Here is a 142,047-nt window from a genome sequence, read left to right as displayed (position 1 = left end):
TGGAAGCACTGGCATTTCGCCAGGCTCAGACCATGACAGTCACCCAGCTCCTCTGAGGAAGGAGATCCAGGCTCCAGGTCAGAGCTGTTCTGGCTCTCATGGAGGGATGGACAAGCTCTCTGCTTTGCTGAATTCCCAGCACATGGATGGTTGGGCTGGCGAGGAGTCACTGCCTCACACACTCTGTGTGTTGTGCAGTTACAGCAAAGTGAAATAAACTGATAGATGTGTAGCAGATGAGAAGACACTCAGGGAACAGTAACTTTGCCATCAATCCTGCTGTCAGCTGGCCTGGCTGGTTCGTGGGTCTGACACCTCTGGTCCAGGGGTTCAGAACCCTACTACAAAATGGTTTCTGTAAGCAGGAGGAAGGTGTTGGGACAAGTCACCTTACAGAACACATCCTCACTCCAAAAAACTGAAAAACTGCTCACAGCATGGAGGACACACAGCTGCAGTTGTGGACCTTAATTCACAACAACAAATCACAAAACTCTTGCACAACCAGGAGATGAAACCACCAGCAAGAGGTGGAGGAAAGCAGTGGGTGGAAGCTGCAAATGGCACCATCAACCACATCTGTGAGGGACAACTTGCAGCATCAGCATCCTCTGTAACCACCACCAGCTGCCTAGCCAGTTTGCCAGGGATCAGTCTGGGACAAGTGTTTCCTATTCCAGGGAAAAGGAGTAGAAATGCTTCTAATTGCATCAAAATATTCTAATGAAGCCAGAGACGTGCATGAGCATAAGTGTGCAGGAGTTTGGGGAAGTTGTGCTACATAATTAATGAGAGCCATTCCATACATCCATTGACAGGATGAGGGGAAACGACCCCAGGTATTGCCAGGGGAGGTTCAGGTTGGACAGCAGTAGGAATTTCTTCACTGCAAGGGTGTTTAAGCATTGGAATGGCTGCCTAGGGAGGTGGTGGAGTCCCCTTGCCTGGAGGTATTAGAGGAATGTCTGGACATGGCTCTTAGTGCTCTGGTCTGGTTGACAAGGTGGGGATTGGTCACAGGTTGGACTTGATGATCTTGGAGGTCTTCTCCAACCTTGATGATTCTATTTTATGATTCCATTGCAACAAGAGAAAGGAAATCTATTTCAAAATGTTAAACCTGGCACCAGGACTCTCCATCAAGTAACTTTCCAGGGATTGATATATTTCTTGTTAAATTGGGCCTCCCAAGTCCCATAATCTCCAGGTGAATATCCCAGGCTTTGACACTGGGAGCCACTCCAGCTGGACAGAACAGCCCTTGTGGCAGGGAAGGAACCAGCAGGGGAAGGTGTCTCAGGGTCTTGGTAGAGGGGCTTTCACTTTCTCTTCACACTCAGAAACGTTTTTTACCTTTGGAAGGCATTTGAGTGAAGGTCACCTTGGCTTTTGCTGTGATAGGGGTGGGTGCACAGATTTGCTCCCTCAAGCAGGGGGGACAGGATTCTGAAGTCGGGTCCTTTGCAGGGCACAGGAAACCCTTCCACCAGCATCTGTGACATTTGGCCATCAGGGCTGACTTCCAGGCAATCCTGCACTTGGCAGGGACTCCCCACCTCAGGACACATAAGAAAGGACTCAGCAAAGCCAGGACAAATGATTGATTCCTCACTCCCAGACCAGGAGAAGCTTCCAAATGCTCTGGCACAGCCACTGTGCAACATCCTCTGTTCTAAGGAAAACATGAACCATCCTAATTATCTGCACTGCCTTCCAATTAAAAGGCTGTTGCTCCATCAGCCTCATTTCCTGCCCTTCTCCCTGCTCAGACCCTCAACAGGGTCAGACCTGACAGGCTGCTGTGTCCTGCTGGCAAGGAAAAGGGTGGCTGGTTATTTACTTTGCTGATGGCTCTGCCTAATGTCCTTTGGTCTGACTTCAGGTCATGTGGTGAACAGAAATGGTGACTGGAGAGTGTGGGAGGATCCAAGGAACTCAGGCCCAGTTTAACTAGAATTTTATCCTTAAAATAGAAGGAGGGGGAGGAGGAGGATATCCTCCTGCTCTATAACTTAGGGAAAATCTCCCAGGGCATCTCACTCATCATGGGTACAGAAAGCATGATGGAGAGATAATGTGAGACAAAGCCACTGAAGACATACATCTCCCACCTCAGAAAATCTGTTTCCACATATCTGTTCCTGAGCTCAATTTCCCAGACTGGGTGCAAATCCTTCCCAGTCCCTTTGGGATCCTTCACTTTGCCTCAATACATCCAATACATCTCAGACTGGCGAGGTGAGCTGCAGTAAAGGTACAGCCCAGGTAACATAGGAAAAACCAGGAACAAGTCACCATTTCATCAGGTATTCTTTATTTTCTAGTTATTATACTCTCTGCAACCTTCCTCCAAGCCATGAGAGATGGCTGCTTGTTTGCTGTTCACTTCCCACAGCTGAAGGGTGCTGGCCCTGGCCGGTCCTCACTCCACAGAGATGCTCAGGTTGCTGAGCCGGGTAATGCTGGTGAGCACCTGGCCAAGCTAATCACATCCCCCTGATTAAGGGGAGAGACACAATTACCCTTATTTGTCTTGTCAGAGCACGGATGTGATGTGTGGCTGATAGTAACCGGCAGCCACTTTGCCTCGGGGCTGCCCCGGGTAATCATTTACATAGAGCAGCTAAACCTGAAAATCCCACTAACATTCTCTTCTAATGAAGCTCCAGGTATCTTCCTCAAAGCCGCGGCAAGGCAGTATCCAGGCAACACAGACGGCTGTCCCTCCACGAGGAAGTGCTTAGATGAACACCTCCAAAGGCTAATTAACCCTTGGGGCAGCGCTGAGCTCTCTGCTCCATAACAAGGGCTTTGCATCCCTCGCATCTTGTCGGCTCTACCTCAAACTGCACTCCAGATCCCCCGGCAGCCCCGGGGAGGGGATGGAGAGTGGTGCAGCTTGGCTCTTGGAGTAGCTATCTGCTGACATGTGGAAGGAGTTCATCCAAGCCTGCCTTCCTGCTCCTTGTGCTTCCAGCTCCTGAGCAGCTCCAGCGACTGAGGAAATTGCATGTGAAGTGCTGCAGGGCAGCAGGAGCAGAACTTCAGGGCAAGGCAGAGAGCAGGAGCAGCCCTGCCTCTCACTCCAGCTGTCCCACCAGTGGCTCCTTCAGAGCTCCATGGCACAAACTCATGAAGCAGAGGAGCACCAGACCCCACGAGGTCTGACCTGGACAGTGCTGTGTGGAGCTAGGGTTTTATTGAAACCTGGGGAGGCTCCAGCAGGTAACCAAGCAATAAGCAGTCAGGATGATCCCAGTGTGTGCCATGTGCTCTGGGAGGACCCTGCTTGAGCAAGGGAGGTAGGACCAGATGACCCTCTGTGGTGCCCTCCAACCTGGACCAGTCTGTGATTCTTTATGCTGTTATCTACTGCTGGTTTCTGGGCACGAGGATGGAGGATCTCAGACCCCAGGTATATTTCTGGATGTATTTGTGGTTTCTAGAGTAGGCAGTGGAAGGTGTGAGTGGACCAAGGACATGTGCACAGGAAACCTTCAAGTCTTGCACCCATGTTGGCCATCTCCAGGTGACAGCCAATCCCTAATCTTACTGGATTGTTTTTTATTCCAGTACTGGAGGAGAAAAGAAGGTCAGGAATTACATCTGCAGTCCTGCCAAGTCTTCAGAGCTGGATTTCAGTTACAGGCACATATTTAGACCTAAGATATTAAAAGTTTTCCCCTGCAATCAGATAATGCCCAGGTGAATCACAGATGGAGGCAGAGATGATGTGATGTGCAGTGATGATGAGATTAGGCTGTGCAAGTGTAATGTAGAAGCCAAAGGGGCAAAAGACACTTGAACAACTTTTCAGTCAGCATCTCTACACTTTGCCTGCTTGACTCTGCAGCCTTGTTGTTCTCAGCACAAACTTAATTTCTTAATTTGGACTCCACAGTGTAGACATAAGGTGCGTAGGTCCCAAGGAAAGATTCAGCATGTGAAGGTGAGAATCTGTAAAGGTGCTCACAAGAACAATCCTGCCACGGGAGGTGTTCCAGTTACTGCATCCCCAGATTTCTCTTGGTGAGTGCTCCTTGGAAATGCTACCATTGAAGCGACTCCTGACTTGCAAGGTGACTTATTAAAGGCATCAGTAAACTCCTTAGAGAGCCTTGGGGGAAATCACAAGCAGCAGTTCACTTTCTCACACCTGGAAATACCTCCAGAGCTCAGCAAACCTGCAGTTCAGCAGGACTGGATTTGATGTTGGTTTTGGGAGCGGCAGCCCGGGGGCACCTCTGCACGATGGAAGCTTGTAGCTCTCTCTTTAATTGGAGGTGAATTTAATTTCGGTAATGAGCCTGGCACATTCCAGTTCCTGATTAGATTTGCACAGTGATTAACCCAGCAGATATTCACTTGGCAAACTGCCCAGTCCATTCCAGTTGCAGTGGACTGAAACCACTTCTGCTGCTCCTCTCACACTGGGAAGGAAGGTCATCTGAAGGTCATCATGGCAGAGATATGGCAGAGCTCAAACCTGGTTTTCTAACGTTCTCCTTGGGAAGGGCCTGTCCAGCTCCTCCTGTTGGATCCCACTTGGGCTGGGAGCTACAGTGGGCAATTTCTGGTGCTCCATGGGACAGGAGCAGCTCCTTGGAGAAGGTTCCCAAAGAGAAAGTTGGGTTTGCCTGAGCTCCTGGGGATGCTGAGCACCTGTCAGAAAGTGCTGCCAAGCTCTTCCAGCTCTGTGTCCTTAGGGTGTGCAAGAGGATTCCTCTTTTTTTCTGTGCTCACCAGAGAAGAGATGGAGCTGTAGGTACCTCCAAGGATGTTCACATCCCTGTGCTGACCTGGGCTCCTGGCCTTGGAGCAGAGCTGGATGAAGAAAAGGGATGAGTTATGCAACATGTTTTGCATGCAAAAAATCACACCCCCAGGACTTCCAGGAAAATGTTCTTTACCTTCACTAATTGACTCTTAGAAGAAGAATAAACCAGAAGCTACTTTACGATGTAAAAGTCACCTGTTAGTTGATCAGGGCTTCCAAGTAATTTCCACATTCTCCTGAAGAGCTCCCACCACTGCCCCAGAGCAGGACAAGGTGGTGGTCAGTGCCCTCTCTGTGGTTACTGTCCTGTCCCTCTTGGACAGCAGGTCCTGCTCTGGGCAGGTGGGACCATGTCATAGACCAAACTGAGAAGCACACACAGAACATCAAAGGATTTCCTCTGTTTCAAGATTCACAAGCTTCCTTGTGATTTAATTTACTGGTTATTGGGTGTCATCACTATGATTATTACCAGAACAGAGAGTGAAAATGTCCAAACCTACTAAATTTATTGCAAAAATCCATAGTTGGCTCAGGAGACACACTGAGTAATGGCTCCACCCTCCCTCACACGTGGTTTATAATTTTATTTTGCTGACAAAAGACATTTTTTTCCTTCTTCCATGGACTGCCTGAAAGGGAAATAAGCCAGAATCAAGAGATTAGCATGTGTGGTTCATGTTTATAATTTGGCACTGATAGGATATTATAATATAGTCCAGATGCCTGGGAAGATGTTTAATGTAAGCCAGAATGATTGACATCTCTCCATACAGGATCTGAAGGCTGTCAGATCTGAGGTTATTGAGTGCCCCACTTACTGACAAATATATACACCAGCTAAATAGGACACAGAGCACCAGTTCACCCTGCTGAGCTCAGACCATTCTCCTGGAGCTGCTCTCCGAGGAGCTGTGAGGTGCTGATGGCATTAGCAGAGGATATTGGCAATTCCTAAAACCATCAACACCTCCAAACCTACAACTTGCTGTTGTGCAAAGGAGGTTTATTTGGAAAGGGCATTGAGTCAGGTAAATTCAGTAACTCCCATTAATCCCTGACCTTGGGCTGCAGGAGCAGCACAAGTATGGGAGATATTTCACCCCCGATGAAGGGGAGAGAATGATGAGGACTCCATCTTATCAAAAGGCTAATTAATTAGTTTATTATACAATATTATTCTATACTATATTACACTATATTACATTACATCTAAACTGAAGCTGCCAAGCACTCAACCCTGCACACACTGCACAGCATCTGGTGACATCTCGTGACTTCTTGTGACTGTCACCCGACAGTCCTGACACACACACCTGGCCCTGACTGGCCAAGGAAACAGAATCACAGAATCACAGAATGATGAGGTTGGAAGAGACCTCTGAGATCATTGAGTCCAACCTATGCCCTAACACCTCACCTAGACTGTAGCACCAAGTGCCATGTCCAGTCTTTTTTAAACACCTCCAGAAATTATGATTCTACCACCTCCCTGGGAAGAGCATTCCAGTACAAAACACCATCACTGTGGGTAAACAATCTCCATCTTGCATTCTGCTTTTGCACAAACACAGGCACAGCAAATGAGATAAGAATTGTTTTTCCTTTCTCTGAGGTTCAGAGAGTGTGAAATCCAGAAATATTCTTGGGAAGTTGTGCCTTGCTTTTCTCTGTGAGGAGAAATGTGGCCACACACAAGGACGTTGCCTCTCTGCCAGAGGTCTTGGCACAGCAGCCAAGCTCCTAGGGAAGGGGCAGCAGGGGTGACAGCAGGCACAGGTCATGCCAGGCTGCCTCCATCTCCCCTGGCCTGCAGGCAGGTTATGTTGGCTGGGCTCTGCTCACATTGGGGGAGGCCCCTGGAGTGCAGTGCCTGTGATTTCTGCCATGGGGAGCTGCTCCAGGTGGCTCAGGAGAGCAGTGGAGCTGGCACAGAGGGAGGGGAGCTGCAGCACCCACTGATCCTTGAATGGCAGGGGGACCAGGAGGGGACAGGAGTTTCTCAGGTGCACCAAGACTGTGATGCTTTGGGAATATTTCTGCACCAGGAGAATGTGCTGCACCTGGGCATCAAAACATCTCTGTTAGTGATGCCTTATGAAGCTATCTAGAACAGAGGCTAGACAGTGTTAAAGGAATAAAGTATTTATGAAAAGGCATACAAAGGATACACCCTGGGCAGTATGAGAGCCCAGCCATGGCTACACCTGAGATGCACCACAGGTCATGAATTTTCACACTTTTATAAGTTTTGGTCCATTTACATATTGGGGTTAATTGTCCAATCACAGCTTCAGGTTATGAACTCCCATTTTCCCAGTTTGCTCTCCTCAATTTGCTGTTGTTTCCACTTTTTTGGCCTGAAGCTGCAATGGTGTCCTTGGCTGGAGAAGGATTGTTTTTTCTGACTAAACTGTGAGGAGAACTTGCCAACACTTTATATGAAATTCAGAGTGACACACTAATGCAGCACAGAATCTGGAAAATGTGAAAGATATAACTTAAGGAGTCATTAGCACTCACTCACTTTTCCCTGCAAAATAAAGGCCAAACTCTGGGAGTTGCATTGCCATAGGGATGCTTTTGCCTGCATCAGCAAAGCTTTTGCAGGCCCATCTGAGCAGCTGCATAGCAGGAGCAGTGAAGAGCCAGGCTGGATCCTGCTCCCTTTGAACCCAACCAGATATTTGGGCAAGAGACATCAAAACAGATTTGAGAGCCATGTCCTGAGGTCGAGCTCAGGCTTGATGAGCTGACCAGGACTTGGTGGCTTTAACAATTATTTCCAGGTTGACTTTGCCTTGCTGCAGCTCCCACTCAGTGGGTTTGCCTTGAGCAGCATCTTTGCTGTCAGACTCCTGGGTTTGCAAGACACACAACAGCACCCTGTCCTTTGGATCCAACTTAATGGGCTCAGGCAGCATTAACTGGGAATGGCATCCTGGGGATAATGAACAGGTGCCAGCCCAGACTCAGGGTCTCGTGTTGAGGGAGGATTAATTTATTATAATTAATATTCTTATTTCTTATATTGTTAATTACTGGCAGAAGCTCAGTGCTTTGGGGAACCTGCAGTAATGCCTCCATCCGTGCTCCAGATGATCCTGCAGGCTTGGAGAGGCCTTGTCAGAGCTCATCAGGTTTTGCAGATGACTGGCTACTACATAGCAACCAGAGGTGAGTGGAAATATTACAGACACACAGGGAAATCTTCTTTCAGACTAATCCCCATGAATCATTTTGTTTGCATTCATGACCTCTTTTATATATGAGTATTTGGTAGGAAAACACTTCCTTCTAAATAAGGACTCGTGGAAAACAAACATGTCCTAATTACTAGTGCAAATATTCTCATTTGAGTATTTATGCAAATATACTTGCCCATGTGAGCTGGTATATCAAACTACTATGAATATGTATTTTCTTGAGAAAACACATAAGCTGAAAAAGCCTTTTTGTCCAACTTTCCTAAAATTCACTTCTTCAATATGGCAGCACTTTTGTTGTTAGCATTTAACAATGACTGAATTTGGTATTGATAAAACACAGGGTAAATAATGATTATGTGAGTTTATATCTGTTGAAATGATTGTGCAACTGCAAAGGGTTAACAGGGACATGCCAAGGAAAGATCACAGTGCACTTTAGCCAGAATTTGGTCCAGTCTGTGCAGCTAGAAACCTCTTCTGAAGAAAGAATTCTTTTTCTTGTGCAGGCCTGTTGGCATAGCTGAAATGCACTGTACCATGCTGATCCCAGCCCAATGGCCCTGTCTGCCCTGGAAATGAGATTTTTGCCCTGGGTTGGCTTAAAGAGTTTCCTGGCCCACTTCACATGAAACTCTCCAGAGCCAGTGGGCTTCATTGAATCATTTAGGTTGGAAAAGACTGTTAAGATCACCAAGTCAACCCTGAGCTTAAGACTGCCAAGTCCCACCAAACCACATCCCTGGATTACACATCTACACATCTTCTCAACCCCTCCAGGGATGGTGGCTCCACCTGTGGCAGCCTGTGCCAGGGCTTGACCACCTTTTCCATGGATAAATTTTCCTTAATATACAATTTAAACATCCCCTGGTGCAACTTTGGTTCATTTCTTCTTATTTTATTCTTTTTCATCTGTGAGACCAACCCCCACCTGGGTGGAACCTCTTTTCAGGGAATTGTAGGAAGAGAGAAGGTTCCTCCTTCCATCTCTCTCTGTAGATGGGTGCCACATTTGAAAATCTGAAGTCAGCTGGGACCTTCACAATGAGTCAGGGGAATAATAATATAATAGCCATTTTTCAGCTTCAGGATGAATTTTCCTACTGGAAAACAGTAGAAAGTTGTCATCTAATTGTTGTTTCAGTAATTTAAAGTGTTAATGAATGTCTGTTTGATCTGGGGAACACTGGTGGATACTCACCTCCTGCAGATACAATTTTTCATGGAGGAATTTCACATATTTTGGACTTTGACTTCTCTGTGTAGTGTGATTCATGTTAGCCAGATGTGTTTTGCTTTTGAAGAGCTGAGTTTTGGGTCTGAATCAATGCAGCTGAGACATCACCAGCACCTCTCTCTCCCCTTGTTTCCCCTCCCCTCTGTGGCAGATGGGAGAGGAGAATTTGAGGCATGAGGCCGGCCCATGGACAGTGTGTAGCCCTGCCTTGTCTGCCTGCAGGAGTCTGTCCAAGGGGAATTTGGAGCTGAGGGAAGATGCTAATCAGCCTTGGAGGGTCAGGTTATCCTGCACAGCACATCCCTGCCATGGATGCAGCTGAGGCACACCAAGCCCCCTGAGCACACGAGCCCCTGAGGTGCTGTGGGAGCCCACAGGGCCAGCACAGCCCACTCTGCAGCCCCCCACGTGGGACACTTTGTCTCCTGCTCCACTTGGCACTGACCTGTGCAAGGGGGAGAGTCTGGTACAGGCTCAGACATCAGCCTTGCTAAGCCGAGCTCCTCTCCCCCAGTTGCTCCCTCCCCCACGAGTCTCTGAGAGCCCTCCCTCCTCTCCTCTCTCGAGCGCGTTCCTGCAGATTGCTTTGTGGTAATTAGCACATCGGTGGGGCTGGGAAGTGGAACAGGAGGAGAAGCTAACGAGGTCAGAAGACAGCATGTGGCATCCCCGCGAGGAGAGGGAAGAGGATTCAAAACCTGCTGCAATCAAAGATGCACCTGCCTGGGATGAATCCCCGGGGCCAGGAGAGCAAAAGGAGAGGGAGAGGATTTCATTCTGCAACATAAGGCAGCAAGTCTTTCTCTCCCGTTTGTTTCAGAGACTAATTAGGTCAATGTTGCCCTTGTAGATTCAGCCTGGAAACCTGAGGTCTGCCTGCTCTGCAGATTGCAGGTCCTGGCAGGCAAGAAGGGACAGGCTGGACCGCAGGATGGGGACAGCTGGTTCTGGGTGTGGATGGGACTCTTGGCCCCTTTGTACTTGGTTGGTTTCAGATGCTTTCCACCCCCAATAACATCCCTACTTCCTTAGCCTCACACAGGGAGATTTACTGAGAGGTAAAACAGATCTGGCTTCAAACCCTCATTGCCATTCACAGGGGTACCTAATGTGCTGTTCCCACCTCGCTGCCAGCCCTGAGGGAGCTCACAGCCTGCTTTAGCCACAGCCTCCTTCACCTGTTCCATTCTTCTTTCATACCACAGACATTCTGGGAAAGTTCTTAGGGATCATCTCCAGAAAACCTGAATTTTGGGAGCATTTTGCTTCTGTGTTTGCTCTTAGTGGTGGAATGCTGAGCTGCACAGCACAACAGTGGGTCAAGGAATGCAGCAAAACCAAGACAGGCCAGAAAGGATCAGCATGGAAGAGAGAGCAAAAAGATCCATCACCTCTCACCTCACCAGGATTTCTGAAGAAAGAAAAAGATAAAATCAAGATGTTACATATCCTGAACATGTTTCATATTTTTATTTGACAGCAATATACAAATATAAATGCTAAATCCCTGGGTATGAAGGTAGGAAGCAGCTGCAGAGGGAAGAAAAGAGGAAATTCTTTCTTACAGGGGTTATTATTGCCCAGAGAAGTTGCTGATGCCCCATCCCCAGAAATGTGTCCAAGGCCAGGTTGGATGGGGCTTGGAGCAACTTGGTCCAGTGGAAGATGTCCCTGCCCATGGCAGGGGAGTGGAACAGAACTCCTCCACAACTGTTGCCCTCTGCCATGGCAGCTGAGGTGGGATTTCCAGGGATAGTTTGTATCTCCAGGTAAACAGACACACATGGCAGGGGCAAACCACAGTGGCTGTTGAAATGAAGCTCTCACCAAGCTCCCTGGAGCACTGCCTGGCACAGTGGAAGCTCTTTCCCATCCCTGGTGAGTTCAAGCTCATGTGCTTGCACGGGGCCCATCTCATGTACACCCTCCTGGCCAGTCCAGGACTCAGGCTGAGCTCCAAGCCTCCCAACCAACCACCTCTCCATTTCACAAGCCCTGAAACCCCTCCAGGGCACAGACTCAGGACTCCAATACAGTTGTTTCAAATCTCATCCACTCAGCCATGCAGCTTTTCTTCTGGTGATGGTTTGTTTAGCCTGTCCCTAGCAAGTGACCCATGAGGAGCCTGGCAGTGTTTATGCTACTGCTGATTAGCAAACAGCCCTGGGACCCGCTGGGAAAATCCCAGCCAAGTCCTTGTCTGGCTGCTGACCCATGTAAACAGCAAGAATTACTCCTGTGGCTGCAGTGCTGCAGGTCTGGGGTCAGGGGATTAAGCTACAGGGAGCGAGTGCTGCTTTGCTGCTCAGTGACAGCATTTGCACAGAGGTTTGGTGCCTCACACTGACAGGCACCACCTTCCCTGCTCTGCCTAACTCAGCTCTCCCAATGCTTGGGAGACAAGCCCAGAGCACCCATCTGTTTGATCTGCTCTCCTCATGGGTCTGGGAAACCAGCAAGGGGTGCAAAGAAAACAAAAAGAGGTCAGAGAAGAAGCAGAGAGGGAAAACACACACAAAGGAGTGAGGGTCTCTAGATGCCAGGTGTGGGACATGAGTGCTTTGAGCATTTCCCACCCTCAGTGGCTGTCCTGCAGCAGCTCTAGTCACTAGGTCAGGGTGAGCATGGTGGGGTCACTGGGGCAGAGAGACACTGCAAAGGCAGCAGGAGCTGGTGTGATGGACTCTGTGTGACAATCCTGCCATCCCTGCATAGCTGAGGCCACAAATGCTGACTCCACTCAGGGTTTCTGCTCAGGTCTCTTGAACACTTAACTTCCTACAAGTTTCCAGCCATGCCTCTGGCTGTGCCTTCCATCCTTTGCATGCTTGGAAGCAATTATTCCAGCCAAGTGGCATTTGTGGTTATTCACAGAGCCCAGGCAAAAAACAGAGCTGCACATGTGAGCTGACAGCTCTCAGAGGGGATGCTGCACCAGGGACACAAAAAGAAACAGTCTCTGCTCCTGTGCCTGCTCCAGTTATTCCACATGAGAGGCACAGGAGGAAGGAGAGCAGTTCCTCTGATGTTTGCCAGCCAGAAGGGTGAATGGGCACGTGAAGGGCCAGGGTGACGCAAACTCTGTGAGTACAGACCAGAAGGAAAGGGACAGCAGGTAAAGCCCTGGGCCATGTCTGATGGTAGGGGTACCCTCTCCAGGATCCGTTGGATCTTTGTTGGATCCAGTGAGGCTGTGATGTCCTTGCTGGGCTCCATCCCTTTGTCCTGAGGGTGATGGTGTTTGGTGCTCACCCAGAGACAGTTTGGTAACACTGAACTTTAACCTGCCTAGGAGAGGTGACAGTGTGGCTTATGCTCATCTGGATTTCCGTGGTTACATCAAATAGGAGAAAGGAACACAAACCATGGGCTTATCAGCTGAAATTCATGTTTCCTGGAGAAATTTCCTCACTTCCACATGATGGTACCAGGAATTGCAGGGGGAGCCAGCTGCTGTGACACAGCTGCTCCTGGCATGGTGCCTCAGACAAAGAGGATGGATTACTGGGACCTGGGGGACATTAATAAAAGATAGTTGTCCTGAAAGAGTTTTGTCTATCTCCAGGCTCCATACAAAGAGAACTCTCCCTTCCCAGGCAGTGTGTAACCACATGTGCCTGTAACAGGGCTGGGAACAGCACACACAGTCCTGTGCACCAGCCCCAGGCCCTGCTCGTGGTGGCTCTGTGCTGCCCTGGGTCCTTTGCCTTCTCACTTGAACTTCCAGCCCCTCCCCATATCCAGGAGATAATTAATAAGACATGTTTTCCTTCATCTTCACTGTAAACTGATAATCCACCAGTGTCTCTTACAGTGGAAACCCATCCTTCACCTGCCCCAAGGGCTTATCTGATACCTGCTGCTCACCTTGGCTCAGCACAGGACCTGCCAGCAGGACTATTCAAGGACATGGTTTCCTGGTTTTTGCTGATCTGGGTCACTCATAAATTTAAATTCGAGTTAAAAGCTGTCAGCTGTTTTGCCTGATAAATACATGCACATGGGATTTGCCTCAGTTCAAGAGAAAGTAGCAATTTCTTTGACTAAAAGTTGCTTGGAAAAACTGTGGCTTACAGAAATTACTCTTGCAACCCTCCCAGCTCGGAGACCTGCTTTCTGCCCTGGTATCGCACCGCTTTGTTATTCACCTCAGCACTCCGGAGTTAATTGCAGAGCTCACACTTTCTCTTGGCTCGTTCGCTTCCTGCTGTTTCATGATTCATTACTTGTAAATGAGTCCCTGCGGTTCCCACAAAGCTGATTCCCAGCCTCACAAAACCCTCAGATCTGTCCTTTGGCTGAGCTTTCACTGCTCACGCCTGTGCCTGCTACTGGGGAAACTGTCGCCGAGTTACAGGTACTAGCTGCCATTTGAAGAATAGTTTCATCTTCTTGAAAAAAAGTTCTTTTTTTTTTTTGGAGGTCCCAAAGTTTCTGTTGACTTCGGGGCTGTGAAGTGAGCTCCCCACTGGGCAACAGCTCCAGGGCAGAGCCTCGAGTCAGCTCCAGACAGGGAGATGGGAATAAGAAATAAAGAGTGCAATTGCACTTCACCATGATCCCCGTATCATTCCACTGTGGATCCTGGTCCACAACTGTTCCCCCTAACCAAAACAGCACCAGTGCCCAGGGACAACCCAATCCTGTCTCTGGGAAGAGGAATTTAAGCATCACCTCTGAACTAGAGCAGTGATTGTTGTCACCTGAGATGGGCAGACAAGAACCAACCCAGAACCAGAAAAATGGGTTTTGTTGCAGATTGTAACAAAATTTCTGTTTCTCCTGGAACTGATGAAGCACCTGCTCCAGTGCATATGGTGAATTCCTGTCACCCAGGGCAGCAGAGCAGGCTGGGAAGGGCAGGCCACTAAGAACTGGCTTCTTCTGACCAGTCACCATGCTCTGAGTGGGAGAAGCATCACCAGGATTTGTGTGACTTATCCACAGCAGGACAGGCACAGCCTCCTCCATGTGCCCCAAAGTGAACTCCTGTCTTGGAGACCCCTGTGGGTGTGGGCAGGTCCCTGAACACTGCAGATCCTGGTCTGTAGGGCTCAATCCATCCCTTGATCCAGCCCAGGACAGGGCAGGGCAGGAGTGACCTCAGTTTCCCAGCTGAGGGGTTAGGACTGCTCCCAGCTAATCACCAGCAAAGGGTGAAGGTTAAGGACCAGTCAGAAGCTTGCAATGCAACCTGGCAGTCATTTGGGGCATCTTCCCTCTTTCTGGGGGGACATTTTAAAACAACCTGCCTAACAGAGGGGTTTGACAGTGAGTACTATGGATCATTGAATCCCTTCTCCTGGGCTGATGGTGGGTGATGCAGCCCTTTGCACTCACAGCCATGTCCTGTTCATGGACAACTGTTTCCCCCTCTGGAATGAGTCCCAAGCAGCAGGCTGGCATGACAGGAATCTTCATCTCTGGACCCCTTCTCCTTTGTAGTCAGACAATGACAATGATTTCATTTTTGTTTCACTTTCTTCCTTGTCACCAACATTTCTTTTGTCCCTTTCTTTCTTTACAAATGTTAATTTCCGTCTTTGTCTCGGGCTGTAGCTGTTTCAGTGCATTGTCTTCTGCCAACTGAAATGAAATCCTCCTCGATAGACAGATCTGAGAAAATTAACATCATGCTGCAATTTGGAACAAGCACAGCTGCAGCAGCTGCTCAGCTGAAGTGAAAGAGGCACAAGAACAACAGGAGTGAAAAGCATCCCCGACCCAGAAGAGCTTTGTGGCCACACTCTGCCTGTGTCCATCAGAGTGGCATTCCTTTCTGATTTGAAATCAGTAAAATGCCTAGGGACAGCATCGGGCAGGGTTTTACATTCCTGCTGAATTTGCATCAGCTGGGGCAAGAAGAGGACTGGGAACTCTGGGCCAGTCACCTGTCTATGCAAAGATAGGTCATGGAGCTCATCCTCTTGGAGTCCTCATCCAAATGTGTGCAGGATGGGGAAGTGACCACAAAGAGCTGGGACAGGTTTACCGAGGGCAAATTGGGTTTGAAAGGCTGGAGGGAGACTTTGGACAAGGGCCTGGAGGGACAGGACAAGGGGAAGTGGCTTCCCACTGCCAGAGGGCAGCTTTGGATGGGATATTGGGAAGGAATTGTTCCCTGTGAGGGTTATGAGGCCCTGGCACAGGCTACCCAGAGAAGCTGTGGCTGCCCCATCCCTGGAAGTGTCCAAGACCAGGTTGGACAGGGCTTGGAGCAACCTGGGACAGTGGAGGGTGTCCATGGAATGAGATAAGCTTTAAGGTCCCTTTCAACCCAAGCTGCCCTGTGATTCTGTGATTCTATGAAAACGCAGAGCTGTCTCTACCTCCTTGTCCCATGACATTCCCATTAGCTTATTCCCATTCACACCAATTTGAATAAGACCAGAATGGGCCCCAAAGGGTTAGAGATGATCACGTCAAGTTTTGGGTTTAAAATGTTATAGTTCAGGAATTCAAATTTAACAGAAGTGCTGTTATTACCTTCCAGATGCACTACATCTTACATCTCCAATGTGCACAAAGGCACTGAACAGAGGTGGAAGTCTCTCTGGGTATTGTATGATTTTGAGAACAAAAGCTGAACATCTTCCTAGACCACCAAGACAAATGCCAGAATCAGAGCTAATGAACAGCACAACCAGCTGCAGCTGCAGAACCAGGACACGAAGGAAAAAAGACTTTTCAGCAGTTCTGCTTCCAAAGTGAACTTTCTTCCTTGAGCTGAGCAAAACAGCACTCAAAGAAAGGCTGGCAAAAAGGACACTGATCCCTCAAGTTTCCAGCAGCCACCACTCCAGGGATTTTGAAGGAGGTTAATGGTATTTAGTAATTTACAGGACCAAGTCCAAACGAACTGGAAAGCTCCAGCTCTGGGAAGCTGACTGATAATGTTGTGGTAACCAGCAGAATGCCTCAATTAATTCCTCAATTAAATCCTCAATTAACTTATCAGATGCAGGACAGGCTGAGCTGGACAAGGCAGTTGATGCCTCAGCAGAATCCTTTGCCAGGATGGAAGGAATGTGGAAATCATTCAGGATTAAAATTCCTCTGGCCCATCCAGTTGCCTCCGTGCAAGCACAGCAGGACTACAGCCCCAGGGTGATGGCAGGGACAAAAGCTTCCCTGATCTGCCCTCATGGCACATCCCCTCCTCACTGCTGGACTCCTGAGGACATGCTCAGCCTTATGCTAGAGAGATCAAGAGGGAGAGAACAAAGAAAAATGGCAAGTGCTTTCCTGTGGGGTGGGTATTGCTGATTTTACACTCCCAGAGTGATTTTACACTCCCAGGGCCGTTCGCTGCTCCCTCTCTCAAACACAGGCAATGGATGGCACTTGTTACACCTGCAAACAACCCAGGTGGTGCTTGTGCAGAGTTTCCCTCTCTTCCTGACCCAGCTCCTCCCACTCCGACTGAAGGAAATAAATCCTGTTGCCCTTCACACTCAGCTCTGTCAGGGTTGTGTAACTTGCCCTGCCCCTGCCTGCTGTGGGAGCCCAGCACGCAGGGACTGCCTCTCTCTTCACACCTTCGGCCCCTTTGAGCTCTTCATGCTTTTGTGCCTTTCACAATATTGGCCTCTTCTCGGCAAGGATTTGGGTTTACAACCTGCTCACACCTCACAATGTCCCGTCTGCGTGTGCAGGAATGTTCAACAAAATGTGCTGGAAGCTTTAGTTTGGCTGCAGCACAGCAGGAGAGAGCACTCAACCCCTTTGACTTGAGGGTTTCTTCTGTACTTGAGGGTTTCTTCTGTAATGACTCTCTTTGTGCAAGGAAATGTTATAAATTGAGGCAGGAATTTGTAGCACAAGTGTGTGAGTATTTCTTTATTGTCAGTTAAGCAAATCCAGTAGAAAAATTAGCTGTGAAGTGGCCTCTGAGTGAAAAACTCATCACATCTCCATCAGCCCAGCAGAAGTAGAGTGCAAATGGGTTTGTGTCAAGAATACAAATGGTTTTATTTCAGGAGTTTTGATTGAATTAAATAGAAGTTGAAATTATCCTGCAATTGAATTAACTGAATGTCACTGTATTTCTCACACATTTCATAAAGATTTTAAAGAGCACTTAGAGCAGGGTTTTGTGTCCTTAGGGCTGCGTGAACAATGAGTGATTTGTCCTTTTCCATGAAGTGCCTTTTGAGACATCTCACACCGGTTGTGTGACACTCTCACTACCAACCAACAAAGCATGTATGCACTCAAAAAAGGGTTGAAATCCCTCAAATTTTTGCCCCTTCAAAATTAGAAACTAAATGACACAGCTGGAGGAAGAGGCCATCTGAGGAATCAGGTTCAAAGTGCAGGAGTCCAAGAAAATCAGTGGAAGGGAGTAAAAGACCTTTAGGACTGTTGTGAATCCCAGTGCACGTCCCTGCACTGTGGAGCTGCTGTGTCCCTTTGGGGTGGATACAGGGATGCCACTGGTGGTGACAGGCTGTTCTCAGGGGTTGTGCTGCTCAGTCATACCATGTGTTGTGCTACACTTGCAGTGCACACACTCAAATGTTTTACTCAGGGTTTTATGTGTTTGATCTGGTGGCTCAAAGCCCATCCAGCTCCTGAAACAACCACCCCAGTTCTTCTGGAACCCTGTTCCTGTCACCTGCTGTTAGAGGCAAAGCTCTTTGTTGGATTTCTTTGACTGTGGACACTGACAAAACCCCCCACTGGGTGCTGGGGTGCCCATGGAACTGCCATCTCCCCTGTGGCACAGCAGACCTGCACGTGGTTGGGGCAGAGCATGAGCTCAGCTGCCCTGTGAGGTTTCCTTGCCAGCTTAGCAAGGATGTAGGAGTCCATCCAGGAACCCCCCAGGGCATTCCTCCTCTCTCAGGGCTTTGTGTCAACCAGCATTTCCTTCATCCTCTCTCTGGAGCCTTTGTGTCTTTCCTCCTCTCACCCAGCTTGCCAGGAAGAGACTCACAGCAGTGACACTGTGGGACCTCATCTTTCTCAGCCAGCAATGCTGGCCTGGAAACTCTTCTGCCTGCATGTTTGCTCCATCCTTCTCCAACTCTCTGCTCATGCTGCTTTCCTCACCCCAGTTCCTCTGTTTGCTTAGCACTTTGTCAGTGGAGCTCCTTCTGCCTGTGCTGAGCTGTTCTTTGCTGCTCTCAGGCCAAGGCCAGGTCCCACAGCTCCCACACATCACTGTGCTGGTGGCACACTCTCTCCTGCTGGTGATCACATATGCTCTGCTCCTAAAATAGGATTCCACCTTTTTTTACAGATAAAAAAACCCCAAAAACAAGGGAAAGGGACACTGGGTGTGAGTCTGTGTCAGCTGTTCTGTGCATGAGAGTGATCTTGTCAGATTTGTGTTGCAGAGTGAAACACGGAGATCTGTTCTCACCCCTTAACTCTGCCAGAAATCCTATGGGACCTCCAGCAAAACACTGAGTGCCTTCATCCCTAGATCACAGAATTACAGAGCCATGGAATAGTTTGGATAGAAAGGGACCTGAAAGCTCATCCTGCTCCACCCCCTGCCATGGGCAGGGACACCTTCCACTATCCCAGGGTGCTTCAAGCTCCATCCAACCTGGCCTTGGACACTTCCAGAGATGGGGCAGCCACAGCTTCTCTGGGTACCATGTGCCAGGGCCTCACCACCCTCACAGGGAAGAATTTATTCCTGATATCTCATCTAACCTTTCCCTCTGTCAATATAAAACCATTTCCCCTTTTCATGTCACTACCTGCCAGAATAAAAAATCCTCCTCCCTCTTTTTTCAGAGGCATCTACAAACTTTTGGTAGAACCTAACATTGTCTGAGAGCTTCCTGGCTGATCCTAGTCCCTAAAATCTACTTCTTACACCCTGGTGCCTGTTTGTAGCTCCAAACCTTCCTGTGTGGTATTGGGAAAAAGCAGCTCCCTTATGCCTTGAATAGAGCTGAGTCCCACACTGAGGTGAGACTATTTATTCCCAGAAGAATAGGAAGGCTCAGATGTTCTCTGGTTATGCAGAATTCACCTTTGATACCAAGCAAATGTTGAGGTGAAAGCAGAGTTCAGACATTACAATGCAAATATTGTTGGTACAGATTTAAAGACAGAAAAGTGAAGCATTTGAGCAGAACTTTAAATGAACTGCAGCTGGGCTGTTTTGTGTGGTCAATGAGCTGATGGGACACTCACAGTAGTGGCAGAGAAACAGTGTTTTAAAAAATTCCAGTCTTTGACACATCCACAAAAGCATCCTGGATTAGGGACAGGTATAATTTCACATCCCCAAAGCTCCTCTGGGATTCTGGTGCTCTCTCACAGTGGTTTGCTGTGACACACAGGTCTCCTATGGATGGTCCCACCTGATTTTCTAGCCATGGTGGCCTCTGTGTGTGATAACCTGGACTTGACCAGATGGTTCACAGTCCCTGTGTGGGGGGAGGGCTCAGCTCTGTCCTGGACTTTGTCCTATGGTACCTGAAAATGTCCCTCATGGATTAAGGTTAAGATGTGCTGAGAGCCAAAAGGTGCTGGGGGAACAATGGCCCTGGTGTGTGGCTTCTTCACAGAGAAAAGCAAGGCACAACTTCCCAAGGATTTTCTGCGAGGCACATTCTCTGAACCTCAGAGAAAGAAAAAACAATTCTTATCTCATTTACTGCTCCTGTGTTTTAGAACAAGTAGAATACATTGTAAAAAATTGTTTACCTAAAAGAAATTAGTAATTAAATTGTACTGTGTTTTAATTCATTAATGAATTAAATCCATGTATGTGTGTCAGGACTGTCAGCTGACAGTCACAAAATTCTGTACAGTAAAGTACTTAACAAATTCAGGGTAATATAGTGTAATATAGTATAAAAAAGTAATTAACTAACCTTCTGATATCAATGGAGTCAGATGCATAATTTCTCCTTTTGTTAGGGTTGCCCTGCTTTTACTATACTGGTGTGTATTTTAATTCAAGGGTAAATGCTATAGAGAATCACATTTATTCTTTTCCCCGACTTTTCTGTTGAGGATATGAACTCTGGGAGAGATGAGACCCCTCCCTGTGTGTCTGTGCAGTGCCTCACCTCCTGCCCTGGGCCTGGCACACCTGACTGGCATTAATGTAAACCTTGGCCACACTGTTTATGTATGGTACGTGGCAAATAGTGAGGCCAAAACCTGTTTTGCCTCTTGGCACCTCAGTGCTTTGCTGAGTGTTCCTGCCCTGCAGAGCTCTTCAGGTTTGCTGAACCTGACTCTCCCTGGGTGATTGCATTATTTTTCTAAGCACTGAGACCCTGTTCTGTGCCTGGCAGTGACATTCCTGCCCCCATGCAGGTCCCATCACAGCAATTCTGCCCATTTACCAAATGCCCAGACAGGCAACTTGTCCTGCACTTTATCACAACAGCAAAACATGTATGACTGACAAGGTCACAAGTATCAGGGATGGCTTGGGTTTGTTTGTGAACCTACAGGCACACCCTGGCATCCCAGGGTGAGGTCATCTCAACAAATCTTCCTGCAGATCTCTCACCCCATCCTTTCAGCTCTCTGGACTGAGCCTTTTCTTAAACACTTGGTTCATTACCACAACCATGATGAAGAGCAGCTCTGTGAGATAATTTTATGATGGCTCCTTGTTGCTGCTAGAAAGACAGGGAACAATTAGTCTCCTTGGCCAATAAGAACAGAAGGTGTTACTTGACAGCAGATAAAATTTAAGACTTGAAAATACAAACTTAAGACTTGAAAATACTTGAAAATACAAACACAAGACTTGAAAATACTTGAAAATACAAACACAACAGTCAGTGAATGAAGATTTGGGCACCAGAGAAAACCCACAGACAGTCAAGCTCACAGCATTAAAGAGGCAGATGAAAATGTGCCTATGGAAATATGACAGGCTAAAACCATTAAAGGCAGATGATTGAATGGAAAAGCCAACTAGCATGCTTCCTGTGGGTAGGAGGTCTCTTTTCCCTACACCATTCTTTTTACTGGATGATTCACTAACCAGTCTTTGTCCCAGCTTTCCCTGGTCTCTACTAGAGGCACCCTACAGGCTGCAGGGCTCACAGACCTGTCACAGCACGGCAAGTCGTTAGAAACCTAAATCTCATGGTTCATGTACAAGGGCCAGGCAGCTCTCCTGAGAGCTGAGGTAATTAAATTTTGCTCAGTCATGCAGGTAGAGAGAAGCAGCTCTTGATAATCCTGCGTCTTGTCCTTGCATGTCTTTGTAACACACTCTGTGGCAGCTGGCTTGGCCTCTCCAGAATGCACGAGCTGGAAATGTACTCCTGCAGAGGGCTGGGGGAGCTGAGGACACTCCTTAGGCTTCAGATGGTCTGTGTGGTTTCTGTCCTCAGAAAAAAGATGTCACAGAATCACAGAATCACAGGATGGTTTGGGTAGGAAGAACTTAAAAGGACATCTCGTTCCAAGCCTTCTGGGCAGGGACACTTCCCCCTGGACCAGATTATCTCCTGGCAAAACCACCACCAGCACAGTCCCCTGAGGGAAGGAAATTTCATTTGTTAAAGGAAAACATCTCATTCTATTTCTACAGCTTCTCCACTCATCAAATCTGCAGGAGTCTTTCTGCAGACATGAGGGCCTGCAGCCTACACCAGGCTGACCAAACAGTGACAGCAGCTCAAGCAGCACCCGTCAGCCCTTCAGCAGCAGCTGGCTCTGGCAGATCTCCCTTTGCTGTGTGTAGGACATGCAGCTCTAGCTGAAATGAGGGAACCAGGACAGTGCAGGCTTAGCCCCCTGCTCTGGACAGTGCCATGAGTGGAAGTAAAGCCTCACCTCCCTGTGACTCCAGGTACAGAGGACAAAATCCCACCAGTCACCAGCAGAGTCAGTAATGAAAACAGAGCTGATGCCCAGTTCATTGTAGATAACAAAAGACTGTCCCCAAAAGGTCAGAATCCTTGACTCCATCTTACTCAGGAGAAACTGAGGCACAGAACTGTGACATGACCTCTCAGGGCTGAGGACTGAGAGCTGGTTTCAGTTCAGCACTCTGTCCAAGGCCAGCACTGGCTCCATCACATGGACTTGAGAGCTTTAATCCCCATCACACACCCCCTCTGCACCTGCAGAACTTTTCCTCCCCAACCCCCATCTTTGGTGTCATGCTGTTCCATTCTCATTCACAGTCCTACAGCCAAAACATTCCCTTCCTAGCATGGATGAGCTCTGCAGCACATCAGAGGGTTCACTCCTTGCCCCCCAGGAAAAAGGCAGCTCTTCTCCATGGAGAAAAGGAAGTGGAGAGGAAGAGGCCTGAAAGTGAAACCCTCCTGCCTGAAAGAACCCAGACCTGTGGAAGGATCACAGTTCTTCAGTCCCAGCGGGTTTGGGATGGCACCGCAGAGACTGATGGAGAGGGGGGCTGCCACACGCCCCCCAACACGCGGGGCACGTGTGGTGCTCCAGGATCTGGTCCTGAGAGCAGCTCTGAGATCCCCACGGGGGGCACCACAGCCTGATCGTGTCCCTTTGTTACTGCACAAATTCTTTTACTGGTGCATTCCACCATCTAGTGGAGATCTCGGAGAGGACAGAGTGCAGCAGGGCAAGAGCTGCCACAAGACACAAAACCATAGGACAACTGAAAATGGAAACGATCTCCAAGACCATCAAGTGGAACCTCTGCCTGAATCCCACCCTGTTCACAAACCATATAACGAAGTGGCACAGTTACTCATTTTTTGAGCACTTCCAGGGAACGGTGTCTCCACTACTGCCATGGGCACCCTGCACCAATGCCTGACCACTCTTTCAGTAAGAAATTTTCCCTAATATTCAACCTGAACTTCCTCTGGCACAACTTGAGGCCATTTCCCCTTGTTTTGTCACTCATCTTTTCAGCTGCTCCTCATCAGATTTGTGCTCTAGAGCACTGTACATGTAGTAACAGCTCTTGTTCCTACATCATTTTATCTTATTCAAGATCTGCCGAGATCCTTTTGTTGCTCAGGGTAACAGATGTGTTTACTTTGCACTTAGATGAAAACTTGATCAAGTTCAGAGCACAAGTGTAGACTAGTAAAAGGATTTGAACATTTTACACAAACCCTGATTAATCCTGCAAATGGAGACCTCAAGGAGCCATACAGAAGGCTCATAGGGAGCATCCTGCTGTGTGGAAGTGGGACTGGACAGTGCTTGACACTTGTCAGTGACTCCACATCACCTCTGTGAAGTTTATATTAATCACGAGGTGAAACCCAGTGATCAGCACAGTGGAAACCAAACACAGAACAACTTCTCCAGTGTGTTCAAGCACTGGATCCTGGCTTTGAACCATGTTCTGATGGGAGTTGGTTAGGAGAACCTAAAAATGGGGATTGTTACAGTCACCTCGATAGAAGGAAGTCCAGTGTCCTACCTCAGAGAGTACACACCTGCATTGCTAAGAAAGAACTTCCACCCTAAACCACTGAAGAAGCCTTTCAGAAGACATTTGGGTCACAGCAGGAACTATTTCATCACCACTTCAGCAGTCACAGAGGGTGAATATGGTGATATGACAATCACCCTCATGCCTTGATTTTTAGCTGTCTGCAATATTCAGTACTTAAAAATCAGCCGAGATTTTGCAGCTTTTCACAGGTACTCAGAGACAAAAATGCACAGGGCACTTCAGCAGCACATGAGATGCTCTGCCTGGAGGTGTTCAAGACCAGGTGGGACAGAGCTTGGATCAACATGGGATAGTGGAAGATGTCCCTGTCCATGGCAGGGGTTGGTACAAGAGGATCTTTAAGGTCCCTTCCCACCCAAACCATCCTGAGATTCTGTGATTCCAAGTGTCCTGTCTGTCCTTGGTGATACCAGAGTTCTCCTGCAAAGCCATCTGCTGCTAACAAGGGATGGGGATGGTGACAGGGATGTCCTCACCCACACTGCTGCCACCAGAGGCATGTGCAGGGCATTTGGAGTAGGCATCAGTCAGAAGAGCATGAGCTGACACCCACCCAGAGTGAGACAGGTGCTAAATGTACCTACCAGACACCTGTGGTGATAAGCAGCACTGGTAACAATAAAGACAAAGAGTTTTCTCTGCATTGCTGCCCAGGATGGGGTGGCAGTCAGCCCACACTGCAGATCTCACAGGGGTCTGCAAGCTCCTGGATATTCTGTCAGGAACACTCCAGTGCAGGAGTGCCACTTCTTTCACAGGTCACAGAGAAAAGAGTCACTTTCTGAAAATGGTATTTCAGTCTCAAAAATCTGGTTGCCACAGGTCATCCTGTCACCTTCATGTAAGAGGAGGCTGTGAATGTCCTGACTTGAATAACTGCATGTATATATCATACATAATATATAATTTATTATCACTATCATTAACATTATATGAATGTAACATCACAATAAGCCTTTCCCTGTACAAATAGGCCCCTAAACTGCAAGGAAGTTCAAGGAAGTGTTTGAGGATTCCAGTCTATTCATTCCTTGCATAATCCCAGTAACACATTAACATTCCCCAGAGCTATGCCAGTCCTCCCAGCAATGTTTTCCAGTTAAATTGTTTTGTTGTGAATCAAATCCTGTTAAATAAACAGAGCAGATCAATTTCATCTCATTTCACATTTCTGAAAGGGAAATAGTCTGTATTTTGCTGAGAGCTGAGAACAAGGCACTGCGAGGGCAAAACTTACTGAGGGCAAAATTAAGGGTGAAACACACATACCCACATCCACTTTCACCCACTTCTGCAAAAAGCAGATGTAATTTTGCATAACTTGAGATATTTGTGATCTGACTTTTCTGGGTCACTGTTATTCCACACCATTTAATGTTCACAATAGCTCCCACTGAGTGCAGTTCTCTCCTGAGCACCACGGGATGTCCAACCCCTGAGGCCTTTAATGAGGCACTGAGAAAAGGATTTGTGTGTGCCGAAGTTAATGCTCACATCGAGGTTACACACATCTCTACAAGAACGGACTTCCCTTCAGCTACAAGACACGTGTCTTGTGACCCACTCATGAAATGGGAAAAGCTGGTATGTCTAAAGGGAGAGCTCAGCCTCCCTGTGCCTTATCAGGATGTGCCACCAGGCAGTGACAGTGACAGCCCTTGCCTGCTCTCACCCATCTCACTGCCACCAGACCCATGGCCACCATTCTGCAGAAAAGGTGCTGGAAATATTGTTTTTTTAATTTCCCACTTAAGAGCTACTCGTAGGACAGCAGAAAACAGGAAGAGTCCTTTGTGGAGGAACAAATCAGCATGGCCAGGTAATTCTGAGAGCAAATGCTTCCTCCAAGGGGGCAGCAGGCACTGCACTCCTGTGCACTCCTGTGCAGGGCCACCAAGTGCCAGCAGCGAGGGGACAGCCCCGGAAAGTAAAGGGACATCTCTGCCCACAGAGCTATCAACAGCCAGGGGACACGTCTGTGGGGAAATGTGCTGGCAGGACACACGGACAGCAGAAAATGAGACCAACAGTGACAGAATCCACCTCAGGCACAGCTGAGGGAGCTGGGAAGGGGCTCAGCCTGGAGCAAAGGAGGCTCAGGGGGGACCTTGTGGCTCTGCACAGCTCCTGCTAGGAGGGGACGGCCAGGGGGGTCGAGCTCTGCTCCAGGGAACAGGGACAGGAGCAGAGGGAACGGCCTCAGGCTGGGCCAGGGCAGGCTCAGGGTGGATTTTGGGAATTTCTTAATTGAAACATTGTCCTGGCCTAGACTGCTGAGGGCAGCAGTGGCGCCCCCCATCCCTGGAAGCGTTCAAGAAAGGCGTCGATGTGGCACTTGGGGACATGATGAGGAGGTGTTATCTCATAGGCTGGACTGGATGAAAGTAAAAGTTTTTTCCACCCCAGTTCATTCCGCGATCCCACGACCACTCCCGCCCCCGGTGAGGCGCTGAGGGGACTGGGGCGGGACAGAGGGCGGGGCTATCCCGGCTCCGGCCACGCCCCCTCCATCAGGCTCTGGGCCCGCCCCCTGCGCTGCCCGCGCAGGCGCAGAGGCCCAGCTGGGCCTCATGCGGTTCCCAGCCGAGCCGGCCGGGAGCGGCGCCGCGCGCGCTCCGCACCTCCCGCCCGCTCTCCCCGCGCGCGCGCTGTCCGCGCGCCCGGCGGCCTCAGGTGAGAGCGGCGGACGGGACCATCCGGGCAGCGCTGGGGGGGGAGCGGGCGAGCGGGCGGCAGAGTGGGACCACGCGGACCCCGCGGGCCTGGCGGGGCCACGCGGGCGGCGCGCGCCGGAGGCGGGAATTTGTGGCGGGAGGAGCGGGCAGGGCACCGGCCCTCAGCGGCGGGCGGGACACAGCCCGGTGGTCGCTGTCAGGAATGGCAGCGGGCAGTGCACCGGCCCTCAGCGGCGGGCGGGACACAGCCCGGTGGTCGCTGTCAGGAATGGCAGCGGGCAGGGCACCGGCCCTCAGCGGCGGGCGGGACACGGCCCGGGGGTCGCTGTCAGGAATGTCAGCGGGCAGGGCACCGGCCCTCAGCGGCGGGCGGGACACGGCCCGGGGGTCGCTGTCAGGAATGGCAGCGCTCGGAGCGCGTCCCCCTGGCAGAGCCCGCGCTGAGGCCGTGCCGGTGTCGGTCGCGTCCAGGCGCGGGGCAGATGAAGTACATCCTGGTCACGGGCGGCGTGATCTCGGGCATCGGCAAGGGCATCATCGCCAGCAGCATCGGCACCATCCTCAAGTCCTGCGGGCTGCATGTCACCTCCATCAAGATCGACCCCTACATCAACATCGACGCCGGCACCTTCTCTCCGTACGAGCACGGTGAGTGCCCCGCGGGCTCGGTGTCGGGGTCTGCCGGGTGGCGCCGGGGCTGTCTTGGCTTGCCGCGAATCGTCTCCTTTGTACGAGCCTTTGTGCCTGCTCCTGAGCCTGCCAGCACTGCGGGCCGGCTGCTGCGGCTGCTGTGCCTGCAGCACAGATGTGCTCTGCCTGTTCTTGCTGCTGCCTGAAGGGGTTCGGTCCCCAGTGCGCTGCTCCTCTCGGTTATAAAGGGTTTTAGTTCTGTTTGCCACTCCTAAACTTGCTGTGGCAATCGGGGAAGGAGTTTCCTTATGTTGAATTCTTCCACATGCCTGACACGTGTGCCTGTGCCTGTTTCTGTGTCTGCAGGGGAGGTGTTTGTGCTGGATGATGGAGGGGAAGTGGACCTGGACCTCGGGAACTATGAGCGCTTCCTCGATATCCGACTCACCAAAGACAACAACCTGACCACGGGGAAGATCTACCAGTATGTCATTAACAAGGAGAGGAAGGGAGATTATCTTGGCAAAACGGTCCAAGGTGATGCAAAACTTCTTTCCTGGATATTGGGAATTTCTTCACTGAAAGGTTGTCCTATCCTTGGCTGCTTGAAGTGCATTCTGTATTTCAGTCCTGGTTGGATGCTTCTGCCTTTCATCTTTGCTTGAGGCTCTGCACCATCCTGCTTGGTTTGGACTGTGCTGGACTTGGGTCCAGCTGTCTAATGTACCCAGTGATAAATGTGAACAGACTTCAGACCAATACACTTTGGGGTTGTTTGTTAGCTGGTTGAAATAGTAAATGCTTTTGTTAACTCATGTTATTAGAAAACCCAAAGGACTTGTGAGTATCAGATCAGTCCCTTCCCTTTTTAACCACTCTTCACAGCTGGTTGACATTTTACAGACAGTTAAAAACAGAGTAACTTTCTCTGTTTAGAGCAGAGAACAGTTTGTGCTTGAATCTTTCAGCTTAGAGGAAATGCTGCTTACATGTGTTTAAATTAAGGCAGGGTTCAATTTCCTGCCAAGGCTCTTGAAAATCACAGCCAACAATAATCACTTAAAAAATGCATAGTTCTTTAAAGACAGAAATTCCTGCTCAAGCCCTGTGGGAAGCACTGGATAGTGATTGTCAGTAATTTGCTCTTTAATTAATTAAGAGGGAGTATGGGGGCTTTAACCCTTGCCTGGGTTTTTTTCCCAGTTGTTCCCCACATCACAGATGCCATACAGGAATGGGTAATGAGGCAGGCACGGATTCCTGTGGATGAAGATGGCATTGAACCCCAAGTTTGTGTGATTGAGGTTTGTAACTTTTAAAAAGTAGGTAGTTTTTTTTCTTGCAGTAAACTGATCTATATGCATATTTTGCATTTTTCTTTACAAAAATGTTCAACTTTGCGTGTTATTGAATGGGTTAAAAATTCCCCTCGTTAATTTCACTTACTCCACAATCTTTTGAACTGCAGCTGCCTCATGAGGGACAGCCCTACAGGACCCCAGGGAACAGCTGGAGCTGTGTCAGGGGAGATTTAGGCTGGAGATCAGGGCAAGGTTCTTCCCCCAAAGGCTGCTGGGCACTGCTCAGGTTCCCCAGGGAATGGGCACTGCCAGAGCTCCTGGAGTGATGCCCAGGGTGGGGTTTTTGGGGTGTCTGTGCAGGGTTTGGGGCTGAACTCAGTGGGTCCCTTCCAGCTCAGGATATTCTATGAATTAACCTACACAATTAATTTTTTAGCTCTTGTAACTCAGTATTCCAGTCTGAGTTAATTGTACTGTGCCTCTTCTCCCTTGGTGGATGGAGGCAGGGGAGGTAAATCCCCCTCTGGATACAGTTGTCTTTCCTCCTCCAAGTGACCAGTTCAAGCACAGACAGGCAGCAGGAAATGGCACAGGTTAGTGGTGGCAGTTCTCGGGGTGTTTATGGAACGTTCTGCTGCCAGAAGGAGACAGAGCTGGGTGAAGGCTCTGACAGTGCTGAGCTGGCTGCTGGGATGTGCTAACACAGGAGGGGGAGCTTGTCACAGAGCCCAGGTCAGGGTGACTTGGACTCTGCAGCTTGGGTGCCAATTTCTGTGCCAGGATCACAAGTCCAGATCTCAAGTGCCAAGGAGGCACTGTCTGACAACCTGGGAGGCTCCAAGTATAGTCTTATATCTGTTCCCTCTATATAGTTCCTAAAACCAGAAATTTTGCTTCTCAGTGCCACCTAATGTTCATAAATCATAATTTTCACATTGAAGTCTTTTCTCTGACTAAAAAATGGGGGTCAAGCTGATGTCTCTGAGGTGCTGCCCATAGGGGAAGCTGTTATTCTTGTGGCTTTTTGATTTGTGGGGAAATGATGAAGGTAGAATAGCACCTGGAGTAGATTGTTATGTGTATTTTCATGTCTTTAGTGTGCACCCTCAGCAGGTTTTGGCAGTAACTGTAACTCCTGGTGTGTGTGTGTTGCCAGCTCGGGGGCACCGTGGGTGACATTGAGAGCATGCCTTTCATCGAGGCCTTCCGCCAGTTCCAGTTCAAGGCCAAAAGAGAGAATTTCTGTAACATTCATGTCAGCCTGGTTCCCCAGGTAAGGACCTGAAACAAACTGGTGGGCAGAGGCTTCCTCAGTCCAAAATTTCCTAAATAGGTATTTCTGAAATGCTTAAGTGCTGTTACTTTTGTATTTCTGTGTATATATAAACTTCTGGCAGAAATGCAGAGATTATATGCTTATGTATTTGAAAAGTCTCACAGGAATTCAAAAAGAACTTTTCAAAGGGTGTAAATGTGTAATAAAGGCTTGGGAGTTGCAGAAATGCAGCATGAACATTGCTTGTGTCAGACTGAACTGGATTTGACAGAGCAAATTGATAATTATGGAGTGCAGATCAATGTTGGTTCTCTTCTCCCTTTTTCCCATTCTGTCCAGGCCAGGTGATTTACAGAGAAAAATCAGAAATATGAAATATTAGGTATTTGGAGGGAGCAGTGGATAAACCTTAGGCTCTCTGTCCCTCTCCTTCCTGCACTCCAGTGGGCAGATTGGAACTTGAGTTCCTGCTGCTGCTCTCAGTCATGGGGATTAAAATGGGCTACAGGAGGTTCATGTGAAGTGTCCAAGAACTGAGTCAAGTTTCTGTGAGATGTCTGAGGGTCCTGATTAACCTGCTGAATCATTGCTCCTTATCACAATCTGATGCACCCACTGCTCTTCTCTGGCCAGCCAAGCTCGACAGGGGAGCAGAAGACCAAACCCACCCAGAACAGTGTTCGTGAGCTCAGAGGTCTCGGGCTCTCTCCAGATCTGGTAAGGTTTGTGTAGCCTGGCTTTGAATGTAAGAATCTGGCATGTTGCAGCAGCAGTCTTGTCTAAGCAATGCTGAGTTTGAGAGCTCTTGTATAGTGGTGATAAATAAGGAAAAGAAGCAGAGTTGTGGGTTTTTTTCTCAAACCAGAGACTGCACAAAGACAGCTCTTTTTAGAGGATTGTTTTATGAATGCCTGAGTGTTTCTGTTTGCGTCACAACCCTGATGTTGCTGCTCTGTTAGATTGTTTGCAGGTGCTCCACTCCACTGGATACCTCAGTAAAAGAAAAGATTTCCATGTTCTGTCATGTTGAACCAGAACAGGTGAGGATTGCTGTCTGTGCTTCCTTGCAATAAATACTGGAGCTGTTTGTCAGATGCTGAAGGGAGTTTTGTCTAGTGCAGCAGTTCTAGCTCTCTGTTTTGGTAGCTGCATAATTCATTTGCTGCTTTGTCTTACCTCCCTTCCTGACACATGGACCTGTTGCTAAACCAATTCTTTTTGTGCCAGCACCCAGGTTTACTTGTGAGGTGATTGGTGTAAGCTTAGAGAATTCTATGGAATCCAAGGTGATTTCTGAATCACTGCTTTGACCTTAATTGCAGTTCTGCATTCCTCCTGTGAACATAGAATGAGATTTTTAGTATTTAGAGGTGAAAAGATTACCCAAAATTAGTTTTAAAGGCTATATTACTGTACTTCTGCTCTTTTCACTATATTATTGTTCTGCACAAGAATTCTTGAGGAGAGATTTCACAGAGAGGTTGAAATGGTGTTTGGGAGAAGCAGTGCTTCACTTGAAGGTTGTGATGTGCACAAATTCCATGTTTGCATGATTCTTTCTATACTGAGACTTGTACCACATTCTAAGTTGGACCTTGGAAAATAGTCAGAAGTGTGTAGGCTGAGTTTTAGCACTTTGCAATCCAGCTGCAGCTCGAAAAATGTTGTCTTTTTGTGAAAGACTGAGTATAACTTCACAATCCCAGGTTCTGTCAAGTAATTTTTATTAATCTGTTCTATAGCAAGACCAAACTTGAGTACTGCAATTTCAAGCACTGCACTGCTGGCAGTAATGTTGATGTGTCATCAGTAAAATATCTACCTCTTGTTGGCCAGGAATTCAAAATAAGTTGGCTCCTATCCCTTTCCAGGAAGTTTAATGCTGTTCTATGTAGTTGTTGCTCTGACTGCTGTTGCACTTGGATTGAGAAGTGAGCAGCATTGAGGGTAAAAGAGGAAAATGTGCAGCCAGGGAGGTTTGACTGGTGCAGAACTGAACTCTGCTTTCATTTGAGTCAGTAGAAATGAGGATTTAAAGAAGTGTCTTGGATCCCTAAAGCACAGGTTCATTACTAATGGACAGGTGACAGTTGTCCTGAGCCATCTTTTCCCATTTCAGTGAACTAGAACTGTTGATGTAGATTTTCCTCATTAACCTGAGAATTCTTTGCTCATAATTGTGTAATCCCAAATTTGATGAGGGGCACCCTGTAAAGGTATTGCTGTACTGGGGTCACAGATTGCCCTGGGTTTCACTCAGACTGGGAGCCCTGGTTAGGAAGGACAGAGGTGGGAAGGGGGAAGCTGTGCCTGTGGCAGTTTGTAGCTTCACTTGGGATTCTGTATCACAGGAGTCTCTCTGGAATGTTCTTTGAACTTTGCTGAGTGCTGCTCACATAAAGTGCTGGGCAGCTGACTCTCCTGCTGGGTTACTGTGTTCTAGCCCTTCCCGAGGGGCTCCAGGGAGCAGGAATGCCTTGGAAGTGCTGAAGAATGGCTTTTTCAAGCATAAGGAAACCAGTACTAAGCTTTTGATATGTTAGGTTATTCAAAATGTTACTGCCTGGAAGTTTAGGTGGTCATATGGTGTTCTGCTAGAGACAAGAACACTGAATATCTGAGGTAAAATGGTTGTACAGGCACTGGATGGCTGTTTCAATGATATCCTTATTTTATCAACAGGTCATTTGTGTCCATGATGTCTCCTCCATCTACCGAGTTCCTCTGCTGCTGGAGGAGCAGGGAGTTGTGGACTACTTCAGGCACAGGCTGGACCTTCCCATCGAGAGGCAGCCCAGGAGGATGCTCATGAAGTGGAAGGAGATGGCTGACAGGTGAGCTGCACTGCTGGGCACACTGCAGCACACCTCAGCATTGCTTTCTCTTCTTGGTTGTTGATTGTTTGAGATGATGAATGTCATTTCCTGTTCCTCAAGTGTGTTCTTACATGCTCACATTGTTTTTTTGCTTTTGCTCAGAGCCCTATCCAAACTTTGAATGTTTCTAGGGTGGGGAGTCCATAGCTGCTGTGGGAGGTTCTTCCCAAAGCATTCATGTTGAACTAACAAATTTTTATTAATGCTTTCAAATGGAGATGAAAATTATGTGTTATCTCAGAAGTGTCAGGCTTGATGAAACCAAAAATCCTATGGCTACAACTTCTGTTCCTCCTGCTTTGTTGAGCTGAGCCTTAATGCAGTGATGATCCTGCAGTCCCCTTGGAGATGAAGACAGAAACCCTGACTGGATTAGCATGTGGAACTGTTTATTCCAGCTGGGTTTCTTTTGCTTGCAAGAGCTGCTCTGAACTTCGTTCATTCACGTGCTGCTAAAACACCTGAATGGGTTTCAGACAACCTGTGCCAGTGCCTCACCACTGATTGTACAAAGTTTCATCTTTATATCTAGCCTAAATCTCCCCCCTCTTTTAGATCAAAACCACCACCACATGTCCAGGCACACCAGACACTACTAAAAAGTCTGTCCCCATGTTTCTCATAAATCCTCTTACTGGAAGGCTGCCATCAAGTCTCCCTGGGGCTTTTTCTTCTTCAGGCTGAACCACCCCAGTTCCCTCAGCCTTTCTCCATAAAATCCTGTGAGATGAACTTAGTGAGATCCTTATCTTATGTTGGAAGTGCACTGTCTGCGTCAAACCCAGCTTGAAGTTATTAAAAGCTCTTGAAGTTATTAAAAGGTGGACAGCTCTGCCCTCCCTTTTTATAAAAAAACCCCTCTCAGTAACATTACAAAGTGATGAAATCCTTTTGTAGCTATATGGAGACGTCAGGAGTGTCAAAGAGTATCTTTGAGAGTGCTTTCAGGCACGTGAGACAAGTGTTTGGTGCATGTTCTGAGACTCCTTGGACACTGGGGTTTTTTCTTGTGAGGAATATACTCAATATTTATGGGGAAATAGTGAATAGAGTCTCTTCAGAAAGGGCTTGAATGTCAGCTGAAGCCTTAAATATGTTTGTTCTTATAAGATATTAATTTTCAAGATCTAGATGCTTTCCTTGATTCCTGTGCCTGACATAAGCCAGCCCTGTCAATAACATTTCCTTTTGATGGGGAATGCCCTTGTCACCAGCTGGGCTGAAGGTATTTAGCAATTCTGAGAGAAACTTTAAACAAACTCTTGGCTGTGGCCAGGAATGCTGTGTGAATCCTGTGCTGCCAGGTGCTGGGGGTTGAAAGTGGAGGCAGCACAGCCTTAGGACTGCAGAAATGCTTTCTGTGTTTGTAGCTGCTGATACGAGCTCAGCAGCAGCGTGGGAAGATGCTGTGCAGTACAAACATACACCAGGCTCTGCTTTGATCCTCTCCTAGGAGTTCAGTGCAGCCTTTGAATCTCATGCAGCTTCCTGAAAAGGCAGTTTGGATCTGCTCAGAATGGCTTTTCATCACCAGGAGAGATGAGTTAATTTATTTGTGGCTTTCTGCAACTGTTTTCCTCAGTCATTGTTCTGGTTTGGATCTCGCTTTGATGTTTCTAAATTGTAATTATTGTAAAAGGTCACTCTTGCAAGGATGCCAGCTCTGTTGGACACACTTAGGAGAACAGGAAAAGTTTGTTTGTTCCTTGGAAAGCTGAAGAGAATGGAAGATTCCATCCCTCTCCTGTTCCTGCTGGAATAACCTGTGTGCTCTGGTGTTCTGTAGGTACGACCGTCTGCTTGAAACGTGTTCCATTGCACTGGTGGGCAAATACACCAAATTTTCTGACTCCTATGCATCTGTCATCAAAGCCCTGGAGCACTCTGCCCTGGCCATCAACCACAAACTTGACATTAAGGTAGGGATGGGTCTGTGTGTGGGGAAAAAAACTCCACCCATCCTGCTTCCACCTACAGTGCTGCCCATCCTAATTCAGATTTTCATGAACCCGCAGACAGAAAGGGAGAAGTGATTCAGCCAATGAACATCCAAATTATCCTTGCATCAAAACAGCTGTTTTGATTATAGCAGCATTAAAACAGCTGTTATCAGGCCTAAACCAGCTTCAGAGCAAACCAGCCTCTCCTGTGAGCTGGAGGGGGTGGAAACTCCTCAGTGCTGTGTGCTGAGCTGTGACAGTGGTGGATGGATTGGAGGGGGAACTCTCTGCTCTCATTTCTCTGACACTTGTTGCAAATTATTCTTTTTGTTGTTTATTTCTTTTTGTTGTTGTTGTTGCTGTTAACCTTGTGGTACTCAGCTTTTATGATGCTTCTGCCTCAGGCTTTACTAAGGTTTTCATGCTGGTTTGGATGCACAGATGCTTTCAGGGGTCTTGGTCACAGCTGGATGCTCTGAGGAGGTGAAATATGTACCTGTTGCTAGAAATTTAATTTTCATTTCAATATATTTCTAAATGCCCAGCAGTTCCATGATGTCAGTGAGTCATGGAAATAGGTACTGATCTAGGTCAGGGTTTCCTTTCATTTCCCAAAATCAGCAGAGGTGAAAATACCATTCTTGTTTTGCTTAAAGTGCAAACTCTGCATGAGCATCTGTGGGTGTTCCCTGGCACAGCTGTGTCTGAGTGGCTCAGAAGGGACGTGGGCTCTGTGCAGGGAGATCTTGTGCTGAGGAACTGAGTTGCTGTAGTTAGTTAAAGAACTGATTGGTAGTTTTGCAACTTCCAAAAACAAACAAAAAAAGAAGGACAAAATGGTTCTTTTAAAAGGTTAGCAGCCTGCCAGAACATCCAGAAGTTCAGAGGTAATGGAATGCTGGAGATGAGAAAATGGAAAAACTGCAGGGTTTTTTTCCATTGTCATAACACCCTTTAATTACAGCAGCCTGTGTTTCACCATAGCCTATTTCTTCTGCAGTGCTTTGTGAAGGAGATGTTTGTTTGATGAGAGAGGGATAGGTTTTTTCCTCTCTCTGTGGTGGTTTGTGTCTGCACAGCCCCATGTTCCCACCTTCCTCACACTGAACGTCACAGGCTGGGGCTCAGGAACTTGGTGTAAGTCCCAGCAGGGCTGCAGAGAGGGGAGGACACAGAAATCATGGGTTCTGTTTGTGCACCAAGAGCAGGGGGGTGAGAAAGGAGATTTGTTGGCTGACAGATGGGAAATCAGCCCAGAAAAAACTAAAGGATCCATTAGGAAACAAATCCAGAGCTGAACAGGAGGAATGATGCTGTCTTAATTTAATGAGAATTCAGGAAGTCCTGTACACTCTGGTGGCAATATCTCATCATCCTTTTTCTGGATTTCTTCCCAGTACATTGACTCTGCTGACTTGGAGCCAGACACCCTGCAGGAGGAGCCTGTCAGGTACCACGAGGCGTGGCAGAAGCTCTGTGGGGCTGAGTAAGTTCTGCTGTGGTCCTTTCCTTGGAGAATGTCTGATAAACCTGTTTTCAGCACACTGACAAGGCCCCAGACCCCTCTCAGGGGCAAAATGGAGAATTGTTAGATAAGTGAGGGAGGTGAGGGAAATGATCCTGCTGGTGAGGATATGCACACCTGCATGATCAGGTGGAAACTCTGAGAGGAAATCAGGAGGAAGGAAGGGAACTGGTGAAGCCAGAGTGAAAATGGAAGGTGTAAATGGGCTACCAAGTTCTTCAGAAAGAGTTAGCACAAAACCAAGAACAAGTGGGGCCTGTTACCCCTCAGGGCAGCAGGATTTGAGTGAGAGCAGAAGAAAGAACCTCGTGCAGAGTTTGGTGTTGGCAAAACCTGCCACTGTAGCCAGGGGTTTCCTCAGCATGGGCCTGGCTGGGTGATGTGTTTGCAAACATGTTTGGGGCAGGGTGTGTGAGTCCCACAGCATGAGCCATTTCAGCATGGTAACCTGGGAGGTATTTGGGATCTCTCTTTGGGAAGGTAAAATTGGCATTTATGAAACATTTTCCCCCTCTTTATGTGACAGCTCATGTGAAGTCATGTGGAAACTGCTGCAGCCAGGCCTTGCCACGTGGCTACTTCAGAGCCCTTTTCAGGGGAGAGGGGTCTTGCAAGGCCAGGATTTTATGGGAGGGGGGTGATTTGTGGGTGTGTGGTTTGGGGCAGCCATGCTGAATGGAATCTCTTCATCCTCATGCAGCGGAGTTCTGGTTCCTGGTGGATTTGGTGTTCGAGGGACAGAAGGCAAAATTCAAGCTATTTCCTGGGCAAGAAAACAGAAAAAACCCTTTTTAGGTGAGAATCATGTTTCATCCATAAGAAGAAATAAAGAAAGGTGAAGGACAGTCTTACTGGTCTGCAGCAGGAGCTGCCCTGATCCTCACTGGTGTCTGGGATGAGCAGTTTTGCAGGCAGTGTCTGAGGAAGGCAGTGATCTGTGCTCAGCTGAGCAGGGAGTGCAGCCTCGCCCCTGGTTAGCTCTGAGGTGGTCAGAAGTGGCTGGGCTGTGCTGACAAGGAGTCTGTGATGAGGGAGTTGCAGTCTGGGGATGTTTCAGATCAGGCTGTGGTGATCTTGGCACCAAGAAATACAAGTCTGCATTTCAGTGAAGTGTCTGTGGTGAGAGACTCAGCTGGAGTATGAGCAGAGGGGATGGGAAAGGGAGGGAAGTAGAGCTTGCCAGGACTACAGAGCCCTACATCCCAGTCAAAGATCTGCCTCTGGCTCAGGATACTCCGTGAGGGTGTGTGTGCTTTGCAGCATGGCTCAGAGGTCCTTGTCCTGACCTGATCCATGTCCTGCCTGTCCTTCCACAGGAGTCTGTCTGGGAATGCAGTTGGCAGTGGTGGAGTTTGCTCGCAGTGTCCTTGGCTGGCAAGGTAATGGCACAAAACCCCTCCTGCCTTTGGTCATTTCTTGGGTTCCTTGAGTAATAGCTGTGGGGTTTTTTTAGATACCTGTGATTTTAAGTTTTTCATAGGTAGGTTTAATTTTTTACCTAGACCTGTAAAGATCCCTATCTCTTTTGCTAATTCCAAGTAAAAAGAGCAATTTCCTTACCCTATTTAAATAAAAATGAAGGGAGTGAGTCATGCTGATAATGACAGATAGCTTCCTATTGCTCAACATGAGGTTCTTAGCTCCTGAATGTAACACCTTGGTGGTCTACATGTGCCAAATTCCCACTGCAGCCAGTGGGAATTGCCCAAAAAGCAATTCAGGCAGCCAGCAGTTGCAGCTCTTTCACCTTCTGAGCCCCTCTGCTTGGATTGAGCAGGTCCCTGTTAACACAACTCCCTTCAGAGCATGCTAAACTGAGTTCTCAGCCTGACTCTTTGATTTTCTCCAGTAATGAGGGTGAGGAAGAAGGAGTTCCTTGTGCTCCTTTCCCCCTCCCTGCCTTTATTTCTGTATTTGAAGCTGTGTTTTTCCTGACTGAGGGTGGTTATCCTCTGACTGCAAATTGATACTGAACACTGCTGGCAGCTCTGTTCCTGCTGCCTGGGGTGTTCTGTGCCTGAGGGGGGGCTCAGCACAGCTGGGATGAGGAGCAGCTGTCCCTGGGGCAGGTCCTGGAGGTGATGCCATGGTGTGAGCCACTCTGTGTTCCTGACTGCTGAATGTTACATTGCAGATGCCAACTCAACAGAGTTTGACCCCAAAACTTCTCATCCAGTGGTGAGTTGATGGTGATTAACTTGTGATATCCTTACCTGACTTTCCTGCACATCCCTGGGCATGATTGCCAGGACACTCAGAGTGTCTAAGGCCAGGTTGGACAGGGCTTGGAGCAGTCTGGGACAGTGGGAGGTGTCCCTGTCATGGCAGAGGTGGCACTGGATGGGATTTAAGATCCCTTCCAACTTGAACTGTTGTATTATAGCTCCAGACAGACCTGAATTCCTGGGAACAATTGTGGAAGGCTCTGTGTTTCTGGTCCAGGGTCTGCCCTGCTTGGCTTCTGCTGTAATTTAAAATGCTGCTCAAAGTGAGGAAGTTACCAAAAAACAGCTTATGATGTTATTTATCAGAGAGTGAGCAAGTCTGATTTGATTTTTTTTCCTCCCATAAATTTGCATGTTTGTTTAACCTGCAGTTCAGTGAACAGCACAGTATTGGTGTGTGCAATCTGTGTCAACTCTGACTGAGGCCACTCCTCTGTGAGAGTGCCCTGAATATCCACAAACCTCCCATAGGGACTGGGCAGCCTGTACTGAACAACTCAGCCAGCTAACCTAGTTCTGTTGGTCTGCCTTGTCAAGGCAGTGTTCTGGGCTGGTTTCCTCGGTTTTTTGCATGAATGTTGGTGGGAATTTTTTCCTTTTATGTGTCAGAGTCTGCCTGTTACTGTTACTGCTCCCTGATTCTCACCTCCCTCTGAATTCTTTCCACAGGTCATAGACATGCCAGAACATAATCCTGGGCAAATGGGTGGGACAATGAGGCTTGGCAAGAGGAGGACACTCTTCCAAACCAAGAATTCAATCATGAGTAAGGCCCTTCTTGCCTCTTCTGGAAATGTTTCCTGGCAATGGCTTGGGGAAGTGAGGCCTGGGGATGTTGAAGCATCCTTGAATGGCAGTTGTTCACAGACTGTTCTGGGGGGGAATGGGGATCAGGGGATTTAATTCCCTCCAGAAGTGCAGATTCTGAAGGATGCTGATCAAGTGAATGTGTTAAGAGCTGTGATCACTGCTCTAAGGAACATCTTGCTTCTGCTGCAGGGAAGCTCTATGGAGATCATGATTTCTTGGAAGAGAGACACAGACACAGATTTGAGGTAAAAATGCTCAGAGGTATTGAGCTTTCCTGTGTAATCCAGACACAAGAGATCATGGCTTGTCTTGCTCCTGATTTTCTAGGTCAATCCAGAACTGAAGAAGTGTTTTGAAGAGCAAGGTCTGAAGTTTGTGGGGCAGGATGAGGAGGGAGAGAGGATGGAAGTGGTTGAACTGGAAGGTGAGTCCTTAAGCAGTTGGTTTGTGGGTGTGGGATGGACAAGGGAAAGTGTTTGGAGGGTAATGGAGCAGCTTTTCATGTGGGACCCATTCAGACTGTCTTGATTCCATCCATAAAATGATGGTAAAAATAAAATCTCATGTCCCTCTCCATTTATAGACAGAAATGGAAATGATGCTTCCCCATCTTCAGGGCTTCAGCATAATCAGGATTTGACTTGCAGCTCAGCCACGAGCTTGAGAGACTTGACATGAATGTTTTGTTTGTTCCCCTCAGAGCATCCTTTCTTCGTTGGTGTTCAGTATCACCCCGAGTTCCTCTCCAGGCCCATCAAGCCATCACCCCCATACTTTGGGCTCCTCCTGGCATCTGCAGGGAGACTCACCCACTACCTGCAGAAGGGCTGCAGGCTCTCCCCCAGGTGGGTTTCAGACAGACCCCAGTCAGAGCTGTCACAGGACAGTGCTGCTTCCTGCAGGATAACCCAGAGCATCCTCTTGGCACAGAGCTCCTGGGGATAACTTGGTATTGCAGCCCTTTCCACTCTTCTTTTGAAAGCTCGTGTGTGGAGGCTGATTGTGGGGCCACAGAGCTGTCCTGCAGAGAGGCCCTGGCTTCAGGGAGAGGAGATCTGGAGATCTGTAGCCCTGTGCTGTCAGTCAGGCTCTTTTTGGGAACTGAGGTTGGGCCTCCTCTTTTACATGACTGGAGACCTCCTGAGCTTTCCCCTGCATTCCTCAGACAAGTCCCCTGTACAGGCTGGTCCATGAGAAACTTGTTCCTCTTGCTGGTTTAAAGAACAGACCCTGGTGGTTGCAGCCTCTCTTTTTTTTTTTTTTTTTTTTTTTTTTTTTTTTTTTTTTTTTTTTTTTTTTCTGACTTCAGCTTTCCTTGTTTCAGTTTGCAAAGCAAGTGGTGGTTTGGGTGGATTTAATGGTGCAGTTACTTGGTGCTGCTGTTCCCCAGTGCCTGCAATTCCCCATGGCACGTGGGACTGTGCAACAAATAACCATTTGGTACTGACCTGTTCTCCTCCTCACATTGAGGGATTGCTGGGTGCTGCCAGGCACTAAAGAAAAGCCAGACCAAATGCAGAGAATTAGCAGTGCCTGTATCAAACCCAGGCAAATGCAATGCCAAAAGGAAAGTGTTGGCTTTGTGGGCTGAGCTGCAGTGCAGCTGCACCACGGCATTCCTGTTGGTGTCAACATCACAGTGGTCAGGTGTGCTCCAGAGGAGTTTCATGTGTGAGGCACTCTCATTTCAGTGCCTCCAAAGGTGGAGGGATATTTTAACTCTCTGCTTTTGCACTTTTGAGTTTGAAATGGCTCCTTGCAGCAGAGCTGCAGCATCCCACATTAATTATCTGTCCTTAAAGCACTTGTGCTCCCTAACCCCAAATCTTTTACTCCTGCAGGGACACCTACAGTGACCGGAGTGGCAGCAGCTCTCCTGACCTGGAGATAACAGAGCTGAAGTTCCCTTCAGCAAACCATGACTGATTCCTGGTAATGTTTCATGATCTCAGCCTCTTCCTTCTAGAAAAAAATTCTTGGCCAATCTTTGCTCCTGGCAACTGAGTCCCACATTATTTGGTAGGAAGCTGGGGCACCATGAGATGTGCTGGTGCTCCCAGTTTAGATGTGTTAGCACAGTTTAGATCTGTTCCAGCTGTGCTGAGGGCTGGGTGCTGCCTCTGTCTGTGTAACAGCTGGGGGTGGGTGTCCCCTAGCAAAGTGACACACAATAAAATACAAATGCACACAGAGGAGTTTGGGGTTAGATTTGGGTAAAAGCACCAGTGGTGCACATTCTCCTGGAAATGGGGGCAGAGCTGCACAAGGAGTTCCTGGGTTTAGGAAATTCAGTGTTTTGCAGTCCCTCACCATAGTAAAAGAGCATCTTGGAAGTGTCCATTGTGTCCATCTCCTGGGACAGCAGGTCCTGTCAGACCTGGGGCTCAAGCTCTGCTCTGTAAGGGCTGCAGGTGTTACAGGGTTGTGTAAACTCGGTGTACACAGTCCTGGGAAGGAGAAGACACTAAAACCTGGCCCTCAGACTGCACCAGCAAAACAGGCAGAGTTTACATTTGCATTCTCCCTCTGTGCAGTGGGTGATGATGGATGTGAGAGCTGCCCCTGCTCTGGCTGGTTTGTGTGGGGGTTTTGCAGGAGCTGAGCAGTATCTGCACACCCCTGTGGGTATGTGGGCTCCTCTGCTGAGTGCCAGGGCACTGAAGAGGTCCAGCCCCTCCCTCCTCCCCCTTCCAGAGTGACCTGCAGGGGGGAAGCAGGGCCAGCCCCAGTCTGTCACAGGAGTGCTCCCCATCCCTGGGCACAGCACTGGGACCAGATGTGATTGCTGGGTGTTGGACTGTTCCACAGCGCCAACAGCTGAAGAATTCTCCCTGTAAATTTTGATCCTAAAGATACTCTGAACCTTGGTCTCACTGGCAGTATTCCCTGTGTTCCCTAATGTGGCAGCTCTGGTGGCTTGGGGGCTGTCCTCACATGGGGAGGGTGGCAGTGTCCCTGGATTTGTGTCAGCCCAGCTCTCTTGGGGCTGCAGCACAGTGAAAATGCTGCTTTGGTGCTGGCTGTGGGCAGGACAGGGGCTCAGTCCTGGCTGAGCTGTGCTCACTCCCTGTGCTCTGTGTGGAAGCAGCCGTGTCCAGGGGAGCAGTTCAGTGCCTTTGGAGGTGCCCCAGTGCCCCTGTGGAGCTGAGACACCCCTGAGCTGGGCACAGGGCTCTCACCAGGGCCCACGTGTGAGACTCTGCAGTTCCAGCCTGTGGCTCTTCCCTGTCAGTAATTCCTGCTCCTTTTCTCTCTCCAGGTGTGTCCTTGCTGCACAGAGGAGTCTCCATTAGGTTTTCCAGGTGTTCTTACAGCAGTAGCTTCAACACCCTCAGCTTTGGGCTTTCCTAACTTATGGGTTTATAATTTTTGTTCTGCGATCCTGTCCCTTTTTTCCTCAGCTCTTCTGTCCTTCCTTTATTTTCTCTATAGATCTTGGTTATTTGTGGGGGAGAGTTCACAGAGGCTCCTCCAGACTTCCTGCAGTTCCTTCAGTTGCAGCAGCTTGGAGGTCAAAGCAGGCTGGGTGTGGGATTTGCTGTGTTGAGGGGAATCCCATGGCACACGTCCTTCCCAGTGCAGGCAGTGCTTGGCACCAGGGTGCCTTGGACACTGACAGTGGAGCTGCTTTCTCCAGTCTTTCTGCTCCCTCCTCAGTCTTTGCTTACTGGTGAAATTATGGATGGCACAAGATTTTGGGGGCTGGCTTAGTCTCTGAGCTGGGCTGTGCTGCAGAGAGGGCTCTGGGCAGCTTCACGCAGCCTTTTTGGGTTGGTGTTTCTTTTTTTTCAGGGAAAGGGGGAAGGGGATTTTTTGTTTGTTTTTATTTTTTTTTCAGTAGCATTTGCAAACCTTTGGCACTGCTGCTCTTGGTGCATTCATTGTCACTATGAATTTATAACCAGGATGATCTTCCTGGAATGGTGTTACTCTGGAACATGCTCAGCTCTGGCTGAGGTGTCACTGCAGGGATGAGATTAACTGGGATCAGGTTGAGGGGGCCAGGAGAACAAAGCTGCCAGGGAAACCCTGACCTGAGGGGTTCCTGTGAGCCCTCCCTGTGCTCCTGGAGCTGCTCCTGGGGCTGGGAAACTCCGACCCCTTGCATCAAGGGGGAGGTGAGCAGAGTGAACCACTGAACCACTTCCACTGCTTCCTTGAACTGTGTCCCTGGCCTGGGACACAGCAGCTCTTGGTGCTTTTTCATGGATTTGAAGTGGAGCCTTTTTGTTGCCTTTTTGTCCACGCTGGAGTCCTGTGCTGGGCTCCTGCAATTCCCAGGGGCTGCTCCTGAGGGAGGGGCTCACCACCCCTGCCTTGGGGGGTGGGTGTTGCTGTCCAGCTGTGTGGGGCTGAGGGGGCTGAACTGCCTCGCTTCCCTGCTCTGTGTGGCCCTTGACTGAGGAGGAAGGAAGGAAGGAAACAAACAAAGTGTCTCCCTTGGCTGATGTCGCACACTCAGACCTCAGCAGCCCCGTGGAGTTTGGGAGACCTGCACAGTCAGAGCTGGCTGAGCCACGAAACCAAGCCCTGTCCTGTCCCTCCCCAGGGATCTCATCCCCAGCCCCCCCTGCTTTAGTCCTCATTTGTTTTAAATACTCCCTGTAAAGCTGCTGTGAGCCTGGAGAGCTTTGAGCATTCCTCGTGTGCCAGTTCCAGCTGTTGGGCAGGAATTCTCGAGTTGCAGTGCTCTGCTGCTGCCCAGTCCTGCCCTGGCCTGGCTGTCCTGGGGCAGGGTGAGATCCTCCCTCAGCTGCAGCACAACTCTGGGTTTTTTCCTCCTGAAATGTCTGTTTTGGCCAAAACCGTGCAACTGACTTGGTCATTAAATGCTCATTTGTAACAAACTGAGTAAGGAGCCCTGAGCCTGCTCTGTTCTGCCTGCTCGGAGGGGGGGAAGGACTGAAGCACAAAACTACCCAATCTTGAATCATCTCCTCTAAGCCAGCAGAAACTTGTGAGCTGTATTCACACTGGGTTTAGACATGGAGCTCCAAAGTCTGAAGTTACTGAGCTTCCTTCCAGCCCTGGAGAAACCTGGGCTGAGCCTGCAGGCTTTGCAGGGCAGGAAAAGGTTTCCAGTAGCTTTGAGCTGGCCCAGGAGGGTTTGTCCCACCCCCCTCCACAGCTGGGAGTGTTTCTCGCCTGGCACAGCCCAGAGCTGTGTCCGTGGGGTGACGTGGGGCTGTCACTGCCGCCACTCTGCTGTCCCCAGAGCAGCCTCAGCCCTGGCTCTGGGTTCAGGAACAGCTCCCCTGGAACAAGTGCTGAGCACCCTCACCCAAGGGCCCGCTGTGGTTCAGGCAGGACACGGTGTGCTTCCCTGGCCTCACGAATCGCCCCCAGCCCCCCCCGGCCCTGCTCTCCCTCCCTGCCCGGGGGTCAGTCCTGGCAGTCACTCAGTCCCGGGGCTCAGCCCGGCGCTGCCATCAGTGCACAAACCGCGGGGAGCAACTTGGTATCTTTTATTTAGAAACAAATCAACGTAAAATAAGTGCAGAGGAAAGCACGGGCTGCCCCGCCGGGCCTGGCTGCGGCGGGGCCGGGGCCGGGTCACAGCGAGGGCCCCGTCAGCAGCCCCGGCCCCGGGCGGGGGCTGCAGGACAAAAGCCTTTTTGCCTTTCTATTCCTTTGGGGGTTGGGGTATTTTTTTATTTTCTTTTTTTTGCAACTTTGCCCCTTAGGGGTAAACCTGACTCAGTGCAAGAGCCTGGAGGGTCGGTCACCACAGGGGCCCACGCTGCTGCTGGCCAGGCCCTCGAGGCTGCAGGGAGGGTGGGAGCTGCGGCTCCGGGTGCAGAGGCTGAGCTGGGGACGGGACAGGGAAGTGCTCGGAGTGGAGATTCTGCCCCAGCCCTTTGGTCACTGCAGAGGAAGCGTGCTGAGGTGTGTGTGGGCACACACAGGGCACAGCCTGTGTTGGCCCCACAGCCCTGTCCTGCCGGCTGTGCTCTGTCAGCCCTGCCCCAGCTCAGGCCAGCCTGGTGCCGGTGATGCTCCAGGCTCTGGGCAGCCCCGAGCTGGCAGCTGCTGCCCAGGGCACACTGCGGTGGCACAGCTGGTGGCTCCACTCTGATACTCCTCGTGCAGCTGCAGAAACCTGTCTGGGACCATGGGAAGCACTCAAGTGCCATCAAAAATAAATACATTAAACTGCCTGAGACCTACAGGTGCCTCTGGAAGGGCAATGCCCTCACAAAGCCCTCTTCTGAGCGATGCCAGGACAGGTCACCACCCTGGGATGCTCTGGCCAGACCCAAAACCCTCACACACGCTGAGCTGGGACAGACCAAAACTCTAGAGGAGCAGCAGTGCCCCTGGGAAGACAAACCTTAGCAGCTCTGGCTAAAAACCACCAAGAGCTGCGAGTTCAACACAGGTAGAAAAATCATCTCATCGTTTGAAACAGACAACGCCTTAGTAAAAAAAAAAAAAAAATTCCAAATTAAAAAAAAACATAAAAAAAAGGCGAGAAGGATCAGCTGAGTCCTGCAGCATCCAGGCAGCCTCCAACACCAGCCCAGGCCCATCTGTGCCAGGGGCACGCCAGGCCCAGCCCTGCTCCTCAGCTCTCCCAGCTCTCTCCATGCTCCCACACGGCCTCCCCAGTCTGGAATAAATATGAAGGCCTGCACCCCCAGCCCAGTGTGCCCAGCTGGAGCCAGGTCAGGGGCTGGGGGCAGGCAGGGCTGGGTGAGTGTGCTGCAGTTTGGAGGCAGGGCTGGCTGGTCAAGGCTCTGTGCTCGCTGAGGGCAGGCTGGGGGCACCGAGCCCCTTGAGGCTGGGCAGGCTCAGTGCCCAGGGGCTGCCCCAGCAGGCCCAGGGAGGAGCTGAGGCAAACACGAGGTGCCCAGGGGCACTGCTGGAGCTGCTCCATCCCAGGGAAGCAGGACTGTGCTCATGGAGAAGTGCTGGCTGGGCAGCAGGGAAGAGATCCTCTGCTCCAACGCCCACAGCTCGAGTCTGGTGCAGAGCCCAGCTGTGCCGGGCTCCTCCTGAGCGCTGTCGGGGGCGGGCGGGGCCCCGAGGGCCCGGCCGGCGTCGGGAGTGTCCGTCGGTCTGTCTGTCTGCTGCGGCGGAAGGGGTGTGTGCATGCGAACCTGCGGCAGGTGAGCGCGGGTGGGGCGGCCGGGGCAGAGCTTCCAGGATCCGTCCTGCCAGGAGTCCTCTCAGAACTTGCCTTGCTTTAGCTTGTCGATGTGGTAAGTGAGCTTCAGGGCGGGCCCCAGCTTCAGCCCCATGTACTTCATCATCATGTCGCTGCGCAGCAGGAGCAGGGCTTTCCCGTCGATCTCCTGCAAGGAGCAACCACAGAGCTTGTGATGGCACCTGGGAGCCCCAGCCCTGCCTGAGCCAGGCCAAAATGCAACAGCAGGGCTGGCTGAGAGAGCCCTGCTCAGCAGCATCCCAGAAGGGACATCCCAGTATGGACACGCCAGTATGGACATCCCAGCAGGGACATCCCGGTAGGGACATCCCAGCAGAGACTCCTCAGTATGGAGACCCCAGTATGGACATCCCAGCATGGACACCCCAGTATGGACAGCACAGGTAGCCCCACACCCACCCTGCTGCAGCCCCGGACCCAGGTGTGTGATGGGAATTCTGCTGGCTGATGAACATCCAGGAGCTGTTTCCAGAGGACCAGGACATCCTGAAGGGAGGGGGAGGAAGGAAAAGGGAGGTTTCCTGACAGGGGAATGACACAGGCAGTGGCAATGCAGGGAGCAATGGCTCACTCCAGGGCATTGTTATCCCAGCACAGGAGAAATCTGGGAGAGGATGTGATGTTGATGGGGACAGCCCTGCTGTGACACACACAGCCCTGAAGTCATGGCTGAAGATGGAGGTGAGGGAACAGATCCTGAAACCCAAAGAGCCTGTGCTCTGTGACTGGACATTAGGGAAAATTTCTTCCCTGAAAGGGTGGTTAGGCACTGGCACAGGCTGAAATCACCATCCCTGAAGTGTTCAAAAAAACATGTGCATGTGGCACTTGGGAAAATGTTTCAGTGGTGGCCTTGGCAGGGCTGGGGGACTGTTGGACTGTATGACCTCAGAGGGCTTCTCCAACCTGAATGATTTTGTGGTTCTATTTCTGGAGCTTCACAGCACATTCCCAGCCACTGGCAGAGTGGTGGAGCTCCTCATCCCCTCTGGAGCTGATTCCAACACAGCAGCTTTCAAAGCATCTGATGCTTTACAGCAGAGCCAGATGTGTCCCTCCTCAGACTAAGGAGGGGATGGATCATGGAGCTTGGAATAACCAGAAAACTTGGCATTTGCAAGGGGAAGTCTCCCAGTCCCTTGCAGCACTCCTGTCCATGACCCAGTCCAGGCTGGGTCCAGAGCTTTGCACTGGACAGTTTGCCACAAAGAAAATGTTAATTGGCTTGTAACTGAAAAATTAAAGTCACAGCCTCAAACAACAGAAAATCCTGTCCTCTGTCAATGCTCAGTTGCTTTCAGGCTGCTGAGATCTCCAGGGATCTCCAGTACCAGGTTTGATCTGTTTTTCCCTTCCACAGACAAAAGCAAGGTTCTCCTCAGGACTGACAATCCAGGGCACTTCTGTCCCTTGGCAGCTTTTCATAATTAAAACAAACATTTCTCAATTACTGGTATTTCTAAAATAGAACAAATTAAAAAAAGAAGTGTTGGGTCAGCCCAGCCCAGAGCAGGACACAGTGCTGGGTGTTTGCTCCTCATGAGCACCCCCAGAACAGGGACTTTATCACAAGGCAGAGGGAACACAGCTCCTGCAGGGCTCAGGACATGCAGCTGCCAAACCTCTCTTGTAGCTGCAATGCTACAAACTCCACGCTGTGTCTGCAGCTGTTTCACACTTACAGATGTGCACAGGCACCAGAGCCTTAGGAGAGTCCCTGTTACAGGAGCTGAGCAGCAATGCTCTCTGTGAATCCCACTTGGAATGTGCTTCTAGCCAGGAGACATTTGCCACGAGGTGAGTATTAGACTCCAGGAGGAGCAGAGTTTGTGTTTTCAGCCCTGGGACTCACTGCAGAGGCTCTGTGTGCACCCAGGCTGCCCCCGAGGGGCTCTGAGGAGGATCCAAGCCTGGACAGGGCATGAGCAGGATTTATGAGGATCTTTTTATTAAGCACAAAACTCCATCTGTGTGGAAATCCAGAGTGCTGGGAATATTTCTGTGTCTGCTCTGGGGTGTCCTGACCCCCAGGGGAGCCCTGACTTTGACCCTCATTCATGGAGAAAGTTTCCCAGACTTCAAGATAGACTGGAATCCACAAAAGTGTGAAATGGATTATAGAGAGCAGTGCAGGTGTATCGGTGACAAATTTAGGTTTTGGGATTCTTTTGGGAAGCAAGATGGAGGGCACAGGGTGTCATCCTGGGTTTCTTCTTCATGCTTCTTCTTCCTCCTTCTCCATGGGTTTGGGTGGCATTTTGTAATTGGGCAGAAAAGTCTGCATTGGGGCTCTTTGGGATCAGTTATTGGGTTAAAAGGGAAAATAATCCAGGTGTCAGTTCTTAATTGGATGGTTTAGTCTTAAAAGCCCTTGTACCAAGAGATTGTTGGCCATTTTGTGCCTTCTAATGTAAAGCTGCTGAACTCCCAGCAGTGAGACTGTTTTAGTGGTAAGAAATAATAAACACCTGAGTGTGAACATGAACTGCTGCCTCAAGGGCCTTCAATCCAGACCCAGAGAAACCCAACTGGTACCATCACACATCTGGTCTGAAATGCTGCCGTGTTCTGACTCTCGTGGATTTTATTTGTGTGATTTGCCCCCTCCCAGATGTAACACAGCCCCAAACACACAAACAGCTCTGTGCATGAACCCCAAACACACACACAGAGCTCTGTGCATGAACCCCAAACACACAGAGAGCTCTGTGCATGAACCCCAAACACACACACAGCTCTGCACATGAACCCCAAACACACACACAGCTCTGTACATGAACCCCAAACACACACACAGCTCTGCACATGAACCCCAAACACACACACAGCTCTGTACATGAACCCCAAACACACACACAGAGAGCTCTGTACATGAACCCCAAACACACACACAGAGAGCTCTGTACATGAACCCCAAACACACACACAGCTCTGTACATGAACCCCAAACACACACACACACAGCTCTGTACATGAACCCCAAACACACACAGCTCTGTGCATGAACCCCAAACACACACAGCTCTGTACATGAACCCCAAACACACACACAGAGCTCTGTGCATGAACCCCAAACACACACACACACAGCTCTGTACATGAACCCCAAACACACACAGCTCTGTGCATGAACCCCAAACACACACAGCTCTGTACATGAACCCCAAACACACACACAGAGCTCTGTGCATGAACCCCAAACACACACACAGAGCTCTGCACATGAACCCCAAACTCACACACAGAGCTCTGTGCATGAACCCCAAACACACACACACAGCTCTGTACATGAACCCCAAACACACAGAGCTCTGTGCATGAACCCCAAACACACACACACACAGCTCTGTACATGAACCCCAAACACACACAGCTCTGTGCATGAACCCCAAACACACACAGAGCTCTGCACATGAACCCCAAACACACAGAGAGCTCTGTACATGAACCCCAAACACACACAGCTCTGTACATGAACCCCAAACACACACACAGCTCTGTGCATGAACCCCAAACACACACACACACAGCTCTGTACATGAACCCCAAACACACACAGCTCTGTGCATGAACCCCAAACACACACAGAGCTCTGCACATGAACCCCAAACACACACACACAGCTCTGTGCATGAACCCCAAACACACACACAGAGAACTCCGTACATGAACCCCAAACTCACACACAGAGCTCTGTGCATGAACCCCAAACACACAGAGCTCTGCACATGAACCCCAAACACACACACAGCTCTGCACATGAACCCCAAACACACACACAGCTCTGCACATGAACCCCAAACACACAGAGCTCTGCACATGAACCCCAAACACACACACAGCTCTGCACATGAACCCCAAACACACACAGAGAGAGCTCTGTACATGAACCCCAAACACACACAGAGAGCTCTGCACATGAACCCCAAACACACACACACAGCTCTGTACATGAACCCCAAACACACACACAGAGCTCTGCACATGAACCCCAAACACACACACACAGCTCTGTGCATGAACCCCAAACACACACACAGCTCTGCACATGAACCCCAAACACACAGAGCTCTGCACATGAACCCCAAACACACAGAGCTCTGCACATGAACCCCAAACACACAGAGCTCTGCACACTCACGTGTTTCCGGAAGAGGTCAGCGTGGGGGCCCAGCTGCGGGTCTGACTCGCGGATGAACTGCATCACCTCCTCCACCGTCCAGGCCGAGGGGTCGCGGCTGCTGAGCCGGGAGCTGTCCCGGGTGCCCAGGTACCTGTCAGAGCCTGGGGAAGCCACAGCTCCGTTACTGGGGCTCCCTGGCACCGCCCCAGCCACTCCCCCTCAGTCCACCACTCAGCTCCTCTCCCACAGCAGGGCAGAGACACAGCAAGGGGCACCTCCCAGGCATACCCCAGATTCCTGTGGCGCAGGTCTGGCACCCAAGCCTTATTCCCTCTCCTTAGGTCTGACTTTTCAGGGCAGTCTTCTATACTGAGCCCTTGTCCCCTCTCTCCAGCCCCACTCCCCTTGTTTGGCCCCATGGGCAGACACTTCCCACCTCAGCAGAACATCCCCTGCCATTCCCACATCTCTCCCCATGCACGGTTCCTCCTCCCCTCCCAACACCTTTAGCACGTTTAACACGGCAAAGCTGGTTTATGTTTTCACTGTTCTGAGCCCACAGGTGACCTCCTGTTGTCCACAAGCACAGTCTGAGCTGGCACAAGTCCTGCTCCCAGCGTGCACAGCCCCTTGTCTCAGCTCTGCAAACATTCGGGGGAGGCAGCAGCAGCCTGAGCTTTTCAGAGACTTTTACTGACACCATGCACCTAAAATGACATTATTTGCAACCCCACATGCTGCAATGAGCAGTTCAGCTCTCCTGCCCCTCTTTCCCCATACAGACAAGTGCCACTCATGCATCTGCCCATCCTCCCAGCCCCACCGGGCAACTTTTGACTCCCCAGCCATTCCCAATCCATCCTTGTGGACTCAGACACCCATTGATCACTTGGACACAGTTCAGCTCCTGCCTGTTCCTTTCTCCCCACTGACCTCCAGGTCCACCCAGTCACCAGCCAAAGGAGAAACGTCACCTGTCCACAGTGCCACCTGCCAGGTGCCATCACACCTAAGAGAGCTGGTTGGCTGTGCAGAGCCCAGCCTCTGGTACTTGCTGAAGTCAGAAAGGTGTGACTGGAGTTGGACTAGCCCTTCACTGCCCAAGGTACAGCTGCAGGGCTGTTCTGAGCTCTTACCCCCAGAGCTAAGCCTGCGCAGGGCAGAGCTGCTGCCCTGGCTGAGGCTAGAGGGCTGCTGCAGGTGCCTGTATCCTGGCAGGCGAAAGTCTCTGGAGCTCCTGCTGTGGCTGGATGAATTGACAGAGTTCAAGGCAGAGTCCATGGGGTCCAGGCGAGGCTCTAAGGGCCCTGGGAGGCCATCTCCCAGGACAAAGGTTTCACCTGGAATGCACCAAGCTGCAGTTAGTGCACCCGAACGCCACGGCCCACAGTCCCGTGCGGGGCAGAGCCGCAGCGGCGCTCGCTGGGTCCGACCCCTGGCTGGGCTCACCCCAGCACAGGGACCAAACCAGGCCCTGCCAGAGCCCTGGCATTCACCAGCTGCAAATGGGCTCACCATCTGCCACTGCCAGTCCAACCAGTGCAGTGACAGTGCTCCCAGACTGGAGCAGCAGCTCCTTTTGTCAGCTACTCTGCTCATGTCAGCACCAGCCCTGAGGCCTGCCTGCCCTGGCCCCTCTGGCCAAGGGGCACCGTGGGGCAGGGCAGGGCAGGGCTGTCCCCTCTGGATGCCAATGGACACAGAACTCACAGGCAGGCCTGAACAGGACGGGGAGGAGATGCTCCCCGAGGGGTCACACACTGCACCTCACCAAGGGCACAGCCATGGGGCTTGGCATTGCAGAGACATGCAGAGCAGGAGGGAGCTGTGCCATCGGGGCCAGGCAATGCTCCCACACCCTGCTGCTCCTCTGGCCCCGAAAGCAACATGCTGGTGATGAGCTGCCCATCCCTCCTGGGCTCCTGCTGGGCCCTTTTCCACATCAGAGGCCAACTCCCTGTACTGGAACATGCACAGGAGGGCCCGGGCCTCTAACACCCTCCCCAGGCAGGGTATCAGAGCAATGGTGGCTTCCTCATCTTCTCCAGAAATGCAGTGAATTTGCAGCTGTCTGTGGCATGACTGGGATGGAGGGGCTGAGGAGACTGTCCAGGGTGACAGGCTGCATTGGCTGAGGCAGCAAGATCTGCCTCTGCTGTTACACTCTGACAGCTCCAGTGCAGGGCCACCTCTGCAGGTTTTACTATGGCACAGCTGAGTCTCAGCCCAGGTGGTCCTTGTGCCTCATGAGCCACCCTCAAATACCTGTGCTCTTTATGGTCAAACACCTGCCAGGGAGGGAAGCAGCTCCACAGCGAGGGGCATTGCCTGAGCACTGCCAGCACACATGGCAGGGAGCTGCAGCTCCTCCACCAGAACCTCAGGGGTCCTGAGGGCAGCTCACAGCCCTGAGCTGCTGCCACTCCAACACCATGGCAGCTGACAAGGCTGAGGAAGCCTGAGCACTGGCCAGGCCCTGGGATTCTTCCAGGCACTTCCCAGACTCCAGGAGCAGCAGGTGAAAGCCAGCACAGCCCTGGGATCATGGTGAGGGTGCAGGATCTGCAGCCTGTGAGACCCAGAGGCTGCTGAGATTTTCCCCAATTCTCTGCTGAGCTGATGCTGATGCTCCAGTGAAGGGAAGTGCAGCTTGCCAGAGCCTGAGGTGGTTCCCAAGTGCTGCAGGGGCTGGGTACCACTGACTGGGGCAGCCTCTCCTGGCTGGCTACCCCTCATTTGCTCTGGTTTCTGTGAACTGTGGCACTATTCTGACAGCTGGCATCTTCTGGCCTCGTGTCCTGCTGCCTGTGTTTGAGCAGAGATCCAGCTCAGCAGGTCCAGCCCTGACCTGCCAGGGCTTCACACTGTAAGGACATGAAATGGGAACACCCTTGTGTGGCTGTTGGCCAGCCTGGTGTGGGGCCATCACTGGGAAATTGCTGCTCCCACCCCAGGGCTCTGCCACTCTGCACTTGAGGCACTGCTGCCTTTGTTGGCTTTTAGGTCTCTGGGATGTGCCCAGAAACAGCAGCACAGCCTTAAAACCTCCTGTACAAACTGCTGGTGTGGACTGTTACCCCGTGACCTGTCCTGTGCTGGCCCTCTTGTCACTCTTTCCTGCATGGACAGGTGTGTTCTCACCTGCTCTGCATGCATAAAAAATGGTGTGCTGACTCATGGCTACTCCTGAATAACTTCAAACCCCTCCTGCACTCCCACCATTGCATTTCAGCCCCAGACTGGATGCAAAGCAGAGCTGGCTGCCCTGGCCTGGCCTGGTGGAGATGCCCTGTCCAGGGAGACACTTGTGGGTGTCACACCAGTGGCTTTCCACTGCAGCTGCTTCCAAGCAACTACATTTGCTCTCCTGTTCAAGAGGAGAGTTCTGTTGAAACCCCAAAACACTTCCCATGACACATCTGGGGAAGGGTGCTGACTGCCAGGGAAGGACAGGGCAGGAGAGGGTCAGTGGGCACAGCCCTCTGAGCTGCCACAGGACAGTGGCTGTGGGCATGGCAACAGGTCCAAGCTGTGCATCACACCCTGCAAGGAATCCCAGCACCTTCTGAGGTGGCAGAGAGCTTCAGCTTGCCAGGAAGTCCTGGGACACTCACCCAGATGTGCTGGGTCACACAAACACGTGTCTGAGTGCTCCAGAAACCTCAGAGCTCTCAGCAGGGATTGGTGTCAGCAGAAGGAATTTCAGGGCCCAGTCTGGGAGAGCACATGCACAGGTTCCTGTCAGTGCAAGGCTGAGGATCTAGAACTCACCCTCAGAAGTGACTTCACTCAACAATGAACAGTGCCATGACAGGAATGTGCTGTGATGCATTCTGCAAATACAAAGATGTGATCCTGTTCTCACAGCTGGTGATCCCACACCGAGGGCACGGCTGAAGCCCTGGGGACACGATGTGCTTTTGCCCAGGAGCTGAAACTGAAGGCACACAGTGATCCCCAGGTTCCCTACCCCTGCACAGGGGAGTGCCTGCTTGGGCTGTAACCCTGCAGCAGAGCTGGGGGCTTTGTGGCAGGCTCAGTGCATGAGGGATTGAGGGTTTTCCTAAAAACATAAGTACACAGGGAACTGCTCAATGAGTGATAGCTCCAGGGAAGGGAGAAGGACATGGGGTGAGAGGGGAATGATTGCTGCCCCTGGGAATCATCTGTAGATGAGACACTCCTGCAAGTGGCAGGGCACAACTGCACTGGCAAGACCCAGGATTCTTCACCCTTGATAAGCAGAGTGGGAGGAGGAGGTGGCTGATCCTTAGGCAGAGTTCCTTACACACACTGTTAGATTTAACTAAAGGCTGGCAGTTGGCACATTGTAGGGAAACATGGCACAATTAGTGGCAGAGAGGCAGGGAGCAGATAATTAAAGTTTAATTAAACAAATAGTGCTATAGACTCAACAGTGTCATTTTACTGCTAAAACATGGGAGTTTGGCCACAAGCACAAATGTGATTTGCACTACTCCTGAACACCCACTGCTTCCAGCAAGTGATGGGCTGTGAAGGCAGGTCCCCACTGTGCTGGGACTGCAGTGTTTCAGCAAAAAGCCACACAAACACCACTGGATGCAAGGGGAAAAACAATGTCATATGTGAGATCCCTTCCTCATGTCTCTGCCAAATGCAGAGTGAATGGACATGTCCCACTGCTGCTCACAGCCTTCCACATGGCAAAGTGGGATGTGCTCAGGAGCTGCTGCCTGAGACAGAGCTCATTCCCATGAGAAGATGTACCTTGCTCAAGGAATACTCAATATCTGAGTATTTCAGGTGCATATTCTTAAAATATACCCTCTGAAATGCAAATGTTTCTGCCTGAACCTCAATTTCATGGCAGAGCAGGGTGTATTCATTACAGCTTTTAGCTGTGGGATAAGAATGAGTTTCTAGATGGAATTTGACACTGCACCTCATTGTTCCCTGCTTGGATGAAGACCAGAGCCAGACCAAGCTGCTGCAGGAGGATCACCCCTCACATGCAGACACACTTCCTGCCCACTTGTCTGTGTTCTTCTGGAAGAGGCTGGACAATTCTGGCATCCAGAAGGCACAAACCATTCAAAGGCCAGGGGATAACTGAGCAGACTTTGAAGCAGACTAAGAATCAGCCTTGTAGGAACCTAATGAAGGCTCCTCCTTGGAATTACCCACTATGGAAGCCTTCTCTTTTCCCTGGCAATGCAGAGTGGGCAGTGATCACCACCCAGCCAAGGCATCTGAACCTTTGGAGCAATCCAGTTCTTCAAGAACAGGCTGAACACTGCATGTCCCACCTGCTGGGGGAGCAGGAGGGGCTGAGCTGGGCCAGCAGTCACCCAAATGCAGTGGCTGATGCATCAGAGGGGAATCAAGGAGAACAGCACCCATGTGAGGTGAGGAACAGAAGGGGTCTCTGGGAACAGTTTCTGACCTGTCAAGATGCTGGAATAGATGAGGCAGTGGCACACACCAGCTCTGTAACAAATGTGCAGTTTTAATCACTGCAGATAACGAGGGCACTAGAAACTGTCCACCAGAGAACCATGAATGGTTTGGGTTGGGAAGGACCCCAAAGTCCATCCAGTGCCAGCCCTGCCACGGCAGGGACACCTCCCACTGTCCCAGGCTGCTCCAAGCCTTGTCCACCTGGCCTTGGAAACTTCCAGAGATGGGGCAGCCACAGCTGCTCTGGGCAAGTTGAGAGCAGCTGTGTTAGAGGCAGGGTCAGTGATCCTGCAGAGCACAGGACACAGTGATGGACACAGACCAAAACCACCCACAGTGGTGCCAGGCTGGCACTCACACCTGGGTCAGCAACCCCAGCAAAACCAGGCAAATGGGCATTCTAAAGGGACAGAGCAGAGCACAAAGCCACTAAACTGGGAGCCTGCCCAGGAGTCTCCAGCAATTTTTCAGGGATTTCAGCCACAAAGAATTGTGACTAACATGCTGGCAGATTTCACCATCCATTAATTAAAAGCCCCAGTAAGATTAAATCTTCAGTCTGTATTAGGAAGGGTTTGCAGCTCAGAACAAAAGTAGGAGTGTATTTATTGAAGATTACTCAGTTCAGGGAGTCCTCCAGGGAGATCTGGAAATCTCCCACCTGTGCATGCCAGGGTCACCTATGGATCCCACAGCTAAAGTAACTGAGTTCATTACAAAGTGAACTGGGCAAACTTTGCCTCTTCCTGGGAAGATGAATTCTGCTGCTGACTTGCATACCAACTGTGAAGGGTTTAAGTGTCCCTGTGCTTAGTAAGGAATAAAAGTGCTAATTCCTGCTTCTGCACCAGTGGCACCCCGAGGGACTCTGGGAAGGAGCAGCAGTGTGGGATGGGAATGGTGTGGCTGAGCTGGTGGAGCCAGTGATACCCCCCAGCTGTTTTAGGGAGGCTGTGAGGAACAAGATGAGATCCTGGGAAAGGGCAGCAAGTTCCTGGCTGCACAGCTGCACATCAGCATCTGTACAACAGGCTGCAGCAAACCCTCAGGGAAAAACCACAAATCCAGGGGCAGATTGACTGAGGCAGCTGGGCAGTTAATCCCATGCACAGCGAGGGAAACTAAACCAGATTATACAGTGTGAGATGATGCCTGTCAGGCTTAGAAGGGATTCCTGCTGCATTCCACATGCCTGACACATCTGTGTGGGGAACCTGGCTCACCACAGAGCAGCTCATCCACTCCCCTCTGGAATACCAAGCACAGCCCACGCCAGGGACAAGCAAAGCAGCTCCCTGAAGCCACGGCTGGGTTTGGCAGGGCAGATCTGAGCCTGCAGCAGCCAGGACAGGGCTCTGGGAACAGGCAGCCTGGGGAAGAGACACGCTGTGCTCACCTTCCAAAGGGTGACGGTCATTCTTTGGTAACTTGGGGGAGAGAGGAGCACTGTATGGAGGGGGATCTTGGGAAAAGCGCTTTGTACCCCGGCCTGGTCCCTGCAGAGAGCCGTCTAAGGAACTGCTTCTGTCTAGGAAAAGAGAACAAGCCCTCTTTAGTCACACCTCTGAGTGTGGTTCATTCTTCTTTAAGTGCTGCAAACACTCTGAATCAGAGTTCAGGATGGACAGGTCTCAGCATTGTGTCAGATCTGGTGCTCTGCCTGAGTTTCCCACAATTCTGATTTCTACTTTGTTACTCTGCCCAGCAGAGCCCAACCCTTGGCACTGACCTCTCCTGGAGGCTGGAAACCCTGTGTGTGAGCTGATCCATGCCCAGAGCTGGGTGCTTTCCCTCCCACTCAGGTTTTGCTCTCTCATGATGACAGGGTACTGAAACATGGGGATTTCTTTAGGAGTGGAGATGTCCTGGGAAATGCAGTCTTGACAGTCCCCTGAGCCCTGTGTGCATTGCCAGCCTGGGCACCCACCACCTGCTCAAGCTGCAATCCAGCACATCTGGCAGGGCTCAGCAGACAGGGTGTGCAGGTTTTATCAGAGAAAAAGGGTGGTGAGAAAACTAACAAAGAATCTCAGCCATGCTTTGCCATATTTCACCCAAATAGCACCTCTTATTGACTTAATTCCATTTCTCCTCATGGCTCATCCCACACAATCCCTGCTGATCCCACTGCCACCTTTCAGATGCACGTAACCCTTGGACAACTGGCAAGCAAACCTTGGATGATTTGCAACCCCTCTGTGCCATACCCAGTGCTGGATTAAACCCTACTCCCATTTTCAATCTCCCCCCTGCACGGAGCCCCCAGGCACTGTCACTGCTGCTCCTCTCCAAACTCGTCCAAGGGTGGGACTCTGCACATCCTGCACAGCAGACAGGACCCTGCCATGGGCTGGGACATCTCTGCACACACGGGGTCAGTGGCTGGATGGACAAGGAATGGAAGCACTGACACTGACGGGGACAGCAGCCAGGTAAGTGACACAGGGGTGGCAGACCCTGTCCCAGCCGAGGTGACCCTCCTGCTGCCCCCTGCCCACGCAGGCCAGCAGATGCCAGCTGGGCCCTCCAGCCACCCTGAGCACGGGTGACACTGAGGGCTCTGGGGTGGGCACAGAGGGGTGAAATGCTCCTGCACAAATGCCAGGAGCCACCACCAGCCCAGAGCAGCCCTGAGAGCTGGCACAGGGCAGGAGCAGGGGCAGGAGGGACAACAGGTACGGCGGGGAGTGACACCAAGGGAGATGCAGAATGCCCAACAAAGGGAGGTACAGGTGGGGGAAGCACCAGAGGGCACGACTGAGCTGATTAAGGAGAAACACAAAGGTAGAGAAGGTATTTGCCCAATCAATATCCTTCAGGGAAATGAAAGAGCTGCTTGCACTGATGCCCTGGGACTCCATCTCACCAAAAATCACTGTGACATTGCCAGGAAAACAAATTCCATCCTCAGGAGAAATCCCTGTAAGGAACACTCACAGCCCAGAGGGGAACACGTGCTCTTGGTAATGTCTCTGCATAGCCCTGTGTCAAACTGCACAACCCTCTTCACCCAACAGCCACAGAACCACAACACAAGGTGAAGCTTTACAAAGGTTTTTTCATCAGGTTTTGGTTTGGCCTTTATTTTTTTTTTTTAAGTGGTTGATGTTAAAAGTAATGCAAACACAACAGGTCGGGTTATAGAAGTTAATTCTAGGACTCAGAAGTGAGGTTGGTGTAAGTTAATGAGAGGATAAACCAAAACCAGAATTTTGTTTTTAAAGGACAGGTTTTAAAAAAATAAAGAAATGGGGTAACAGACAGAGCTGTATTCAGATTAGCAGGAATAAAAAGAAAATGTCTTCAGTCCAAAAATGACATAAACCTCATGAATGTGTATCCTCAAAGAGGAAATAATCTGAGAGTGAGGATTCAAATCTCAGGGGATAAATGCTCACTTTGGAAGGGATGCTGAGAACAAGCAGATCATTTCCTTGGATAAAAAGGCCCTGCTCAGCATGGAGCTGTGCACCTCAGGATGGGCAGTGCAGGATGAAGGGAGGTTTTTAACTCATTCTGTGTTCTGAGCCAGTGCAAAGGCAAAGATGGGCTTGTGTTTCAGCTACAGAAGGAACAGAGCGAGGGGACACTGTGCAGAAAGGTGAGGACTGAGAGAAAAGGAAATGACAGGACAGCTGGGAGGGATATTTCACCTCCCCTGCCTTGGGAGGCTGCTGGGGGAAGGGCAGCTCACCTGCTGTGCCTGGATGGTGCTGTGGGCCACCCCAAGGCCATCAGCATGGACACCTTTATGAGCAGTGACACTCACTCACCTCATCTTGTCAGCCCACTCCTAATTAGGGCTTCTAATTTGGGACAATGCACCTTGCACTGACTGCACTGGCCCCTCCTCCCTGGCTGCAGAGCACACCCACACCTGGCTCAGGTGTTGATGCATCTGTGACATCCACCAGCACTCAGTGCACTTGTGTGCTGAGAGATGGTAGATTTAGACTGGATTTATGGAAAAAAGTCTTCCCTGAGGGTGGGCAGGCCCTGGCACAGGGTGCCCAGAGCAGCTGTGGCTGCCCTGGAGCCCTGGCAGTGCCCAAGGCCAGGCTGGACGGGACAGGGAGCCACCTGGGAGAGTGGAAGGTGTCCCTGCCATGGCAGGGGTGAAATGAGATGAACTTTAAGGTCTCTTCCAACCCAGACCATTCTGGGATTCCCTTCCAGCTGCAGCCATGCTGAGCACCGGGGGCAAGGCTCTGAGGAGAAAAGAAAGAGGACAGGAACCACAGTCAGACAACTGAATGTCCTCAAACTGCAGACTTAAGAGTGCAGAGGAAGCCAAGAATGTCAGTGCACCTGAAATTCTGGGTCAGCTGCAGTAAATTCTAACAGAACTCAGCACTGCATTACTGGAGTCACTTGAGATGTGGTGCCAATATTTGAAAAAAAAGGTGGAAAAAAAGATTTTTACAATAAAATGCCTATGTGTGGCCTCAGCAGCAAGGGCAGAAAATACACATGGCTGGTGTTCATCAGAGGAGGCCAACCCAACAGCCTCCCTGTGCTGGGAAATCCTGATCTATTACATGAGAGATCAACCTCATACACCTGGAATTCAGCAAGATGTTACACACAGAGAGCCAGCTGAGCCAGAACATGAATTACCAGGAGCCTTGTCCTATGCCCAGAAATCTGATTTGAGAGGTAAAGCTGTTGGCAGCACACTGAGAAGGAACATGAGGCTGGGAGCAACTGCCAGTGAACCTGCCTGAGGATCACCCTTGAGCCCAAGGTCATTTAATAACTGCAATAACTTTGGCAGAAATTTTAGAGATTTACCAATGAAATCTGCTGCTGACTTCCCATGCCAGGTCAGACAAAGCAGCATTGAAAATCAGGCAGAAAGGAGATATATATATATATAACCAAGAACCAGCAAGGAGGAAAATCCAGCAGCTAAATCCAGATGTGCACTTGAAGCACTGTCCCATGTGACCTGCAGGTGACAAGAGTGGATGAGAAGAACAGTGTATGTGACCAGGACAGGCTGATCACCACCTGGTACAAGGACACAGTGACTCAAAGTGACTGCAGAGACATTTCCTGTGACCATGGTGGTGCCAGTGCTGTGGCACCAGGACCCCATGAGCTCCTACCCAGAGTGCTGGGTGGCACTCTGGTCACCCCATGGAGTTTAGGTCAAACCAACACTGTCTGAGGAGAGCAAACAGCAGTGAAAAGATGAACTCCTCTGAGGGCTACAACTGCTCTGCAACTACTTCAAGAAGAAAGAGAACCAAGTTAAGCTAAAAGACAATATTAAGACCAAGAGACACAGACACTAAGTTGCCCAAGAATAAATTAGGGCTGGAAATTACAACACAGTTTCTAAAATCTCAGCATAAAACCCTGGAGCAGTCTCTGGCGGAAAAGCAAAATCCACAGCTCCAGAGTAAGCCCAAGAAACTCCATGTGCTGTGGTGCTGCAGCAGCAGGAGGCAGGGCTCTGTGGCCCAGAAGGCCCCTCCAGTCCTGTGCTGTCAGACAGCTCCAGGTCACATCATGTTCATGGTGCTGTGAGCAGCAATCAGCTGCCCAGTTCCCTGCAAAGGGGCTGCTCCTGATGCACAACTCAGTCTGCTCCTCCTTAATTCCATTTACTCAGGCAGGCAGAATGGCAGGACACTGCTGACCTAAGGGACACTGCAGACCTTCCCTCTGCCCCAAGCACATACCCCAGTTCTCCATGGCACCCACAGGGTGCTCCTGCAAAGCCACTTTGTCCTGGGAACTCAGACCAGCTCCCAGTCCAAACCAGTGGCCTTTTACTGGAAGAACCAGCCCCACAGAACACATTCCTGTCCTGGAGAGGAAACAAGGCAGAACATGCAGAGCTCAAGGTGAGACCACAGCAGCCTTGACATCTGGTGTGACTGAGGGATGTACAACTCCACCCTCATTCCTCCATGACCAGCTCAAACTTCCCAAAATCACCAGCACAGTTTCCCTGCCCTCACCAGAAGCACTACAGGTTAGATTACCACCTTCTTTCAGGTGCCTGAGAAAGGTGTTCCATGAGCAGATGCCCAAGAAGCTCAGATACAGGATGAACTGCAGGACTAGGTGCTGTCACACCTCTGAGTGTGGTTCATTCTTTAAGTGCTGCAAACACTCTGAATCAGAGATCAGGATGGGCAGGTCTCAGCATGGTGTCAGATCTGGTGCTCTGCCTGAGTTTCCCACAATTCTGATTTCTACTTTGCCACTCTGCCCAGCAGAGCCCAACCCTTGGCACTAACCTCTCCTGGAGGCTGGAAACCCTGTGTGTGAGCTGATCCATGCCCAGAGCTGGGTGCTTTCCCTCCCACTCAGGTTTTGCTCTCTCTCATGATGACAGGGTACTGAAACATGGGGATTTCTTCTATCTGAGGTTTCCTCAGGGGAAAGCCTCCAGTCCCAGTAACTAGTGATGGTCCTTGCATATCCTACAGCTCCTCTGATCCTGGCCCTGCTGGCTCCAGGCAGGAGGAAGCAGAGGATGGGAAGATCCTCTTGCTCTCTAGACTCTGACTAAGGTGCTCTGTGAGGTGCAATGAATGGAAGCACTGTGGCTGAATGGAAGCAATTTGGCTGCTGCTCCTGCACCTCATGCTCAGCAATTTCTCTTTAAGCAGTTCTTCCTAAATGTCCGTCCTTTTACATTCATACAACTTTTGCTTTTCTTGCCAGAACCATAATTATGCAAAGGATTAACTTTGGAAAGACCTCAAACAACACAACAGCTACTTGCTGACTAGTGGGGAAAGAAAGCAAGACAGGAGAGGAGATCAGCACTTGTCAACCACCTAAGAGGGTGCAGACAGCTTTGATCCTCTCCACAACTGCCATTCCTGGAGCAGGAGTTCGCCCAGAACCCCCAGACAGCCTGAGGGGCAGCCATCACCCCAGGCCTGCTGCCACTGCCCAGCACTGTGGGGGAACTACTGGGCTTGTTTTCCACTGCTTTTCCTTCAGAGCAGTTTTGCTCTGCAGCAGACAATCTGCTGCATGAGCTACCTTGCTGGGGTGAGCTGGAACTGCTTCAATGCCGTGACAAGGAAAACAAAACCACCTCTGCCTCAGATTGCTGCATGAGCATCACCCCTGAACAGGAACCCCACACTGTTACCAGGGCTGGGTGCCCTGACTGCTGCCAGTAGATCCACAGCCAGCGTGGAAACCACTCTGCTTTAATTAATTTCTAATTACAGTCTACTTGCTGCATGTTATCACTCTCCCTTCTCCTGCAGACTTTCACCTGAATTCCTAGCTGTATGAAGTCACCATAACTAGATCACAGGAAGTGGGAAGGACTGGGGGACGAGGGGAGGAGGGAAGACAAGGAGACAGCACGGATGAGCGGAAACCTACAGCGGAGATGGAAACCAAACTGACAGGCAGAAAATGCAACTGGAACCCTACACAACAAGAGCCCTGTGGGCACGTGCACGACACTGGGTGTGATGTAATGAACCCTGGGAGAGGGCTCTGGAACAGGAGCCTGCCTTCAGAATCGAGATAAAACCTGAGTTAAGGCACGGAGCACCTGGGTCCCTACAGTGCCGCCCCCCCCAGCTCCTACCTGGTAGATACCTGTCGTGGTCGTACTCGTGTGAGCGCTGCATGTGGCTGTTCTGAGTGAAAGGCTGGTTCCCAAAGAGGTTGTCACTGCGCAGATTGTGGCACAGCTTCTCCAGGAAGCGGAGGACGTAGGTGATACTGTTTACTGCTGGCAGGTTCAGAGTGTGCTGTTCCCGATCAAACACAGCTGGAGACAGAAACAAACAGAGCCCAACACGTGAACCCCCCGCCAGGGCGGGAGGCTACGCCCAGGGCCGCACAGGCAGCTCCTGGATCTCAGCATCCTGGGCTCTCAGAGCCAACAAAGCCACTGCCTTCCTCTGCCGGGGCAGGCCAGGACCAGCCTGCTGCACCCAGCGCGGGGCCGGCGGCGCCGCGTCCGAGGGAACGGAAAAGATTCCAGGAGGGGCCTGCGCTCGCAGATCCAGCTACGCACGGCCTTAAAGGAGAAATAAAACCCGGGGTATTTCTTGTCTTTCCGTGAGGAGCTGTGGAATCCCCCCTGTTGTGGCTCTTCCCAGGGCTGGGGCAGGATTGCTGCCCAGGCTGGTGCCAGCACTGAGCACTGCCCGCTCCAGCAGCTGTGCCCGCGGGCCATGGGAACTGCTCCGCTCTGAGTCAGCTGCCAGCTGTTGCTTCACTGACACACATGTGTGGCAAGAAAGAGAAGACAGAACTCTTCTGTCTGCCCCTGACCTGTGGCTGCAGCGAGCTTCAGGACAGACATCTTCCGAGAGAATTCTTGCAACAACCTCTCTGGAGGCCAAGTGCTGCGGGCCCGTTCTCACCTGAGATGACCTCTCCCCCGTGGCCTTGTTTTAAGAAGGAGAAGACTGTTTTCTGATGATAAGCACAATCAATGCAGGCCTGTACTGCTTGCTGCAGGACAACAGAAGCTCGAGCTGGTCCAAAATGGTCTGGCAGCTGCTGAACTTTCTTCTTGTCTAGGTGGGGCCCAGTGCTGCCGTTCTTGTTCAAGTAAATGCAAACTGCCAACATGAGAAATGTGTTTGCTGTTAACCCACTCAAGAAAGCAAGAAACAGATGCCTAAAATCCAACCTGAGAGATGCTGAGATTTTAAGACTGTCCAATCACTCACAAAGTGGAATGCACCACGACTGCCTGACTGCATCCTCACAGTGGAGCCGCTCCTGGAGGGGAATCCCCTCCAAAATCTTCCTGCCTCATGCTCACCTTCCAAACTGCTGCTGTTTCTCCCATGCTCTCCCCTGCAGTCAGGCTGTAAAGTGGTTTCCATGCCAGCCAGGTAAGGTGGCTGTGATGCTCAGAGGGGAAGAAGGAATGCAGCCTCCACTTTCTAGGGGTTCCCACAGCTTTTCCTTTTTAGGGAAACTGGCTTCTATAGGTTCCTCTGCAAATTGACCAATTACATTCTGGGGAAACAGAGGGCTCAGCCCATATCCAGTGCTTGACTCAACATGTCAAAAGCAGCTTTGCATTAGACTTTCCTGATCAGATTCATCCTGTAGCAGTGCATACACTCTTCACTGCTGCTCCTCCTCCTCCCCTATTCCCTCCTGTCCCTGTGTGCCTTGATATCCTGGCTGGAGCTGAGCAGATCACAGTCCTTCAGCACCTCCTCTGCCCCTTGTGCAGTTCCAGCAGCTGTGCCTTGCATGATGTGGGAGAGCTCACACTTGGGACTCGCAAGGGGTGCTGCACACCCGACTGCCCCGGGGCACAATGGATCACAAATGTATCTGGAGATCTGTGGAGTCACCAGCATGCAGGGGAAAGGGGCCCTTGCACCCAACAGGTGGGCTTGAAATCCTCCTACTTCACTACTTCCAACAGAAAGATAAATGAACAGCTGCTCTGGACTCACGGGCCTCTCTCAGGCCAGCCTTTCTGGAGTGGTAAGGATTGCTGGTTTACAGGCTTAGGAAGAAATGGGACTCTCTCAGGGTGTTGCTGCCTGCCTGCTGCAGCTCCTAACTGTGCAATCCTGTCAAGAACGTGGTCCAAGACCCTCCTTACCTGTGGGAGCCTGCATGGCAGAGCTGGGGATTGTAGCAGCGTCCTGGGGCACAGTGCTTGTGTCTGGCTCTGGGGTACTGGTTGTTGGAGAGGTGGGTGCTGGGTTCAGCAATGTCCTAGGTTTCCTCTGCAGAAAAAGAGGAGATAGTTCTCCTTTTACCCCTGCTCTCCTTTACCACCCATGATCACTACACTCTCTCCTCTGCATCCAACAGACAAGGCACTGTGGAACATGACACATTTCTGATGGTGATGATGGGGTGTCTCAAGAACCTAGTAATCAATATGTGTGTATTTTACAAACCACAACCCTGAAGAGTAACAAGCCTGGATCTGCCACCTCTGTATGACTCAGACTAGCCTCACACAAAGGACAGGAGAGCTTACTCTACCCTTTGGCCATCCTGTCACGCTCCCAGCACCTGCCATGCTACTCCACAGCCAATGCACTTCCAAAGACATGGATTCTTGATGGAAATGATCTTTAGGACACAGACATTCTCTACAGCTCCAGGGCTGGGCTCTGAGGACACTCCCAGCCCACACACCCCTCTGGTCTCCTACTTGCTGCAGTCACCCAGCCAGAGGCTGAGACAAACGTGCACAAACACACGCATGCACCAACCCATGGCAGGACCTGCAGCACCTGCTGTTCACCCGCCTGCATCAGCATCAGCTTTTACCTTACTGCCAGGCTTGGGGCCTCTCTTTCTGGGGAATTTCAAAGGCTCCACTGACTTGGAGGGTGTAGGCATGGGGTGGTGGATTAGTGTTTTGGTCGTTCGACCACGCTTCTTCCCTGTTTTGCGACGCCTTTGCCCTTGTTGCTGCCCCAAACCAGTCTTTGTGCTACTGTGCATGCTAGGTTTCTCCGAGTTTACTTCGGAGGCAGGTAAAGGGCTCTTTGGAATCACAACTGAAATAAAAAGAGAAAAAGCAAATGTAATTAAATCATGTGAGAATCAAAACAAGAGCAGCCTCCATCTTTATACAGTGTCACATGGAAAAATCTGGAGAACTCCCAGACCCCTGAGCGGGGGACTGCTCTCCATGCCAGAGTAAAAACCAAACACACGAATCTCCAGCTCAGAACTTGAGCTAGGGGACACTGGGGCTTAACCTGGACAGGCTGAACTCCAGAAGGATCATGCTTGCAGCCATACCTTCCTTCCTGAAAATAACTGGCACCTACATCTCTTCCTTCTGCAAGCAGTGACCTGCCAATGGCTATGGAAAAGGCTGAGAGCATTCCTAGGGAGGGATCAGCCAAGACCTGTCTGACAGTCACAGAGCCAGTGCTGCAAACACTGGAAATCCCCTCTCTCAAGGCTGATGTCAAATCTGTCCCTAAATTCCCAGCAAACTGCAGTGGAAGGAACCAGCTCCATCTACCCTGCCTGCAGGAATTACTGCTCCTGGTCCTGAGCAACAGCTCATCTCTGCTGGACCAGCTGCCCTGCCCCTCCACATACTACCAGAGGCACGTCTGTTCCTTCTTATCTTCTCACTCTTTCCATCACAAAATCAGGTTTCTGCTATACTTGCCCACACATCCCTTAAATTTGGTCGGTCATCTTTCCCAAGCCTGCTAAAGGCCAGAGCTATGCTGGCCCAGCCTAGCAGAGCAGTATTTTCTCCTGTTTTAAATTTCTGCTAAAAAGAAACAAACCAAAATCTTGTTGCATTTGAAAACTGCAGAGTGATCTTTAGGAGGTCTTGTTTCTCACATCTGGAAACCTCAACATAGGGGCAAGGAATTAGGAAAAAGCACAGGCAAACACTTTTGAAATCAGAGGCTTTGTAGTTAAGGAAAAAAGCCTTAGCCAGGGCAACAGAGACAATACAAGATTGATACCAGGATGGCACAACTGTGGGCATATACAGAGATTTTTAAGGTTTCTGTAATGAGGTTTCAGGAGCAGTTACTGTGAGCAAGGATTTATTCCCCTGGCACAATGAAGTTGTGGCTGCCCCTGGATCCCTGGAAGTGCCCAAGGCCAGGTTGGACAGGGCTTGGAGCACCCTGGGATAGTGGAAGGTGTCCCTGCCACGGCAGGGGGTTGGAATGAGATGAGCTTTAAGGTCCCTTCCAACCCAAATCACAGAGTGCATCCAGGATCCAGCCCCATTCTGTTTGTCATGTGGGCATGTTTAGTTTCAATTTTATTGCCTTGCTTTTGTGCATTAGCAATCTGTATCAGAAGCTGGGAAGAAGCACACAGCCATCAGGATCTATCTGACTTCCTGAATAAAGACTTTTTGTGTCAGGCAGACACAGGGAATGTGGCAGAAACAGGGTTTTACTACTTTTTGTCTGAGCTGTTAGTGTTAAAAGCAAGACTATTTTGCTGTTAGGAAAATGAGTGTGATAGCTCAGGTGCTTCTTAGCGCTGATGGTACTCCAGAAGTGTCACCTGCTCCAGGTGACACCTGGCACTGAGCTGCAGGGAGGAATGGCACAGGTAAGGCAAGTGCTGATCATGGAATCGTGGGGCCTCTGCTTCAGGTGTGCAATGACTGATCTCAGCAGAGAAATGTTTGTACCATACCATTTATTAGACTCCCACAAGTTGACAGAACAAGGTTAAAGGTTGAATGGAACAAGTTGCCCAGAGCAGCTGTGGCTGCCCCTGGATCCCTGGCAGTGCCCAAGGCCAGGCTGGACAGAGCTTGGAGCACCTGGGACAGTGGGAGGTGTCCCTGCCATGGCAGGGGTGGAATGGGATGGGCTTTAAGGTCCCTTCCAGCCTACACCAATCCATGATTCTAAAACTCTCCATACTCCAAAGAAACTGTTAAATCTCAAAGGGATGTGAAAGTCAGGGCAGGGAGCATTTCCTGTGAGATCTGCACAACACTCAGTGTCTAAACCAAGCTGTGCCATAATGAGGTTTTTCTAATGTGGAGGAAAAATTGAGAATTCTACAGACAAGCTGTGAGGCAAACATGTTTTCTCAGTTTTATTGGTAACAAACCCAGAGAAATGGTGCATTTGGGAAGTTGGCATGCAGTAGGCAGAGCAGCTGGACTGCACCCTTAGCTCCCAGGCTGGGACCACATCACTGGGAACTCATGCCAGGAAAAAGGAGACTGCTGTCAGATGAAGTCCTGGTGAAAGCTTTCACTGTATAATCTTATGTTAATAAGTGATTTCATCTTTTGGTGAAATAAATGCAAGAAAAATCTGTTGCCCACTTCAGCTGTAAAGACAGTACACATAACAGTAATTTGCCAGGCTTGAAGAACTGGTTTTTGGATTTGGACAATAAAAGCCCATAACTGGGTGCATGCAGATCCCATGACGGGACACCTCATGTCCTTCAGCCACACAGAGGAGTTCCCATTGTGCCTGTGCCCCTGGCAGCACATCCCTGGTCCCTCTACAGCCACGGCTCCTGCAGGGACGGAGGAGCTGCTGCAGCAAGGGAGGCTGTTCACTGAAACAGGCTAAATTACATCTAAATGTGCAGCCAGCTCAGGCCAGAGAGACACAGACTGTGACCTAGATTGGGGCTGTGTGCCCAGCAGTGCAGCTGAGCACAGCCCTGAGCACAGCCCTGAGCACAGCCCTGGACAGGCACTGATGTTTTCCCTGGGGCTGATTCCATCAGACTGATGCAATGCACAGACATTTTTCTGACCTGCAGTGATTTAATGAAATGAGGTCTTATCCTCCCAGGATCCAGCAGACTTGCCTGGCTTTTTGTTGGATTTGAACCAGAATCTGAGCAAACACCAGCCTGTGCTAATACATTTCTCCTGCCCTACCAGATGCACTGAGCAGAGTCCTCCCACAGCTGTACCTGCACATCAATGGTGCAGCCCCCAGAGCACAGGGTTACAGCTGGCCACACTCTGCCTCAGCCCCATGGCACCACTTCCAGGGACTGGATGCTCCCTAAAGGAGCCTGTAGTTTCTTTTCAGGTGCCTGTTATTCTGTAGGATTTCAGCCCCTGCTGTCATGCAGATGTGGTCCAGAAACAAGGGATTGCTATGTAGGGATCAGTGTCCACCACTCAGCCCTGCCTGCACCCATCCCAGCACCCACAGAGCTCCAGAGGTGGAAACAGCTGTGCCCAGCAAGCAGGATTACTTCACAGCTCCAAGCACTGCCTAAAGTGTCCTTTAACTGCCAAAAGCTTGATATTTACTGCATCTTATTCTTACTATTATTACATCTTAATTACTAAAGATCTAAAGCTATCAAAGAGTGTCCAAAGAGAGGCCACAAAGATGCTGAAGGGTCAGGAGGGGCTGCAGGAGGAGCAGCTGAGGGCTCTTGGTGTGTGAGCTGGAGCAGGGCACACTGAGGGCAGAGCTCAGGGATCTGCAGCTCCTCCCGAGGGGCAGCTCCCATCTCTGCTCTGGGACAGGGACAGCAGCCAGGGCACGGCTGGGGCTGGGCCAGGGCAGCTCAGGCTGGAGATCAGGGCAAGGCTCTTCCCCCAGAGGGTGCTGGCACTGCCCAGGCTGCCCAGGGAATGGGCACGGCCCCGAGGCTGCCAGAGCTCCAGGGATGCCCAGGGTGGGGCTGGTGGGGACTCTGAGCAGGGTCTGGGACTGGACTGGATGATCCTTGGGGTCCTTCCAGCTCAGGATATTCTGTCATTCTATGATTCAGCTGGTGACAGAGCCAGCCCAACAATGAGCAGCTGCCAGAGACATCCTCACTTTCTTCTTCCTTGTACAAGCCACTAAGAGGAGCCACATTTTCAGAAAATCATGTAGGGCCTCTCTTACTTAAAAAATCAAATTTTCCTGAGTAAAGCAGCATCTCTGTGCCACAGCTTTGTTGCTCACCTGAGCTCTGAGCAATCTAACCATCCAAAGCTGGCCTTGCTTTGCAGGAGTTGAGCCATGCAACCCTGAGATCCCTTCTGACCTGAATCTGAACTCATGGTTATTTCAGCTCATTAAGGGGATAGAAAACTAATAATTAGAATTGTTCTGCTGGCTGAACTGTCTTGTTTTGGGTCACACAGGCATCCAGGACAATGGCAGACATGGAGGAGGAGGAGGAGGCTGGCTGGCACTGGATCCATTTGGCAGAGTGAGAAAATCACCCTGAAAATGCAGCTCAAACACGGCTGAGCTCAGAGCAAAAGAGAAGGTGGGCACCACTGATGATGCTATTCACCATTGAAGGATTAGTTTAAACAGAAGTTTTGAGCTTTCTGCAGAAACTATCAGACTTGACAGAGAATTCCTGATTTCAGGCTCTACTTCCTAATGCCAAAACATTCCATCAGCTGATACAAGGCACCTGCAGCTGCTCACCACACTGGCACTGAAATCCTTGCTTACAGGAGACTCTGCACAGCTGCCATCCACACTCTGAGGGTTAGTCAATGCTTGGAAGCAACATTTGTCACCCATCAGCTTATCTGAGACTTGTCACAGCTTGAAGAAGACAAAATTACGCCCCTGGGACAATAATTACAAAGTCAAAACCCAGAGAAAAATATGGAACAGAAAAGTTTGAAGCTGCAGAAAGGTTTCCTGCCTTTCTCTCCTATTTACAAGGTTCATTTACCAAGAGCAGCAGGAGCACAAATCCCAAATTCCCATTTTCTGTGCCAAGGGCTCTGTACTCTCAGATGCAGCTGTAGTTCACATGCTTCTGCCTGGAGATCTCCACAAGGGCCCCTGCAGTGTCCTGAAGTGCAGGGGGAGATTTCTGAGCACACCACTCATGCCCACTCCAAAGCTCCTCTGACAGATGTCGTGCAGGACACCCCTCCAGTGTCCTTTGGTGCTCACTGCCCCTTGTCCATCTTCAGCACTTCCTGGGCAGAAGCAGCACTCAGAGAGGTGGGTTAAACAGGCCCTTTTAAGAGAAGCAAATTTGCCAGAGAGCAGAAATCTCGTTGAGATCTGGCTGAATCCTTCCCTGCGTGAGGCATTCCAATCCCAGACATCCTGAAGGTTGGAGCTGGACAGGAACCAGAGCTCAATGCCTGTCCCAGAGTAAAATGTGAAAGCTTCCAAGCCCTGTGATTCTTCCCAAAGCAGAGACCATCATCACTGGTCACCATGAGCACAAGTGGGAGAGAAATAGAGGTCCTGGGAAGGCTCCAGACTTGGATTGTCCTGAGCTCTCAGCAGATATGGCAGACACAACACAGGACCAAGGGTGGGAGACATGGGCTCCTTGCAAAGACAGGGATTAAGAACAAGACTCCAAATCCTGGAATTTAAAGGGTGACCAAGGTCTTGTCACCAAGGCTGGAATATGGTGCCAAGAAGAAACAAGGTGTGGAGTATGAAATCCTTGAAGTGTTTTGCAAAACTGAGCATTTAAACCCTTCCATCTTGATGGGAAATCCTGCTCTCCTTGTGGCTGTGCTACACAAACTCTCACCCTGGGCACATTTAGGCTGACTTCACTCTGCTTCCAAACCTCTCAGCAGAGGATGGTTGGGCAGAGCCACCAGCCCTGCCTGCAATCAGCAGCCCAGTCAGGCACTTTTAGACCCCTGTAAATAACAGCCCTGCAGCACTCTTCTTCCTTGAGGTTGTCCAACTCCATCCTGAAAGCTCTCAGACTTGCACCATGTCCCAGTGAACAGGAGCTCTGTTACAGGTCAGAGATCCTGCAGAAACAAAGTGATGACCCCAGCGCTGTTCAACCAAAGAGAGGGAGGTTCCAACCCCAGGAAACCTCCTGTCAAGACTAAGGAACACCCTGAGATATTGAAACTCTCTTTTGGGCCAGGAAGCATGGTGGAAAAGGGAAGGAAATATCCTAAACCAAACCCAGATTCTCTGGGATATGAAATATTTCAAAATAAAACATGAGGAAAAGCCAAGTTGAGAGGAAGGTCTAGACACAGAGTAAGGACAGGCTGAAGACCAGAAGAAACTGCTTCTCCCAGGTCAGTTCTTCTTCTCAGAGGCTCCTGCCAGCCTCAAGACATGACTCAGTACCCTCAGCTCTCTCACATGTCATGGTTCCCACTGAGCCACACATCAGGTGTTTGCTGAGCCACAGGCACTGCCAGCACCCCAGAGCCTTTTGCAGGGCTGGGTCCCTTACCAAGCCCCCAGACCTCCAAACCCCACATGTGTTCCAGGACACACATCCAAGCTGAGCCAGGGTCACTGCTAAGAGCCTTGGCTCTGGGCTCCAAATAGCTCAAGAGATTTTTCTTGGGATCCTCCAACAGCAGCCTCAGAGGCAGCACCACCCAGGCTCCAGGGCTGCTGGTGTGTTACAGTCATGGACAAACACCTGAACCCCTCTGTGTACCCTCCTTCCTCCTGCTGTTGCTGCATAAGCTCTACCTGTGTGGTCCCCAAACCATCCATGCCAGTGCAAAGCAAAGTCACCCAGCTTATGTGTGAGCTCCAAATCCCAGCTCAGTCCTGAAGAGACACTAATTAGTATTTTTCCCATCTCCTCCAAACAGGAATGCACAGGAGCTCACCTGAGCTCTAACCCTGCCAACTACTCCTGATGAGGCTCCTCTTCCCACCACTATGTTCTTACCCTGAAGAAGGGGGAGAAACCAGGCAATGTCCAAAATAAAAGAATAAAATGCACATTACCTTTGCCCCTGGGCAGGAAACCTAGCAGCTGATCACCATCTTCCTTTGAGGAGACAAAGCAGTTAAACAACAAGTCACATGGCAGCAGTGGTGGTGAGAAACAAAGAACTTCATGAACCTTCTGTCCAGGATCAGCATCTTGTAACCCCCTGGAGTCACTGCAGCAGCCACAGCAGGCAGCTCTGGTCCCAGGGTAACACAGAGCTGTGAGCCCAGGGTGGATGGAGCTCCCCTTCAGCCTATCCCCATGGTAACTAGCTAAAACTACTCACATTTGCTTGCTCTGCAAGCAGAGGAGGCAGCAGCTGAGCCCAGGCAGAGGGAGCAGGTCTGAGGGCACACACAGACCTGTGCAGGCACTGGCCAGTGCCCCCAGTGCCCTCACCCAGCTCCCACCGGCCCTGGCACGGTGGCAGAGGATGAGCTCTGTGTTAGCTCTGCCCTGCCTGGCTGGGCTTGGGGCTCTCTGCCAGCTGGGCTGCTGCCAAGGCAGCAATTCCAGTCCTCCAAATTCCAGAGCTGGAGCAGCTTCCAGCTCTGCCCGCCCAACCTTAACACTTTCACCACTGCCCCTCTCCCACAGCAGGGAGTCACCCCTCTCTCTGTCCCAGAGCATCCAGAAGGCTGGAGCAGGGGGTAGCAAACCCATCAGGAACTCCAGAGCAACTTGGCATCAGCCAGGGTGGAGGAATAGCACAGGCACCTTCTGAGATAGACAGTGAGGGCTTTACCTGTGTCCCTGCTTCCCTGGGCTCAAGGTGACAGTACTGCCCTGCCCTCCAGCAGTGCCACGAGAAACATGGGGTAGACTTAAGGGACACTGCTGTCTGTCTGTGTGTGTGTGGGCAAGTCCCTTCAGGCTGCTTTGACTGTGGCTGTCCTGTGCTGGGCCAGGAGCTGGGCTTGATGATCCTTGTGGAGCCCTTCCAGCCCAGGGTGTTCTCTGACTCTAGACCCCTCTGAGCAGAGCTCCCAGCCAGCACTCAGCTGAACAGAAAGCCCACTTCACTTTATCTTCCTAAGATCTGTATTTAAGGGTAAAAAAGTACATGTATAAGAGGTGTGAAAAGACATGTAAGGTGCTGTACACCACGTATGAGGAGTGGAGTAGGGACTCCTGGCCAGTGGACATCCCTGGGAGCACTGCTGTGGGTGGGATGCTGAGGGAAGTTTGCTGCACACACAGAACTGCCCCTCCTTTGGGACAGCCACTGGGCCCTGCCTCCCCCAGCAGCTGCCAGGCTGAGGTGGAGAAGCTGTGGAGCACAGGATGAACTCTCCCATGTTCTGCCTTGCTCTGTAGCCCAGCAGAGCCAACATCCATCCCTGGCCCGTGGCCAACGTGGAGAGAGGACCAGGACCCACCACAGGCACAGGCACTCCCAGAGCTACATTTCCCCCATGTGGTGTGTTGGTTTGGATCCCCCAGCTCCAAGGTGTGCAGCATCCAGACAGGAGCACCAGGAGATGCCCAGGAGATGCCCAGAGCCATCTGGCCACTGGCCACAGAGGTCTCCCAGCAGGCTGCTGCACAGCCAGCAGGCAGCAGTGGAATTACCAAGCAGGCATGCAGGCTGCTCCTCCTCGCTGTTTGACCTCCCTTCCCTTCTTTAACACACACACACGGCCTAATGAAAGTTCCATGGAGTGGCTGCTGGGCCCCAGCTCCCTGCCCAGCAAACACTGCTGGGAGTGGGAGGCCCTGGAGATGGAGAAGGACCATGGCTGGGAGAAGCCCTGCACTCCTCCACCTCTGCTGGCAGCCAGCAGCAGAGACAGATTAGAGCTGACTGGAGTTACCAGCATTAAATAAACATGCCTGCCCTCTTTGAAGTTCTGCTTCCCTTGAACATGAGCTCATTCCACGAGGCCTCTTTTTGCTCAGCCCCAGGAAGCCACGGGGTTACTCATTCTCCATGGAGTTAACTCTTCACAGGATTCCCCACCTTCCACCAGAGCCTCACACAGTCAGTCCAGTAAATGAGCACAGACCAGTTTACCCAGCAGCACTTGGCTGCCTGCATGTCTCTCCAGTTCTCTTTAAGAGGAATTCCCACCAGGGAAGGGAAACTGCCTGACTCCACCACATGGTCCTGCAGGCTGGCACACGGGGAAGGTTGACTGCAGCTCAAGGAAAAGGCAATTCCTCGGTGGTGATGCATCCTCCCACCCTGCCAAGAGCAGCACTCTCAGGTCTGGGAGGAGTGTGCTCAACTCTCAGCATAGCAGGGCTGAGGAAACACGGGAGGAATTTCATTAGAGAAAGCTCCCAGTACTCTGTTCTTTTGGGTTAATCCCACAAAGTGCAAGTCAGAAGTTCTTGGTCAGGAGAGGAAGCAGACAGTCACCAAGGGAGAAGTAAAAGCACAAAGACAAGGCTGATCTCAACTCCCTGGCATTTTTGCACGGCTCATGCAACCCCTGCCAACCCCTGCTCTTGTCCCAGGAGTTAGAAAAAAGGACAAAGAGAGCAGAAATCTGCCTGAGGGTGAGGGCTGCCTCTGCCTGTGAGGGGGGAGATGTGACTTTTTGGGGGTCACTGTTTTTGTACATGAGCAGGAAGTGCAGAGTCTGCACATGGAGCCAATGGGAAAGGGAGAAGCCATCCCAGCCACCTGCCAAGGGAGAAGCACAAGCTTCCCAGGATGGCACAATGGGGTCTTGTTTCTGGATAATTGACTGGGCTCTGCTCACTCACAGCTTCAGCCCCTGGCACGAGGAGTCTGGGGAGGAACAGAGCTGCCTGTGCTGGGGCTGAGGGTCAGACAGGTTCCCACTTCTCCTGAGAAGGCAGCTTCCACTGTGCTCCTGAAACCTTCCACCCCCAGGTTACTGCCAGGAAAGCTCCTACCAAACACAAACATGTCTCGAGCCACTCGTGCAGTACCTGAGAGGCACCCTGGAGATGCCTGCTGAGAGCACCAGGACACCACTGGAGGAGTCAGGCACTGCCTGAGAGGGTCCCAGTGCTCTGCAGAGCCTGCAGGGCAGCAGCAGCTGGGACACAACAACCAGCAAGAAGAGAGGGAGAGGCTGTGAATATCAAGGCAAAATGCAGAAATCCAAGATAAAGAGGAATCCCTTCAGCCAAGGGGGGCTCACAGCTTGGCTTGTACACAGATCACCTCAGGCAATCCACTGAGACCAGCCCTGCAGCCCTGAGCACAGACCTGGCCCATGCCAGGGACACAGGGCAGCACCAGCCTGACAGGGCACCATGAGCTGACCCAGGACTTCCAAAAGGAACAGTCTTGTCAGAGAAATGCCTTTCCTAAGCAGCCCTTCAGCTCTGGCAGAGAGGTTGTTCTCCTGCCCTTCATTTCACTGACAAGCCATGTGCAGGGCTTGCCAGCCAGCAAATGCCAGAGGGATGTGCTTGGGGACAGTGACAGCCCCCCTGAGCCCAAACACAACTGTGATGTGAGAAAGCTTGAGACATGTCTTGAGAATCAAACCAGCCATTGCTCAGGACTTTGCAAGGCAGCAAGTTCCCCAGCACTGCTCCTACCCAACAATCACAGCCCTAGGAATAAGGCAGGTACAACCTGCTCACACCTGCTTTGTCCACGTTGACAGCAAAGGCACACCAAGAAAAGTGCCCAAAGTACAAAGAGGCGCAGTCCTGCAGCTTCACACTTCTCATTATTCCAGGCCCCCTGAGAAAAACAGCACGGGAAGATGTGGTTCAAAGGCGCAGGAAAAACTTCAAGGAAATTCCTGGAGAGGAGCAGACCTCAGCAATGCTGTACAGCACCATCCTTCCCCAGAGCCATCATCCTGCCCATCTCTATGGACAGCCACTCCTCAGCACCTTGGTGCCAGGCTGATCACCTGTGCCTTTACCACGCATGAAGCAACACAAAAACCAGACAGGGCACCCAGGTGTCCTTGCTGCCAGTCTCTGCCTGCTTTGCTGCTCTTTGAGAGCTGAGTGGAGGAGCAAGACAGTTGAAAAACAATGTGGGCCTTACCTTTTGTACCAGGGGGCTGCAGATTATCTCCAGTCAGCGAACACCAGCCTACGGGAAAGATGTCCCGGGAATCATATCGGCACCAGTAATCGAAGGCACCTCTCCAGCCATCAAATGTTATCAGGACCTCAGAACCTCTCACCTCCCCAATGGTGGCCGGGCAGATGAAGTGAGGGTTCTTCCTGTCCACTGCCTCCAGCTTCATACCTGTCTTGAAGAAGTTTTGGGAAGGAGATGGTGGTTCCTACAAGAAGAAGTGGAATATATGCTCAAAGGGGATATGGCAGTGCCTCCCCACACCAGGGCTGTGCCCTCACCAGCAAACTCACCTCCACAAGGAGCTGAAGGGAGTTAGTGGGCTGGATTTGAACCCCAGTAGGTGTGCACACACTGGCTAGGCTACACAGACACTGCCCTTTAATTAAGAGGCAGCAAAGTCCACTGCTCGCTGCTGGACTGAACCCAGGGAGTGGGACATTCCACAGAGGTGCTCATTTTCCCACCTTGCATTCCCCACTTTGAGCAGCACCTGCAGCCCCAGTGAAAAACCAGCTCCTGCCTCAAGCCCGAGCCCTGAAGCCCAAACACTTCCTAGGCAGACCTCTGGCTACATCCTGACACTGCTATGACACAGCTGGAGAGGACACAGCTCTGCCCTAGAGCAGCCCTGAGGCAGAGCTGTGCAGTGTCACCTCCTACAGGACCAGCACATCTCCCATGAGACACCAGCTCATGCAGCCAAGGGGCCATTGCCAGAAGGATCTGCACAAACAGGGAAATACCTTGTGAAAAATCCGGACAGGAGCCATCTCTGCTCCATTCAGAGTCTTCAGAAGGAACATGGGCCAGGAGGAGGCATTGAGCCGGAAGCCTGAGGGGAGGGAAGAGGAGATGGACACTTTTAGACTGTGGGGGTTGATGGACCTGGCAGCACATGCCTGCTCTGATGGGAATTCACACAACTGTGATCCCATACCACCCTCCTCACATACCAGGTGGGACTTTAGCCAGATACTCTGAATGCAAAGCTTTTGTGTTATTGAAAAGAAACATCTGGAAACAGCTGTCTGACTGCAATATTCACTGATCATAACAATCCCATTGACCATCCAGACAGAGCACTTTGTGCAGCATCAGTGCTGCCAGCTCCAGTGATCCTGCTGCAGGGGAGACATGAATCAGCAAGTGCACACTCAGGCTATGGAATTTCTTCCTCAATAGGGAATCACAGCTTCTGGGTGGCCTCCTCTACCTCTAGTGTGAGCTGCAGGCAAGCTAATCTGAAGAAATAGAGGCTGTGATTTGGCTGGAACACATGATAGGGAAGGATGTCAGGTTTTGGCTCGACACCTGCTGTGAAAAAAGTGGAGAAATAACAAGAGGGGGCTTATGGGAAGAAAAAAGCAATTTCACATGCTCTGAAGTATGTGGCACTGACTATGACTATACAACCAACAGAAGGCTCTGGATATCACAGAATAGCTTTGCTAAACGTGCATCTTCCTGCACAGGCAATTTCTGCTGCTCAGCTGTGTTAGGTCTGTGTTTGGGGGATTTTGAAGGCAATCCTGGCACTGGACCTGGACCAAGAACATGGCAAAACTTTGCCAAGGTTGTAGTGCTCAGCACAGGTCACCCTGCCAGCCCTGAGCTCTGTCAGATCAGCTTGGAAACCAACCCAAGCAGCCACAACCACAGGGGATGGAAGAGCTCAGCTCCCACAGTGGCAAAGAAAACATTTTATGTCAACCACAGAATATCCTGGGCTGGAGGGGACCCACAAGGATCATCCAGTCCAACCCCTGCCCTGCCCAGACCCCCCAAAAACCCCAGCCTGGGCATCCCTGGAGCTCTGGCAGCCTCGGGGCCGTGCCCATTCCCTGGGCAGCCTGGGCAGTGCCAGCAGCCTCTGGGGGAAGAGCCTTGCCCTGATCTCCAGCCTGAGCTGCCCTGGCCCAGCTCCAGCCATGCCCTGGCTGCTGTCCCTGGAATTATCTGTGTAAAGAAAGAGCAGCAGCAGATGTGTGCACATGGAAAATACTACAGGAAAGAGAAAACCCTTACTGGGTTTTCTTGAACTCTGCAGGCAGGAAGGACAACTGCAGCAGTTGTCCTCAGTTACCTGTCTTCATGCTGGGTGCAAAATCATCCAGTTCCACTCCCCAGCTATGGGCAGGGACACCTTCCCTGATCCCACTATGCCAGGGCCTCACAGGGAAGATTTTTTCCCTAACATCTCACCTAACCGTGCCCTCTCCCCTGGCACAAGGTTAAGCAGGTGACACGGAGCAGAGCCGGGCACACGGGGCAGCACTCCCGGACGTGTTCCCGTTCCACCTGCGCTTCGTGCCCTCTGCTGGCCACACCCGCCAGGCACAGGAGGGACCCCCCGGCCCGCAGGGCTTTGGAAGAGACGGGCAGCAGAACCACTGAGTGGTTTGGGTTGGAAGGGACCTTAAAGCTCATCTCAGCCCACCCCCTGCCATGGGCAGGGACATCTTCCACCAGACCAGGCTGTTCAAGTCCTGTCCAGTCTGACGTTGAAGATATTATTTGGGGATATGCTAATTGAGAGAGAGATTCATGAGGACACTAAAACTGCTGGGCAGCAGAATGCAAAAGCAGGTTAACTTTGCAGGAAAGAATCAGTGAATCAGCTTGTCACTGGGCTAGCATCAAAGGAAAAGGAAAGTGTTGTGTGTTGAACAGAAGACTGGAAGAAGTGTTAGACTGTCCAGGCTATTTATAATGTTGTAGCCAAGTAAAATTAAATAAATATAATAATGAACTATTGAAAGTGTCCCTTCACATGAGACAGGACTCAAGTCACTGTAAACCTTTTCAGAAATTATGTTTCCTGTCCAAGTAACTTGGTATTGAGTCCTAGAATCACAGGGTAGGTTGGGCTGGAAGGGACCCTAAAGATCAACCAGTTTCACCCCTCTGCCATGGGCAGGGGCACCTTCCACTATCCCAGGTTATTCCAAGCCCCATCCAACCTGGCCTTGAATACTTCCAGGGATGGGGCAGCCACAGCTTCTCTGGACAAAAGAAAGCTTGAACTGCAACCAGGGCAAGCAACTCACCTTGGTGCAGAGACCTCTCTCATCTACACTCTAAAGGATCTCCCTGTCCATGTGTCTGTGTGGAAATACAGACCTGCTGTGGTTTATACACCTCGAGTGTATCCCAGAGCAGGCAGGGGCAGGCCGTGGGCCTCTGTCCCAAGCACAGATCTATAAACCCCCCAGTGTGGAAACCCAGAGCACTGGGAATATTTCTGTCTGCTCTGGGGTGCCCTGACCCCCATGGGAGCTCTGACTTTGACTCTCACTCATGGAGAAAGTTTCCCAGACTTCAAGATAGACTGGAACCCATAAAAGTGTGCAATAGATTATAGAGAGCAGTGTAGGTGTGTCACTGCGTGAGAAAATGAGGGTTTGGGATTTTTAGTGTGCTGTGGATGGAAGCAAGATGGAGGGCACAGGGTGTGGTCCTGGGTGTCTTCTTCATGGGTTTGGGTGGCATTTTGTAATTGGGCAGACAAGTCTGCATTGGGGCTCTTTGGGATCAGTTATTGGGTTAGAAGGGAAAATAATCCAGGTGTCAGCTCTTAATTGGAGAGTTTAGTCTTCAAAGACCTTGTAACCAGAGATTGTTGGCCATTTTGTGCCTTCTAATGTAAAGCTGCCCAGCTCACAGCAGTGAGACTGTTTTAGTGATAAGAAATAATAAACACCTGAGTGTGAACATGAAGTGCTGCCTCAAGTGCCTTCAATCCAGACCCAGAGAAACCCAACTGGTGCCCCCATGTCACAGACATCTCTCATGAAAAATCCTTTTGCCAGGATCTTTTCTCCTGAGAAGCTGAGAAGCTTCAGCTTCTCCATGTTTTGCTGCTTTGGAATGTGATTTGGAGAACTGTTTACCCAGCATGTGAAATTGTTTTTACTTGATGACCAATGACAGCCACCTGTGTCGAGGCTGTGAGCAGTCACGAGATTTTATTATCATTCCTTTCTATTCCTTTCAAGCCTTCTGATGAAATACTTCCTTCTATTCTTTTAGTATAGTTTTAGTATACCATTTTCTTTTAATATAATCTATATAATAAAATAATAAATCAGCCTTCTGACACATGGAGTCAAGATCCTCATCTCTTTCCTCATCCTGGGGCCTCTGTGAACACCACCACATTTGATGAGCCCCGAGTGAGGAACACTGCCACATCCCCACACCCCAAGCTTTCCCCACCATCAACTTGACCCTCGCTGGACAGCTGAACTCCAGCTCACCCAGAGGAGGCTGCAGCATCCCTCCATTCTTCTCACAGTTGCCAATGGGCTGGATCTCAGCAGAGTCCACCAGCCTCCAGAAGTCGTTCTTGTTGTCGCTGCCGTCGAGGCGCAGGCGCAGGCGGGCGCCCGTCAGCCCCACCACGGTGGCGATGCACGTGGACGTGGTGTTCCGGGGGTCCTGGGCCTCCAGCTTCATGCTGATCTTGAACTCGTTTGCAGGTGGAGTGTAGGACTGAAAAGAGTGGAACAGGGGCTGTGGTGTTACATTTTAGTTCAATGGTTTGCTCTGTCTCACCCCTGGAAAATGTAGGGTTTATTCCCAGCCTGTGATCCTCCCCTGCAGAATCACGGATCTGTAACCTCATTGGCCCAAGTCTTATTCTGTGCCCACTTTGAATCTCCCTGTTAAGCTGTGGGAGGAGACCACAGAATCTCTCTTGGCCCTTGGCTCCCTAGGCTCTCCCTCTCTCCCCCTCCCTCCCCCTTTCCCCTTTCTCCCTCAGAAACCATGTTGGTCCCAGGGCTGGGACCCCCAATAAACCCTCATCTAATGAGCACCCTCAGAAGCCAGGTGGAGTCTCCTTGCCTGCCTGCTGCTACCAGCAAACACACAGCTTAGGGGGCCCCCAGGGACTCCCCGGGGACCCTCCAAACCCACAGCAACAAGGGGCCAGTCAGAGCCTTGACTGCCAATACATGCATGCACCAGCTCAGGCACAAAGCTTCCAGCAGTAGGAGCATGCAAACGGGGTCTGCTGAAGGCTGACAGCCCCTCCAGGCACAGCACAGAGGCACCACAGAGAACTCAGTGAGCCCTGGCACGTCTCTAACAGACCCCCATCCTTCCATCCTGCATTATCCAGGCAACTAAAGCCTGTTCTCTTGGATTCACAGAATCATTAATGCTGCAAAACACCTCCAAGATAATCAACCTCAGCTGTTCCCACAGTACTGCCAAGCCCACCACTAACCCACTACCCCCAGGCACCACTTCTGAACACTTCCAGGGATGGGGACTCCACCAGTGCCCTGGACAGACACTTCCTTGGCCTGATCTGCCTTTCAGTGAAGAAATTTTCATGATATACAACCTGACCCTCCCCTGGCACACGTTGAAGCTGTTTCCTCTAATCCTGTCTCTTGTTCTCTGGGAGCAGAGCCTGACCCCACCAGACTCCATCTTCTTGTCAGGGAGTTGTGCAGAGCCACAAGGTCCCCCCTGAGCCTCCTTTTCTCCAGGCTGAGCCCCCTTCCCAGCTCCCTCAGCCACTCTTGGGGCTCCAGCCCCTTCCCAGCTCTGTTCCCTTCTCTGGACATGCTCCAGCCCCCTTCTTGTGAGGAGCCCAAAACTGATCCCAGGATCTGAGGTGCAGCCCCAATGAAGGGGATTAACCTTCTCCTGGGAAAACTCACCCAGCCCACCCCAGACCCACACAGACACTCACTCTCCCCTCTGCCCAGACCCAGGTGACCCACACTGATTCACTCCTGCCCCCCCTGTACTCAGCACAACCACCTCAGGGCTCAGTTCCTGCTGCCCAGGGGCTGCTGTTCTGTCACAACAATTGGATGAACTCTGCTGAAAATCTCCTGATTGAGCAGGATCCACCAAAAGCTGGACCCCAGCTTACTCAGGACACTTTCTCCAAGGGCTCATGCTAGACAGAGTTAATAGCACACTTGTGTTCCCAAAATGCACATCTGAGAGGAAAATCTTCTGTACTACTCTAAGTGCATCTTTTTATTCTTTGCTTCAGCACTTGGATTTCTGTTTGGTCTCCAATATCTTTAAGTATCTTCCTTTCCAAGCCAGGGGCCTATCCCAGAACTCCAGGGCCCCCAGTGGACCATAGCCCTTGACCTTTCTTGTTTTCACCCTCTTACCTGCTTGAAACAATGGGCAGGAGCTGGGATGGCACATGTCTCTTTCAGGTACTTTTCCCAGGTGAAGTGACCTGAGAAGTAAAAACAAAAGGATTTAAATCAGAACAGATGAGCAAAATTCTCAGCAAAAGAACTGGCCAGACTCCTAAGCTGGCAGTTCTGCACTTCTCACAGAGGAGGTGCTCACAGGCAACGTGTTTTCACCAAGAACCTCTGATGTTTGTGAGCACAGAAGATTTACAACTGCAACTGACAGGCAGAACAAAGCACAGCGCTGCCTTCGGCATCCTCCTGCCTCGGTGCTGCTGAGAAGGGGCTGCACAGAGGCAGGATAACAACCTACAACTTAATGGAAAACACCCAGCACAGATGGGAATCTGCTGAGTCCTCCAGACAACTGTCCCTTAAAAACCATTCATTAAACACATCACTCAGTCTGGGGATTGCAAACAGTCACTGTGGGCTATGAGCAGCACAGCTTGGGGGCTGGAATGAGATTATCTTTAAGGTCATTTCCAACCCAAGCCATTCTGTGATCCCATGATTCCAAAGCGTAGATTTAGAACAGGAATCTGCTTTGTGGGGACTGGATGGTGCCCCTGGTCCAGCACAGACACAGCCCACCCCACGGGCCAGGGATCAGCCCAGCAATAAGTGGACAGGTCAGCAATTAACTTCCTGAAGTGCCATGAAGTCCACAGGATGGGCAGGATGGGAGCAGGGATCCTCCAAACAGGGATTTACTGAGCTCAATACCTCACACCCAACCTCAAGCCCCCTTCCACTGAGTGCTGCTGCCAGGGAAAATGCATTTCATCCTTGCCTGCACCTTCCTCATGTACAGCAGGAAGGGCAAAAGCAATATGCCACACAGGGAAACCTGTTATTAAATGAGGAATTAAAAGCTCCTGTGATCTGAGCAAATCATGACTTTTGCCATTTAAACTGAGCAGCTGGGAGAGGAACCTTCCAGCATGACATTCGCTCGTATTCATCCAAACAGCTCCCAGGAGACCACTGTTTTCAAGGCATTTCAAGAGCAGTGGTGGCAGCACAATTAAAGTCAGCCACTGCTTCCCCGAGTCAGGCAAGTTCTTAATCAGTCTATTTTCAAAACAAAAGCTACATTAAGAGCCATTTTAGCTACTGCAGCACACACCACACCTCTGAAAATTGAGGCAGTAAGGTCAGCACACATTGCTTCAGTGCTGCCTTGTGCACAGAGGAGCCTTCATAACCTACAAGCTTCAAATAAATACAAGGAATGCTGCTTTCTCACCACCTCCCATGCAGATGACTAGTACACTGTTAAAAATGGGGAAAATGAACAGAAAAAATACAGTTTAATTGCCACACTGGCTGAATATTGCTGTTTCCAGACTGACAGCACCCTCCATGCCACAGAGTACTCAGCTCCATCCACTGGCACATATTTTCCTTTCAGCCACAGTCTCACACTGTGTGAATGAAGAAATTCAGTGAGTTACTGCAATGATGCTCTCACAAAACCAAAATTCTTTTGCTTTAGTTGAAGATATGATTTTATACTTGGTTCTGTCAATGAAACTCTTTGTAGGAATAATGTGGAGTAAAGACCCAGGCAAAGCAAAGCTGGGCACTCCTGGCCTGGGGATGCCTTATGGATTCCACCCCTTACCTCTGGTGGCTGATCTGGGCTCATCTCAGACTGGGGTAGCCCTTCAGAGGTCATTGTCCCCAGAGCACAGAGGACACCCAGGGGGCAGTACTGGGTGAGCAGTGCCAGTGTCAGCCCCAGGCCCTGAGCCAGCAGCCTGAACAGGATCAGCTATGCTTGACAATTTTATTAAAAAAAAAAAAAACAAACTCCCCTCAGCTGGTTTTAATCCATCACTACTCAAAGTTGTCATGGTTTAAATCTTCCCACTTTCCACTCCCTCCATACCAAGCCAGGCTGTCCTGCTCCCTGCAGCAGCTCACCCCACAGCCCAGATCCATGCTGCACAACCCCACTGGGAGCAGAGAATTTCTCACACAGCTGCAGGCCTCTAAAAATAGTGTTTGGACATGGAACTTATTTGAGATTAATTCTAAAGCCTGCTGGGATTCAACCACTGTATGAAGACACACACAGCACTAGAACTGCAGCTTCTCTAGGACCTGAGGGAACAGCATGAAGCTGGGCCAGGGCAGCTCAGGCTGGAGATCAGGGCAAGGCTCTTCCCCCAGAGGGTGCTGGCACTGCCCAGGCTGCCCAGGGAATGGGCACGGCCCCGAGGCTGCCAGAGCTCCAGGGATGCCCAGGCTGGGGTTGGTGGGGCTCTGGGCAGGGTTTGGGTTTGGGATTGATCATCCCTGTGGGTCCCTTCCAGCTCAGCCCATTCCATGATTCTGTGAGAGTGAGGGATGGGGGAGATGAAGGGTGGGGGAGAAATTTGGGCAGTGCTGCAGGGATGGCCAGGGTGGGGTGTTGGGGGGTCTGGGCAGGGCCAGGGTTGGACTGGATGATCCTTGGGGTGCCTTCCAGCTCAGGATATTCTGTGATTCTCTTATTCCTATCACTAATGGTTCTGGTGATTTATTTTGCAAAGAAAAGCAGGAGCAGCAGAAAGACTTCTAAGAAAAGACTGATACAGCAGTGTTCACTACCAGCCAGCCCCTTACACACAGAGGGCAGGGCAAGCACAGGTAGAACCTGCACTTCTTTTCCAAGATTACCCTCAAACCAAGGTAAAAACTGCAGAGTGCAGTTGGAAGCAGCCACTACCCCCTTAGCATGAGAGGAAACCCTGCACTTCAGGCCCTTGTCCCAAGTCCCCCTCTGCCTCTTTCCAGCACATTGGATCTTCTGCACAGGAAGAAATGAGAGAAAGACACTGAAATGAGAAACACCCTGTCTTGCAGCTCCATATGTGAGCCAAACAAAAGCCAAGGATTGGGAACCCGTGTGACTCCCTGTGACTTGGCTGTGGAAATGCCACTGGGGTGACTGTCTGTCACTTGTGCTTGCCTTGGGAAAGCTCCTGGTCGTGTGCTCATGCCAAAGGCAGATATTACTTCCAGGCAGAGAGTCAGATTTGGGCTCTGATGTCTTAACCTCCAAAAATATTTACTCCAAACAACACACTCCACAAACCCAAGGGGTCAAACTGCAGTAGTTGTGAACAATGCAGCTCTGCACCCTCATGTTTTGATTTTCTTCATGTTGCATTTAACATTGATCCTTTGCCCAGAATTTAAATGAAGATGGAGTTTCTGTTTATATCTTTAACTGAAGTCTGGTTTGGGCTCCATTAGCATTTTGGCTCCCGAGGGGTCATCAATCCAAGTGAAACAATACATGTGTGTTTCAGGTCACATCTGTGAAGGAGAATGTGCCCTACCAAGATCAAGGCATCCCATTAAAGTCTGCAGCCCATATGTGTGGCTGCCAAGGAGCACCAAGGCAGCACATGAAAGCAGCACAGTTTGAGGCAGCTCTGTATGAAAATGAGCAGAGCATTGTCTGGGCTGGGTGACAGTGGCTGTCCCTGGTGTCTGAGCATGGCCTCCTGAGGGTCAGCTCTCCCACAGGCACAGCTCCTGCCTGTCCCATCCTACAGGAGTGTGCCTTTTGTTGACAGAGTGACAAAACTCTCCTTTGTCCCCCCAAAAAGGAAAGAAGCCCAGAAGTTTCTCTTCTCCTTGATTAGGTGAAAAAGCCACCTCATAGGACCTGGGGGACTTTACCTCAAACTTAAGGACGGCCAACGGGACAGAAGCCAAAAAGTCCCACCTGGAAAATTTACTAGAAAAAGAAGTGAACAAAGAAACTAATGGCTTTTGTGAGGTGTTTTACCAGGAGCAAGGACCTCCTGCACCTAGCTCAGTTCTTCTCTGTTATTTTGCCTTTTATTAAACCTTTTTGTTTCCAACACTGCAACAGAAGCCACCCCACTGATTTTTATGCCCCCAAAAGTAGCTCAGCTATCTTGAATGTGTTATAGGTCTCAGAGCTTATGAGACCTGGCTCGAGGAGGCTCCTATAACATGACCCTGTCCCATCCCAGGTACTTTGCTCAGCCATCAATCCAGCTGCAAGTGCTCCACTGGTAACATGAGCCCCATTGCTCTGTGCTGCTCAGTAAAATGTGACAATGTGCGAGTCAAAACTAACAGCTCTGAAACACCAGGGTGCTGTCTGCTCTGTCCTGCTCTCCTCAGAGGTGTCCCAATGCAGCTTTGACCTGAAATCCTTCCAGCCTGGATTACAGGGTGCTCTGTGCCAGATGCTGCAGTTTTACCCCTCGCTGTGCAGAATCACAGAATGCTTTGGGTTGGAAGGGACATTAAAGCCCATTCCTTTCCACTTGCCATGGACACCTTCCACTGTCCCAGGTCACTCCAAACCCTGTCTAACCTGGCCTTGGACACTTCTAGGGATGAGACAGCCACAGCTTCTCTGGCACCCTGTGCCAGGGAATCCCCAGCCTAACAAGGAAGAATTTCCTCTCAATATCCCATCTACCCCTGCTCTCTGACAGTATGATGCCATTCCCATTGTCCTGTCACTTTAGACCCCCGTCCAAAGTCCCTCTTCAGCTCTCCTGGAGCCCCCTAAGGCTCTGGAAGGGGCTCTATGGTCTCCTCAGACCTTTCTCTTCTCCAGACCCAAACCCCACAAGGATGTGCCCAAGCTTTGGGCAGTGATGAGCTACTCAGAGCTTCTTGCAGGTGATCACCAATATTCACTGCTGCACCATGCACTTGTCAAAAAAATCTTCAGAAACCACAAAAGGGAGAAGGGAGGGCAAAAAGAAGCAGGGAGGAAGAAGGGAGCTCTCTTACCTTGGTACTGGGAGGGAGACTCGGACGGGCGGCTGTACTTGTGCTTTTTACCATCTTTCCAGTCTATGGCTGAGACAAGAAACAGAGCATTTGTGTCAGGGAAGGGAGCCAGACAATGCACCCTTCTGCACTATCTGTGTTCCAGGCACTTCAGAGGAGAGCAGTGAGCTCCCTATCCTGACCCCAGAGACATGGATGATTTGCCTCTGTCTCTGGGCTGTGCTCCCTTCCTCTCCACAGCTCCTGCAGGTACCTGACAGGGGGTATCTACATCTGCACCTCAGTCCCTGCTTAGCTCCCAGCAGCCACTGCTCTCCTTCAGTGACAAAGAACAGCAAACTCCACCATTTTAGCTATGAGAAGAAGGGCTTGAGAGGAACAAACCTAACAGCCACTAAAAATGGCTCATGTGGATCTTTGGTGCAGAATGGCTCTTTGTGTTACTCCAGGTTATTCCACACAAGCAACCTCAGCCCTTTGTGGTGACAAGGGAGAGGACTTCTCTGAAAATCTGCACAAGTGCCCTCTCCACACAAAACACCAGGTTTCCTTGTGTCCCTTGCAGCTCAGAAGAGAGCACAGCAAAGCAGCACCAGCTCTGCAGAGCAGCTCACCTGAGCTGTCTTTGCTCATGACAGCTTTGGGTCTCAGAGCTCCAAAAAAACTGAAGTTCTCAAGACAGCTCTGGAAAGTGATAGAGCAAAAAGTGGGGAATGCTCATCCTGGCCTCCAGCCCTGTGCCATGGCAGAATTCACCCTGAGCCAGCTCCTCAACCTGCTGCTGCCAGGCTGGCACCCTGGGAGTGCAGCTCCTTTATTTTACACACCATTTTTAGGGCTATTGTAGACAGCAGCTTGGTAGTGCCCTGTGAAATGTGCCTTGCTCCCATGAAAAACAGTTCCTTGTGAAAGGAAAAGGTTTGAAATCTGACCAGTAGCTGGAAGAGGCAGGCTAAGAGCTGCTTCTAAAGTGGCCTGGGGTGTCTTGATGTATCTGGAATTGCTTTGGGACAATTATTTTTACAAGCTTCTCTTCCTGACATGTTCTTTTCAGCACAATGGACAGGACAGCACGTAGGTTTTACTGCTCTGGAAAGTGATAGAGCAAGAGTGGGGGATGCCCACCCTGCCTCCCATAGCTCCAGCCCAACAGAGGGATGCCAGATCAGCATCCCTTAAATGAACACGAGGGACATATGGAGTGTGGCCACGATGTCCCTAGACATGGGCCAGACAAAGAGCCTCCTTGGAGAGACATAAATGAATGAAAAGGATTGAAGGACACCCTTCCTAATAAATGCATTACCACGAGGCACAGTATTGTGCCATGTCCCTAGAGCAAGAATAAAGGACATAAAGTATTTAAGTCAGAAGCAAAAGAGCCCCCTGGGTGGGTAAGGCTCCCCTCAGTGCTGCAGGACAGCTCTAACAGCATCCAAGCACTCAAAGGAGCTTCTCACCGTACTCTGCAGGTGAAGGTACATTTTGTTCTTAACCTTTAACATGCAAAAATCCTCATTAAGCAGGATACAAAAGCAGCAGAAAGAGAGCGAAACAAGAATTTCTGCAGACAAATAAAGAAACAGTGCAAGTTCAATGCATTATTAAAAAAGCAGGTAAGTAGGACAGAAACCCACATGTGCACAGTGCAGGTGCTGCCTCTGCAACCTACAGCCTGGCATTCTGAGCCCAGGTCACAGAGGCAGGCTGGCTGGAGGCTCCAGGAGCACAGAGAACAAGCTGTGAGTGAGGCTGAATCCAGCCAGCCCGGGCCTGGGCCATGCTGCTGACTAATCAACCAGCCTCCTTTATTGCCAAGCCCTCCAGCTGCCTCACAGCAGGGTCTCCCCATTCCCTGCTTTCCTTCATTTATTTTCACTTCATTAAAGGACAAGCAGTGCTAGGAAGAGGATAATGCTGCTGTAAGATGAACCACGACAGAAGCAAAGGAGACATTTAAAAAAAATAAAGGGAGCAGAGAAATCGAGCATAGAAATCTCCTGCAATAAACCTTGGGAGTGTGGAGCAGATGTGAACAAAGAGCTGTGGAGGATGCTCCATCCTCTCCCTTCTCCCTTCCCCCCTCCTCCCTGATGAGATCACTCCAGTCAGATGCACATGCATGGCACAGCACTAAAGGAAATCAATATTTCTGTTAAGCACAAGAAGCCAGAGCAGCTCAGCTGCAGGCAGCCTGCTTGGCTTCACCCTTTTTGTTGGGGATGCAGGACCCAGGAAGCACGTGCTGTGTGAGGGGCCAAGGGACGGGGTGGCAGGGTAACCTCCTGACAGATTTCCTCTCCACAAGGTAGGCTGGTTTCTGGTTTCATGCCTCATTAGAGGGGGGAGGCCTGTGCCAGCTCAGGCAGTTTGCCTCATGCTGGGAGCTCTGCCAGATGGTGCCCTGGGCTCTGCAGGGCACCCTCGCTGCTGACACTGTGCCCCACGAGCTGCAGGGATGCCCCAAAAAAGGACTCTCCTCTTCCTGTCACAGAGGGGGATTGATGAACTGCTCTCTGCACACTGACTGAGAAACACACAACTCTGTTTTGGGCTTCCAGCCACATCCCCTCAGCTCCCACCCCACTGCCAGCCCCCTGAGGCAGTCCAGGCCATGCCAGCTCACTGCAGGGCCCTTGGCTGTGCCAAGCATCACTGCTCACCTTTCTGAGGGCCTGGTTTCCGCATTCTACCACCTGCTGCTGTCCTTATCCTGGGACTGGGCTGCTCCTACAGAACTGAGGATGTCTAGGATGAAAGAAATAAAGATGAGACAATTCTCCATTCTGGAGCACACAGTCATCTGCAGCATTAACTCATCACACAGTGGGGGGAAAAACACGCTCTGTCACCTGGGGCAGCACAGAACACACACAACTCATTTCCCCCCCTGAAACTACAAGACTTTCTCCAATTTGTGGACAGCACCAAATTCATGGCAGCAGGAGCAGCATGAATAAGCACAAGGAGCACATGCCTGTATCTGTGCTAACCCTACAGCGGGTCCAGAGCGTGTGTGTGGAAGGAGGGGCTCACTAACAAAGGGAGGCAGAGCTGGAATTTATGAAAGAAAACACATGGAAACATAACATTAACTCTGGCAAAGCAGCACAGCAATCCCCAGCTTGCCACTTACAATGCAAATTGCTCGCAGCAGTTCTGGGGAATAAGGATGAGAAATTGGACAATGACCCAGGAAATACTTTAGCTGTTAGTACTGCCACGAGTGTCCAAGTTGTGCTGCATTTTTTGTTTTCCTGCTTGGAAGAAAACTGACTGGACTGTGCCCAACAAGCAAAAGCATTTGCATTCTTGTTATAAGAAATATTCCTGAAAAATCAGAGCTCCTGGGAGATGTGTGGTGGTCATGTACAGGGACCCAGTGCTCCAGCACAAGCACTCTCACAGGGCAGGGCCTGCCACACCCATAAAGCCCTGCCAAGCCCTGCCACAAAACATCCAAATGAATGGCTGAGCCACAAACCAGCCCTTGGGAAAGCCACGAATAGCATGTTTTGACACTCCACTAACTAATGAAAGATTAATTGTATCAATATAATTCCATTTTGTTCACAGTGGGGCAGTCAGGAGAAGGAGGAAGCTGTCTCAGGACACAGCACTGAGTAGCTGCTTAAAGGGTTATTTACAGATCCAGCTTGGCAAGAATCTGAGGTTTTGAAAACCAGGCTTTTTCTAAATGTAAGAGAAATAGAGTTTAATTTTCTGTAAGAGCTTTACAAACTACAGCCTCTTTACATGCAGCACTGAGCAATACTCTGAGAAGAAAAATACTGAAGGAATATTAACTACTAAAGGAAAAAAAAAATCCTGGTTGTTTTTTTAATCCAAATCAAAAGATGCACAGTGGTCACTTACTGCCTCTCTCCTAAATAAAGTGTGTGTGTCTGTACACACTTGTGAAAGGAGTAAAGTTGGTTTCCCTTCCAATAGCAGAAGGTAACCTACATGTGAAAGGTTATGTACAACTTTTAAAGCTTCTTTTCATAATTTTCTTCAGTCATTTTTATTAGAGACTAGCAGTCCTGGCAGGAAAAGTCCCCTAGACATAAAAACCCAGGCTGAAAGGTGTTTATGTATAAAGGCACCAGACAAGCATTCTCCATCTCTGGCTCTGCCCCTCTGCTGTCTGTGGGACTTTCTCAAGGACCCACACACATAAATCTCATGTGTTTGGCACAGGAGCTCCTGTGCCCCTCTGAGGGCTTCTGAAAAGCTGCTTCAGCCTGAGCACCTCAGAGCCCTGCTGGCAGGGATGTGTGACCCCTTCCCTTCTAAAATATTAGAAGGAAAAACATTGTGACTGTGTTTGAGCTGCTCAGACAGGGTTTGTGAAAGGTTATGGCCAAATAACCCTAATGAGGCTCAGGGAGACCTTCTCACCCTCCACAACTCCCTGACAGGAGGGGCAGACAGGTGAGGGTCAGTCTCTTCTTCAAGGGAACAAGGGACAGTTCAAGAGGAAATGGCCTCAAGATGTGCCAGGGGAGGTTCAGGTTGGACATCAGGAAGAATCTCTCCACAGAAAGGGTTGTCAAGCATGGGAATGGGCTGTCCAGGGAGGTGGTGGTGTACTGAAGAAGTGTCTGGATGTGGCACTAGTGCTCTGGTGTAGTGGACATGGTGGTGTTCAGCCTTGATGATCCTGGAGGCATTTTCCAACCTTAATGATTCTGTAATTCTGTGATACTGATTAAGCACAGAGCTGACTGCTGGTATCCCTCAGCCAACACTACAGCAGGCTCTCAGCAAGATCTCGTTCATGGAAGAGAATCAGATGTTGTAAATGTCCCATTTAAATAAATAAATAAACAAATGGTGACTCTTCCCCAAAGGAAGAGACTCAAGCTGCATGGGGAATCCCACTTTGCTGAGAGCCACATGAGTGCCAGCTCAAGGACACTGCACTCTAAAATATGCTTCCAAGAAATTGCCCAAATGTGACAGCCCCAGCCTCACTCCTGCCAGCCCTCAGGAGCCTCTGACACAGCTCTGCACCACCCAGATCCCCCCTACATCTCACATCACAGGACAGCAACATGTGGGTTAATCCTGCAAAATCATAACTCAAGGGAAAAAAAGCAAAATTATTTGAGTGCTCAGAGTCAGGTAATGCCTAGAGAAGAGGCAGAGCCAAACTCCATGATGCACAGCTCCAGCCTGCCTGCCCCAGGGGCAGCTGGACCTACACAGCCAGATGGGAGCCACCAGCCTTACTGCATCCCAGGGACAGGGACAGGGACAGCTCCTGCCCTAGGATGCAGGGATGCCCTTCTTCAGCCATGGAGACAGACACTGTACAATCACAACTGGGAGGGATCCACAAGGATCATCAAATCCAACCCCTGACCTGTCACAGAAGCCCCAACAGTCCCACCCTGGGGGTATCTGAGAGTCCAAATGCTCCTGGAGTTCTGGCAGGCTTAGGGTCATGACCATTTCCTGGGGAAAGAACCTTTTCCTCATATCCAGCCTGACCCTCCCCTGACACAGCTCCAGCCATTCCCTTGGGTCCTGTCCCTGGTCACAGGGAGCACAGACAGGAGCTGTCCCTCTGCTGCCCCTGAGCTTTTCTAACACAGGGCTTGGGAATTGATGATTTCCACTGACTGTAATTTATAGTTGCCCAGAGGAACTGTAAAATCTCCACCCTTGGAGATACTCCAAACATCAGTAGCTCCCTCCCCTGCCAGCCTGATCTCACCTTGTATCTGACTCTGACTTCAAAGTCAGCCCATCTCTGCAAGCAGCATTGGACCAGACAACTTCCAAAAGCTCCTTCCAGCCTGAAACACCCAGGGACTTTATCTCACTGACAACAGACTGGATGGCAAGAGGAATCACTCTACAGGTTTTGACAAGGCTGAAATGCCCCAGTGAGGAGAATTCAGTGCAGAGAGAAGAAAGTCAAAGGCAGAACAGACAAGCCCACAGGCACCTGTGGACAGGAGCACCATGGTACCAATGGATGCGACCTTTACTCCATTCAGGGACTGAAGACTGAAAAAATGTGAAAGTAATAAATAGCAGAAGGTACAGACTGGTATCCAAGGGGAAAACCAGGCTACCCACAGAGACAGATCTTCCAGAATCACCTCAAGCACAGACATGGCCCTGATAAGGACCTGCTGGCTGGACCCATGGCACAAAGGACACAATCCTACTGTTGCATCAAATAAAGCCTTTGAGATTTCCATAGCCCAGCACATGCTGCAATGCTCCATCTCCAGAGCCTGACACTTGCACAGAGCTGCACACCAGAGTTCAAACTCCCCTTGTTTTCAAAAGCTGTGTTTCTCCTGCTTGTGGAGATCAAGATAATCTCCCAAGCATTACAGAGAACTACAGCATTACAGAGTGCTGGTTTCCAGAATTTATAACCTCAAAGGACAGATCAATGTGCAAATTCATTTCAGCAGGATGCTACCTTAAAAACGTAAAAAGACCAACTAATTTGCTGCCTTTAGGAGCAGATGAAGTGCCTCTCCCAGAGTTTCAAACAACTTTCACTCACCAAGATATCAAAAGTGCCAAGGGCTCCACTGAACTGTCATGGGCTCTAGTTCCCCATCACTCCTACAAGACAGCAGAGTCAGTACAAACACTGCGGCATAGCAAAACCTGAAAGCAGAGAGACAAAATGAAAAAGTTTGCATTTAATTGCAGAAAGGCTAAGTTACCAGCTGCATTATTCATGTTCATATTTAATTCATTTAAAACATCCAAATTTAAATTTAAAGACAGCTGTAACAAACATTCCCACTTGCACTCACAAAGCAGCACAGAACTTGACACAATTTAAGTTCAGCTTGCAGTGAGTACACGGGACTGCGGCTGTTAAACACCTTTGATATGAGTAAGATCACATCAACTGAGCTGATAGAAACTAGTTCAGCTTTTGTAAAATGAAACTATCACACAAAGGAGGATTGAAAAGACTAGACCTGATTAGTAATGAAAAGGAGAGAGACCACAGGAGAGGCATATAAAATAATGAGTAGCATGAAGAGAGAGAACTGGGGACTCCAAATTATCCCTTCCCAGTGCAGCAGAGCAAACCTACAAAAGTAAAAACCTCCCAAGTATATACCAGGGAGAAGGAACAGTTCATTGGAAATTAACAGACATGCAACTTCCTTATGGAGGAAGTTATCAAGAGAAGTAAACAAGTAACCTTAGAAATGACACAGACATTGAAAAGCAAACCAGCACTTGTAAGGGTATCAAAGCATGAGACCCATGGGCCATCAGTACCCAGGCCTCAAGCAAGAGCTGAACAAAGGCTGGGTGCCCAGCCAAACCCTGCCCACCACATCACTGCCTCAGCTGCTGTGCTGGGGCAAGGAAAAGCTGAGCCCTTGCCCTCCTGCCAGGCTGCTGACCCCAGCCCACAGCCAGGGGCAGGACACCAGCTCAGGACATGGTTTGTTCACAGCCTGCTGGGCTCTGTGCTGGGTTACACTGAGATTCACACCTTTGATGCATTTTCCTTTTTCTCAGGCAGGCAGGGCTGGAAGAGCATCCCAGGGCATCCCCAGCTCCTCCAGCACCGCACAGCCCTCAGCAACACTGCGGAAATGCATCTTAATCTAATTAAGTTCTCCCCTCACTGCTCTTGCCAAAAGCTCATCCCTAAGGGCAGTCAGATTCAATTTACCTGTGCCAGTTTGGAAGGCAACTGCAGGGTTAGAGGGGAGCCTACTCTGCAATATTCTTCCACAAAATGTGGCAGTGGCAATATCAGTAAAACAAAAATGAGAAAATGTGGATGGAAGATGCTGTCCCATCTTTCCATCCCTCATGAGATGCATGTAATCCCTTTATCTCCAAAGCCCCTGCTCCTTCGGAGCGCATAATTATCAAAAGAGTTAGAGCTGAGGCTCTTAATGTCTCTCCTAGGCACTTCTTTGTTCCACTCAAGGCACCAGTCACATCTGAATTATTTCCTGGGGTTGTTTGGACTTCCTATTATACAAGGATGATTATGGTGAACCTTGGGATGGAGTCCAAGTCGGATCTCAGCACTCCCATGTTTGATTGAAAGGGAACCTGAAGGTTTGCTGACAGCGTGCCAAGCTTCAAACCTCACTGGACAATGCCACTGCCAGCAGGCCAGAGGCTTTCAGAGACAAGAGGAAGAAAACCACCAACAGTGAAGCTGGAAAATGGTTTTATTAGGTCAGATACATACCCACAGATTAGGATTGGGGGGAAAAAAAAAGGAAACTCTGCATATTGACAGAGGACTGTGAGAATGACGCTTCTTGGAAATCCCATGGGGCTGCCACAAGAGAATCCTGACAGTTTCTCATGATGCAAAGTGCCTGCAGCCATTGATTTGTTTCCCACAAAAGCACAGGTCTGGAGCACCACAACCACTGTAGCCACTAAAAATCCCTTCCATGCAACCTTTGCTTCAGCTGAGGTTTTCTTCACAGTGATGTTTCCATCAAACACCATCAATGTTTCCAGCAGTAAAGAGCTGTCCCCTACAAATTCCCTCAGGAAATGTGAGGGCAGTCCTGTAAGCTCCTGCCTGTCACAGGTGATGGCAGTGCTGCCAGTCCAGCCTCCCTGCTGGAATGTTTCAGCTCCATTCTGGAAGCCCCTATGTGACTACACAGGCACATCCAGTGCCATCCCAACCCAAGCAGAAAATCAGGCACATGATGAGCAGATAATGTGAATTACAGAATATCCTGAGTTGAGAGGGATCCATAAGGATCATCAATTCCAACTCCTGATCCCACACAGGACACCCCAACAATCCCACCCTGTCCCTGAGAGCATTTTCCAGATGTTCCTTGAGCTTTGGCAGCCTTGGAACTATGACCATTCCCTGGAAGCCTGTTAAGTGCCCCACGACCCTCTAGGGGAAGAAACTTTTCCAAACTCAGCCTGCTTGCTCATTTAACACCTTTTTTTGCCATTTTTAATGTCTATGGTGCAGAAAGAAAAGCACTTTCAGCCTACCTGATGAAATCAGAGGACTGACAGTGCAAAATCTGACTCTTCTTTCAGTTTTCCCACTGGACTTGGCTCCTCTGATTTCTGCCTGACCTGTGGACACCAGAACTTTTGCTGGTGTAAACCACAGTTCTTGCTCTCAAGGCACTCTGATGAGCCAGCTGACTGACCCCTTTCCTGGGCAGAAGCCAAAGACCAGCTCCCAGGACTGAGCACCAGCCTTCTCAGAGCCAGACATGCAGGCAAGGAGTCCTAAACCAAAATGCCAAATGAATGCTTACGTGGGACCTGCAGTAAACTCTCAGGAGTGGTCAGCTTCCAAGTTTGAAAAGGTGAGTCAGAATTTATCTTAATTAATGATTTGAGTTCCTTCCACCTCTCTGTTACCCTCTTCCTGAGCAAGACTGGAGTTTTATTTCTCCTTCCTGTGCAAAGACACATTTTTTGCAGCTCCAAACAAAGGCTGATGAACATACAGCACCCCTGGAAGCATCAGCATCTCCCCTCATCAGGTCAGGAGAGCCCTTACATTCATACCAGGGAATATTTTTAAGTAACACTGTACAATGAATGCTGGTATTTCCATCTGCAGTACTGATCCCCTCGTGTGATCTGAAATACCTGATGGCTGTACACCATTACTCCTCTTTCTACCAGAAGGATTTTCTGTCATTTCCAACATCTCTCATTCTCTGGAATTAATTTTATCCTTCTGTCATGTAAGAAGTGGACCGATGAACTCCAGACTTCATGACAGGCTCCTCACAAACACATTCTTGTGTTAACACACTGAGGTGTCTCGAAGATGTGATCACAAGGAACACACTTCCTCAGCCCCTGAGCTGAGTCTCAGGGGAGTACATATTTTAAAAGACAAAAACACATGAAATACTTGGATAGACCATGTTTCTACAATGAAAATATTGATTTTATGACTTCCTTTTGAACACCTTCAGGTTGGTGGGGAGAGGAGATAAGTCAGCCTTCCAGAAATGGCAGCTGGACCACCAGACACTGCAGAGTCAAGCTCAAGAGATCACCCTCAGGGTGAGTACAAAAACCAGGGACCAGTGAGAGAAACCACCACTGTGAGCAAAGCTACAACAGTTACCACTGCTCATGATTGTGGAAGAAATTAAATAAAACATTGCAGGATTTCAATAAAGATTTCCTTCCCTATGCAAAAATAACCCCAAAAAACCAACCCACATTAAAAATAAACCAAAACCAAAACGAAAAACACCCCAACAAAACCAGCATGGGCCTTGGATCAAACCAAAACCATCCTGACACATATCACTGTGAGCAGACCCTGCTCTCCACAAAGACTGAAGAGGCTGCAATAAAGACAACATATTTGGCACACTCCAGGAACAGGATACCCAGGCTGAGAGAAAGGGAGAGATGAAAGGGCTTCAAATAAAAGACAAATAAGATAATCTGACTTGAGTCTGCTAAAGGAAGCCCCTTAACAGGATGAATTTTCTCAGCACAGACATGTTTACTGATGAGCTGGGAGTTACAGCTCCCTGGCTGCCATTTCTGTAGTGAGGGGGGGAGCACTCTAGCCCTTTCCCCTCCCTGGAAAGATGGGGCTCAACTGCTCTGAGAAGTCCACACACTGCTGAAAAATCAGAGCTGCTTTTAAGACTGGTATTGGTTTCCCACCCACTCTAATAGAAAGAAAACAGTGCAAAACCTAAAGCCTTCCCATGCAGGGAACGTGGGAGTCATGGAGTGGTTTGGGTCAGAAGGGAGCTCAGATATCCTCCTGTTCCAACCCCCTGGACATGGGCAGGGATTCACAGCACTCACAGGATCCTGTGCTGCTCCTCCCCAGACAGAACCATGTCCAAGGCTGCCTCCCACTGGAGTGGCCCACCTTGAACTCGTGCTCATGTGGCACAGACCTTATCTAATCATACAGATCCCCTGTGGTAACAGCTGGGGGTGAGGAAGCTTCACTGTGATCCACAATTATTTCAGCAAATCCTTCATGGCTGGTCCTACTGTTGAAGTCACTTTGAGGTTCTCCCTCTGAGCTGAGCAATGCCCATGTCCCACATCCCAGTGTGAAAGATGCCACCAACACCACTGCTCTCCATGATTGCTCTGAAGGAGTTTTGGGAAAAGCTGCAGATCTGTTTCTGGGTGTTAAGCAGAGACACTTCTGACTGTACCTCCATGGAACTCTCCCAAATGCACTGTAACAAAACTTCACACAGAGATCTGCTTTTTGGGCAGGTAAGGTGCCTGTTACATATAGAAAAGCAAAGCACTGATGGACTTCAGTGCCATATGGGAAGAACATGCCAAAGCAAGGAACTAAGTCTGTGTGCCCAAGGCTGCTGCTTCTAACACTGAACCATCTGTGTTACAGCTATTTCGTGTCAGCAGGACTCCCACAGCTAAAAGTTAAAATCTCCTGACTTTAGAAGAGGAATGGCCTGGGTTATAGACTGGCACAGCAGTGTACCCAATCCACTGAGGACAACTGGAAGTAGAGAAGATTTATCACACATGGGGCTCTGTAGCCTGATCCTGGCATATTCTGACCATTCCCTGACAACCTGGTGACTGGGAACCAGACCACAGGCCAGGTCTGCAGGTGCCTGAGTTTCCTTTGATGGCAACCTCAGAATATGGAGAGGTGCAGGACATGGTGCACCCCACACCCCTGTGCTGGGTCATGCCCCCCTTGCCTGGGGACAAGCTGGAGGGTGAACCTGGAGGACAGGACTGATGCACCAGCCTGTGCAGGCATAGTGGGAAGCCCAAACTGATGCAGGCAGTACAGAAAGTTCTGCAGCCATGTGGCTGTTTCAGCCTGCACTGAGCCACATGCCAAAGCCAAGAGCTATTACTGAAAGCAGATGGCTTACAGGAGACCTTGAAATGGGATTCTGCCCAGGGCACTTACAAAGTCACCCCTCACAAAAGCACATAACAGGATGCTTCAAAGTCTTTAAATAAGAATTTAAACAGGAGTACATTAAAAACCAGTGCATGGTTTCCATATCACCCCCAGACAGGCTAGTACAGCCCCCTTGCAGAGTCAGCTGTGGCTGCTTTCCCAGACAGCAGTTACAGGGGTGATGGATGTGGCCCCAGAAAGGGCTCCAGTGTGTAAACTCTTCATGGGTCTCTGGTTGATACCCAGCAGATATATGTATGTTAACATGTTTAATCAACCTTATCCTTAATTCTCTACTGGACTCTGTTAAAAAATAACCTCTTTATGGCATGGAAGATATGGGAGGACAATGTATTCCTATGGAAGGAGAAACAGGAGGCAATCCAGAAGGAAAGGACTGATTTCCAGTTGTGTCTTTATTGGAAATGTCAAGACAGACTGTGCAGTGATGCTGCAAGCAGGATGTGAGAACTCCTCAAAGAAAATTTTGCATTAACTATTTCTAGTAATGTAAGTTTGATAAAGTTACAGCAGAACATCCTCAGGAGACCATAAACAGGGAAAGGCAGCTTGAGGGGGAATAAAAAACCAAAGGGATGGTAATGAGGGGACACAACAGAAATGTAAATGAGGAAAACTTTGCAAAGAGAGGGGAAGGAGATGACCCAATCACTTAAAGTACCCTGCATCTCACAAGCACAAGGGAGGAGGGTGATCCTCAGGGAGAGACACACGGGGCAAGGGTTTCCACTGAAATGGCAAGGAGGGAGATGAGAGCTCAGGGAGCAGAGGAGAACAAACCAGCCCTGAAGAAAAGGTGAGGGACAAAATCACCACTCTCTAACTACCTAAATACTGAGGCATGGGGGATGATGATGGTTACATATACCTACAATTGCATTTTCCTTCTCCTTTCCTTCTATAACCAACCCCAGCAATTAAATGGAATGCTTAGCAATATCCCTTGGGAAAATACAGGGATGAAAACTCATCCTCAAGCCTCACATGGCATCAAAGCAATCGCTGAGCGTGTTCCTGGAGTGCCTGAAGTGCTCTCTTTCCTCATCCAGCACAAAGGAATGACCTTCCAAGGAGTTAAGCATTTCCTACCTTCCTGAGGTCCAGCACCAACACAAACATGTCCCTCATGACAAAGGGGAGGAAGGAGGGGGGCACAACTCCAGTCACACTCAAGGCTGAATCCTTCACAGATCCACACACACATCCCTGTCCCTGACTCAACATCCATATAGCCAATCTTCCCAAACCTTCCAAATGCAACTCCCTCTGCCCTCCTGAACCTGATCTCTCACAGGACACCCCTTTAATGTATGTGTATATATAAAAATCTACCCTTAGAGTGACAAAACTCAGGGTCTCCCTGGCAGGAAGCACAGCCAGACTCCCCTCCAACCCTTCCAGCAGCTGATTCTTCTTATGCAAACAAAGGACAGATGAGAAATAGTTCCTACTGATCTGCCCCATCTGCTAAAGAAATGAGAAAGATAAAATCTCCAAACCCTCAGGGTATGGAGCAGAGCCACAAAACCTGGATTTACCCTTGTTGGAGCGGAAGAGGAGTCAGTCTCTGCTGCTTGGAGCACTGAGACAGAGATAATCCAGACCTGAGAGAGGGGAAGAAGGATGTCTGGGGAGGGAAGGATGTGAAGGGAGCCATTCCTCCTGGTGCCTGGTCTGCTCCAGCCCAATCAAGGCAAAGGGCTGCCCAGGAGAAGAGCTCCTCAAACTCATTGTACCCCGGAGGGAACGGTGTGCCAGGGCAGGAAACAAGCATCTTTGTTTTATTTTCTCACTCATGTAGAGAGATATTAATTCATCTATTTCTTAGGAAAAAGAAAGGAAATTGCTACAGTGCAACATGTCAAGAGAAACCAGAAGAGCCAGGCTCACTGAGGATGGGTATTAATTACTGCTTGCTATTTTTACCCTGTGTTTAACTCTGGTCTCATCTGTGACTTAAGAAGATAAAATCCCAGTAATCAAAACCATGTATCTATCAAATAGAAATATCCTCTACTGGGTACAAAGTCTGGATACAGAAAAAGTATAACATGCCCATCAAAATGACACTCAATTTTAATAACAAAAGAAAGAACAATCTAGATGTAGACAGAATTATTAGCTCAGGAGAATTACTCCCAGAGAGGAAAAATCGCTAGCCAGTTCTTGCAGGAATTCCTGAAGAGATTGCTGTTAATTATGTAAAGAAATAGTTGTTAGGCTGCTTTATATTCCTGAAGGGCCAAGAGTTTGGACAACTAAAAAATATCCAGTGAGGCCCTTCACTGTTTCCTGTGCAGCACACGGTAGATGCCAATAAAAAAACCCAAACCATGACCACAAGCAACCAAAAGTCCATCCTGCAGCTCTGCAAGTATGTTCAGTGTCTGCCAAGGAGCTAATGAAAACAAGGCACTCTTACAGACTCTATCTGCTCGACATTCAAGTACCTGCTGGACATTTTGTACAGCTTATAAAGATATAAAATATCACAGGGCATTTACAGATTTTCCAGCTGACAACAATATGAAATAACTGAGCAGCCCCAGAACACACTGAGTCCTCTGGTCAGGCACAAGATAATGCTGAACAGATACTACCACACACACACACACACACAGCTGAGACTCTGCCAGCAGTGTGCAAGACGTGACCAAAGCTCATGGTGATGGAAAAGGAGCCAAGATTCAAAAGCCATCTCTCAACCCCACCATAATGCAGGAACAACAGTGGCACTGCCCAGATCTACAGGGCAGGGCTTGGATAATGCCCAAGGGAAACAAGCTCCTCCTGCCCTCTCCAGGCACAGCAATTCACCATCAAGTGAGCTGCTACCTCCTGCCATGCTGGAGGAGATGTGGCACTGTACAGCTATGTAAAAACCTCCAGTGTGGGGCTGCGGCAACGACAAATGACCTCAGGAGTCAAGTGACAAGCCAGGTCAGCCAGCTGCCATGGTTTACCCCACTTGTGGTAAGAGTTAAGAGCTTCAGGTGAACCCTTAGGTGGTGGAACTGATACCTGCTGCCCATCAGTGGTCAATATCCTCTGGATAATGTCATCTGTACATTACAAGCAGTACAGCATTTTTCTTCTCTTGGTAGCTTGCCAGAAGAGAAGGTGAAATATCAAAATGATGGGGTTAAAGTACAGCAATACCAGCCTGAAATCAAGCAAAGCTCCTTAATCTCAGAATAGCCAGGCACTGGAGTGAACTGCTGAGGGAAGTAGGAATCACCGTCACTGGAAATCTTAGAACACTCTAGAGAAACCTCCAGGAAACATTATGTATGGGTGATCCTTCAAGGTCACTTCTAGAAACACTGAAACCACAAGACTTTCTGCATAGGTATCTCCCGGATCACACAGCCACTGCACAATTTTAATGGACTGCAGCATCTAAGATTTGCTGTAAAAAGACAAAAAAAAAAAAAAAAAAGCAACCACAGTAGTCAGCGTACAGAGAGCAGCAGTTTCTGGGCTGTGTGAACAGCCACTCAATTTATTTTTAGAAAGTAGAATTGGTACAACTTCCTCCTCGGTCCACATCAGACTCCATCAGCTCTTCTGCCTGCTCTCTACTCCTCTCCTTCACTTAACTAACAAGAATAGAGCAGAAATTTCTCCTACCTTATGTGTTGCAGCTGGGCAGGAAAGGCACAAGTGGGGAGCGAGGGGCCCTGCAGCAGCGAGTGCAGGGAGGGAGCACTGCTGGGAGATGCTCAGCATGCTGCAGAGTTCCCCCAGTGCATTCAGCCTGAGCTCAGGTACCAACCCTCACCTTGAGCCATCACCTCTGCAGACCAGCTGGTATCAGGGACATTCAACTGCACTGTGGGGACATTTTGTGCCACCCAGAGCCAGAGCTAAGCCGGGGTTCCTGCCCCAAAGTCCCTCCTCTCTGAGAAGAGCTATGGAGTAACCATCCACTACTGATTGTCTATGAAGAAGACAACTCCAGAAGTTAATTCCTTCTAACTATTATAGGAATGGCTGGAAGTGAAATGCAAGTCCAGCATAATTCAGTAGAAATCCTGGGTTTTACTAAAGAGTCAAAATACTAGCTGTAGACAGGTCAGAATTCAGTGATTATACGTGGGTTGCTTTTGAAAATTCTCTGAATATTTAAGATGGATATACACATATAAGGCTGTCAATGACAATGAGCCATCCTAAAGTTGCTGCTCATTTGTGTCCCCCACGGAGTGTGCAGCCCAGCCTGGCCCCTGCCCTGGCCTGGCCTGGCCTGGCTTGGCTTCCCCACAGCTGCAGGGACACAGAGAGGGCAGGCAGGCCCTGGCAGCAGCCCAGGGAGGCTCCCACAGCCAGGAGGGAGCGAGGAGGAACAGGGAACACAGGCTGCCCTCCCGCTCACCGCAGACACAGCTGGACATGCATCCCACTGCTGAGGGCCCAGCATGGGGGGAGGAGGCAGGGGCTGCTCCAAATGGGAAGGGAAGGAGGCCAGGAGCAGGGACAACCTGCAGCAGTGGCACAGGGGAGGGCAGAGCAGATGGAAGCTGGTCAGGCACTGGCAGCAGGTGTTCCAGCACGAGGGGACTGCAAGCAGCAGCCGATGGGACTGTGGCTCACTCGGTGGAGTACAGATGGGCTTCACCCTGTGCAGCCTCTGCCAACACTGAACTCAAACACTGTAAGTGTCCCCCAGCTCCCCCCAGACATAAAACCTATTTTTCCTGAAAGGATCTTTTCCTGGAGTCAAACATCAGCAGCACCCTGAGGAGTCAGAAGGGTGCACCTATTTCCCTCCACCCCCAAGCAAATTGCAGCAGATGTCACTCCAGAAATGAACCAAACTTGTTCACTTGCCACAATATCTAGGAGAAAGGACCTGGACCAGTGTCCAGTGAAACCTGGAAGGGCCAGGAGAGGGGAGGAATTGCAGAAAACTCAATGGGCAAAGATTGAACTTTGCAAATTTCCAAGGCATCCACTCCTACAGTTTCCGTTATTGAAAACAAACGCGAGCCACAGGGAGGTTTCTGGGCTGTTCCCACTGTGGCAGTCTGGAAAATGTACAAGCTAATTGGAGCTGGGTAATTCCGAGCACATTGGCTGGGAGGAGGCACCTCCAGCAAGAGTTTCATTTCTGACTGGTGATAACACCATTCAATTCCTAATGCAAACAGAAAAAACTTCTGAGCAAGAAATGGAGAGCGGCAGAAGCACGAGCATGTGCCAGGGAAAAACAGTCCTGCCTGAATTCCCACGTCAGCTCCCTTGTGCTGGCAGTGACCACACTGACTGTGCTCTGTTTCCTCATCTCCAGTGACATATTACCAACCAGGCTGTGGAGCTGCAGGGGCCACTTCCCTCTGCTGATCAAGGCAGCTCTCAGGAAGCCAAGTGCTTTAGATTCCCCAGACATCACCTGTCCATCTGGCCTGTTGGATGAGGCTGCCACGCAAACAGTAGAGGCAGCAAAACAGACATTCATCTTTTCCTTCAGTTCTCAGCCAAATTCTTGATTTTTTGCTCAGGATGAGTCTGCATAAAAGTGTGAGATTCAGCCCAGTAAGAGCAGAGGCACGCACAAACTTTGCTTAAATCCCTGCTAGAGAGGCAGAAACATTTGGTAGGTGCCTGAGTGAAGACTGCAAATTGTGTATCACAGTGTCTAAATCTGCTAGAGGTGGTGTGTGTAAGAAACCTCGGTAAAAGAGCTAAGTATTACTCTGTTTTTAAAAGGAACTGAATGAAAATACAGATCTCTGGGAATTAAGTGTTTTCAGCACCAGCCAGGCTGTAGTGATGTCCCTGTACTGATCCCTCCCTCTGCTCACAATTGAAATCACCTCTGAAGTGTCCTGCTAAGGGAGATTGCCACCCAGGACAGAGCACAGCTTTGCAAAGAGGAGGAGGTGCTGAGATCCAGTGCTCAGGTGTCCCCTCCACACACCATGCTGACACACCACTAGTTCAAGTCACTGGATTTGTTCACTTCAAGCCCATTGAGACCTGGTGATACATACACAGGGAAGATCTCTTGTGCTTCCTGCTGCTCTCAGACTTGTACTATCAGGTTAAACATAGTCCAAATGTTCTATAACGGCTTCCACTGGTAGATATTTAAGCTGGGTGAGAAAGGGATTTTTTACAACTGTATTAAAGCCAGAAAAAGCATTTCCTTTAGGATTAGGCTGTGCTATCCTGCAAATGAAGTGGGATGAAGCATTGATGTCCCAGCTTGGAGCGCAGGTGCTACACCTGGATGTAGTGCTGGGGTGAAGGAGGGGTCAGAGTTACAGTTCTTCTAGACTCAGAGTTCAATTGTGGAGATGATTTTTACCTTGGCATGCCTCTGAATTATATATATGCAGTAGATTAACCACCTCACAAGAGAAGCTGGCAGCCAGAGTTGCTGCTCTGTCCTTAATGCATCTTCCCTCACTTCTCAGGGACCCCTCCTTGTCAGGAAACTTCTCAAACTTAAATAGACTACTTACATAGACTACTCAAAAACCTTTTGTCTCATTGCAAAAACTGCAATTCAGTAGCAGGCAAGGAAAAGAAAAGGAGAAAAGGGTCCTAGATGCAAACATTACAGCTCAAACAAGAGTCCCAAACATGCCAAGGTTTAACTCAGCACAGCTCTGAGCTCACGTTGCTAGCATGCTACTCCAGATTTGCAAACTGGAGCTCACCAAGCACGCCAAGTCCTGTCACAAACACACAGTTAAAAGCACAAATGGGCAAACATGTGATCTGCAGTCCTTGTCACATAACAGTGCTGAGACATACCCAAAACGGGGTCATTTGGGCCCAGCTTATTACAACTGCCCTGCAGAGTCCTGTTCTGACTGACCATGGCACTTCAGGTGAAGTGTGAATGGGAGCAGCACCCAAGTCAGAGACAGAGGTCAGCTCGGCTGACATGCCCACGTGAGAAGAACAGAGAAACTGATCTTGCTCAGCTCAGGGAGAGGAAAAAGAAGTCTTCAAATGCTTCTAACTGAGCTGCAGACATGTAGGAAGTGGAGCAATGTGGGGAGTAAGGTGTTCTCCATGAGCTCTGGACATCAGAAAAAGAGCAGGTTTAAAGTGCAAGACAAAGATTTGGATTAAACACCCCAAAAAATCTCTCTAATGATGGGGAGGCCTAAGGGTTGGCATACATCACCTCCACAGGATATGGAATTGCCAGCATGAAGAACTTAAAAGGGTTTAGAAGTCTACCTGACCTTACCCAGGGTTGGGAAACAACCAGGACATCTCTGGAGGTTCCTGATGTCTGAGACTATGAAACAAAGTTTCAGACATTCCTTTAAATCAGACATAGGGCAGGGACACAGCTGTCTAGACTGAAGCACAACCAGCTGACGAATAAGATCATCATTTAATTCCCTAGCAGCCTCTTTTACCTATAGACACTATATTGTCCTGCAAAATTCATCAGGTTTCCACAGAAGTGCCCCAAGAAAAGCAGATAATCAAGATGCAGAATTGTCGCATGCTAAGATGTAAATACTAAATCAGGAGGAGCAAGACTCAGCATATCTCTCACAAACAGAACACACTCAAACTTTTAATTAAATAAACACTTTAAATACCACAGAAATACCTGTATTTCCCTCGTGCCCATTGTAAGGGACTCCCTGATTTCCATCTGCATTTTCATACCATCTGCTGGGCAGATCCTGAACTACCCACCAGCACATGCAGGGCAGCATACCATGGCAGCTTGTCCCAAGCTGAGACCCCCATGAGCCGAGTTTTGTTCCCCATATTAACACCAAGCCACACGCCAGTGCCTGAGATGATGCACAAGGAATGACACCACTATCCCATACTCCCAAAATTCCAGCAAACACATATGGACAGCAGAGTCTGGCCAGCAGAAGCTGAGAGTAAGAGAAGAAGGCGACAGGAGGAGGCCCAGCCCGCAGCCGGCGCTCAGGCGTTCATCCGAGGTGGGAGAACATTTTCCCCCAATATTACTGGCTGCGAACTGCAGCGACCACATGGCTGTTCCCAGCCACTCAGTGCACGCTGTTTGCTATAAACAACAACAGTAAACACAAACTCAGCCAAAAAATCAAAGCCGGGGACCCCAGAGCTGAGTCTCCACATTCCGACGTTCCCCATGGAAATAGTTTCATGTTCAGCTGCTGAACCTAAACAATTCGAGGCTCAAGGGAGCCAAGCTGCACACTGCATCCCAAACTCAAGCTGCCTGCTCGGATTTGCCAGCTCTACCTCCAGTCATCCACACTCCAAAGTGCTGCCACAGTTTTACACGGGAGCTTCAAAGAGCTTGCGGATTAAACCTGCGCGGCAGGAGCCAGCCGTCACCGGGGTTATTTTTAAACATCTCACTGTGCACGAACCGCTCAAATCTTGTCTCGCTCCCAGCTCTATCCCAGCGCTCGGCTCGGGGCGGCTGCGAAGGAGGCGCAGCTTTTCCCCAGGCACGGTGGTGATGGGATTTCTCCGGCTGCTCCCCGGGTCACCCCTGCTACCTCCAGCAGCAGGACCTGCTCGGAGCACCGGGCACCAGCTTCACACACACACTGGGGTGACAGGACGGTGTCACCGAGCCCCGAAGGACTCGTGGGGGAGAAGGGCACAACCCCCCGCGGGCACAGCCCGCAGCCGGGGCCACCCCCTGCAGCTCGGTCCCGCTTCCCCTTTCCTGCCGGGAGCGCGCGGCTGGCACCGAAACGCGCCGGGGAGGGGGCAGCTCCGGCCAGCCCCAGAACCGCTCCGAGGCCTCGGGGCGAGGCGGTACCGCGGCTGCCCGAGGCCCTGCCCGGGGACACCCGGCAGAACAACAAAGCCCTGGAAGAGGCTTCCCCGGGAGGCACAGCCCGGCCGGGTAGCCGCGGGGCCAGAGAGCCCCGGGGCGCTGCCCAGCCGCCGGGAGGGCTGGTCCCGGACGGGCACAAGCAGGTGCGGGCGGTGACAGCCGCCCCCGGCCCGGACACCGCGCTGAACCGGCGGCCGGGCCGCGCTGACAGGAGGGATGAGATCCGGGCCGGACTGCGGGTCCGACCCCCGCCCGAGCCCCGCCGCGCCTCCCCGGCCGGGCCGGACCGAGCTCGGCCGAGCCGCCCGCCCCGGGCCACCCGCTCACCTGCGCGGCCGCCGAGCGCTGGCGCTGCTCAGTCCCTCGCCGCCGCCGCCGCCGCCATGTTCGCGCTGCGCAGGGAGGCGGGGAGGGAACGGGAGGGAACGGGAAGGAGCGAAGGGGGAGCGGCGGGGGATCGGGGAGGAGGGACCGGCGGCCCGGCCCGGCCCGGCCCGGCCCGGCCCCGCCCCGCGCCGCCCCCGCCGCCGGGACGGCTCCGGCCGGCGCCGGGGCTTCGGCAGCTGATCGCCCGAGGCTAGGAGAGGCTTCGCTGGGTTGGTGCGGCTCCACTCGGCTGGGATCGGTTGGGTTCGGCTGCGTTCGGCTCGGCTCGGCTTGTCTCGGCACGGCTCCTTTCTGGTTCGGCACAGCTCGGCTCGGGCTCGGGCAAAGCTCGGCTCCGCTCGGTCTCGGCTCGACTCCAGTCGGCTCGGCTCGGCCTGGCCCTCACAAACCCTCACCGTCGCTGCGCCCCGCGGACCGCCCCGGCCATGCCCGCTCGGGACCGTCCCCAGGCAGGGACAGACCCCCGTCCCTACCCGCACTCTGGGTACGGGGCAGACCCGCCGTGTCCTCACCGTGCCTGGGGAGGAACCCCGGTGCCCTCAAGGGACCCCCAGGCACAGGGCAGACCCCCGCTGTGAGCCCCAGCCTGAGGACAGACCCCCCTGTGCCATCACTGGACCCTTGGGGCATGGGGACAGACCCTCACTGTGAGCCCCAGCCTGGGGACAGACCCCCTGTGCCATCCCTGGACCCTTAGGGCAATGGGGACAGACCCTCACTGTAAGCCCCAGCCTGGGGACAGACCCCCTGTGCCATCCCTGGATCCTTGGGACAGCACAGACTTGCTCCTCCCGTGAGCCCCAGCCTTGGGACAGACCTCCCCTGCCCACCCTGGACACATGCACAGGGCAGGCTCCTACCATGATCTCCACTCCTGGAAGTGGGTGCCCCAGTGCCCAGCCAGGACTCTCTGGGCAGAGCAGAACCCCACTGTGACCTGCTGGACCCCTGTTCCCACCAGAGACCCCCTGGGTACTGCAGAGTGACATCCATCCTTGTCTGACTCCCCACTGGGGACAGCCAGGACTGACTGGGGTGGACTCCATGCAGCGCAGCAGATGCTGGGGACAGGCAATCCACAGATATTCCCTTTCCTCCCAGCCAGGCAGGACCTGTCCCTGCAGTGCCATCCCAGCCAGACACACCACACGTGTACAGATGTGTTTGGAGGCTCAGTGTCCCCAAATTCCCCCCAGACAAAGACCCCTGTGACTCCCTAAAGGAGCTCTAAAGCTGAAAGGATCCCTTGTGCCACTGTTATACCTCATTACCTTCACGTACCATCTCCAGGTTCCATCTGGAGAGAACTCTGTGTGAGCTGACCCCATGAGCATCCTCGGTGCTGTCCCCTGACCAGAGATGGACCTCACTGGGGACCTTCTCTGTCCTGTAGAGCCACCAAAGCCTGCACATGGTACCCCAAAATCATGCTCTGCCACCCCTTATCTTGGGAATTCCCAGTGACAGTACAAGAGGAAACAGGCTCAGGTTGTGCCAGGGGAGGTTTAGATTGGATATTGAGAAAAATTTCTCCATGGAAAGGGTTGTCCAGCCCTGGCACAGGCTGCCCAGGGCAGTGGTGGAGTCACTGGAGGGATTTAAGACACATAGATGTGACAGCTGGGGACATGGGTTGGTGGTGGCCTTGGCAGTGCCAGGGTAATTGTTGGATTTGATCTTAGAGGGCTTTTCCTACCCAAGCAATCCGTGATTCTTGTGGTCTGGAGATTCAGTTCACATCTTTTAAGATTCTCAAGTGAATGGTCAGTGGGTCTCTGGGGGTAGACCTGGGTCTCATGACTCAGGTATTTCAGTGGGGCAGTGGATAAACCATAGGATCTCAAAATGGCTTGGGTTGGAAGAGGGAAAAATGTCCCAGTGCCACCTCTCTGCCATTGCAGGGACACCTTTCACTGTCCCACATTGCTCCAAACCCTGTCCAACCTGGCCTTGGACACTTCCAGGGGGCTGCCCTGTCTGCTGGGCAATCTGTGTTATGGCCTCACCACCCTCACAGGGAAGAGTTTTTTCCTAATATATTTTCCTACATATTTTCCTACATCCCTTTGGAGTGACACAGACATGTGTGACACGTCTCCTCAGGGAGAAAGCACCTGAACAATTTCCAAAGCACTTGTAGTGACACGGCTGATGTAGGAGTCTCCCCACAATGATTTCTTGTTCCGGGAGATTCCGTGGAGTGCTTTAGGTCAAAAGAAGATGAGAAGATAAACACCCCTGGTGTGGACAGGGCTTGGAGGAGTCTGGAAAGCTCTGTGATACGTGTGGCTTCCTGCAGTGAGTGGCTTTGTTATCTGTGACTGAGAGAAGGCCAAGCTGTGATTCATCTGCTCACTGCCCGCTGCCAAGCCTGGTGCCAGCCAGGGAGGCACAGGGTGGGCAAGGGCTCCGGGGTGGGACCTTCCCACCAGTGCCCAGCCTTTCAGGAAGGGCTGGAACCACTCAGCCCATTCCTGTGTTCCTCCCTTTTCCTCTGGGGAAGTGAATGGCATCGTTCTGAAGGGCTGAAGGCTGCAGTGCTCCCCAGGGACCAGAACTGCACTGAAGGCCAGGGACACCCTGGAGGTGCTCACGCTGTCCTAGTTCAGATGCTGGACTTGGTTCAGCCTGTGCAAGGCTGAAAGTCCTACCCAAGGCCAAAAGAGCTTCTGCCTGATCAGGAGCTAACTTCTAGGGTCCAGCAATTTGTCCACAGCTCTTTGACTCCCTTCTCAAAGGGAAAAAAGAGGGATCAGTACTCTCAGAGCAAACTAAACCTGTATTTGCCTGTCTCTCACCACTAAAAAATTAGAAATAAGGACATAGAGTTCATCAAATAGGGTGGGATTTCTAATAGTGGGGGAGAAAACTTTGAAACTGTTCCAGAGCTGCTGTTTAGAGGTTTCTCATGTTTTCTTCTGAACAGTGATACTGACCACTGCTGAGGGCCAGCACAGGCCTGGAAAAACTCTTGTTCTGAAATACACATTGAGGGATGGACAGTTTGAAATGCTGCTGAGGGCTTCTATTTTAAGATGTGGACTACTTGGTTGAGGTAGGACATGGAAGTGTGTTTGCTTCAGCCTTGCACCTGAGCACCTTCCCCATAAATTCACAAGTATTACCAACACTTCTCCTGAGTGTCATCAACTCTGGTATTCCCTCATGTCCACACACAGTAATCGGGATTTCACGAATGGAATAAATGCACAGGAGCTCAGAGCTGCAGGATGGAGACAGGAGTGAAATTTCTCCATTGGCTTTAATTTGGAATGAGCAGTGGGATTTACATATGACATCCATATGAGCACCACAGGAATTCAGTTTGATTAATACTACAATGGAAATGAGCTGCAGAAACGGATTGCCATTTATTCTGAAGCATTGCCAGAAAAGCTCAGCACATTTGCAGCCTGGTTTGGGCCAGCTCCTGGGGATGAACAGCCAGGGGGGAACCCCTCAGAGGGGCACTGATGGGCAGGGTGTTGGACACAATGGAGCAGGCCTGCAGGAGGAGAGGGTGCAGTGAGATATAAGGCAATGTGACTGGGAAGAAAACCTCCTGCTGTCTTCTCTTCTCCCCTCCCTCTTTCTCCCTCATTAGTGCCTTGCAGCAATCTGGCATTGAATGTCCTCCTAGGCTGGCTCCCACTATTTGCAGTGTTCCCATTAATGAACTTTGCTTTCTGCCACAAATTGATCCTCAATCTAGCATGGATGAAAATATAGAGCATATTCTGCTTGAAAGAAAAAGCCTAATGTCCCCTGGTCCATGACCTTTTTATCCTGAATCTGATATTCATAAAAAGGTGAATAAGAGGGCACAGGGATGGATGTAGAGGAGGAAGATCTAAAGGAACATGTGCACCCAGTATTCCTGCTTCTCTCATAGATATGTTCTTTGACCTGACATCTTTATTGGAGAGGGGAGATGGGAATCTTCTCCCCATGCCTCAAAAAGGCAGAGGAAAAGGTTATTTACAGAGATTAAAGCCCCAACAATCAGCAGATCACTTTGCAGGGCCTGCCATAAGTTTCCTTTCCCAAAGCAATCTCATATTGAGACCAGCTGTTGAATTTGCCAGGCTCTGTCTGCCCAAAAGAGTCCATTTTTGTTCTGAAGACTTCATGGTCTGGAAAATCACCTTTGTGAATACCAGAATGATCTCTTGGTAGTGGGAAATCTCTTGGCCTCATGTCCCAGATATTTGCAGGCAGCTCTGCCTTTCCCTGTCCAATTGCACTGACAAAGGCTGCCCTCTGAAAACCCCTCTGAGCCCCCAATATCCTCCTGAGGCAAAAGAACACATTTTCTCATGGTAACACGATTTATTTCTCCTGTTTCTCACGGTTCTTTGCAACAATTTCTATCTTTTCCACATGCCAGGTGGATGCCAAGCCTGGGTCCAAAGTGCCAGGGTGTCGCTGTGCCACGCCCAGGGCTTGCACCCCCTGTCCTGGTTAAATGTACCCATTCCTGTCAGTATATACACCCAAATTTAAGCTAAACCCCCTCTGTTACAGAGGCACTCCTTGCAGTTCAGGTCTGCTTTGCTCACCCTGAATTTCTTCCCAGAGTTGCTGCTTTCTTGATCCTACCCCACCTTTGCTGCTTAACACCTCACCAAGCTTAAGGATATATTTATAATCCTTCTGTTATTCTAATACAAAATTATTATCTAATTATTACTTAATATCAATATACAACCCATAATTATCTGATTTCAGGCTGTCACAATAGCTCAGTCCTAACTCAGCTGTTGTCTGGTATTTCCAAAGCCTGCTATACACCTCTGTCAACACTTCAAGCATGATTGTGTTTGGGTTATCTGGGTGTAGGTGTAAAATATCAGTTTATTTTTAGGTATGTTGTTTAAATTTCTTGCCTAATAGCAGTCTTGCAAGTCCTTCATCAGCTTTATGAAAAGAGATCTGGTTTCTCTGCAAAAGCAGAATTTAGGAAGTTATTGAACACTTGATTTGTTGCCGCTGTTAATAAATTTCCTGTGTCTATTAATAGACTCATATGGGTTTGAATTCCCTTTGTTCCCAGCGCCTTCTAAACATTTCCTACTGGTGCTCTTTGATCCTGCCAGCCACGAATCCTTCCCCTAATAGCTCATTTCTTCTGTTCTACCCTTCACAAATTACTGCATGTCTTAATCCCAGCCGACCTCTCATCCTCCCGCAGGGATTCACGGCTCCAGAGCCCTCTTTGATCCCCATATCAGAAAGAGAAGCCATTCCCAGGACACCACAAGCTGCTCTGCTGGATCATGAGCAGGGGGCTGCTGGTGGGCTCCCAACCAGCAGCTCTGGGCTGCAGGGAAGGGGCAGGGCCACAGGGACAGAGCAGTGGGGACATGGGGCACTCGCTGCTCCGTGCCCGGTGTCTGTGCCTTGCTGGTGCCAGGAGAGCACAGGGAACCTTCCCAAGGCATGTAGGAGAGTGTAAATCACCTCCCCAAATCCTGTCCCTTGACACCCAGCAAGGCTGAGCTGGGTGAAAATTTTCATCAGTTTTTGACCTTTCTACTCCCACCCAAACTTTGAAACCGTTTGAGGTATTTAATTTAATTTAATTTAATTTAATTTAATTTAATTTAATTTAATTTAGGAGTTCTTGTGTTCAATCCCCCTCGTGCACTTTCTCTCCTCTTTCCTTTTTGCCATTTTCCCCAGCACAGCACCTGCTCAGCTTCTCGAATTGCTGTAAAAAATTTCAAGCAAGGGATTTTTCAGAATCATAATAAACTATTGGACAAAGGAAGCAGCTCAAGGTATTGATTCAATTTGAGTCATCTTTTCTCAAACCTCCCATTGAATTTCTGGCATTGCTTAGATTCAGGGTCATCTTGTACTCACTGATCAATATAAAATGTTATTATTTATGTTGCTATTTGTTTGCCCTTACTGCTCTTTGTCACATACATATCAATTTAGGATCATCAATTTACTATTTCTTCCCCTCCTTTTCCAGTGAAATAGGATGGATTCCAGCTGTTCTTCTTCTTGCAATGATGTGACCATTTTGAGTATCTAAAAACAAAGTTTCACTGGGAAGTCTCCATCTTCATTTAATTTTTCTGACTAAATTTTTCTCCCTAATAAATACAGCCAATAGTTTGCAGCTCCTTCCTTGACTGCTGGCTGGGCTTACCCTCCAGCAGGTGTGATACCTTTCTAGTCCCTTCAGAACAGAATATCCCTTTAGAATGCAAAATCATGTTAATTATTTTAGCTTATTGAAGGAATACATAATCAACAAACCAGGATGTAGAGTCCACCTGTGACTGAACATTGGATGTGTCTTTCTGTAACAGGACAAGGGAGAATGGTTTCCCACTGCCAGAGGGCAGGGCTGGATGGCATATTGGGAGGGATGGGATCTTGGGAATTGGGAATTGTTCCCTGGCAGGGTAGGGAGGGGCTGGGCTGGAATTGCCAGAGCAGCTGGGGCTGCCCCTGGATCCCTGGCAGTGCCCAAGGCCAGGCTGGACACTGGGGCTGGGAGCACCTGGCACAGTGGGAGGTGTCCCTGCCATGGCAGGGGTGCAGCCAGAGGGTGTTTAAGGCCTCTTCTAACCCAACTGATCTGTGGTTCTGTGATTCTATGAAATATTGCTCCAGCTCAGCTGGTTTTCCTTGGGAAATCTGGCATGTTGCTCTAAGGAGGATGCAAGCCCAGTGACATCCAACGTTTTCAGGTTGATGCTGTGGAAAGTCTAAACCTGGGATACACAAAGGTGTCAGCTGGGAAGTTTGAGTTGTGAACCAAGAGGTTTAGCAAGCCTTGAAAACTTGGAAAATCCCAAGGCTCTGGGGATTTACAAAATTCTGATGGTTTGAGAAAGGAAACCATGAACCCAGGTCAAGTGTTAGGAGGGATAATGGAGTTCCTGCAGCTACACACTGGCAAAATGAATGGCTTTTGGTATGGAAAGTGGCTCTGGCTGGACAGACTCATGGTGAAAACATCTATGGTGGTCCAGGCCATGTCCCAGCAGTTCTAAGTAACCCCCTGGCAGCACTGTGGGGTAGGGAGGCTGGACACAAATCCCTGAGGAACCAGCACCAGCAAGGACATCATTAATGCTGTCAACTGGGCATGTCAAATATCAGCTGTGCCCAACTTTGTGACAGAGCCTCTGCCCAGTGCCAGAGCCCTGAGATGAAGGAGAGGTGCTGCTCCTACTGGGACAGGAAATTAGAAAGAGCTGTGAAGTAATTTTAGTAAAGGTGATAACAATCATAAAATCGACAGTAAGGTTTGCAGGTGACAAAAATCCTGAGCAGGGCAGGTTATGGCTGCCAAACCCTCAGGACCATTAAACAGCCCCAGTCCAGCTGCTGAATTTGAAGAGCCATCCACAAATCCACCCCTGAGAGCCTAAAAAATGCGTTCTCCAAGATGAGAGACTCAGTCTCACAAAGCATCATTCAGGGCAGCTTCAGAGTCATTCTGTGTATCTGCTTGACACTGGGTTTATAAAAAGGGGAATAGCAAAGAGTCAGGAGTGACCTAAATCCTTCACACGGCATTGGAAAAGCTATTCCAGGAACAACACAGCAGCTCTGCTGTCAGCCTCTGACAGGGCCTGCAGAAGCACAAAGAGGGCTGGGAGAAAAGCTACAAAAGTCTTCTGGGGGCCAGAAAACCTCCTTGACTTGAGGTCAAGGAGCTCTTCATGCTTGGCACAGGAAGCTGAAGGAACTTTGCCATGGATGTGTGCCCTGCTGGTGTGGAAGTAGCTGCAAGATGCAATGAGATGGAGGGGCTGAAATGAAAATGGGGGTGATGCAGAGAGGGGAGAGATGTCAGTGCCAGGGGTGGCCTGGCCAGGGCCAGGGAAGCTGAGCATCTCACTCTAGGGCTCTACCCCTCCTGTCTGAAAAGAGAAATTCCTGCCCCAGAGTAGGGATTGTATTTAAATAGCACATACTGAGCTTCTGTTTGGATCTGCAGAAACACTTGTCCTGCCTTTTGGGTTTTCTTTTCTCCAAATTATTTCAGGCCTCTTTCAGCTGGAGGTGGAGTATGGTGGACCATGCTTTCACCTCTCCACTGGCCCTGAATTGTCTATTCTATCTTTTAATGGAGCATGAACATTGGGAGGAACCTGCTCCTCAGGCTGACAAAGACCTGAGGGTTTCCATCTCCTTCAAAGCATGTGGTTTACCATGTCCATCTTGGGGGGTCATGGTGGTTCCCACCCCTTCAGTGGCCCTGCTGGTCCCTTTCTTCTGGCAGCTGAGTTTCACAGGATTGAAATATTCAGCTTCCCTACAGTCTTTGGGCTCAGCAGAGAGCATTTGGGTGAGACTTGTGCCACATAAAAGTTGCAGTAAGTGGTCTCTAGCAGTTACTTTTAGCTTTAATTTTCACAGTCCTTCTGTGGTTTTTTTTTTTTTTTACAGAAATAGCCATACAGCCCATTCATATCTTCCAAATGAAACAGAATTATTTCCCATTTGCATGTGATGAGCATCTCCCAGGTCAAGAGACATCAGCCATTTTCTTTGGGGGGTAAATCCTACACCCAGTGATGGTGGGAAAGCAGGGCCAGCCCTTGGTCATTCCTGTGGGGCTGGAAGTGCTTGGATTCCCCTGCAGGCTCCTTGCTCCAGCAGCACCACCGTGGTGCCACAGGGATGCTCCACCAAGCTTGCCCACTCCCTGGATCAACAGCTGGAGCCATTTCCACCTTGTCTTTGCCTTTTCCTCATCACCACTTGCAGCAGGTCCTTGACTGTGTGCTCAGCTCGAGGTCTGTCGCAATAGGACACGAAATAAAACGATGCAGACACTGGAACTCCAAGGTAAGAAGAAAAAGAAGGGAAGTTTAATTTCTGACTCCAATATTTATAGACTTTCTAAAGTGACAGTGGATTGGAGGATGAAAGTGCCACCTCTCCAATGACATTAGACAAGACAACAGCCCATCAAATTTCTCCTCCTCCAGAAAAGAATGTAAAACAATTATTATTTACATAAAAGTGCGTGAGAAACTCCATAACAAGAATGTAAACATCAGAAGGCATAGAAGAAATGAGAAGAACAGGGGAACAGGAGCCAGTTGGAAAATCATTTTGGTGAATTAATTTATGAGTTGTTCATTAGGATTATTCACGGGTGGCCAGGCTCTGTGGGGACACAGCTCCCACACACGGGGGCCATGGGCAGATCCTGGGCTGGGAGCATTTTCCAGGGCATCCTGTGTTTTCCTGCAGATGTGTCCTGGGTTATTCATTGCCCATCAATACAGATAAAAACACAGAGGCTGTGTTGGAGAAAGGGGGAGGTTCCTGTGCAATCCTGCTGGGAAATGGCTCCCGGGGCTATTTCAGGACATGAACTCAGATGGGGTTGCTCAGTCTGGAAGTGGAGCTGTTTGCTTTCACAAGTACTTTTCCTAAGGAACGTCTCTGCTCTCCTCGGGATGCTGCCAGCATGCTGAGGACACTTACATGAGGAGTTTTCTTAATTTCCAGGGCTTTGCCTCTGCCCAAAGCCCTGCCTGCAGTGGGTTGTGCTGAGCAGGGATTTTGAAGGGAAGTGGGGTTATCCTGTCCCTGCACTTTGGCCTGTGGCACTGCCAGGGCTGCCACGAGAACAAGTCCCAGGTGCCACATCCACACATTTTTTAAACACTGACTCCACCAGTGCCCTGGGCAGCCTGTTCTAATGCCCAGCCACCCTTTCACTCTTTTTCCTACTGTCCAATTCAAACCTCCCCTAGCACAACTTGAGGCAGTGTCCTCAGAAGGCTCAGAACAGGCCCTGATTATTTTTTAAGACCAGCTCCCCTGTTCCACTTAAATTAAAATTGCAGCATCCTGCTGCTTCTATGAGCATAAAATCCACTGGATGCACACACAGCTGAGTGACATCATCTGATCTGATGCATGTTTTAAAATCTATGGAGTTCAAACTTGATGCTCTTATTAGCAGGCAGATTTACAGGTGAAGTGCCACGCACCACTCTACCAATTTCAGGTGGAGTTAAGTTCTGCTTTATGACACAAAAGGCATTTCAGGGCATGTCTGAAATGACCCCCTGATTATTTAGGGGATCTCTGTGTGTTTGGGGTCTTGCCCTGATCAACTTTGAGCCCCTGAGAGAGGCTGTGCCAGACTTCTCTCTCCATGGGAACTTGCTTTTCTGAGACAGGAGGGACCTGGGGATGCTAATTTGCCTCTCCCAGAACATTAATTGAATTGCAGATATAAATTGATATTAGGGTAGTCTGGAAATAAGATATAAAAAAAATTTCCTGGCACGGTGCTGCAGATTTTTCTCTATTAACATTTTGCAGAGAACAAAACATGGCTCACAAATACCTGCTATTAGTTTCAGTGTTTATTGCAGTGTCACCAGCTGTGCCAGAGACATGAGATCTGCAGGATGCTGAACATGGAGCCTGTGCTGGCCCATGGGAGGCAGGAGAATGGGCACTGCCAGTGCCTTGAGTTCCTGCTCCTGCTTGCCAGAAATTAGGGAAACAAGCTAGATGAGCAGGAGGTGAGGGGTGCTCCTGATGTGAAGGAAGCAAAAACTCCCCTGGTCCTCCCCTGATCCTGTTTGACCCAAATTTTGTGGTGGGGAAGACACTGGAGTAGTGTTCATGCAGTGACTGAAAATAAAAAAAAAAAATTGCTCTTTTTTAAAGAGCTCTGTCTCCTCCTTAAGGATCAGCTCTTATTTTAGGGGCAAAATAGTGCTGAGCTGAGCTTGTGTGTGCTCGTGGCACCATGGAGTGTGCCCAGCAGTGATTTCCCAGTGGTAATCCACAAGAATGTGATGTGGCTGTGCAGGAAGGGCAGAATGGGACAAGCTGCAGGAGGGGCTCAGAGATCAGACACTTTCCAAGGGACTGGAAAGTGTCTGGGAGCAGCTGTGGCAGCTTAAGCATGGGAAGAGAAGCACTGTGAGCAGTGTGGAGCTAAAAACCTGGGGGAATTTTGGTAAGGCAGTAGCAACAAGCCCATAAAAAAAAAATCCTAGACAGAATGGTCTGCTGATGTGTAAGTTCAATCAGGATATGGGAAAAATAGAAGAGCCAAAATAAGGCAAAACATGGGGCAACTCCAGTGGGACTTGTGGGTGTGAAAGGGGGAATAAACACATGGTGCTCCTGGAGAAGAGAGAGAACAGATAGGAGATGAAAGCCTCACAGGTGCCATGGGCCTCCATCTGCTCCCACAGGTAGGAGACACTCTGAGCAGCCTGGAAGCACAGCTGCTCAGAGGGATGTTCCCCTGCCACAGAGCCTGCAGTTAAATGAGGGGGAAAAATGCCTGGAGAAGCTTATCTTTTACATTTCCAGTCTGACAAAATTGGTAGTGAAGAAAAGGCAGTTTTAGGGTCTTGCTTTCATCCTTTCCAGAGGACAGTGTTTCACAGGATGGTGAAAGGGGGAGAAAACACTTAGAAGAGAAAAGGGAAACAAAAATTCCAACCTATTCCAGCTTATTTTTTGGAACTGATTGAATTGTGATATCAGGATTTTAAAATGAAGTGCTGCTTTCCCTTCTGGGCTGGCATGACCATATTAGAGAAAAGGAAAAGAAGGTGGGTTGGAGAGCTTGGTCTGAGATGGGGTATGGATGCTTATTAGGAAATCATTTGTTTGAGTGTTTAGGGCTGGACTATTTTTAGTGTCTCAAGGGGGGAAACTGAGGCAGCAACTGAACCAGGCTCTCCATATGCACTCCAGGCTCTGTGTGGTCCTGTCATTGCCTTCCTGATGCACCTTTTATTGCAGAAAAGCCTGCTGGGGACATCCAGAACAGACAGACCCAAGGCAAAGCCTTCAGTTCCTCTCTGTGGCTGAGCTGACAGTTCTGGCCCTACCATCCCCACAGCTGTGGGGTGGGTGGTGTCACTTCGAACACAAGTGGTTCATTTATTGCAATCCCTCACCTGCAAGGCAGAGAAGAGGTCCAGGACTGGGATGTGTTAGTGCAGCTCTGCCCAGCCTTGAGCTCCTGGCCCCCTGTGAGGTCCTGTGTGCCTTCCAGGAGGATGGGCAGGCTGGAACAGAAGGACTCAGGTGTCCCAGGGGGCTTTGGCTGGGTGGTCCCACCTGGTCAGCTCATGTCCCCCAGGGTGCTGTGCACTCTCTGAGAGGAGAGGGTAAGGTGTGTCAGCCCACACCCAGCTCTTCCCACCCCACAAGGCTCCAGCAAGAAGTGGCAGCAGCAATCTGCACAGGGGGTAAGTGCAGGTTGCTGAGGGAGAGAAATACAGCCCATAATAACAGCAAACATCCAACTCCTGCCCCTTTATAGAGGCCATAAATCCTGACAGACCTTCTCCAGATGACTCCTGCTTGGTGTAAGGGGAGAGCTGAGCTCTGGCTGCCCAGTCCAGCCCATTCAGGAGGTGAAATATCTCCAAATTGCTCAGCTGATCGTGGCACGAATTATCAGCAGCTGCTGTTGGGAAGCATGGCTCAGGCATGGCTCAGATGGTCTTCCCTCTCCTCATTACAGGCATCCTTGCAGCAGCTGAAACCACCAGAAGCATGGGCAGGGATTCAGGCTGTTGGAGGTGGAAAGAGACACAGTTCCCAAGAACTGATCAAAAAAAAGCTCAAAAAAAAAATAGCTTACAGTGTGTGTTGTTTCAAACCCCAGCTGGAAGCAAAGGGATGGCTGTGCCTCATGCCAGGGTTGTCCTTCACCTCTCAGCATGACTTTCCTGCTGGAAGACCTTAAATCTGATCACCTGGCCCCAAGGTCTGAGGGGGTTTTACCTCCCAGGGAGCCCTGAGGTGCTCAGGCCAGGCAGCATTGGGCTGGAGAAAGGCTGAATCCCTCTGAGGAGTGGGGCTCACCTCTCCTCAGTGCATACAGGGCTCCTGCCCGTGCCCTGGGACACTCTGCTCACTGAGGAGTGGGGTTTTGAGCAAGCTGGGGACAGGGACTGTCCAGGGCAGCTGAGTTATGGCAGCTGGGAGAACTTGAGCCCCAAGTTCCCCACCCCAGTCCTGCCAATCTCCTGTGGTGTTTCTGAAAGGCTCCTGTGGAGGAGAGCAGCAGAACCAGGGCTGGTTTGAGCCTAGGAAAGGAAGTGACAGTGACACCAGCACTGCCAGACCTGCTGGCTCAGGCTCCACCTTCACCTGCAAGAACTGCCCAGAGGTAGCTGTGCACCCTGCCAGAGCCTCTGCTGCCAAAGGAGCACAACCTCAGGTTATTCACTTGTGCTATGTCTGCAGGGTCTGGGCTGTGACTGCTGCCATCCTGGTGAGGATCTGTGAGCCATCAGAAGGTTAAGACACAGCAGAGACCACTTAGAGCCTTTTTGTAGATGTTCACACCTGTCTGAAACACCCAGAGCTCCTCAGATGGTGTCTGTGCTGTTTTGGGAAGACCAAAGGAAAATGACCATGATATTCCTGAGGGTATGAGGAGACAGATATTATTTCCCCATTGTTTATTAACAACTTGTGCCTTCAGAAAGCTCAGCTCTGCAGCTGCAGGAGCCCACGGGAGGTGCTGAGTCCCCATCAAAGGTGTGCTGACAGGGGCATTGGAGTGGTGGCCTTGAGGCCAGCCAAGGGCAGGGTGTGACCAGTGCCCGGGGGGTGTGGAAGGTGTGGGCAGTGCCAGCCGTGCAGCAGCTCCCAGAGCCTCAGGAGATGCTGCAGAGCAGGGCTGAGGTGACCTGGCTGTCAGGTGTGGGCAGTGCCAGCAGTGCAGCAGCTCCCAGAGCCTCAGGAGATGGTGTACAGCAGAGCTGAGGTGAGGCTGGAGAGGTGCTTCCAGGATAACTTTGGAATTACAGCCTGGAGAATTGTAATTTCCTGATGGGCAAGGGAGCTCCCTCCCTACATCGATTTCCTGAGAGTGACTAAGAGTGGTGGGGGCTCTCCAGCCCCTGCCAAGCTTGCTGAGGCTCCTGGCAGTGGCCTGCAGGATGCTCTCCTGCCTCCCAGCTCCACCCTGCTGGTGCTGGGAGCTGGGGCTCCTCCACTGCCTGCCACTTGCCAGGCTGGCAGATGGGCACCGGTGCCTTCCAGGCTCGCTGAGTCCCCAGCAGCTTGCCACGCAGGTTGCTGCAGAGTGGGGATTGCCAGCCTGCTCCACAGCGTGCCAGATGGACCACGGGGCTGGCAGGGATCCCCTGCTCCCTGCTGGCTCCCTGCAGGCTCCCTGCTGGCTCCCTGCAGGCTCTCAGCATCCCTGGGCTGGCCTGCTCCCTGGGGCTCCTGGCCCAGCACTGTGGCAGCCTGGGAGTGTGCTCAGCACCTGCAAGCATCAGGAGCTGCAGGTGCTGCCTGGCCAGGTGTGGTTCAGCAGGAAAGCTGTGAGCTGGAGGAACCCCAAACTAAATTCCATCTTAGGATTTCTGCTGGTCAGAGTGACCCCGAGATAGGTACAAGTCTCTTTTCCCAGCCCGAAGAAGGAGTCAGGATTCTTCTGTTCTGGTTCTCAAGGTTGTTTATTATTTCTTATCTATAACATTCTGTCTCAGACCCGCTGAGGTCTGTCTGGCAGGTCGGGTTGAGGCACACTGGTGTTATCTTTTATACTAAAAACTACCTGTACATTATTTACCATAACTTCCCCATACCTATCACCTGTGTTAGACAGTGAGCTTCTACCTTAAACCAATCCAAAAGTGCCACCATCACCCAGATCATGGAGGCTAGGAAGAAGAAAGAAGGAGGACAGGGCACACCCAAATTCCTCCATCTTGGGACCCCGAGCCCCCATTCTAAAATCCCAAAATTTACTTTTCACCCTGTGACAAACTAACTATTATTCTACTTAAACTCTCTTGACTTGTAATTCTTCATATAAAGGTGGTAGTTTGCTCCATGGGTCAGAATCAAAGTCACAGGGGTCTTGGGCTCTGTGTTGAGGTCTCTGAGCCCCCTGGCAGGGGCTGGGGCCATCCAGGACAGCCAGAGAGATGTCCTGGGTTGTGACACCATCTCTGGCAGCACGGCACTTTGGGGTCTGCTGCTGCACCCACTGGGGTGCCAGTGGGGCAGGGACACTGGTGTCCCCTTGACAGGATAGGGATAAAATGTTTCTAAAATCATGGTGTGTTCAGGGGAGTTAGAAAGAAAGTTGGGCTTAGTAGGCCCTGGGAAAATGCTAAGGGTGGCCTTGTGTTTGCCAGATCATGTGAAACTGCACCTGTGTAGCCAGTACATGATAAATGATATAATGGTTAGATGTGATGAGTGTTTAGTAATTAGATATAATTATTGTTTAATTGTAAGAAGAATCACAAGAAACGGTGTTCAAGGGTTTGAGGGATGAAATCAATGTATACAATAGAACAATGTAAGTTTAATCATTAATATATAAGTTTCATAATGATAGAATATAAAAACATGTTCATCCCGAACCTATGATTGAGTCAGATTTGGGTCTGTACCCCTGACACCCAGAGATATTATATTATATTATATTATATTATATTATATTATATTATATTATATTATATTATATTATATTATATTATATTATATTATATTATATTATATTAATTTATTTTTATTACATTTATTATATTATAGAAGAACTCTGGGTGTCAGGGGTACAGACCCAAATCTAATTCTGTGACTAGGTGTTCCTGAACAATAACACCCTCACCCACTGTCAGGCTAAGGCAGCTCAGGCCTCCTGGAGAGCTTCTAGAAGGATCTGGGCCTTATGGGGATGTGTGAGGTGCTGAGCAGGGAGTGCTGGTTCCTCCAGAGCTCAGGGAAGATCCCCTCGGTGCCCTGCTGAGGGGTCACCCTGCCTGTGCTCAGTGTCTGCCATCCCTCTGGCCCTGATGGCACAGCCAGCATGGTCTGGGGGCTGCTGGGGGGGATTCAGCCCTGCTGAGGGGTCACCCTGCCTGTGCTCAGTGTCTGCCATCCCTCCTCTGGCCCTGATGGCACAGCCAGCATGGTCTGGGGGCTGCTGGGGGGGATTCTCGGGGCTTTCTCCACACTCCCCTCGCCCCCAGCACAGTCTGCCAGGCACTTCCATCCAGGAACATAAGGGAGTTATTGAAAGCCTTGCTGGCAGAAACATCGGGATCTAATTTCAGCATGTGAGTGAAAATATTATTCTCCAGTGAGAGGGGAGAAGTGGTGAAAGAACAAGAGGCTTTTTGAGATGAGTCGGGAACACCAAGTTACACCAGGACAAAAACTGAGCAGTGATTTCCCAAACCCCAAACTTCCTGCAGAAAGGATTTGGTTGTGATTAAGCCATTGTTAGGAGCTTCCCTTTGCTCCAGGGTGTGATTTCTGCTCCTGGGGAAATGCAGAGGAGTCTGGCCAGGGCTGTAGCAGGAGCTGCAGGGGAATTGTTGGTTCAGGGCTGGGTCATGCATGGCCTGGGGCAGTCACTGGGAGCTGGCCTTGGCTGCCGTGGGTGCAGCAGGAGAGCTGTGCCCAGGCACAGGAGGGTGCCCTGTGCCATTAGTGGCTCCCTCAGAGCCTCAGGGGTGGGACTTGCACAGCCCCTGCCCTCATCTGCTCTGGTGCCAGCCTGACATGGCAGAGGGTGTCCTGCTTTTGTCTGGGTAGAGCTAATTTTCTTCCCAGTAGCTGGTACAGTTCTGGGTTTTGGAATGAGAATAATGGTGATGAAGTGATGTTTTAGCTGCTGCTGAGTGCTTCCTCTAGATCAAGGACTTTTCAGTAGCCCATTCTCTGCCAGTGATAGCCAGAGGATATTCCACACCACAGAAATATTCCACAGTACAGAAACTGGGGGGAGTCACCTGGGGGCTGTCGGTGGAAGGTGGGGGCCAGGCAGGGCAGTGGCTGGTGAGCAATGGATTGGGCATCACTTGTTTCTCTCAGGTTTTATTCCTCTCTCTCCTCTTGTTATCTCCCTTTTCATTTTCATTACTGTTACTATTATTATTACTTTTTATGGTGTGCTACTTCATTTCAGTGATTAACCTGTTCTTATCTCAACCCTTGGGCAGTTCCTTCATTGCAGGCTGGGCTTGAATCCCATCAGAGGGGCAGGACCAGCTGTGCCACCCCAGGCAGGGAGCACAGGAGGAGCTGCTGTTTCCAGCTGCTGGTCTCTGTGAAGATCAGGACAGTGATGGAGGGTTGGGATCTGCTCCATGGTCAGGGGACAGCTGTGCTGGCCATGGAGATGTCACTGGCTTGTACCCTGGTGCATGGAAGCATGACATGGGACATCCAGGGGGTGTCTACAGCGTGGCAAGAACAAGGATTAGCTCAGTGCCCCTTGCTGCTGCAGGAGGGGGATTCTTGGCAGCAGGAAAAACACAGCAATGCCTTGGTGGTGACTGGAGGAAGCCTGGGGCTGGTCCCTGGCTGCCACCAGGACCGTCCAAGGCTGTACATGCATGGGTGTTCCCAAACAAGCAGGAACAGCTGGGAAGGACTGCTGTCCTGAGGATCAGGGCTTTTCCCCCAAACTGAAGAGGCAAAAGTGCCCAGTTTGCCCAGAGCAGCTGTGGCTGGCCCTGTATTTCTGGAAGTGCCCAAGGCCAGGTTGGACTGGGCTTGGAGCACCCTGGGACAGTGGGAGGTGTCCCTGCCATGGCAGGGGGTGGCACTGGAAGAGCTTTGAGGTCCCTCCCAAACCAAACCAAGCCCATTTCTGATGCTGAGCCTCCGTGGCACTGCGGGTTCATGGTGGGAAGAGCAGCCGTGCCCTCCGGCCTCGGGAGCAGCCTCGCACCGTGCCGTGAGGGCCGGGTGCGCCCCTGGGCCCGTCCGGCCCTCGCTGTCCCCGCGGGGCTCGGGGTGGCAGGGATGGAGCCAACATCCCGTTTCCATGGCAACCGCGGGGCCGCGGGTCCCCACCAGGGGGCAGTGCCCGCGCGCGGATCGGGGCTGCCCGGGAGGGGCCGGGACGGGGACAGGGACACCGGGACAGAGGACAGCGACAGGGGATAGGGACAGGGCACCGGGACAGGGACACCAAGACACCGGGACAGGGACAGGGGTTGGGGACAGGGGATAGGGACAGGGGACAGGGGACCGGAACAGGGGACAGGGACAGGGGATGGGGACAGGGGCACTGGGACAGGGCACAGTGTGTGTGATTCCACACTGAGACATGGGACCAGGGCAGGGGGTGGCACTGCGGCCATCCTGGACAGGAGATAGGGACGGGGACTGTCACTGCAGCCAGCCCGGCACATGGGGACCGGTCCTAGGGCCGGGTGGTGACAGGAGGGTGTTCCTGCAGCCATCCCAGACAGGGAGACCGGGATAGGAGGTCCCCTGCAGCCAGCCCGGGACAGAAGGACCGGCCCCACAGCCATCCCAGACAGGGAGCCCGGCCCTACAGCCAGTCTGGCATGGATCCTGAGGTCAGCCCAGCACAGGGTGACCCAGCCCTGTGCACTCGGGGACAGGGATCTGGGCCTGGTGCCCTGGGGGTGGGGAACTGTCCCTGCTCATCCTCAGGGCACCTGGAGCCATCCCCCACAGTGACCACACGGGGACACGGAGCTGCTGGGGGTGACCAACCTCCAGTTGAGTAGGCAGAAGGCCCTGCTGGTGTCACCTCCAGGGCTGAGTGCCACCTTCACCCACCCTCTGTGCCATTGGCTCCTTGGATCTTCCTGGGGCTCCTCCTGCTGCTCTGAGCCCCACTGCCTCCCCTGGACCTTCCCTGGAGCCTCCTGATATCCAAGGTTATCAAACTGTTCTTTCAAGAGATACCAAAGCAGGTCAGGGTCTGGGCAGAGCCATGGAATTTTTCAGGTTGGGAGAGACCTTTAAGATGGAGATCAGCTGTTCTCCAGCACTGCCATGTCCCATCACTAACCCAGGCTAGCTGCCACATCCAGACTTCTTCAATTCCTCCAGGGATGGGGACTCCACCACTGCCCTGGGCTGCTGTGCCTGGGCTTGGTCATCCTTTCAGTGAAGGAATGTTTGGTAATATTCAGTCTCATCCTCACCCAGGAGAACTTGAGGCCGTTCCCTCTCCTCCTGTCCCTGTTCCCTGGAGCACAGCCCGACCCCCCCGGCTGTCCCCTCCTGTCAGGAGCTGTGCAGAGCCACAAGGTCCCCCCTGAGCCTCCTTTGCTCCAGGCTGAGCCCCTGCCCAGCTCCCTCAGCCTCTCCTGGGGCTCCAGCCCTTCCCTGCTCCCTTTCCTCCCTGGACATGTTCCAGGCCCTCCATGTCCTTGTCATGGGGAGCCCAGACTGACCTCAGGACAGGAGAGACCCCAGCAGTGCCAGCACAGGGGGATGGGCACTGCCCTGGCCCTGCTGTCACACCATGGCTGCCACAGGCCAGGTGTCACTGGCCTTCTTGGTCACCTGGGCTCACCTGGGCTCACATTCACCCACTGCCAGCAGCAGCAGATCTCAGATCTCAGCTCTCTCTCCCTCCCTTTTGTGCCAGGCACCTTCGCAGCCCCCCTGCCCCGAGCCTGGAGCACTGCTGGGGGCTCTTGGTCACAAACAGCATGGTGCCTCAAGGGCTGCCCAGGGAGCAGCTCAGGCCATCCCCAGGGAGCCAGGCCATGCTGGGGGAGGGGAATGATTCCTCCCATGGAGGGACAAGACCCCTGCTCAGTTCCCTGAATGCATCTCTGGCTCCATCCTGCCTCGGCACCGGAGCCAGCTGAACCGGTGCCAGCAGCACATCAGCACCATCAGTAACATCGCTAAGACAAGCCTCTATTTGCATATTTTATAGCATTAAACATGCACTGCAGCCCACAGAACACACCACAGGGCCTTTGTGTCCCCTCAACAGCCTCTCCAGCCTGGTGAGGACACCAGCTGGCTCTCCCCATGGGTGACCATCCTTTCTCAAGGAGAACATCAGCAGGATCCCCCATCCCAGCTCCTGCAAGGGAGGATGGTGACTGGTGCAGTTCCCTGTTCTCAGAGAAAGGCTGTTTGCTTTGGCAGCAGGGTGACCAGGAGCTTTCCCTGACTTCAGCCCTGTGCCTTTATAGATGCTCTGCTCAAAATTTCAGCTCCCCAGCTGCTTTGCCTGGCCTGGCTGTGCTTCTCCAGTCCCATCATCTCCCAGAGCCTTACTGGGATGGCTGCACCACTGGGGTGTGGAGAGAAGCTGGGGGGTCTCTGCAGCACTTTTGGGCAGAGGGGACCTGCATGGACATGCCCTGCCTGCATGGGGGGAGTGAGGAGATTGGTGATTTAACCAGATCCCAGATCTGGGTGGGTTTGAAAGAGTCAGAGGGAAAGTGTGTGTGGATTTCAGCCCTCATTTGGATGCAGCTCCGTGCCACAGCGTTCCCAGGCTGAGAAGGAGTTTTCCCTGGTCTCTTGCATGGCTCCGTAGCCTCAGGCACACAAGCACAACTAGAAACATCTGTCCTTCTTTCATGCAATCAGTTTCAATCACTAATAATTATCTCTCCTCTTCCCTTTCCCTCCTCTGCTGGCTGCTGTCCTAGTGCAGCGTGGCACTACTGGGGACCAGGTACCCACCTGCTCCGTGCCAGGGCTCCTGGGGCATGGGCACACCAAGCTCTGCTGCTTTTGCTGGCCAGATCTGGCCAGGGCTTAGCCTTGCTTGCTAAAAAAAACCCCAAATTTTACCCCCCTAAAAACCCCATTTTAACTCCCCAAAAAACCCATTTTCACCTCAACCCCCCCCCACCATTTTCACCCCAAAAATTCCCCACTTTTACCTCCAAAAAAACCCGGTTTTACCCCCCAAAACCCCTTTTTTACCCCCCAAAACACCCCATTTTTACCACCAAAACCCCCAAACCATGCATCCCTGGGGATTTTGTTGAAAACCCAGCCCTTGGGCACAGGTGATGGGAGGATCTCAGATCCCCTTGCTGGATAAAAGCAGTTTCCTGTGAGGGCAGACTGACAAGGCAAAGGCACTGAGGTTCCTTACCCAATTTACAAAGAGATTTCTGGGCAGTCTCCCCTTGGAGCCCTTATTTATCTTCTCCCTCTGGAGCAGGCAGGAAAGTGAGGATGGTTTCTTGACACTGCAAGAAAACTCAACCCCCAAAACATTGTTTTTGTGGCAGGAGGGTTTGGGATGAGCACTCAGCTGCAGGTATCACCTCAGTGGAGGTATCACCCTTTTGCTTGTGGGCAGATTTTGGTGTCAACTGTGTGGGGGAGCTCTGCAGCCTCAGCCTGGGAGCTGGGGGTCAGGTTAGAGCTGGATTTACAGTCAGTTTATCAAGTTAGCTCTGGGCTTGTTTTAAACATTGGCAAATGGTGAGCTCCTGGCTCCGAGTACCTGTGAAGATGAGACATATATATATTTACACATCTGTTATTAACCTAAAAATATAACCGAGTGGCAGATCACCTGTCTTGGTTTCCCACAGAAATGCAGGGCTTGGAGTCCTTGCAGAGAACAGAAAAGGGCTGATCCACCCTGCAGGTGTCCAGAGCTGCCTCATGCCCAGCTTGTTGGTGCCAGGGCACCACGGAGTGACCCCGTGGGATGGGCAGGGAGGGGAGACACCCTGAGGGTGCCCAGTCCTTGTGGACACACATTCCTGGGGCATCCTGCTGATGGTTTCCTTGAGAAAGGGTGGTCAGCCATGGGGAGAGCCAGCTGGTGTCCTCACCAGGCTGAAGAGAGGCTGAGCGCTGCCCAGAGCCCAGCTCTGCCCCCAGAGAGCACAGGCAGGGTGGGTGTCATGTCAGGGAACCTTCCAAAGCAGGTTCCCCTGCCGTGGACAGGGATTTTCCCTCACATTCAACCCAAACCTCTCCTGGTGTAACTTGAGGCCGTTCCCTCTCCTCCTGTCCCTGTTCCCTGGAGCACAGCCCGACCCCCCGGCTGTCCCCTCCTGGCAGGAGCTGTGCAGAGCCACAAGGTCCCCCCTGAGCCTCCTTTGCTCCAGGCTGAGCCCCTTCCCAGCTCCCTCAGGAATTCTCCAAACCCTTCCCAGCTCCATTCCCTTTTCTGGACCCATTCCAGCCCCTCCATGTCCTTCTTATCCCGAGGGGCCCAGAGTGGAGCCCAGGACTGGAAGTGCCCCAGCAGTGCCAGCACAGGGGACAGTCCCTGCCCTGGTCCTGCTGTCACATCCTGGCTGCCACAGGACAGATGCCACTGGGCTCCCTTATCTCAGGAGGAGTTCTATGGACAACAACGAGACTTGGAGAGGAGTCAGTGCTTGCCTCAGTGACGCTGCATTGGTCCTAAAACCAGCATGTCCTGTCCCTGACAGCCTTGGCCTGGTGGGGAGAAGCTCCCCAGGTGCTGTGAGCTCTGTGGGGGCAGTGGTACCTGGGCACTGAGCTCAGGGGCTGCTGCTCCTCCAGCACCGTGGCTGTGGTGGGGCACCCTGTGCTCCCACTCATCACCAGGATTGCTGCAGCTGTGGCACCAACTGGGGAGCCTGCTCTGTCAGCTGGAAACTCAGCAGACCATGAACTGCAGAGGGGGCTGAACGTGAAAGCTGTGCAGGGACCTCGGGGTTGTTCACATGCTGTAGGTTTTTATATCTGGGATTTTGCACTCACGTCCTGAGGGAAGGCCCTGACTCACAGAGCATCCCTGCCCTCCCCACCAGGACGAGCTGCTGGCCCTGCTGCTGCCATGGGGCCAGTGAGCACTGAGGCACTGGATATCCCTCAGCTCTTCAAACATCTTCAGGGCACAGCAGTCTTTAGGAGAAGAATGGAGGGATCTACTGACCTCTCAGAGCAAGACCTGCTCCAAACCTACTCATGCTTGCCCCTGTAAGAACCCTTGTGCAACGCAGCCTCGTGCTCAGAGCCAAGCTGGGCCAAACTGGGGTTCCTTCCCCCCATCAGCACCCCAGAGGTGCATGCAGTGGGAGGGAAAAAGCCAGCCATGAAGTTCCAGTGGCCTATTTCATCTTAGGCACTGTCCTGGCCCTCTCAGACACCCTGCCCTGCCCTGGGGATGGTGGTGCCCCTCCACTGGGCTGAAATATCTCTGATTTCAGGAGACCACGATGAGATGAATCCCATCCCAACGCACACGCTGAGAATGTCCAGATGGAGAATTAGCGTAGAATATCAGATGCTCCTCACGTCTTTCCAGAGAAACCTTTGAGTCATTTGCTCTGAGGCTGTGTGGGTGGGTGGGTATTTGTGCTCGTGCACGTGGGCTTGCACCTGGCTACTTGTGCAGACAGATTCCTCCTGTGCCCATGAGAGCAACCCGGGCAGACCCTGAGCTGTGCCCTGCACACTGGGCTGGCAGTGCCCTCAGGGAGGGGTTTTGGAGCCCCCTGGGCAGACCCTGAGCTGTGCCCTGCACACTGGGCTGGCAGTGCCCTCAGGGAGGGGTTTTGGAGCCCCTGAGCTGTGCCCTGCACACTGGGCTGGCAGTGCCCTCAGGGAGGGGTTTTGGAGCCCCCTGTGCAGACCCTGAGCTGTGCCCTCCACACTGAACCCCTCAGGGAGGGGTTTTGGAGGCTCTGAGCTGTGCCCTGCACACTGGGCTGGCAGTGCCCTCAGGGAGGGGTTTCTGCAGACCCTGAGCTGTGCCCTGCACACTGGGCTGGCAGTGCCCTCAGGGAGGGGTTTTGGAGGCTCTGAGCTGTGCCCTGCACACTGGGCTGGCAGTGCCCCCAGGGAGGGGTTTCTGCAGACCCTGAGCTGTGCCCTCCACACTGAACCCCTCAGGGAGGGGTTTCTGCACCCCCTGTGCAGAGGGATCTCCTGCAGGCAGCAGCAGGCGAGGGGAGGCTCTGGCGTGGCCAGCACGGCTCGGTGCTCTCCGAGCAGCGCTGGCTGAGCAGAGCAGGCTGGCACAGACAAGATAACATGCCATGGGGAGCAAAGCTGCTTGGATCACCTCTAAAATGCCTTATGCCATCAGACACTTATCACCTCCAATCCCTGGCTTGTCCCAGGTCACGTACCACAACCGCTCTATTACTAATATCATTAAGATCCCTTTGCTGGCTTCTAAATAATAAGCATAGGCGGGGACACTGTGATTAATGGAGGGCTGATGGATGAAACCCCCTGTCACCATTTAATACCTGTAACAATAGATTCATTAACTAGGATTAGTTTCAGACATAAGCTTTCTATACCCATGGCTATTACTCACTCAGTTCATTAACAGGACAGCATTAGTTCTGGTACCTTTGAGCTGCAACACATCCTGCATACCAATGATGCCCGGTGCCGTAACTTTCAGGAAATCCGAAGACTGTTTATAAAAACTGGAATCTCTTAATTCCAACCTGTCAGCCAAGGCTTTTCTGCTCTCATTTTCTGCATGCTTCGTTTCTGAAGGCAAAGGATGGAGGTGATGCCAGAACACAGCTCCCCACTGCCCCAGATCCTGCCCTCAGTAGAGGCCAGGGGCTGCCCAGGGCCACTTATTTTAAGTGTTTAAAAAATAAACACTCTGAGCTCACCCGGTGAGCTCTGTGTCACCGGGCTCATCGTGGCCCAGCACTGTCATTTCCAAGGAACTAGCTCCAGAGAGTTTGACACGGTGGTTATTTCCCTGTGCCACCAAATGTACTTCAAGGGACAGGCTGGCCAGCTGGCAGTGGGCTGCTGCATCCTCAGGATTTGTCCCCACGCAGCATCCTCCCAGGTTTGGCCAATCTGTGTGAAGAGCAAAACACTTTTATTCCCTCTCTGGTGTGTTTGTAAGCTTATTTCTGTCCGTGGCCCCTGGAGATGGGGGGTTGGGCACTGCTGGGTGGGGATGTGATGGATGCAGGTGTTGGTGGATCTCTGGTGTCAGGAGAAATGTGTAACCAGGTGTCTGCAAAGGTAAGGGGGGGAGGTCAAAAGGGGGGAGTGTTTGCTGTCCCCATGGATTGTCCCACAGGGAAATGCTCCAGCTGTAGTTGCCAGATGTTTGCTTAGCTCAGGATTTTGCTGGGTGGAGGAATGGGTGAACAGGACTTCTTGTCTCATCTTGCTCAGCAAGAGAGCAGAGCCACAGGGATCCATGCCTGGTTTCACTTTCCAGAGGCTCTCCCTGCCTCCTGCTGTTGGGATCCTAGGGGCAATGCTCTAGAGGGGGATGGCTTCTGCCCTGCTCTTCAGTGGCTCTTCTAGGTTGGGTGGGCCATCCTAGAAGTCCCTGTGCCTTGGGTGGTCACAGTGTTGGGCTGGACTTACTGTGGAGTGGCAAAGTAAATATTTTCCAGTATGTCCAGATGAGTCCAAGGCAAGGAAAGCAATGCCCTGGCACTTCCCAGGGAGCGAGGACACTGCACCAGCTGCTCCCTCCTAAGGAGGAGCAGCAGGAGATCCCATTGCCTGGAGATCAGCTGTGCTCACACCAGGGCTGGCTGCAGTCATGATATTCCCCTTATTGGAAAACCCATGGCAAAATGTGAGTGTATCCAAAAATAATTGAGAGTTGAAGTCAATCTGCAGGATTTTTGTCTGCTGTGGGAAGTGCCTTCTCAGTTTATCGTAATAAGTGTGATAAGTTCATTGTTACAGAAAATGCACAATATGTTTGGCCCAAAAAGCAAAATAAGGCTTTGGAGGATGCAAAAGGAAAGCTGAGTTCTTGCATTTTGATACATTTAAATCTCAGCCTCCTCCCCATTAATATGCAGTGACAAGCCGGGGGGTAGGAGCTGCGATTCTGCACATATGGAAAGATAGGAGAGATAACTCATTTCCTCCAGGAGCAGAAACAAGGGCTGGAAGAAACCACTTTGGGGTTGAGAGAGAGGAACTGGGACAGGAGAGGGAAGGAGAAGAGGTAGCCACATTTCATAGATAACGATGTAGATGGTGTGAACAGAATGTGAGCCCTGGCAGGAGGGTGCAGGGATGTCCCCTGGAGCTGTGGGCGGTGCTCCTGGTCCACCTGTGAGTGACAGGGAATGTTCAGATCCTGGACAATGCCTTGATTTTAATGCCACGTGCTGATATCCCAGCTCGGGCACAGCAGCCAGGCAAGCACCACCTCCCTGGTCTGGACCTGCTGAGAGCCTTCAGCACAGCTCAGTGATGCTCCTGCTCCCTCTGGCTCGGGGTAAATGAGCCCCTGCTCCATCCCATGTGAGGCAACTCCTCAGATAAGCAAGGGACTTTTCTGTATGGAAGATTTCAATAAAAATGGAGAGGAAGGATGGGAAAGGATGGAGGGAAATATATTTTTTTTTTACTGCAGATTTCAGCTTTTAATCAAAACCCAGGAACAGCCTTCAACAATTTTGGCTCCTTCTGATGAAAGACTTTTAATGAAAACTGAAACCGTCCATAGGGAATAGGAGCTTAAAAAAGTAAACAATGAAGTCAATCAACCGTCCAACCAAATATGAGCCACAAACAAATTTAATAAAGCAGAGGAAGAAGTGGTGTGAGAGCCTTGGGAAGGGTGTTGGGATCCACAGCCACTGGAGAGAGGCGTGGCTGAGTCGTGGTCAGCAGGTTTGTATTGAATTCACAGGCAACCCCTGACAAGGGGAGAGAGGAGGATGCATCTGACTCCATCTTACCAGAGGGCTAATTAATTACTTATTACACTATATTACATCTAAACTGCATCTGCCAAGCACTCAACCCTGCACACACTGCACAGCATCTCGTGACATCTCATGACTGTCACCCAACAGTCCTGACACACACACCCTGACAGGCCAAGGAACCAAAGCACCATCACTGTGGGTAAACAATCTCCACATTGCATTCTGCTTTGGCACAAACACAGGCACAGCAAATGATAAGAATTGTCTTTCCTTTCTCTGAGGTTCAGAGAATGTGAAACCCAGAAATATTCTTGGGAAGGATTGTGCCTTGCTTTTCTCTGTGAGGAGAAATGTGGCGACAGGTTTGGGACATGTGGGATTGCACTGCGGGCTGTGGATGCTCCCCTGGGGCTGAAGGATTGCTCAGATCCCATCACCATCCCCCCTGTGTGGCACTGGGGGACACTGTGGGGCACAGCTCGGGGACAGGGGCTGTGCTGGGTCACGGTGGCTGCAGGGCAGCAGTGTGGGGTGCCTGCACACCCTGTCCCTGCACCCCTGCAGGATGCTCAGGGAGTTTCCCATCACCCCGTGCTCCTGGTGCACACACAGCCCTGCATGTCCACATGCACTGGAGAGGGGGTGCAGCTCAGCTGGTTTCACCACTGAAGGGGTGGAAGGCACAGTGGAGGTCACCTTCCCCTTGGAGAACAGGGATACAATCATGGAATCACACACTTGTTAAGGTTGGAAAAATCTCTAAGATCTCTGAGTCCAACCGTGCCCCCAGCACTGCGCAGGCCACCACTTACCCATGTCCCCAAGTGTCACATCCATATGGCTTTTAAACACTTCCAGATGATTCCAGCAGATCCATGGGCATCCTGTTCCAAGCCTGATCACCCTTTCAGTGAAGAAATTTTCCCAAAATCCACCCTGAGCCTGCCCTGGCCCAGCCTGAGGCTGTTCCCTCTCCTCCTGTCCCTGTTCCCTGGAGCACAGCCCAACCCCCCTGGCTGTCCCCTCCTGGCAGGAGCTGTGCAGAGCCACAAGGTCCCCCCTGAGCCTCCTTTGCTCCAGGCTGAGCCCCTTCCCAGCTCCCTCAGGAATTCTCCAAACCCTTCCCAGCTCCATTCCCTTCCCTGGACACCCTCAGCCCCTCCATGTCCTTGTCCTGAGGACTGGGGGTGGCCCAGCAGCGCCAGCACAGGGGGATGGGCACTGCCCTGGTCCTGCTGTCACACTGTGCCTGGCACAGGCCAGGGGCCATTGGCCTTCTTGGCCACCTGGGCACACCTGGGCTCACGTTCAGCCACTGCCAACCAGCACCTGCAGGTCTTTTCCCACTGAGCAGCTTTCCAGCCCCTCTGCCCCCAGTGCAGAGCACTGCCTGGGGCTCTCTGGCACATCAGCCTGTTGAACACCACAGACTTGGTCCATCAAGGCACAGAGACAGTGAAGGAACCTCTCCCATCCTACCCCAGCAGTGCCCAGCACTCCCACTCCATGGAATGAACTGAACCCTTATTTTTGAGGCTTTGCATGAAAAATTCTCAGTCTCGAGTCCTGCCTGGCTCAAACACAGGTTCAGTCGGAAATGACAGAGGAGGAAAAGCCCTGACCCTGGTCCCAGTCCAAGAAGAGCTGAGGCAAGTCAGAAAGCAGGTCCCACCCTGGTAAGTGGCAGGTACCCTGTGTTTATGGTAATAACAATAATTTACCCTTCACTATCACCTTCCAGCTGAAGAGCATAAAGCCCTTTGCAGGCATTAATTATCATTAGCCTAATGACATGGTTGATGAAACGGAGGCTGTGAAAGCTGCAGTGATCCACCCAAGGTCCCCAGGCCCTGTGGTGGCAGAGCCAGGAGTCACAGGCAGGCAGGGCTGCAGGGCAGGCTCTGGGCTCAGGGTGGGCACGGGGAGCTTTGCCTTGTCCTGGGGCAGCTGGAGGTCAGCTGGATGGCTCTGTGTGTGTCCCACACTCCTGGGACATCCCTGCTGGCTGGGAGGGCTCCGGGGTGGTGCAGGCAGGGCAGTGTGGGCTGCTCCCTGGGCTGGAGGAGCCCCACAGTGTTGGGGTCACAGCGCTGGGACCCTGCTGGCTGTGCCCAGGGCTGACCACGACAACAGCACAGACAGCTGAGGAGCTGGGGAGCTTTTCCTGGGCACTGCAGAGGTGTGGGCAGAGCTGCTGGAGCCCCCCTGGCTGCAGCAGGGCTGGGGCAGAGCATCCACCCTGGCATGCAGAGCCCAGCTGGGCACGGGGCTGGCAGCCAGGGCCGGGGCACAGGAGCCTGTTAACGCCGTGCAGCAATTTTCTTTGAAGGTGTGGGATGATTTATGGGTTATTACCGGGTGTGACAGGGTCAGCTGCCAGGCCTGGGTGATTTGGGGTTGGGGGCTCCGGGAGGATAATGGGGACAAATTGGGGCCCGGAGGAATGTGCGCTGGCGGAGCGGGAGGCGGCGGGGGCAGGGGAGGGGCCGCCTTCTCCTCCATTCCCAGACACAACCTGCTCTCATTATCCGGAGCCACCACAGGCGCTAACGCACACAAATATATTCTAATTTATTAGAGCTGGCAAAGATCTCTTTGCAGAGAGCGAACGTTTTATTTTTGAGGCTCAGTGGTTCAAGTGTTTGAAAGGGCAGCATTCTCTGTGCCTCCAATGTGGGGCTAATGATAATCTAAATTAGTTATTGGAAATAATTACCAAGGCTTTATTGTGCCAAACATAGCAGAGCCCTGGAGAGCAGTCGCGCTCAGACACGGCCATGCAGCTAAAAGCTTTGATGCTTCATTAATATTCAAGGGGAGTCTTTGGCTGTTTTCCCTCCTCCCCTCGCGCTGCCGCAGCTCTCTGAATGAACCCGAGGCCTCCGGTGACACCAGCGAGGGGCCTGCCGATTGAAATTAGCCCTGGTACCATATCAAAGTTCACTGCTCTCCTAATCTCCAATGGAAAAGGTGGCTCGGGGAAGACGCTATCGCTCGGCGCGGCGGCGAGCGCTCGGTGCCGAGACAGCTCCTCCTGGCTCCAGGCGCCTGGTTCCAGCCTGAGATAATGCTGGAGAGGAGCATCTCCAAGGTTGTCCTACACAGCTGGGTTTTATGATATAATGGACCAAACCGGCTGCATAATTAATCAGCCTATATTTTTTCCCCCTAGTAAATCTTCCTGTGATGGGCAAACAGAAGCCCTGGAGCTGTGTTTGCATGCCAGATCCGTGGTGGTGCGTGTGTGTCTTTTTCTTTTTCTTCTCCCCATCTCTCTTTTGGAATAAGTGCTGTGATTTGAAAGTGACTCCAGCCCTGCTCACGAGGACGGGGGCTCTCAGGGCTGCTGTTATTTTTTGCCTGCGAAGCAGCTGCGCTCTCCTTTCCAAAAACCTTTGGGCTCCGAGCAGGACGGCAGGATGTATTTTTGGATGCGGGCTTGGCCTGGCAGGGCTCCAGGGAGAATTTCCTCTCCTTGCTCGGGATTCTGCACTAATCAACCATTCAGTTCCGGCGCCTGCGGGCAGGGCTGGAGCAGAGGTACCGTCCATCTCGGAGATGATCTCCATGCTCAGCACATCCCCGCAGAGCCCTGCGGGCTCGACCTGCCGCCAGCAGGAGCAGTGGCAGGATTCCTCTGCGAGCTTTGGGTGGAAAGAGCAAATCCTTCTGGCTGGCAAGACAGGGGACAGCTGCTGCGCCTGTTTTCCAGGCAAGCAGCACAGCAAATTGGGACAATCCAGGAATTTCACCCCCCTCTTATAATCCAGATTGTGCAATGGCTAAAAACACCATGAGCCCCATACATTTCTGAGCAAACCTGCCACGCTCCGAGGCTTCTGTGCCACGCTGGGGATGGCCCCGGAGGCTGTCCCGGGTCTGTGGGGGCGGTGGGCACGAGGGGAGCTCGGGTGGCACGGCAGGATGCGGGTGTGGTGAGTCATTCCTGCTTCCATCCCACGCCGTCTCGGTGGGTGAGTTATGGGACTTCTCCTCTGCTGAGCAGGCACAAATCATCGGGGCCTGTCAGGAGTCAGGATGAAGTGGGCTGGCTGGAGAGTCCACACTAGTCCTTTAACAAGATTGATGCTTTGCTGCTTCCCAGGTCTGAGTTCAAGAATCTATATTTTATTCCTTCCCTCCTCTCCCTTCTCCCTGCCCCATTCGCCGCGGCAGAAACGCACTCTTATAATTCCTGGTCAGGTTTGTGTGTGTGAGGTGGTAATGTGTCTCCCTGGGAAGAAAAAAAATTGTTTCTAGGAAAGATTTATGTGGAATGAATTATTTAACCTCACACTCCTGGCTACCCCCATGCCTGCCCAGACTGCAGGACCAGGGAGCCTTGCCTAGGGAAGCCCAGGTCAGGATGGGCCAGTGACTGGTGGGGCTCGGGGCTCAGGGGGACCCAGATGGGCAGAGACCAAAGCCCCAAGGGTCTGATCTCTGCAGGTGCCCCCTCTCCTCCCGTGTGCCCCTCCCCAGCTGTGGCCATCACTGCCTGCCTGTCCTCCAAAGCTCCGAGAGCAGGGAGAAAACCAGATGTGAACAGCTGGTAAAACATCTGGAGTGGCCTTCTGCCCAGGCAGGACGTCACTGCCCCACCAGGGCAGGTCACACTGGTGGAGCTCAACCAGCATGACCCCGCTCTTGGCAGGACCCCAGAGCCATGAGCACCCCACACTTGGGGCTGCCTGCCAGGAGCCATGGGGCAGCCCAGGGAGGTGCTGGGCTGGCAGAGGGACTGGGACAGGCAGGACTGGTGTGGGAGAACTCTACTGGGTGTTACTGGTGCCTGACAGGGTCAGCAGCACAAAACCCAGCCCAGGGCTTTGCAGACCTGGGGCAAACTGAAAGGGAAAAAACATGTTTGTTAGATATTTTTCCCTTGCAAATGATGATTTCTGCAGGAAGTGCCTGTCTGCAGAGAATTTCCAGAAAGAGAAAAAGCACACACACACACACACAGAACGAGTTTGTGCAAATTGAAAACAAAAAGCTGCCAGACGTTCCCTGCTCCTCGCTGCCCGCCCCCTCGAAGAAATATTGGCAGAAGATGGGGAAGGGAAGCCAGAAAACTTTTGAAGAAAAATATTAATGAAAACCAAACCCTTTCTGCTTCTTGTTTAATTTCCAAAGGGAAGATGAAGGGCTCCCTGCCCTGCCCTCTGGACGCATTGCTGACCCCAGAGTGAGGACAGGAGTGCTGCTGGTCCAGCCCTGCTGCTGCTTGTGGAACAGCCAGCCCAGAGCCCTGGACCTGGGCACATCTGGCTCCACAGACCCCTCTCTCTCTGATCCCTGAAAGCTTTTGGGAATGGCTCCTGATTTCTCAGGCTGGAGAGGAGCCCCAGGATGGTCTGCTTGAGTGAAACCCCCGAAGGAGTCCCAGGTGTTGGCCTGTCTGGGGACATTGTGACCAGCCTGGGGACAGAGGCACTGCCAGGGTGTCCCACAGCTGCACAGCAGCAGCAGGAGAGGTGGGAAGGATTTTCATTCCAGCCATGAGCTGGGAGAACAGGGAGGAGGTCAGACATGAACATGGCAGGAGGATTTGATGGGATAATGGAGCTCACAATGTTTTGCTTCCATAATGTGCTCAAGGACTCAACACCTGCTTTCTGAGGGCTCTGCACCCCAGGGCTGTCACCTCAACCCAGCACCATGACAGAGGGGAGGCCACCCTGAGTGCCAGCATCAGCTCCCAAAATCCCTGGCTTTGGGCATGATGTCACCTCCAGGACTGCCAGCATCAGCTCCCACAATCCCTGACTTTGGGCACGATGTCACCTCCAGGACTGCCAGCATCAGCTCCCACAATCCCTGACTTTGGGCACGATGTCACCTCCAGGACTGCCAGCTTGGTGAGAGGGATGGGCACAGGAGGGAACGGCAGAGGGAACTGCTGCCACTGGTGCCTGTGCTGTTAGAGCAGGACCTTGCACAGCTCACAGGGCACTGGGGTCCCACAGGGCCCAGGGGGGTCCTGCAGTGCAGGAGGGTCTGGGGGCACCCTGCCACAGGGGGCTGTACCCTGGCTGCTGCTGGGTTTGCCTGGAGTGTCCTGGGAGGATGAGACCCAGTGTGGGACTCCCTGCTTGTGATGAACACAGAGGTTGGACATGAGGAACTGCAAGGTCTTTTCCAACCTAAATAATTCTGTGGTTCTGTGATTCTATTCTGTGGTTCTCTGAGCTCACCAGGTGTGTCTCTTCCCCTCACTGTCCCTGGAATTCAGCTGTCCTGGCTGGGCTTATCCTGGGATCCCACTCAAGGAATGGGGTGGGACCCCCACACACTGAGCACCCAGAGCCCCAGGAAACACCAGGAGCCCTCTGCAAGTGCTGCCCTGTGGTGCCAGCCCCACGGCCCCAGCCCCCAGAGCTCCCTGAGCTGCACAAGGAGGATTTCACCCCACAACACATGCACCCTGTGCAGTCCTGCCTGTGCCTTGTGCATCCACAACAATGCTCAAAGACTCCCACAAAAATGCCTCCAGCTTTCAGTTAAAACTAATTTTAACCGGTGAACACCTGCCAAATTGATTTTACGGGTTTGACACCGGTAAATCACTTGAAATTTCAAGCCTCCACAAAATTTGCATTCTGCTATTTTCATATCTCTTGGAAATTCTCAACTTTGGCTGGTTTCACTGTGGAACTTCTTTACAAAGCAGCCCAGGGGCCAGGAGGCAAGAGACAGCAAAATGGCAACATGAGCCACTGCTGGGACACCCTGAAAGGTTTGTGCTGCACTTTTGGGATTGATGTCTGGGTCTGGCTGATGCTGAGGTTGAGATATTGCTTTGCCTGCAGGTGAACAAATCCTGCATCTGATGGAATCTGGCCTGTGGATGGGGTTCCTTGTGGTTATCTCCCAGAATAAATGACTCTCCTGTGTGACTGGGGGGCTCAGGAGGGCAGCTCTG

At 51.0% G+C, this 142,047-nt stretch overlaps 2 protein-coding genes across 6 annotated transcripts; one reads left to right on the top strand and one right to left on the bottom strand.

The window, feature by feature from the left end:
• The first annotated feature begins 26,175 nt into the window (after positions 1-26,175).
• Positions 26,176-43,730, top strand: CTPS1 (CTP synthase 1). Its single transcript, XM_059868861.1, has 19 exons — positions 26,176-26,294; positions 26,768-26,944; positions 27,293-27,463; positions 28,130-28,230; positions 29,384-29,500; positions 30,137-30,220; positions 30,463-30,543; positions 32,186-32,337; positions 34,166-34,298; positions 35,717-35,805; positions 36,545-36,639; positions 37,161-37,223; positions 37,979-38,022; positions 38,739-38,835; positions 39,069-39,124; positions 39,207-39,303; positions 39,580-39,724; positions 40,721-40,811; positions 42,139-43,730. Exons 1-18 carry the CDS (start codon positions 26,192-26,194, stop codon positions 40,803-40,805), a joined length of 1,890 nt encoding a protein of 629 aa, XP_059724844.1. The 5' UTR covers positions 26,176-26,191; the 3' UTR covers positions 40,806-40,811; positions 42,139-43,730.
• A 595-nt stretch (positions 43,731-44,325) lies between these two features.
• Positions 44,326-108,853, bottom strand: SCMH1 (Scm polycomb group protein homolog 1). 5 transcript variants are annotated; one of them, XM_059868855.1, is made up of 16 exons: positions 108,703-108,853; positions 94,221-94,327; positions 90,352-90,436; positions 87,689-87,757; positions 82,883-82,953; positions 80,996-81,230; positions 77,483-77,571; positions 76,701-76,944; positions 65,864-66,096; positions 65,181-65,307; positions 63,970-64,170; positions 63,183-63,368; positions 57,006-57,137; positions 51,307-51,510; positions 50,189-50,331; positions 44,326-46,174 (listed from the first exon to the last, which is right to left on the bottom strand). In XM_059868855.1, exons 3-16 carry the CDS (start codon positions 90,374-90,376, stop codon positions 46,049-46,051), a joined length of 2,085 nt encoding a protein of 694 aa, XP_059724838.1. In that variant the 5' UTR covers positions 90,377-90,436; positions 94,221-94,327; positions 108,703-108,853; the 3' UTR covers positions 44,326-46,048. The 5 variants fall into 5 exon arrangements, with proteins under 5 accessions (XP_059724838.1, XP_059724841.1, XP_059724840.1 ...); XM_059868858.1 differs by lacking the exon at positions 57,006-57,137; XM_059868857.1 differs by lacking the exon at positions 94,221-94,327 and having other exon boundaries at positions 108,703-108,805.
• Positions 108,854-142,047: the final 33,194 nt, after the last annotated feature.

The sequence above is a fragment of the Haemorhous mexicanus genome, chromosome 27, assembly GCF_027477595.1.
Source record: "Haemorhous mexicanus isolate bHaeMex1 chromosome 27, bHaeMex1.pri, whole genome shotgun sequence".
In the NCBI taxonomy this organism is placed as follows: domain Eukaryota; kingdom Metazoa; phylum Chordata; class Aves; order Passeriformes; family Fringillidae; genus Haemorhous; species Haemorhous mexicanus.
Note: the sequence above shows the minus strand (reverse complement) of the source record. Positions and strands in the feature narration are given on the sequence as shown.

What these genes read in the sequence shown, in the direction of transcription:
- CTPS1 (XM_059868861.1), top strand. Translation starts at nt 26,192, where the DNA reads ATGCGGTTCCCAGCCGAGCCGGCCGGGAGCGGCGCCGCGCGCGCTCCG. An exon ending in TCTTGGCAAAACGGTCCAAG is followed by an intron (nt 27,464 to 28,129) that starts GTGATGCAAAAC and finishes TTTTTTTCCCAG; the next exon opens with TTGTTCCCCACATCACAGAT. An exon ending in CCAAAACTTCTCATCCAGTG is followed by an intron (nt 38,023 to 38,738) that starts GTGAGTTGATGG and finishes TTCTTTCCACAG; the next exon opens with GTCATAGACATGCCAGAACA.
- SCMH1 (XM_059868855.1), bottom strand. Translation starts at nt 90,376, where the DNA reads ATGCGGAAACCAGGCCCTCAGAAAG. An exon ending in GCGCAGGCTTAGCTCTGGGG is followed by an intron (nt 50,332 to 51,306) that starts GTAAGAGCTCAG and finishes TGGCTTCCCCAG; the next exon opens with GCTCTGACAGGTACCTGGGC. An exon ending in CTGACCTCTTCCGGAAACAC is followed by an intron (nt 46,175 to 50,188) that starts GTGAGTGTGCAG and finishes TGCTCCTTGCAG; the next exon opens with GAGATCGACGGGAAAGCCCT.